Source organism: Schistocerca gregaria, chromosome 8 (genome assembly GCF_023897955.1).
Source record: "Schistocerca gregaria isolate iqSchGreg1 chromosome 8, iqSchGreg1.2, whole genome shotgun sequence".
Taxonomy (NCBI): Eukaryota; Metazoa; Arthropoda; class Insecta; order Orthoptera; family Acrididae; genus Schistocerca; species Schistocerca gregaria.
In genome coordinates this window covers 106,806,858-106,951,036 of record NC_064927.1, presented here as the reverse complement: position 1 = coordinate 106,951,036, position 144,179 = coordinate 106,806,858, and the positions used below count along the sequence as shown (strand labels likewise).

The window sequence follows — 144,179 nt, the reverse complement described above, 5'->3', positions numbered from 1 at the left end:
TATGGTACACCAAATATTTGTGCGATGGTGGCAGTAAGGCATACAACAATGTGGGGACCTCTAAGCCATATGGAGATGCCATTATTAGCAAAATAGAATGTGTAGGCCATGTTCAAAACCGTTTGGAAACAAGGCTGAGAAAACTAACTGTTGATATGAGAGGAGAAAAATTAGAAGATGGAAAATTGTTGACCGGACAGGGTTGGTTAAATGCATAATGGTACCTTCTAAGGAAATGTCAGCAAGGGCAGACACAGAACCCAAATGAATGTTTCAACAGCATAATTTGGAACTGCATTTTTAAAACTGTATTTGTAGGCATGCATACAATGAAACTTGGAGCTCATGATGCAGTTATTACATTCAATTGTGGTAATATTGGAAAGTGTTGAGTACTAAAAAAGCTGGGAATTAATCCTGGTGAAAATATGATCACTGGGCTGCAACACTGCGATAAAATGAGGATAACCGATGCAGACAGGCCTGCATATAATATGGCCAAGAAAGCAAGACAAACATCCAGGAAGGTGACAGAAACTGAAAGACCTGCTAGAGGCCAAAGAAGGACCATCATATGCAGCAGCAGTTTTGATTAATTGTAAGTAACAAAAAAATGGTTCAAATGGCTCTGAGCACTATGGGACTTAACTTCTGAGGTCATCAGTCCCCTAGAACTAGTTAAACCTAACTAACCTAAGGACATCACACACATCCATGCCCGAGGCAGGATTCACACCTGCGAGCGTAGTGGTCGCGCGGTTCCAGACTGAAGCGTCTAGAACCGCTTGGCTACTGTGGCCGGCTGTAAGTAACAAATTTCAAAAGTTTTTTCTTTAAATTCAATTTCCCACAAACTAAAATTTTCAGTACATGTGCTGCATTATATCAGAAACTATTATAGATCAATGAATGAAATTTTCACAGACGCTGCATAACATAAAAAGGCACCACTGGTACAACATTCTTTAATATTCCCCCACTAGGAAGTTCACAAAAAAATATTTTCTGCAGAAAAAACTTAATATTTTTTGTTAATAAATTTAAAAAAATATTTCTTAACAATTATAAAATGAATAAAGTAGATTTCAGTACAGCTGACTCTTTTAACATCATGTAACATACAGTAAAAATATTAAGGTGCTGCATCAAACAGTTTTTTTTCGGAAATGGGTCAAATGCTTGCCTAAATTAACATCGGTGAGATAGGCAGGATGTGTTCCTCTTAATGTGATTCGCAATGTCAGACCTTCCACCATGTCAACAGCAAAGTTTTATTTGCACAATACATACCACAATTTCCTCACACCCAGTGATAAAAGTGAATTCACTGCTGAACCAGTGGCTCTTCCTGGTGTACATTCTTAAGCACTTCACAGCAATTAACTGCAAATCAAACGTCTAGTAGCGTAAAATGCTACAGCCAAGGGGAACTAAAGAAAGCGAGACATTTGAGCGTCCCCAAAAAGAACTATCGAAACAGCAACCCTACTACGCTAAGAGGAAGAAACAGTCAACATATCCGGCAACAGTGGGTTCATCAAAGCATTGCAAACAAGCCGAGAGGTATTAGGAAAGGAAATCTCCTGATAAATAGCACTATAGTTTTCCCTGTCTTGTATGATAAAGCTCTGCGAATAAAAAGAGCAAAAAAGAAGGCATTATTAAACATACAGCAGCATATTACAACTGCAAAACGAGCTTTCTATGGGCAATTACCAAGTGAATAGTGGATTCGCTTTTCTACCTGTCTTGAGGATAGAAACGGTAATGCTTACATTTCTAGTGTAATTGCAACATAAACAGTGTTAAATTTTTCCGTATCTTCTGCTGTTGCTTGTGTAGGTATATATTGCAACAAGCGTTATGTGTTTTGACATGTGTTGTACGTTCTCAAAATGAGCTTTTTATCTCTTCAATAAACAACACAGAATTATCAGTGTGTTTCAGCAACACAGCATTGTAATCGCAGAGATTTGACGTTATTCACACAGGAAAATAAATAGGGCTATTTTTTCAATGATAACAAAAGCAACCATGTGATGACAAAACTGTGGAATATAGAGCTTTACCTTACATACACTGCCTGCATTAACAAAGCCAATGAAGGTAAGCATAAAATCGTTAGTAGGTGGGATATGTTCATACCACCCGACTCTCCATTGTTGCCAGATGTATCCAAGATGGCAGCGATGAACTCATCAAAGATGGCGGCGTGAAGACTCGGCAACAGCGTAAGATGTCATCCAAGGTGGTGGCCGTGACATCATTCAAGATGGCGGATTTTGCTGGGAAGTTTGAATTTTGGCAGGAAGGTAGGTCAATTGGGCTACCTCCACTAAACTTGCCCTCCTCCCCTCCCCTTCCCCAGAAAAATGGCGGGAAGTTCAAATTCCAACAGGATAATGCATCACACCTATAGTAGAGATATATACGATAGGTTACTTGGGCTACCTCCACTAACCTAAGTCATCCAACTGCCACCTCTTACTAGCAACTGGCGCCAAGTTTGTATTTTGGCAGTAAAGAAATGTCAATTAGGCTATCTCTATTAACATAAGAAAATGGCCAGAAGAAATGTCACCTCTGAGCCGTGGTACAATTTGCTGTTAAAGAGTGCGCTGCACCACGTAGTGTAAACTAGTCGCACTCCGTTTCTGGTGGTGGCGCCGTTGTGGCAATCGCAGCTTTGCTGTCTTCCCCTGGTGTGAAAGGGGAAAGCTAGACTGTTCACACGCATTTGAGGGGCGCTATGAGCTCGCTAGGGGCGAGTCTGTGTGGTTGGTCAGTCGGAGTGAGTCTGGGTCAGTCGCACGTCACCAGTTGCTGGTCTGTCTCTCGTTCGCATTTGTGCGGCAGTTAGTGTCTGTCTGTCGTTGGAGTGCTAGTATGTCTGTCGTTTGCATCAAACATTAAAGCCGGAATATGAGAGTCTTTCCACTCCACCGTAACAGAACTCAGCTAGTGATCGCCCGGTAGGGGCTGAGTTCCTGCATCTGAGTCTGCGCGGTAGGCCACCAGTCTGCTCGAGTTGCTCGGGCAATGGTCATTGGCGGTTGGATCGATCGATTGGTCCGTTGCGCACTGAGACACATGATGACTAGTCCGCCTTGAGCGTCGGCGCATGTGAGGTCGCCACATGAGTCCAGTGGGCCGCGCCGTATAGCGAAGGGTAGTGGCTTTGTGGTCGACACAAGAGCAGGAGGAGTCAACCCACGACATCGGGCTGGCCAGTGAGAGCTGCAACGCCGTGAGACGGGGGATCGGCGCGCCTTCCTGCGTCCCTTGAAGCGGCTGGCAGCGGACGGTTCGGGAGAGTGTTGGGGTGCTGCGCCAGGTATTCTCCAGAAATAGCAGTTTGTTAGAAGTTAAGTGATTGGAGATATGTTGTTTCATTTACTTGTTAAATTCTACTTGTTTTCTTGGTGAGGTCACCAGCCACTTTGTTTTGGTGTCGTCCCACCATTCTTCTTCGTTTGACCACCCACGGGAAGGTGGTTATTTATGAATTGGGTGGTCCGTTTTTCCCTTGTGGAGTAGGGGCGGGTTAAAGCAACCTGTGATTCGTGTTGTTCAGTAATCTCCCTGTCAATTTGCCATACGTTAATAGCTGTCTCTGTCATGTTTGTCGGATTCAGTGTTAACGAATTTATTGCTTCAAGTGTAACGGCTGAATTCCTGAAATATGTTTTTATTTACCTATCATCTTGGGAGGCGGTATATGTGTAATGTAGAGCATCTTTGGCTAACCTTGTATATTTTATGTAAGACTGCATTTCATGGGTTTTTATTTAAATGGTTATTTTAGAACATAAAGTTGCGACCCTTCCACCGTAAGTGTATTTTTTTTTTTTTAAATCAAGTTGCACCTTCGGTGGCAAGTTAATTTTTTTAATGTTAGTGTTTTGTACCATTTCCATCTGTCCTATGGTGAGCAGAGTTTATGTGCTTGTGTGAGTTGCTAAAATTTTTAGTTTAAAGCAATTTGGTGTGTTGCAGATTTGCACCAGTGTAGTCTTTCAGAGGTTGTTATGAGCAGTCGTGACTATGGCCGTGTCAAAAGGTAGTGCAATGTTCTCAGTGCGAAAGCTTACGCTGTCAATATTTGTTTTTTCTGCCCCTGAATAAAATTGTAACTTGATATTTTGAGGTTGCTTTCTGATCATAATTTTAAACGTTTTTAAAAAAAAGGGGGGCTTTTAGGAATAAAACTTCTATTTGTTGAAAGAAATTTAATTTGTTTTCATCAGTTACCAACTGGCAACTACTTCCACGCTCACATAGTGTGATTAAATGTGTTAACGTTCTTGATGAATCGCTAGTAAATAAAGTAAATCCTTAAGGAAAGGTTTTGAAAGTAAATTCATGGTCCAACCTCCACTAACCTAAGTCTCCTGACCGCCACCTACACCTAGGGATTCATGGGCAAAGGACTCAGCATGTGCTAGGCTGCTGGAGAGAGGAAGGAGTGTATTTTATTTACTTTGGAACAATTTATTTAAGGATGGAGTATATTTATCACACTGACACAAAACACTCGCTCTAATGTGCTTGAGGTCGCGCCACACAGCCCACAGACCTTAAACTACTCCTAAACATCGCTCTGCAGACAGGCAAACAGCTCATAATCTACCGAGATAATTTCTGTACAGACATGCAAACTGCTCCTAAATAATGCACTACACAGATGTGCACACACGAAATCAACCCATAAACTGTCCAAATAGCGCATAGCACGACCTACAGACCGGGTCGAAAAATAAAGCCACAGACACGCAATCTACGCACACAAGCACTGTCTGACCCCCCCGTCCACACTGGACCTCACAGGAGGGTACAGGCAGCCCCCGTGAAGTGACCTCCAAGTATGAGGCAGTGACATCCCTTTCATACTTGCTACCTGAGAAATTTCTCTCGAAGTACGTGTTCACCTAGACACCATTGCTGACGCGACCGAACTTTAGTGAAAACCTATTTACTGAGGATGCCAAAGCCACCGCTTGCCACTGCCGGATGTAAGCCAGCGCAAACTACTGCTATCACACCACTGCAACCTACAGCAACACAGTGGAAGTTGCTTCTATTTTCGAGTATACAGTCAGTCTTATACTGAGGTCACAGAACTCCAAGGTACACTCACACCGTTCCCATATGCGAGACGCCTCTGGGTAGCTCAGTTCTTTACCATTGATGACAGAGTAGCACAGTGTGCATTGTTTCTCGCTGGACATGCAAGCTGTATCTAACTGTGCTTAACTGCCAAGCATGACTGACACAACGCCACAAAGTACATGCATGTTGCTACAAACCATTGGAAGTGCAACTAACAAGGTTCTCATTCTGATGTCACATGCCTAAGTAAAATTAGAACCTCTCAGAAGCTGTATAGTGTCCCAGAAATAATACTCGCTTTCTTGACGTCACAGGTTGTATGCACGGAAATTCTTGCACTAACAGGAACTGTTTACGAAAATAGTGCAGAATAACATCGAATGCAGTCTTCCTCATAGGCCTAAGATGGTACTCCATTCATCACTTGGTACACTTCCTGCTTTCAACACATCCCACCCCTAAGAGACTCTTATATCCTAGCACAAATAATGTATTGTGAATGAATTGAGCATTATGATTGGCTCTAATCGAATTTACCCTCCGAATTACGGATGTGACCAGTGTGGAAGCACCATCAGCCATTTCTTTCTTTCTGCAGACGAGACTTTCAGCGGGAAGAAACTATTTTACACAGATAGGCATATTCCATCGCCAATCAAACCCAGCGAAGTGGTTTTCAGCAATGGGTTTATACAATTTATTTTTATACTATTTTTACATTTGTCTTGCTACATAGTGCAAGTTTCCTTTTGGTCATTAACAATTACAAAGATTTTTAGATATTTTAAACAATTACAAAGATTTTTAGATATTTTAACATTTACAGTTGCATTTTAACAATTACAATGATATTTTAGCAGTTTTAGCGATATTTTAGCAATTACAATGAGATTTTGATAATTTCAATGATATTTTAGCAGTTTCAGTGATATTTTAAACAATTTTTGTTATTACTACATTACAGTTTCGTTTTACAATGCATTTGTTCTTTGTCGTTACTTGTTTATAATTACAGATATATTGTAGTATGGGTAAGTACTTATTCTACTGTACATATGCATTTGTTTTTCATTTCTTATTTAGTGTACAGAACGAGGGAGGGGAAGTAGAGGGAGTTGGGTTGGTGGGGGAGTGGGAGTAGAGGGAGTTGTATTTGGTGTATTTTGGTGGTTCTTTGTGGGCCATGTTCTTGTGTACTTGGTGGTGTTAGTGTTTTATTCTTGAGTCCTTTCGTCTAGGTGTGGGGGGATGGTGGTGTTTGTTGTTAGTGGTGATGAGATTGGTGCGAGATCGGGGTATGTCTTCGCTGTGTTGTGGGCGATTGTGTGGGAGGGTGTTGTGTACTTGAATTTGGGTTTCCTTTTTGTTCTGTGGTTGACTGTGATTATGTCCTCCATGTCCGGTCTTTTGTTTAGGATGTGGTTTCCGTATCTGGCTCTCATTTTGGCTAATCTTGTTTGTAGTGGCTCCATTCTGGCTGTCTCATATACTTCATTGCTTGGCGTCAGAAACGGTAGCCTTGCGATACTTGGTATTAGTCTGCTTTCTGTGCTGAACAGTCTTTCTGCAATCGGTGCATATATGCCTCCCAGGGAGGCTGTTGCATACTCTAGAACTGGACGAATGAAAGTTTTGTAGGTATGTATTGCTGTTTGAGTATTGCAGCCATGGAAGCGTCCTTGTACTTGTCGTATTAGGTTTTGTCTGAGTCGGGTTTCGTTAAGGAGGTACGTCAGGTGGGTTTTCCAGTTGAGATGTTTGTCTAGGTATACTCTGAGGTATCTAGCTGTGTCGTTTAGTTGTAGGGGGCTATTCCAGAGGGTTAGTCGGATGTCACGTTCGTTCTGTTGTTTCTTTTTTGTTCAGTGTCTGTGTCTGAAGAGGACTGTCTGTGTCTTGGTTGGGTTTGGTCGTATCCTCCATTTTGCCATCCAGGTTTCTAGGCGGTGGAGGTATGTGGTCGTTTTTCGTTGCAGTGTCGTTGTGCGTAGTTCCGTACACCAGTAAACTGTGTCGTCTGCATATAGTCCCATTTCTTCGTGGGTAGTCGTTACGGTAGGTATGTCAGCAGTGTAAAGTGTGTACAGCAGTGGAGACAAGATGCCACCTTGGGGGACGCCAGCTTGTGGGGTAAAGGCTTCTGACACTTGATTGGCGACGTGCACCCTGCAGGTCCGGTTGGTGATATATGTTTGGATTATCCTGACTACTTTGGATGGGATGCCGATGCTGATTAGTTTGAACAGCAGGCCCTGGTGCCATAGTGCGAAGTGTCCTACATATTGTCAAATACGGAAAGACTCATACTCAGTTACACTGCTCTCCACCGAAGACAGGAGCTTGAATATAAGAATGTGAAACTGATCTCTGACCCATCAATATATCACCGCGTTCCGTGTCGATGTAGCAAGCATACAAAATCACCCCTTTTACATCATTCGTGCATATACCGCGAAGACAGACAGCACAGTACGTATACTCGCGGTACTAGGGCATCCATGCCCAATGGGTGGCCACAGTACCCTCAGTGGATCAAAGTCACTGTCACAATGTGCAGAGACTGGCTCGTTTCCCCCTCGGTACAAATGCGCTACTATTTCTGGTCTGGATCTGTGTGCTTCCTTGCGTTTATACACCCACCTGCAGACTCTGGGATTACACGAACACAAGTATTTCCGCATCGTTTGCCATAACATTGTACCATTTTCGCTGTACTTCTAGATATCAAGCACACAGCAGTATTCTACTAATCGCTCACGCTACATAATTCCGAAGATATAGACAGGAAATTGTTTCTCAACAAACCCCAAACTTTAGCGAGCTGCAGCGTGCTGTAAACCACTGAGTAACTAGAAACAAATAGAGGAAACTGATATTTCCACTCTCGAATACCGATGTCAGCAATTTAACAGTTCCCAAATCGTCCCTATAATTGACAAGGCCAACTAAGGTCCTTCTCATGTCTAGAGAATAGGCAAACTTGTCTTCCACATGCTAGATGCACACACCACAATCGATCTTCTTTCAACTAAATAAATGTGCAGAAGCAGTCAACTGAACAATTTACATGGGAGGGAATAACGGTCCAGCGCAAAATCACCTCCATACACAATCTTCTCAAATTTCCAGTTGATAACGAAAGCCGCACAACACATACTAATTATTAGTTCGCTATCCGGTCGTCTAGAGGACGGCAAAGTTAACTCAAATACATTCCTACACTCCAACAGGTCTCTGCATTCGGACGGCTGCTGCCATTAACGGGGTACAAGAATCATTCCCGCACAGGTCAATGGTGCTGCAGGCGAAGCACGCATAGACAGAATGATCCTACGAATTCGGTCACCTTGTTTCGTCCTTTATCATTATTATTACTGGTATTGTTATTAATATTAACAATTACTTGTGTTTGAATGGAGCGTTTTGTTGGCAACCTGAATGAAAATAAATCTGCTTCGACAGAATGAGCTCAGTTTAACATTATTGTTAAATTTATTTCGTACATTGTTGCCCAGGTCCGCTGTGACAGATCGGCAGCCAGCCGAACGCTACCAGCTACCGAGCGAGGTGGCGCAGTGGTTAGCACACTGGACTCGCATTCGGGAGGACGACGGTTAATCCCGTCTCCGTCATCCTGATTTAGGTTTTCCGTGATTTCCCTAAATCGTTTCAGGCAAATGCCGGGATGGTTCCTTTGAAAGGGCACAGCCGATTTCCTTCCCTAACCCGAGCTTGCGCTCCGTCTCTAATGACGTTGTCGACGGGACGTTAAACACTAATCACCACCACCAACACGCTACCAGCTGCAAAGCGTGCGCCAAGGATTTTCCACACCCCTACGTATCACGTGAACACCGAATGCTTTCTCTGGAAACGAGCGTAGTCGCTCACGTGAGACTGTTTATGTTTCGTCCCAGCTCTCAGTGAATAGACTTTAGTGTTATGCTATCCGCTAGAAATACCATTGTGAAAACTCAAGTCCATTCACAGTATATAAGCGAGCGCGCTCTCGCGCTACGCTCATTCTGTGTCCAGCTGCTGCACAGGCAACTACATTGAACGCCACCAACATGCCTTACAGAAGATGTCGACGTCGCCGACGCACAACAGTATACAAAAATATAGAAAACATTGAATTAACTACAACATCGTGATTTGGAATAACGTCATTCCATTCAACCACATACCTGCGTTGATTACAACCACTACTCAATCATATTTCTGACACTCCCATATCTCGAAATGAGTCACATTTCTCGAACACAGCTGCAACAGTAAAATTCCAACATGGTTTTAGTCACCCCCTACGCATCTTGCAACTGCTCCCATTTCTACAGCCTTCCGCATGGGATCGTTCCAATTTAAGTTGGAACTGAGCAGAAGTCAGAGAAAGCCATATCCACCACTTTCTGCAACCCATGCAGAAACAGAACAACCTGAGTCAGTGCAACACGACTGTGTTTTGACCATTCAGTGGAAATGCGGACAATGTGGTATGTCTCCAAACTAGATACAGATACTACAGTCCGAAGCATGTCTGCGTTCAGCCCAACATGCTATCATTGTTATTCTCTACTCCTCAACTTCATCCAATATACAACTCACCTACGCACCGCTGCCAACGCGATGAAGCATAGGTGCAGCGCGGTCCAACGCGGAGAGAGATATTTCGCGATGCTCCACAGAATAGCGTTCCTAATAGGACTCCCGGTCTGTCATCGAATTTACCTCTCAAACTTCTGCTACTGCCTATGCGGGACGATCCTATTAAGTATACAGCGTTTGATCCATTGCAGAGGGCAGTTTAAGGTTTCGTCACCCGTACTGTAGGACATTGACCGTATCCCACAGACTATACTGTAAGTCGCAAGAGACCCTCCCTGTGACCCTGTGTCATTGTTTGAAACATTGTTTTCTAACACGCTTTATACACTGCCATACATTTTGTTTTTCTGCCACGGGTTCGAGGTCTGTCTCAGGCGCAAACTGACATTAAGACCATCTGATCCACGGCCTCTCGCATAAAACTAGACATCGCATGTTGTAAATAATTTTGTTACTGCAGCTACCATAACACGTTACACACGGTGGGTGATTTTAAATAAAACATAGTTACAACATAAGGAAACTAGAAGAGTTTGGCTGCATTGTGGAGAGTTTCCAAACTGATGTCCTAAAGTGTTTCACTACCTCAACATTTAAAATCATTTGCCACAGTGACAGAATGGATGATACTCTGCGTTCTCTTTCAACTGATTCCTCTTATTTAACTCATGTACACAATCACTGATTCGCTGCTAGCAACCCCTAGAAGGTGTCAGCCATCCACAGAACTCATTCCCCAACTCCAACAAGTGCTATCAGTGAATCATTATGTGGTAAACAACAGCATGTCAATGCATGGATGGGATGGAAAAGACACCAACGACGTGCTGTAATAATAAGCATTTTAGCAATTTTACAGTAACTTCAACATTGGCTAACGATGTGACAGCATGTTTCCCCAATTTCAGTATCATAGCTAAACCGCCCCTTCTCTACTTTGCGAGCATCATTGCGAATACAGATAGATGACTGCGCAGTACGTCCATTCAGTGTTAATTCTCCAACACATAAATCATCAAAGTATATTAGTCAGCGCTCTACATATTTCTAAGACCTCGAGCACAGTGCTTAATTTACGACCTATCTCTCTGGGTATGAGAGCCACAGAGCATTTTCGCTGTCTTAAAGTAGGGAGTGAAAGACCCTCATCACACTGTCATTGTCCAACCCGCCCTGCAGCACAGTTATCGAATTAATCTGCAACCGATCAGAAGAAGACCACTACACTCCACGTCTCGTAAATGAATGGAGTTTTCCGAGTCCTCACCCATCGAAGCGCACGAGATTTCTCGAGATTAGCCCATGTCCAGGAGCTTAGCACTCCTTATCGATGTATAGTAACAGATTTCAAAGTGTCGTGCTATAATAGCAGACGGTTGAAAAGAACAAGTAGCGAATGATTTTTATGTGTGATTTAGCTCCAGACGGATGGATTTCGACGCGTTTTTACGTAAATGAACGAAGCTATCAACTCTGAAGTATTTGTTCTAGGGTCTGGCGCAAACCAGAAGATATGCAAGTACTTCCTCAATTTCCCCGCATTTCAATATATATTCAGTCAATTTTTACGTATTCCGTCGTATTTTTTCTCAATTCTATCGATTTTATGTCAGATCTATCCATGCGATTATGACGTAACATCTCGTTGTATGTTCCAAAAGCCGGCCGCAGTGGCCGAGCGGTTCTAGGCGCTTCACTCCGGAACCGTACGACTGCTACGGTCGCAGGTTCGAATCCTGGCTCGGGCATGGATCTGTGTGATGTCCTTGGGTTAGTTAGGTTTAAGTAATTCTAAGTTCTAGGGGACTGATGACCTTGCATTTTAAGTCCCATAGTGCTCAGAGCCATTTGAACCATTTTTTAAAATGAACGATTGCCTTATAGTAGTAGAGGTTGGAACGCCAGTGGAAATGAAACTGCAGGTAGAGCTCAAGCTCTATGTGGAAGGCCCACACATGTGTTGGTCCTGCTTAAACACAGGAAGTAGCTAGATGGACGTTGTGGCACCTGAGCTATGGAGCACAATAGGGTGACGGCCAGCCGCTATTGTAGTAGGGGCTAGAAGGATAACCTGATAATGCTTCCGAATGCTGAAAATCTTGGATGCAGGTGTGAGGGACGAAGAAGCGGCACCTCAGAAGCCACGCAGGCTGGATTATTTCCAAGGATTTTTACTCAGAAGCGTTGCATTGTACGAGTATAGGTTTTCCTCGCAAACTTTCCGCGCTGGACGACCAAAGACTAAAAGATGGTTGGTCGACGTTCGGAAGAATCTGTAGAGAGGGAGAATATTCCGTGGTCTCGGGAATATCGTTCGTTTTCGGAATTATGATGGTGGGGAGCCAAGTCTTGCTGGGAAGCCAGAACTGGAGAGCCGAAGTCTTCCGTTGTGAGCGCCCGTGTGTGACGGTCGCCTGATGTCAGCTTTGTTGGTACAGACAGACTTGCTGTCTTTGCTCTCAGGAGAGTTTACAGTTGGAAGAGTTAGGCACTGTACTGTTGCGAACCTATACGATTCTGGACTTCACCTCCCGGTTGGAAGTCGTCGTTGAGTATGCAGCGTTCAGTACTGAGAGTAATTCCTCTGTCTATACTTACGTTGAGACGTTATCTGAACTCCGTCATTGTGGCTGGTAGTTCGCTCTTCTCGTCTCTAGAACACAGAGAGGAGAAGATAATATTAGAGTATATTAGTCAGAGGACCACCTTCTGCCATCCTAGTGTTTGAAAGAGTTTATTTGTGGCAGTAGTTAAAATTTTAGAAATGAGTGTCTATTTTACATGTTTAGCAATAGGCTCATATTTGAGTGACTTGCTAATAGGGTTTGTGGTGACACGTAGGTGTGTCGGCTAAGTATGATTTCTCTCCATTCAGAGAAACGGGAGTTCAATAGGTGTCCAGCTCCACGTGTGTGCGCGAGAGCGCACCGTTATTTGTGTGGGGCAGTTGTATTTATGCTGTCCAAAGAAACAGAATAATTGTGTACATGGTGGCCAGTTCTGCGGAATTCCATATAAGAGCACCGAATTATTAGTTGAGTGTTAGAGGGACATGAAATGGAAGTGTAATAAGGAAATATAGACTCGTAAAAATCACTAATAAAATAAAATGTAACTTTATTAAGATGAAAAGAAGAGACCACCAGAGAAAGGTAACAGCTGCAGATCCGAAAAAGGGGGACAGAGAAGAGAAGGCATTACTGAGTAAAACCATGAGAAAAGGTACATGAAAGCGTGATGAAAATAAGAGATATCAGTAATTGCACTAAACTTGCTATGTAGTATGACTGTCCACAGGAAGTACGCCAGAAGCATGATATGAAAAAGAGGCCTACCTAATCATTCATTTGTGTATGTTTGTGTGCGCAGACTCGCACTTGATTGTTCACAGATATTCACGAGGACATCCAAAATGTAAACCAAGAGCCATGAGATTGGACGATCTTATGATACCCACGACAGTTTAGTAGTTAGACTTATATAAACATCCTACTGGCCAGTAGTTAACAGTAGTTTAACAAATAGTTTAACAAGTAGTATTTGCAACTATTAATATTGGTATTTGGTGAGGATTAATTCCATTAGTGTATGAAAGATTTAATAATTCATTGACATATTCCTTTATAAGTGATATTATCTTTGTACATAAAAAATTATCAAAATAATAATAGTAAATACGTGAGTGTCTTGGCTAATTATATGAATAGAACAATAATAAATGTAACGGTAAATGACCTCACTAGTGAATGCATCTTAAAATTTTATATTTCATACATGTCAATAATGTTGTATTGTGTATCGTATAGTATTTGTTGTAAATCGGGAACTAATTGTGGGCATTAGAGAGCACAGGATGCCCCCCCCCCCCAAAAAAAAAAAATTGAAAGACACACTGGAAGCTACAACACGGCATGCGGATGGAACTGAAGGCTAACGGGACGCCATCTGTAAACCAAAGCCCGGTCGCAGACGTGGGCTATTCATCTGCTGCCTGAAGACCTCGGCCGGCGACAACATAGCAGGTAACAAGCGACCATTGCAGCAGCCCTTTCGATAGGGGCAAGATGGGTATTTAAACGGCCACTAATGACAAGTCTTCACTGTTTTACTACATGATGGAGACGAGATAAACCAACTGCACACATAATACAGTCAGTTAAGCCTATAGTGGAACTGCTAAGAGTCGTACGGAACTATGAACCATATTTGGATTTCTTCTGCAGTCCTCCGACAGACAGAGGCATAATCTATAGCAGTCAGTCACCTGGCATTGACTTCTGAGGAATCTGAGTCACACGCAATGACTCAAGTTCCATGTATACTGTCACCAAACAGATAATCTACCTGTCCACAATTACCGATATCCTTATCCAAAATACAATAGTTATATCAAGAGAAAGAAGCGACATGAAGAACAGAAGAGTAGGAACACAAACATAGTAAAAAGAAGAAACATGAAGAACTGAAGACTAGGTACAATTACACTTCTCTTAGCCGATGCAGAGGAATTCTGGGTGACCTAAAGATCCTACCTGACTGTACCTTCCCCATACTGTGCAAATTCGACAAAAATCTTGGCTATTTCAAAACATACACCCACTTCCCAGGCTGTATATTCCGAGGACCCTTCCAAATCATCAACTATACGAGAGGGGGGTAACTTGATGGAATCAAAATTGGGCTGAAAGTCCGAAGACTGACTTGCAAAGGCAACATATCCGATCTCAAACTATCTTCTCGTCCTAAACTTCACTAAAAAACTGTAGCTTCCATCCCCGTACACAAATGAAGATGAAAGTGTGTTGTGAAATCCCAATCAGTGTGTGACTCTTGATAAACAAAGGTGCATAATGTAGTGAACACTGAACAGCTACAACCACAAAATAACAGTTTCCGATATCTATCATTTGCGTAAATATTTTGTACTTATTTTTCAGGGTAGTCCTAAGAAAATATTTGTGTATGTGTTCATGGAAAATATTGTTTGACATTCCCTTTGATAATGATGCAATGTCCTTCAGTGTTTTTATGTATTTGCGTATTTACAGAACTTTATTTGTGTATGTATTTATGTAAACTTATTGTTTGTCATTTCTTTGTTAATGATGTTATAGGTTGTCAATGTTTGTATGTCTTACATTTTACACACTGTGAACAAACACATTAGTCAAATTGGTGGTCGATCCGAACTCTTATTACAAATATTATTGTCGCAGTAAATGGAAATGCAGTTTGCCAAAGAACACTTTAGAACATAAGATATGGAAATGTTTAAAGGATATGTACGTTAAGGAAAAACTTGTCTTGGTGAATCAGTTTGTGAAATGATGTTTTCTTTTGTAATGTAAGCCAAGAGCATAAATATGACCAAGTTAAATTACGTAAGATCTTTCACATAATTTTATATTGCCTCAACCTATGTCTTAGGGATGGAAGTATGACAGAGAGCGTGGGCCTTAAATATAAAGAAGGATGGGAACTGCAATTTTTGAAAGTGCATAAAATTTTTTTTAATGGTAGTTAAATGTCTTTTGATATTGTATACTCCAATTGTCACGTCTCGGAAAAATGTTCCGAAAGGGTAGACAGATTATAACAAACATGTAATAAGTAAATTTGTGACAGTAAACCCATGAATGAATGCAGAATGACTGTAGAAGAACATATTATGATTCAAGTGTTCCTCTGCCCTCGTATTCTTACAGGTTCGCTTTTACAGGCAAGTGATGGTTATATGATTTTGTACTGGATGAGATAATACTATAATAATTACTCCATTATAGTACAAAATAGTTCTATAGGTGGGGGTATTGTAAGGTGGCTATAATTTCGCACCTTACAAGAACTCATCCACATACTTTGCCGTGATCTACAAACACAGTTAGGTATCATGTGGCAGGTTATACATCGTATATATGAATATATATAAATATATATAAAGGAGACACTGATATTGTCACGTATGTCTTGTAAATAATTGATAACGCTTATTGCATGAAAGGTGATGGAGTGTCTTTATAATAAAAACGGCCTAATGAATGATTGCCCGCGTCCGCTTCCGCGCTGGACGACAAAATACTGAAATATGGTTGGCGTTCGGAAGAATCTGTAGAGAGGTAGGATATTCCGTGGTTTCGGGAATATCATTCGTTTTCGGAATCACGATGGTGAGGAGCCAAGCCTTGCTGGGAAGCCAGCGATGGAGAGCCGAAATCTTCCGTTGTGAGCGCCCGCGTGTGACGGTCGCTTGATATCAGCGTTGTTGGTACAGACAGACTTGCTGTCTTTGCCCTCAGGAGAGTTTACAGTTAGAAAAGTTAGGCACTGTACTGTTGCGAACCGATACGATTCTGGAGTTGACCTCCGTGTTGGAAGTCGTCGTTGAGTACGCAGCATTCAGTAATTGAGACCACTTCCTCTGCCTATACTTACGTTGAGACGTTATCTGAACTCTGTCATTGTGGCTGGGAGCTCGCGTTTCCTGTCTCTAGAACACACAGAGGAGAAGATATTATTGGAGTATATTAGTCACAGGACCACTTTTGCTGTCCTAGTGTTTTAAAGAGTTTATTTGTGGCTGGAGGTCTTCCATCGTCGCAGACGAGTATGGGAATCATCACTTTGACGCACTGGACGCAGTACATATGATAATACCTCAAATTGCTTTGGCTTATTAGGGCTATAAAAGATAAACAGCTGTGATCACGTTAGTTTATTTCCACTGAGGTTCCACACCACCGTAGGTCATCGTTGAAAGTTGTGTCTTCTAGTGTTTCGTACGTAGATGATGTCAGTCATTTAGTGTTATAGATATTAGACTGTGCAATCATAATAACGGGCCGAGCTGGGCATTTGATTAGTAATTTTACTTAGGAAATGAAAATTTTGTAATATAAAGTTTTTTAAAAAAAATCTATAATAAATGTGTAAGCAGGAACAACGTTTATCATTTGGTAGATTAGTTGCCTTCATCATTCATTTATGTTTAGATTCTAATGTATAGAATTAAGAGATCCTAAGATCTGCTTCAGGGGGTAGTCAGACAGGGCTAAATCTTAATTTTAGCGTTTATTTTTCTACGTTGCGCACATTCATTTTACACCCGTCCAGAGTAGCATCTTGGACGGTTTGGTAACATCATCGTAGAGAAACCGGGAAGAAGGATGTATGTCCTGCGTTTGAAATATATTTCTTACATTGGAATATCAACAGCGCTACATCCCGTACGACTGATACATTGGAAACGCAAGCGATCTAACATTACAGCCCGTTTTAAGTGCAGAACGTTGTAGCCTTAGGAGTGCGTGTGTTAATGTTCTCTCTTACCAATACCTTCCAGGTACCGATCCCAGATACTAAAACAATACTTTAGAGTTGATAGCTGGGCTGACTTACGAAAAAATGCGTCGAACTATATCTATCAGGTGCTCCATCGGGCATAAAAATCATTCGTTTCCTGTTCTTCTTAACCGTCTGCTATTACATCACGACACTTTGAAATCTGTTACTATACATCGATAAGGAGTGCTAAGCTTCTCGACAAGGCCGCATCTCGAGAAATCTCGGGCACTTGGATGGGTGAGGACTCGGAAGGCTGCATTCATTCACGAGACGTGGAGTGTAGTGGTCTTCTTCTGATCGGTTGCAGATTAATTCGGTAACGGTGCTGCAGGGCGGGTTGATCAGTGACAGTGTGACGAAGGTCTTTTACTGTCTACATTTACCCTAAGACAGCGAGAATTCTTTGTGACTCTCATACGCAGAGAGATAAAAAAAAGTGGTTCAAATGGCTCTGAGCACTATGGGACTTAGCTTCTGAGGTCATCAGTCCCCTAGGACTTAAACCTAAGGACATCACATACACCCATGCCCTAGGCAGGATTCGAACCTGCGACCGTAGCGGTCGCGTGGTTCCAGATTGTAGCGCCTAGAACCGCTCGGCCACTGAACCGGCCGCAGGGAGATAGATCGTAAATTAAGCACTGTGCTCGAGGTGTTAGAAGTACGTAGAGCACTGTCTGGTAGACGTTGATGATTTATGTGTTCGAGAATTAACACTGAATGGTCGTACTGAGCAGTCATCTATTTACATTCACAATGATACTTGCAAAGTAGGGAAAGGGGCGGTTAAATTAGGATACTGAAATTGGGGAAACATGATGTCACATCACTGGCCGATGTTGAAGTTACTGTAAAATTGTTCGCACTGTCAGCTGTGATGCTTACTATCACAGTATATCGCTGGTGTCTTTTCCACCCCATCCATGTATTGGCGCGCTGTTGGTTACCGCATAATGATTCACTGACAGCGCTTGTTTGAGTTGAGGAATAAGTTTTGTGGATGGGTGACACCTTCTGGGGGTTGCTAGCAGCGAAACAGTGATTGCGTACATGAGTGCAATATGAGGAATCAGTTGCAAGGAAACGCAGAGCCATTATCTATTCCGTCACTTTGACAAATGAGTTTAAATGTAGGGGTCGTCAAATACAGTTTGGAAACTGTCCACTTCTAGATTCCTTATGTTGTAACTGTTTTTTTATTTAAAATCATCCACTGTGTGTTGCGTCTTATGGTAGCCACAGTAACAAAATTATTTACAACATGCGATGTCTAGTTTTTTGCGAGAGGTCGTGGATCAGAGTATCTTAATGTCAGTTTAGGACCAGAGACAAACCTCGAACCCGAGGCAAAAAAACAAAATGTATGGCAGTGTACAAAGCGTTCTAGAAAACAATGTTTCAAACAATGACACAGGGTCACAGGGAGCGTCTCTTGCGACTTACAGTATAGTCTGTGGGATACTGTCATCATCCTACACTACGGGGTATGAAATCTTAAACTGTCCTGTGAAATGGATCAAAGGCTGTATATTTAAAAGGCTAGAGGCATAGCAGCAGCAGAAGTTTGACAGGTAAATGCGATGATGGACCATGTGACCCGTTAGGAATGCTATTCTGGGGAGCATCGCGAAATCTCTCTCTCCGCACTGGACTGCACTGCAGCTATGCTTCAAGGCGTGGTGAACTGTCCTAGGTGACTTCTATGTCGGATGAAGTTAGTGGAGCTTCTATAGTTCTTAAATTTTCTCTGTTGGGGAGTAGAGAATAACGATGATAGAATAGTGCGCTGATAGATTTGAATGGAGGCAACATGCTTCGGACTGTAGTATCTGTATCTAGTTTGGAGACATACAACATTGCGCACATTCCCACCTAATGGTCAAAACACGGTGCTGTTGCACTAACTCAGGCTGTTCTGTTTCTACATGTGTTGCAGAAGGTGGTGGATATGGCCTTCTCTGTCTTCTACTCAGTTCCGACTGAAATTGGAATGAACACGTGCGGAAAGTGTAGAAATGGGCGCAGTTGCAAGATGCGTAGGGGGTGACTAAAACCATGTTGGAATTATACTGTAGCAGCTAGGTTCGAGAAAGGTAACTCGATGTGGGAGTGCCAGAAATGATTGAGTAGTGGTCGCAATCATTAAAGAAATTGACAATAGGATCCAACACAGGTATGTGCTTGAATGATAAGACCTGATTCCAAATCAGGAATATCATTTCTAGCGGATAGCATAACACTAGAGATCTGAGAAGCTAGTGTACATTTTCTTATGACCTCAATCAGTACATCATCTACTACTACTGTTCGTCATCCTTCTCAATTACTCATCGCGTATAACTCAGTGGATCTATCATCAAACCTTTGACATACCATTTATATACCATGTTCCTTAGCCAAATCACTTTCAAAATTTAGTGATTTTATTGCAAGATTGCACTGTCGGCGACGTGTAACTGGAGTGCTTGCATGATACTATATACTCCTGCAATCGTCACGGCATTTGTCCAGACAAAAAACGACCTCATTCAGAGGTAGTGTCGTACCTCGATTTTAGCCAGTAGAGCTTTTAACATAGATACTTGTGTGCACCTGTAGAACCAAGACTGATTGTGACGGTAACATACAGTAGTTGTTAGGATCGAGTTATCTGGCGGTTAAACCTCTCTTTCTAGGACACGGTGGTATCCCTCGCAGGAAAAACTTATGAGACATGTCCACCCATGGTTGATTTTCTCTCAGTATTATTTCGTATCGCTGGCGATCAGTTATTGACGAAGTATCACGCTTAGTACTAGGGGGTGTTTGAAATGTTCGAATTTCAGCATCAGGTTTATTAAGTATGTGTTTGTGTACCGACATGTGCAAAGGAGATGACTGTGGAATACTGTGATAGCAGAGGGAAGAGTATGCCAAGACATAAGAATGGCTACCGATATTTCTATTTCTAGAGCCACAGCCATCAGCAGGGTATATTTCCAACACTTCACTCATTGACGAGTATCTTTCAACTGAGACCGCAATGGTAACATTTAGTTGTAAGAATAGGGATAAAATATATATGTGACCAAATTCATAGGATCATTCTGTCTATGCGTGCTTCGCCTGCAGCGCCGTTGGCCTGTGCAGGAATTATTCATGTTTCCCGTTAATGGCAGCAGCTGTCCGAATGCAGAGGTCTGTTGGAGTGTAGGAATGAATCTGAGTTAACTTTGCAGTCCTCTAGCCGACCGGATACCGAACTGATACTTAGTATGTGTTGGACGAATTTCGTGATCAAGTGGAAATTTGAGAAGATTGTGCATGGAAGTGCGTTTGCGCTGGACCTTAATTCCCTCCAATGTAAATTGTTCGGTTGATTGCTTCAGATGGAATGACTTGTAATTTTCACATGTTGGATGCTGGTGCTATGCGTTTATCTGTTACCGTGTAGGAGGTATCCCCCGCTACTAATAATCATTTTGCGTAGGTCTGATGCAAGCATCGTATAATTTCTGAACCGCGACAGGATGTGAACAGTGGACACTATACGTCTCCGGAAAGCTTCATTGTGCTTGTATCAAGCAGATCAAGTGTTTTACAGAAGCAGTTTTTTCGTTTTTACGAGCAGTCTTTTTCTGGCCAGTTGCAGATTAATTCGCTAATGGTGCTGCAGGGCGTGTTGGTCAATGGCAGTGTGAGAAGTGTCTTTCACTCCCTAATTTTACCCTAAGACAGCGAGATTTCTCTGTGACTCCCATATGCAGAGAGATAGATCGTAAATTAAACACTATGCTCAAGGTAATAGAAATACGTGGAGCGCTGTCTGGTATACTTTGATGATTTATGTGCGCGAGAATTAACACTGAATGGACGTACTGCACAGTTATCTGTCCATGTTCGCAATGATACTCACAAAGTGGAGACAGTACGGTTTAGCTATGATACTGAAATTGGGGAAACATTCTGTCACATCATTGGCCGGTGTTGAGGTTACTGTAAAATTGCTAAAATTGTTCGCACTCTCAACTGTGATGTTCATCTGTCCACTGGCACGGTGAGGGACTGAGTATACCATTAGGAACGCTTGGATGGCTGCACAGCTCGCTATTCTGGGGAGTATTATGAAATCTCTTTCTCCACACTGGACCGCATCGCACCTATGCGTCATTGCGCCAGCACATGTGCCTAGCTCACTTCTAAATCGGATGAGCTGTTGTAGTTCGTATTTTTTTCTCTGTTGGGGAGTAGAGGGTAACAATGATAGTATGTTGGACTGATTGTTTTGAATGGAGACGGATCTGCTTCGGACTGTAGTATCTGTGTATAGTTTGGGAACGTACCACATTGCACGTATTTCCACCGAATGGTCAAAACACGGTGCTATTGCACTAACTCAGGTCGTTCTGTTTCTAAATGGTTTGCAGAATGTGGTGGATATGTCTTTCTCCAACTTCTGCTCACTTCTGTCTTAAATTGGAACGATCACATGGAGAAAGCAGTAGAAATGGCACCAGTTGCGAGATGCATAGGGGGTGACTAAAACCATGTTCGAATTTTACTGTAGCAGCTAGGTTCAGGACAGATTACTCATTTCGAGATATGGGAGTGTCATAAATATGATTGAGTGGGGGTTGTTATCATTAAAGGAATTCTCAATAGGATACAACGCATGTATGTGCTTGAAAGGAAAGATACGATTCCAAATAATGGACATCTTTTCTAGCAGATATCATAACACTACAGATCTGGGAAGCTAGTGTACATTTTCTTATGACCGCAATCAGCACATCATCCACTACTACTGTTTGTGTTCCTTCTCAATCAGTCTTCACCTATAACTCAGTGGATATATTATGGAACCTGTGAAATGGTCTCGAGACAGAATGCGCTACAAATACTATAGAATTATCTAGCTTGGGACAGTTTGTGGGAGTCACAAATACCGCTTACATACTATGTTCCTTAGCCAAATCACTTCCAAATGTGTTAATTTTATCACGAGGTAGCATCATGGGCTGATATTACACATTCCTATGATCACCATCACGGTATTTCTCCAGAAAGAAAACCTCAACCAGAGGTAATGTCATACCTCAATTCGTAAAGCAGGTATAGATTTTAACATGGATACTTGTGTGCACTTGTAGAACCAAGATCGCCTGTGACAGTAACTTGCAGTAGTTGTTACGATCGTTTTTTTTTTTAACATCTGGCGATTACGTCTCTCTTCCTAAGACACAGTGGTAGCGCTCGTAGGAATATATCTAAGAGACATGCACAATCATCGTTGACTTTCGGTAAGTATTATTTCAAATCGTAGGCAATCAGCTATTGACGAAGTATTATACTTAGTAGTAGGGGATGCATGATATGTTCACATTTGAGCATAAGGTTTATAAAGTATGTGTTTGTGTAAAGGAAATGACTATGTCTAGTCGTAAGGAAGGTAAATATATTTCCATTTCCAGAACCACAGGCTTCAGCAGGGTGCATTTCCGATACTTCGCTCAGTGTCGAATGTCTTTCAATTGAGACCACGATCATAACATTTAATTGTAAGTAAAATGATAGGACATATATGTGACGTGTTTTCTAGAATGATTCCGTGTATGCATGGCCTATGGTGGGAATGATTCACGTTTCCCGTTGACAGGAGCATCTGCCTGAACGCAAAAAAAGTTCAAATGTATGTGAAATCTTAGCGGACTTAACTGCTAAGGTCATCAGTCCATAAGCTTACACACTGCTTAACCTAAATCATCCTAAGGACAAACACTCATGCCCGAGGGAGGACTCGTACCTCCGCTGGGAGCAGCCGGACAATCCGTGACTGCAGCGCCCGAGACCGCTCGGCTAATCCCGCCCAGCTGTCTGAACGCAAAGGACTGTTGGAGTGTAGGAATATATCTGAGTTAATACTTAGTATGTGTTGGATAGCTTTCGTGATCAAGTGGAAATTTGAGAATGAATGTAGAGCTGCTTTTGCATTAGACTGTTATTCCTTCCCATGTAAATTGTTTGGTTGACTGCTTCTGCAGCACATTTCGCGGCTTTATTTAGTAGAGAGAAGGTCGATTGTGGTGTGTGGATCTGGCATGTGGAAGACACGTTTCCTTGTTCTCTAGATATGAGAAACACCTTAGTTGGTTTTCTTGATATCTCAGCTCGTCACGTGAATGAGTATAAGAGTGAGAACATTGTTAGATGCATTTGCAAAGGTTTGTACCTACTCTGTAAACACCGGAGGTGTCTCACATATGGGTGCTGCGCCTTGGAGTTCTGTGACATCAGTATAACAGTGGCTGTATACCTGAAAATAGATGCAACTTTCAGATGTGTCCAGCAGTGGCTCACAACTGTGACAGCGTGCGCGTCCCTGGCCGGTTGCGCCAGCACTTGTGTCTAGGTGTATACGTATTTGGATACGAATTCTCTGGTGTCAAGTATGAAAGGGATGTCGCCGCCTCACGCTTGAGGGCACCTGTGTGTGGTTTGACACTTTGCGGGGGTTGCCGCTGGTCTCCTGTATGCTCTAGTGGCGGAGGGGGGGGGGGGGGGGGTGGGCGGACGGTTCTTGTGCGTGTTGATTGCATTATTCTGCGAGCGGGTCTGTAGGCTGCGCTATGTGTTATTTGGACAGTTTACAAGTACTGAGCGTGTCTAAACATCACTGTGCTGCATTATTTAGGAGGAGTCTGCATGTCTGTACTGAAATTATTTAGGTAAATTAGGAGTTGTTTGCGTGTGTTTTGTGACCCCAAGCACATCAGGAAGAGTGTCATGTGTCAGTGTGATAAATACCGTTTACTCCAGCCCTAAATAAAATGTTCCAAAATGAATAGAGTGTACTCCTTCCTTACTCTCCCCAGCAGCCCAGCGCAGGCTGAGTTATTTTCGCGCCATTTTCCCCCTACGGACCACCACCTGAGATTAGGTCACAAGAGGGATGACAGTACCCTGTGGTGGCACTAATGTGTACTAGGTCAGTGGGAGTCTAGATTTCGTGGTGGAGATATCGATTGAAAAATAAAAACTTATGTCCATTATACACAGAGTCCTTTTCCCGCCATTTCCCCCCACCATCTTGGATGACGTCATGCGCCGTCCACGTTAGTGCTCGTTAGTACAGTTTAGTACTCTTTAGTACATGTTACTGTACGTTAACCTGAAAACATGGGTTGGTAAGGGGACGAGGCAGTCAGTTGCGGATCGTGGTAGACAATTTACTTGTTTCCTTCTGAGTCCAGGTGGGCGTGTTATACGCGAAATTCATTCCAATTCCATGGTAGCACTCTCTGGTGGTATCAATATCTGCTAAACCTCATGGTGAGCACAATGTATGCCGCCATCTTGAATAACGGTAGTCACGTCATCAGATGATTTCACAGACGACAGCGCCCTCTGTTACCGGTACTGTGTACTAAGTCAGTTGGAGTCTCGGCCTCTTGGTGAACAAATTGTATGCCGCCATCATGGATTACGGTACTTGCGTCATCAGCTGATGTCACGGTAGCGTCCTCGTGGTGAATGCACTATTTGCAGTCATCTTGGACCAAGTCATGAGAGCACGAATAGCAAAACGTCAATTTTTCGGATGAATCCAGGTTCTGTTTACAGCATCATGATGGTCGCATCCGTGTTTGGCGACATCGCGGTGAACGCACATTGGAAGCGTGTATTCGTCATCGCCATACTGGCGTATCACGCAGCGTGATGGTATGGGGTGCCATTGGTTACACGTCTCGGTCACCTCTGGTTCTTTGACCGTACTCTGGACAGTGGACGTTACATTTCAGATGTGTTACGACCCGTGGCTCTACCCTTCATTCGATCGCTGCAAAACCCTACATTTCAGCAGGATAATGCACGACCGCATGTTGCAGGTCCTGTACGGGCCTTTCTGGATACAGAACATGTTCGGCTGCTGCCCTGGCCAGCACATTCTCCAGATCTCTCACCAATTGAAAACGTCTGGTCAATGGTGGCCGAGCAACTGGCTCGCCACAATACGCCAGTCACTACTCTTGATGAGCTGTGGTATCTTGTTGAAGCTGCATGGGCAGCTGTACCTGTACACGCCATCCATGCTGTGTTTGACTCAATGCCCAGGCTATCAAGGCCGTTATTACGGCCAGAGGTGGTTGTTCTGGGTACTGATTTCTCAGGATCTATGCACCCAAATTGCGTTAAAATGTAATCACATGTCAGTTCTAGTGTAATATATTTTCCATTGAATACCTGTTCATCATCTGCATTTCTTCCTGGTGTAGCAATTTTAATGGCCAGTAGCGCACATACCCTTTGTTTTCTAAGAAGCACAAAATACAAATACTTAGCCTTTTCGTCATGGTAATGTTGATGCTCTCGTTCACAAGTATGCTATACAAACTATCATCAATATCATTTTTCAACAAAACATCAAAGTAAAGTGTGTATATACTACATTTTTTATTTTTTTATATTTTTTTACATTTTGTGAGTTGGGTTGCCAACTTTAACTCGACCCAAATACCGGATAACTCACAACTGTGTTATTATTATTATTCACATTACTCAATACATACATTATAGCTGCGACAACAGGAAGTATGCATTTATTAAACACGATAATTACTGTTAATACTGCGAATCCAGCCATTTCTGCAAAGCTCTAGTTTCTTTTCTAGTTATATTTTGAAGTTACACTTCTTTTCTGACTTCACAGCTTTAATAAGTTCTTTCACAATGTCAGAGGTGACAAACTTAGCAAATTTGGCAAATTTTATATGGTAGTTAAAATTCACAAATAGTTCGGCTTTCACCATTTCCACTTTCAGACTGTTTCTTTCATCGCTCTAGACATTTAGCATCACACTGAAAATCCGCTCTACGAATGCATTGGGACCGATGACCTCGCTGTTTGATCCCTTCCCCCAAATTAATCTATCAACCAACAAACGCATTGGACGATGACACCGCCTAGAACATGTTTAACAGCTTTCACCAAATTATGTGCTTTGCATCTCTTAAAATGTCGCCCATTTGTCTGATATGTCTGGTAAGACCTTAATGAACGACAAGTAGTCAATCAGTGCGCAAATTCAGAAAATAGTTCTTCATCGGTTAGGTTGAAATAATCTGTAAGTTTCATTACGTTCTCAACTATAAGTTGCTTTTAAAGGTTTAACTGAGAGCTAAGCCAACCAGCTCTGCAGATGACGAAGAAATAGAAGAAATGTATGATCAAATAAAAGAAAATAATTCAGATAGTGAAGGGAGATGAAAATTTAATAGTCATGGGTGACTGGAAATCGGTAGTAGGAAAAGGGAGAGAAGGAAACATAGTAGGTGAATATGGACTGGGGCTAAGGAATGAAAGAGGAAGCCGCCCTGTAGAATTTTGCACAGAGCACAACTTAATCATAGATAACACTTGGTTCAAGAATCATAAAAGAAGGCTGTATACATGGAAGAAGCCTGGAGATACTGACAGGTTTCAGATAGATTATATAATGGTAAGACAGAGATTTAGGAACCAGGTTTTAAATTGTAAGACATTTCCAGGGGCAGATGTGGACTCTGACCACAATCTATTGGTTATGACCTGTAGATTAAAACTGAAGAAACTGCAAAAAGGTGGGAATTTAAGGAGATGGGACATGGATAAACTAAAAGAACCAGAGGTTGTACTGAGTTTCAGTGAGAGCATGAGGGAGCAATTGACAGGAATGGGGGAAAGAAATACAGTAGAAGAATAATGGGTAGCTTTGAGGGATGAAGTAGTGAAGGCAGCAATGGATCAAGTAGGTAAAAAGACGAGGGCTAGTAGAAATCCTTGGGTAACAGAAGAAATATTGAATTTAATTGATGAAAGGAGAAAATATAAAAATGCAGTAAATGAAGCAGGCAAAAAGGAATACAAACGTCTCAAAAATGAGATCGACAGGAAGTGCAAAATGGCTAAGCAGGGATGGATAGAGGACAAATGTAAGGATGTAGAGGCGCATATTTCTAGGGGTAAGATAGATACTGCTTACAGGAAAATTAAAGAGACCTTTGGAAATAAGAGAACCACTTGTATTAACATCAAGAGCTCAGATGGAAACCCATTTCTAAGCAAAGAAGGGAAAGCAGAATGGTGGAAGGAGTATATAGAGGGTCTATACAAGGGCGATGTACTTGAGGACAATATTATGGAAATGGAAGAGGATGTAGATGAAGAGGAAATGGGAGATACGATACTGCGTGAAGAGTTTGACAGAGCACTGAAAGACCTGAGTCGAAACAAGGCCCCCGGAGTAGACAACATTCCATTGGAACTACTGACAGCCTTGGGAGAGCCAGTCCTGACAAAACTCTTCCATCTGGTGAGCAAGATGTATGAGACAGGCGAAATACCCTCAGACTTAAAGAAGAATATAATAATTCCAATCCCAAAGAAAGCAGGTGTTGACAGATGTGAAAAATACCGAACTATCAGTTTAATAAGTCACAGCTGCAAAATACTAACGCGAATTCTTTACAGACAGATGGAAAAACTAGTAGAAGCCGACCTCGGGGAAGATCAGTTTGGATTCCGTAGAAATGTTGGAACACGTGAGGCAATACTGACCCTACGACTTATCTTAAAATCTGGATTCAGGAAGGGCAAAGTTACGTTTCTAGCATTTGTAGACTTAGAGAAAGCTTTTGACAATGTTGACTGGAATACTGTCTTTCAAATACTGAAGGTCGCAGGGGTGAAATACAGGGGGCGAAAGGCTATTTACAATTTGTACAGAAACCAGATGGCAGTTATAAGAGTCAAGAGACATGAAAGGGAAGCAGTGGTTGTGAAGGGAGTGAGACAGGGTTGTAGTCTCTCCCCGATGTTATTCAATCTGTACATTGAGCAAGCAGTAAAGGAAACAAAAGAAAAGTTCGGAGTAGGTATTAAAATCCATGGAGAAGAATACAAACTCTAAGGTTCGCCGATGACATCGTAATTCTGTCAGAGACAGCAAAGGACTTGGAAGAGCAGTTGAACGGAATGGATAGTGTCTTGAAAGGAGGATATAAGATGAACATCAACAAAAGCAAAACGAGGATAATGGAATGTAGTCGAATTAAGTCGTGTAATGCTGAGGGAATTGGATTAGGAAATGAGTCACTTAAAGTAGTAAAAGAGTTTTGCTATTTGGGGAGCAAAATAACTAATGATGGTCGAAGCAGAGAGGATATAAAATGTAAACTGGCAATGGCAAGGAAAGCGTTTCTGAAGAAGACAAATTTGTTGACATCGAGTATAGATTTAAGTGTCAGGAAGTCGTTTCTGAAAGTATTTGTATGGAGTGGGTATGGAAGTGAAACGTGGACGATAAATAGTTTAGACAAGAAGAAACTAGAAGCTTTCGAAATGTGGTGTTACAGAAGAATGCTGAAGATAAGATGGGTAGATCACATAACTAATGAGGAAGTATTGAATAGGATTGAGGAGAAGAGAAGTTTGTGGCACAACTTGACCAGAAGAAGGGATCGGTTGGTAGGACATGTTCTGAGGCATCAAGGGATCACCAATTTAGTATTGGAGGGCAGCGTGGAGGGTAAAAATAGTAGAGGGAGACCGAGAGATGAGTACACTAAGCAGATTCAGAAGGATGTAGGTTGCATTAGGTACTGGGAGATGAAGAAGCTTGCACAGGCTAGAGTAGCATGGAGAGCTGCATCAAACCAGTCTCAGGACTGAAGACCACAACAACAAGCTTTAAAATTGAATCTTCACTGAAGTCAAACCATTTTTCTACATACTCCAGAATCAACTTGCTGACCTTCTCTGCCAAATTTTGCTTGTTCATATTTTGGACATTTACTATCTCTTCCTATACCTTGAATCTGAAGAAATTATCTTTTTATCTATTAATAATTTCTGTATGCAACTTTAGGAATATAGAATATATTTCAGTAATCTGTATATTATCAATTTCGATGTGTTTTACGGTTGTATTAAATAAATGCATAACATTGTGGGCAAAATATAGATTTCTGGGAGAGTCACATGATCATCCACTTCACTCTCGTTTTCATGGGCTACGAATATCCAAATTAGTATGGCAGTATTTTCTTCTCCCTGGCTTCGAAGATACGACTTCAACAATGACCAGTTTTGGAGCAATCTATCTACAGCAGAAAAAGAGAATCAAAAGGCGTGCAGGCCCATGCCGGAGTAATGTGGAGTACTCAGACTGCACGAACTCAAAAAAGTTCTTCAGCTCACTCGCCTTCTTCGCGATTGAAGAAAACTTATTAAATACCTTAATCATTAACGATTCAATATCTTATGGCGTCCACATTTCGCATTACTGCGTAGCATATGCATCTGACAATGCCCTGCAGTAAGATGTGATACTTCAAACATTTTTTTAACTCCACGGGAACAGATTGGTTTCTCCCGTAATTGACGGAACGGTTGTCCGCACCATAAGCAACTACAGTAGTTGCGACCATGAAAGACCAGTCTTCATTATGCTACCTTTAAGCTTCTTGACTACAGAAGTTGATGTTTCGTCAGCGTCTTCGCAAAAATGTATGACAGCAGAAGTCGTTCCCATTTCTTGGTCGAAGTAGTGGTAGCAACTAGAAATAATTTCATATTTCCTTTATTTGAAGCATGACTTGCAATCGAGAATGGAGTTGTGCCAACTTTTTTGAGAATTTGTTGCAGAGAATGTGAAGCCAATACATTCTCTACTATAGCATTGGCTTTAGTCCGTCTACACTGAATTTTGGATGATAGTTTCGAATGTTGAAACAAAAAGTGAGGTAGAAGAGTATTTCCTTAGTCTTGAGAAAGGTAACGGATAATGTTTCGCCCCATTTCTTGTTATTAGTTGCGTTGCTGAAACTTCCTCTCCCTGACTAGTTCCCGCTGGCACGAAATACACTCCTGGAAATTGAAATAAGAACAATGTCGGCACTAGTACAGTGTATATCCACCTTTCGCAGCAATGCAGGCTGCTATTCTCCCATGGAGACGATCGTAGAGATGCTGGATGTAGTCCTGTGGAACGGCTTGCCATGCCATTTCCACCTGGCGCCTCAGTTGGACCAGCGTTCGTGCTGGACGTGCAGACCGCGTGAGACGACGCTTCATCCAGTCCCAAACATGCTCAATGGGAGACAGATCCGGAGATCTTGCTGGCCAGGGTAGTTGACTTACACCTTCTAGAGCACGTTGGGTGGCACGGGATACACGCGGACGTGCATTGTCCTGTTGGAACAGCAAGTTCCCTTGCCGGTCTAGCAATGGTAGAACGATGGGTTCGATGACGGTTTGGATGTACCGTGCACTATTCAGTGTCCCCTCGACGATCACCAGAGGTGTACGGCCAGTGTAGGAGATCGCTCCCCACACCATGATGCCGGGTGTTGGCCCTGTGTGCCTCGGTCGTATGCAGTCCTGATTGTGGCGCTCACCTGCACGGCGCCAAACACGCATACGACCATCATTGGCACCAAGGCAGAAGCGACTCTCATCGCTGAAGACGACAAGTCTCCATTCGTCCCTCCATTCACGCCTGTCGCGACACCACTGGAGGCGGGCTGCACGATGTTGGGGCGTGAGCGGAAGACGGCCTAACGGTGTGCGGGACCGTAGCCCAGCTTCATGGAGACGGTTGCGAATGGTCCTCGCCGATACGCCAGGAGCAACAATGTCCCTAATTTGCTGGGAAGTGACGGTGCGGTCCCCTACGGCACTGCGTAGGATCCTACGGTCTTGGCGTGCATCCGTGCGTCGCTGCGGTCCGGTCCCAGGTCGACGGGCACGTGCACCTTCCGCCGACCACTGGCGACAACATCGATGTACTGTGGAGACCTCACGCCCCACGTGTTGAGCAATTCGGCGGTACGTCCACCCGGCCTCCCGCATGCCCACTATACGCCCTCGCTCAAAGTCCGTCAACTGCACATACGGTTCACGTCCACGCTGTCGCGGCATGCTACCAGTGTTAAAGACTGCGATGGAGCTCCGTATGCCACGGCAAACTGGCTGACACTGACTGCGGCGGTGCACAAATGCTGCGCAGCTAGCGCCATTCGACGGCCAACACCGCGGTTCCTGGTGTGTCCGCTGTGCCGTGCGTGTGATCATTGCTTGTACAGCCCTCTCGCAGTGTCCGGAGGAAGTATGGTGGGTCTGACACACCGGTGTCAATGTGTTCTTTTTTCCATTTCCAGGAGTGTACTTTTGAACGGTGGAATGTCCTAACACATCCAGCACCTATATGAAGATGGTACCTGTTTTTTTTTTCTTCTTTATATAGTTAAGGCTAAACGGCCGTTGACCTTCTTCTGTGCGGGTACACACGTATCGCCCGAACTCTTATGGGACTCTGTAAGATTGTCTGCCGTGCATAATGAGTGTAATGGGCAGGGGCACTACGAATGTAGTGTGTGGACATTAAGTTGGGAATGTGGGTCTCACGGGGAGCGTGCAACGGATAAGTCCCTGCAGTGACACTATCCTCTGTGCTCTCGGTGGCTCAGGTGCATAGAGCATCTGCCATGTAAGCAGGAGATCCCGGTTTCGAGTCCCGGTCGGGGCACACATTTTCAACTGTCCCCGTTGATGTATAACAACGCCTGTCGGCAGCGTAGGGTCTTGATTTAATTATCATTCATCCTGCACCTTATTAAAATGAGTCTTGGTACTAGCATACTGCTTTACCGCTTTTACTGAGTCGTATTTCACTGTAAAACTTACACGGCATGTTTTACAAAATCCAGTATACAGTGGTGGAAATATTTATTGCATCACCTCTGACAATTAACAATTTTTATTACAATCATTGAATAATTGAGCTAAATTTGCCTGATTTCTCTTGATTTCTATCAGAAGTGAATATACACAATAATTTTTGCCAATTTGTTATTATTCTTAATTTTTGTTTATATAAAAATGTTTGTTTTTTGTTATTTAATCATGTCAGTTATTCTGAAATATGAATACTGATGTTGAAAGTAACACTGCACATAAATGTTGTAACATAACACTGATGGATTTTAGTGTTTGTATTGCCTCATATGAACACACTGTTGCATTTAATACTTTGTTGCTCCACCACGCGCCTTAATCACCGCTTGGCGTCGTGAACGCATTGAAAGAATTAACTTTTTAATGTACTCCTCACTAAGTTCATGAAACCACACACGCAGAAGGGTCTCCAACAGCTCCCCTTTATTTCGTGGCTTCATTTTGGTGACAGCATTTCCCATAACCTTCCAACAGTTCTCAATAGGATCGAGATCAGGGCTGTTTCCAGGCCACTCTAATATTCGACCCCCATTTCGTCGAAGGAATGATTTTACCTGACATGTAGAAGTACGTGATAATTAACGAAGAAAGTAATCTGCTTCGTGTTTGGTACAAATATTAGTCATAGGATTCACCTCCAAACCTCGGTGCAAGGAGCGGAGTCATCCTGAAAAATGCAATTGGAAACATCTCCAAGCTGGTCTCTAATGGTTGGCATAAGCTTCCTTTCAATAATGTAGGCATCTGCGTTGACAGTGCCATTGATGAAGTCCAGGCGACCTACTCCGTGACTGGAAATGCACCCCCGGACCATCTGTCCTTGTGGGTGTTGGACTGTATGTGATATGCATGATGGCAAAAATTCTTCACCGTTTCTTCGACGCAGGTCTTAATTTCAGCCAGAATGCGCCGGAATGCGTTCCGGCACCTCCCAGAGACCCCTTTTTTTCTTTTTTTTCTTTTACAGTTCAGCACCGGAGATTTGAAATAGTACGCGTGTATGAAATCATAACGTAACTGTAAGTTGCAAGTTACAAGTGAACGCGACAATGGGTCGCCAACGTGTTGTGACGGGCAGGAGGTACAGTGTGTGTGTGTGTGTGTGTGTGTGTGTGTGTGTGTGTGTGTGTGTGTAGGCACGTACAGTATACCCAAGGTATGTTGAGTATCATTTTTTAAAGTTGTGATCGGTACATATCGCCTTTTGTTTACGACTGCCACAACCTTAGGAATGTAGTAGCAAGGCGACGTCTCATGTTACGTGTGTCAATGAGATATAAATTACGTAAGCCGTGTTTGAATGTGTACGTCTGTATAATGAGCTTTCACGAAATCATTTTATACCGTGTCGTAATTTATGTCACAACTACTAATCAGATGTGCGTATGGAGCACGCATGGTCAAAAGTTGGCAGCCTTTCGGGCCGATACGTCCCTTTGTCCACGGCACTCTTGACCTTTCAATCTCTACCTACACGCACCCTTGTTAGAATATGGTTGACGCTAAACAGTAGAGGGGAGCTCCCACAGGGGGCAAATTTGAACTACCAATGCAGATCGGAGGTATGTGATCCCTAAGTCTGTCTGCCCCAACATAGTTCTCAAACGAAAGTTCCAATTTTAAAGCCGTTTTTTATTTGAAAGCTGGTTTAATCGGGGCGGTTCTTAGCTATATTTCTCCAAGTCTGTTCAGCTGTTTAAATTCATCAGCTATATGAAGTAAAAATGTCTTCCGCCAGCGTGCTCTCTTGAAATACGTTACGTAGACCATAAGAACTACATGACGTTATGTAGTACCAGCCTGTAGAGCTCAAAAAGATGTACCTAAATAAAAGATTACGATTGAACGATAATAATGATTTTTGTCTTCTGAAGTCACCTGTTTCAGCACCTAAAAAGTAGAAAAAGTGTGATTGTTACTCAACTGTGAAAGACAAACATATACTCTCGCCGAATTTTTGTGGTTCTTTTTGAGGTCTACAATTCATTACTAAATCAAATGATTTTGCTCTAATAGTTTAAGCAGCGTACTGCAAGAGAGCGCTTTCTTGCGACTTTATTTACAATTATAGCCACAGCTTATTTCTTGTACTACCTAAAGTAGCTAAATATATAATAATAGATAGTAAATGAATATATCTATGAGTTAAATAAAGAAACATGTAAATCGCGTAAGTGATTCTCGAGTTATAATTGCCTATCTGTATGACTGTTTGTGAAATCAGTCTTTGTAGTCCACGATTCAGACAGGTCGTGCCTACGGCTTTTTCAATTTGAATCAATTTACTTTGGTAGCCATCGCTGCTTCACAGAGAAGCCAACAAACAATCCAACAGGCACTTTTGGAATTCACATTCAACATTACTCGCTCACTCTATGGACGCAGGCGCTTGCACTTCAGTTGTTCTGCTCAGAACCGACAGTATTGTTTCGGCTTGTTTGTAGTGTTTATTTACACATTGTGACCGTGAGTGGACACGAGAGTTTAATAGTTGTGTATACCTCTACAAAAATTAGCGACTTCTTTAAACCTAAAAGTTAGTGAGAGCAATGAAAACCGCAGTTTAAATGTAGAACCAACGACTTCAACTGTGGCTGGAGAAGAAGATGCAAACAAAGCAGACGATCCTTCTCCTAAGTCGTCGTCGCTAGATGGATACGGATACGGACAAAATATCTATACACAGTAATGATAATTGTAATGATGACGAAAAGCCAGATTCCTGGTCTATCGAGCAATGTACAGATTATAAAGCTAAAATCCCGTGGTTAATTATTAAAAAAAGCTAGGATGCCAAGTTTGTAGAAGTGTATCTACACTACGTGCTGAAAAAAACGAAAGGGTTAAAACTGAGTGAGAAATGGGTTTTAGGAACTGTAAGCTCATATGGGACAAATAAAAAAGATCAACTAACGTCTCTTAGGAAAAAATCTTTGATCACCGCACATCTCAAGCTCACGATTTAGCGACCAAAATCCAGACTAACGCAGAAAAACGTCACATTCAGAACTCAGTTGCTTCCATGGTAAAGGAAGAACAAGTTGTTACTGAGCGTCGCAGCTTATAAGCAAGCAAAGTTAAATAGACCGTTTCATGAGTTTGAGACAGAAATTGATCTCCAAATTAAAAATGGTTTGGATATGGGACGAATTTTACATTCAAATGTTGCTTGCTCTAATATAGCGCTTCATATTTCTGACCAGATGACATCAGATTTAATAAATAATTTAATAAAGAGTGACTCCAAATTTTCACTTCTTTTGGATGAAGCCACTTCTCTTTCAAACAAAAACGCTTTGATTGTATACCTTAGAACCTTGTTAAAAGGAACGGAAAACCCCATGACAATTTTTTTGACGATTTTTGAGCTAGATGGCACAACAGCATCTGGTATCTTAAAAATAACTTTTAAAGCAGTTGGTATCACTAGGTCTAGGCTACGACTTTATGAAAGACCTTATAATCGCTTTGACTTACGATGGAGCTTCTGTCATGTTAGGAAAAAAAGTCTGGCCTCGCAAAGCAGGTGATGGAAATGTTTCCAATCTTATTCATCTGGCATTGTTTGAATCATCGTTTAGAACTCGCTGTGCACGACACGATAGAAGAAGTGGCGGGAATTAATCACTTTAAAATATTCATGCATAAAGTTAGAAATATCTTCAACTGCTCTCCAAAAAACAGCAGGGAGCTGGGAGTTGTTGTTAAAGGTTTGGAGCAAGAAATTTTAAAAACCGGCCGTGTGCTTGACACTCGTTGGGTGGCCTCCAGTTTATTGTCAGTAAAAGTTGTATGGAAAGATTACAGGGCTCTGTACAATCATTTTTTAGAAGCATCAGAGGACACGAAACGGGACTTAAAACAACAGCCTACTTACAAAGGGCTTTGTAATACATTGTCATCAACATCTTTTGTCTCCAACCTAGCTGTAATGTATGATGTCTTAGAAGAGTTGGCCGATGTGTCCCTACGGCTTCAAAGATCTGTGTTATAGACAGAGAACGCATTTCTTTGGTTATGCTAGGGAAGCAAGATATTGAAATATTTAAATTACATGGCATTTTCCATAACTGTTGTTTTCGTTTAGAAATAATACCCGATGGTGCGTATTTTATGGTCAGGCATATTGTAACTTCACTGCATTACAGTTTTGTTATAGAATTAATATTATTTAAACTAATTTCTGTGGGGTCATAATAGCCTGTGTTCTGTGTTTACAATAATGTATATTCAATAGCGCGAGCAGAAGAAAAGGTAATGTTTATTGAGCGATTTGGTAGACAGTAGTGATAAAGTTGAATACAATGTTTTGGTGTCGCGCAGAGTCACAACAGCAATTAGGCCTACATTCCGTATAGATTCAGAATTACTTTCCAAATTTCAATGCTTAACAAGTTTCACTGGCATTTTCAAGCGCGCTTCATGTTTTAGTTTGATAACAGAGAAATAATCAGCAGATGCAGGAAGAAAGAAAGAAAGAAAGAAAGACGGAACTGACTTACAGAGGTAAGTGCAAGATGCCTCTCCACAAGACAACACCAAGAAGCAGTCCTCTGAGCGCCCGAGTATTCAAAAGGCACGGTCCAGCACGCCACCACTGGTAATGAGTGCTGCTGTTCCTGTGAGCGGTTTTAATGCCACGACCAGCTTTTATGCTGCCGCCATTGTTACTCCTATGCTGATGATGGTGGTGGTTGTTGGGATGTTTAAGGGGGACTAAACAGCTAAGGTCATCAGTCCCCCATTCCAAAAACAGGCGAGACGAAAATTTGCAGAGCAGGTAAAACCCCAAGGGGAAGGAGACTCCCCCCCCCCCCCCCCCCCCCAGTCATTGAAAGAACACAAATGCGGCAACGAACACTACAGACAAGAAGAGTACAGATGAACACCAGACAGAAAGAAACAGAAGAAAAGAAGAGGGCCGGAGGCTGGTTGACTGACCATGAGAACAAAAAAAGGGAAAGAGTCAACCATCCGACTTCACACTAAAGTCTGCAACCAATGATGAGAGACTCGAGGGAAAGAGACACAGAAAGGGAAAGGTGCAGGACCTCCCTAAATGGAACCATAAATAGGACAACCACGGATAAAACTTAAAATGTCGTCAGCCATTGAGGCATAGTCGCATAAAACCAAACGCAAAGTTCCCGGGAGATTAAAAGACAGCCGGAGGGTACGCAGTCGGGGACACTCTAACAAAATGTGGGCGACCGTCAGCCGGGACCCACACAGACACAGAGGGGGATCCTCCTGACGCAAAAGATGGCCGTGCGCCAGGTAGGTATGGCCGATGCGGAGCCGACACAGGACGACAGAGTCCCTGCGAGAAGCCCGCAGGGAGGACCACCACACATCGGTCGTCTCCTTAACAGCCCGCAGTTTATTCGGCGATGTCAGGCTACGCCACTCATCATGCCACATCCCAAGCACCTTACGGCGCAACAGCAACTGCAGATCACGAGCCGGGAGGCCGATCTCCAAAGCTGGGGCGTCGATCGCCCCTTTGGCCAGCCTGTCGACACGTTTGTTCCCCGGGATGCCAACGTGACCTGGCGTCCAAAAAAGACCACCAAACGACCAGAGCGGGTAATGGCAGAAACAGACTCCTGAATAAATGATACCAGAGGAGAAGAGGCATAGCAGCAGTCGATAGCCTGGAGGCTGCTCAGGGAGTCACTGCAGATGACGATGGACGTACCTGAGCAGGAACGCATATGCTCAAGAGCGCGCAATATGGCCACCAGCTCTGCAGTAAAAATACTGCAGCCAGCCATCAAGGTGCGCTGTTCACCATGGGCAGCGTGAGGAAAAGCGTAGGCAGTACGACCATCAAGCAGGGAACCATCAGTGTAGACAGTCTCACAGCCTGAAAATGAGGCGAGGAGCGCAAGGAAACGTCAATGGAGGGCCACAGGCGGAACCGAGTCCTTGGGTCCCTGTGCCAAGTCCAGATGGACGGACGGCCAGGACAGACACCAGGGAGGCGTAGGTGCACGGACCCGGAAGGGAGGCAGAAGAGGGAATGACCCCAGTTCCGACAGCAGGGACTGACGCGGACAGCAGTGGATAGCCCAGACCTAGGTCGCCGTTCGGGCAGATGGAGGACCATGGCAGGGAAAAGCAGGCGATGATTGGGATATGCACATGGACAGCATAGTCGGCGAGCAGTCGGTGGCGGCGAATCCGGAGCGGAGGAACCCCGGCCTCCTCCAGTAGACTATCCACAGGGCTCGTACAGAAAACGCCAATTGCAAGCCGAACCCCGCAGTGATGTATGGGGTCCAACAACGTCAACTCTGAGGATGATGCAGACTCATAGGCCAGGCTCCCATAATCAAGCCTGTGCTGCACAAGGGCTCTGCACAATCTCAACAACATGCAGCGATCTGCACCCCAAGGCGCGTGGCTCAGACAGTGGAGGGCGTTGATGTGCCGCCAGCACTTTTGCTTCAGCTGAGTAATATGAGGAACCCATGTGAGCTGGGCATCAAAGACGAGTCCTAAGAAGCGGCTAGTGTCCACCACTTCAAGTAGGTGGCCGTCGAGGTAAAGTTCAGGATGAGGGTGGACCGTCCGACACCTGCAGAAGTGCATAACTCGAGTCTTGGCTGCAGAGAACTGAAAACCATGAGTCAGAGCCCATGATGCTGCCTTGCGAACGGCTACTTGCAGCCTGCGTTTGGTGACTCCCGTAGTCGTTGAGCTAAATGAGATGCAGAAGTCGTTGGCATACAAAGAAGGAGACACTGACGACCCCATGGCTGCATCCAGACCATTAATGGCCACTAGAAATAAGGAGAAGCTCAACACGGACCCCTGCGTGACCCCATTTTCCTGTATATAAGATGAACTAGAGGCGGCACCGACTTGCACCCAGAAAGAGCGGCGCAATAAAAAGTTTTGAAGGAAAGCCGGGAGCTGACCATGAAGACCCCACTCATGCAATGTAGCAAGGATGTGATGCCGCCATGTGGTGTCATACGCCTTCCGCAGATCAAAAAATACAGCAAAGAGATGCTGACGTCGGGATAAGGCTGTACGGATAACAGATTCCAGCCACACCAAATTGTCCGCAGCACCCCTGGGATGGAGCGAGGAGACCACGCGACTCAAGGACCTAACACAAACGCCGCTCCTCCATACGTTTGAGCAATTTTTCACAAAACGTTGGTGAGAGTAATGGGATGATAGCTGTCCACCGCCACTGGGTCCGCACCGGGGTTCAAGATGGGGACAACAACACCTTCTCGCCACTGCGACGGGAACACGCCCTCGCTCCAAACGCGGTTAAAGATGGTGAGGATGTGTCTCTTGCAGTCCCTGGAGCGATGCTTCAGCATCTGCGCGTGGATGCAGTCTGGTCCTGGTGCTGTATCGGGGCAATCGGCGAGGGCAGCGAGGAATTCCCTCTTGCTGAAAGGAGAATTGTATTTTTCAGAACGACGCGTGTGGAATGATACCGGCGTCCGCTCGCCTCGCTGCTTTAGAGAGCGGAAGGCGGGGGGGTAAGTTGCAGTCGCAGAGCTCGTAGCAAAGTGCACGGCAAGGTGGTCAGCAATGGCGGCAGCGTCCGTGCAGACAGCGCCGTCCAGGGAGATACCAGCGACACCCATAGGGGTCTGGTATCCATAAATCCGCTGGATCCGGGACCACACGAGCGAGGGGGAGACACGGGAGCCGAAGGATGAGACATACCTCTCCCAGCACTCCTGCTTACGCCGTGCAATAAGACGAGGGGCCAAGGCACAGAGCTTCTTAAAGGCGATGAGGGTCTCCAGATACGGGTGCCGCCTATGACGCTGGAGAGCCCACCTACGGTCGCGAATAGCCTCAGCAATCTGCAGCGACCACCAGGATACAGCCTTCCTCCGAGGGAGTCCAGAAGAGCGAGGGATGGCAGCCTCGGCCGCAGAAATGATTGATGTGGTCAAGACACAGACCACCTCGTCAATGTCACCCTGTAAGGGAGACTCAATGGTGGCAGCGGAAGTAAAAGCCGGCCAGTCAGCCCTGTTGAGAGCCCAGCAGGGCAGGTGAACAGAAGAATGACACTGGGGCAGTGACAAATAGATGGGAAAATGGTAACTACCACACAGATCAGGATGCCCTCTCCAGTGGAGGGATAGGACAAGTCCGGGGCTGCAAAGAGAGAGATCGATGGCCGAGAACGAGCCATGGCCACACTGAAATGCGTGGGAGCACCGGTGTTCAAGAGGCTAAGGTCGAGCTGAGCCAACACATGCTCAATGACACGACTGCGGTCATTGGAGACATCCCACCCCATAGAGGGTTGTGGGCATTGAAATCGCTCAAAAGCAGCAAAGGTGGCGGGAGTTGAGCCAGCAGTGCAGCCGAGACATGTCGGGGGAGCTCCCCATCCAGAGGAATGTAAACAGAGCAAACAGTAATAGCCGGCGAGAGCTCAACCCTGACAGCGACTGCCTCTAAAGGCGTCAGAAGGGGTACGGGCGAGCTACAGACAGAGTGGTGAACAAAGAGGCAAACTCCACCTCACAGTCGTTGACAGGCAGTGGGGTTCTTATAGTATCCCCGATAACCGTGAAGGGTGGGGGTCCGCATTGCTGGAAACCAAGTTTCCTGAAGAGCAATGAAGAGAACTGGGGAAACTCTCAGAAGCATCCAGAGCTCAGGCAGGTGGCGGAAATAACCGCCGCAATTCCACTGGAGAATGGAAGCAGGAAGGGACTGGGAGGGCGTGAAGGCGACTAAGAGGCAGACGGCCCCTCAAAGTCAACGGCCGCCATTGGGGGAGAGTCAGCTGCGACCATAGGAAAGGCCCCCGAGGGTTCTGTGAGGGCGAGATCCACGGCAGAGGCGAGGATCTCCACCTCATCCCCGGAGCCAGAACTATTTACAGCAGGCGGTACTGAAACCGCCGGAACGTCCTTCTTCTTGGACACGTTCCGTTCCTCTTCTCACGTCTGTCCTTAGGGTTAGAGGGCTGGGAGAGCTTCTCTGAAGGTGCGTTGGAGGCTGACGACGACGCAGAAGCCCTATGACCAGCAGGTGGCGGAACCTTCAGCCACTGGCTGACATCCGGCTGGGTAGGAGAAGAAACAGAGGAAGGGAAAGCCCCGAGGAACCTTTTCTGCAAGAGAGCAACAGGCAGAGGCAACGCCGGTGGAGAAGGAGGAGGAGCAATCGAGCCCCCCGGTTTTGGAGTAGATGTCACTCCCAAAGTAAGCGTGGGGGAAGCGACAGAAGCAGGTTTGCCCCCAACTGCTAAGGGGGCAACACAGGAAGGCTTGCCCACAAACACTAGGGGCGCAGACAGAGATGCACGGCCCCGAGGGCCCACTGACGGCGGCACTGATGAGGCGACAACTGCCACTCGCGAGGGCGACGATAACGTGGCTGCAGCATAAGATGATCGAAGGGAAACAGGTTACAACCTTTCAAATTTCAGTTTTGCCTCTCGATAAGTAAGCTGGTCCAGGGTCTTAAATTCCATTATCTTCCGCTCCTTATGAGGAACGGGGCAATCCGGCGAGCATGGAGAGTGGTGCTCCCCACAGTTGACACATACAGGCGGAGGCGCACATGGAGAATCAGGATGAGAGGGGCGTCCACAATCTCGACATGTGGCGCTGGATGGGCAACGGGAGGACATATGCCCAAACGTCCAGCACTGGAAGCACCGCATCGGGGGAGCGACGTATGGCTTGATGTCACAATAGTAAACCATTACCTTGACCTTCTCGGGCAATACAGCACCCTCGAAAGCCAAGATAAAGTCACCAGTGGCCACCCTGTTAGTCTTGGGTCCTCTATGTACATGACGAACAAAATGTACACCACGTCGTTCCAAGTCAGCTCTCGGCTCGTCGTCAGATTGTAACAATAGCTCACGATGGTAAATAATCCCCTTGACCATATTTAAGCTACTGTGGGGAGTGACGGTAACAGGGACATCACCCAGCTTATCACACAAGAGCAACGCCCGTGACTGGGCTGGGGATGACGTCTTGAGGAGGATGGATCCATTCCTCATTTTAGACAACCCCACCACTTCCCCAAACTTATCCTCCAGGTGTTCCACAAAAAACAGAGGCTTCGTCGTAAGAAAGGAGTCACCATCAGTCCTGCTGCAGACAGGGTATTGTGGTACGTAAGGCTCGCACTTGGCACTAGACCCGCGTCCCTCCCACAGTGCAGCCAACGAGGGGAACGACTGAGGGTCATATCGCGCAGCATCAAAGTCAACTCTGCCTCGCTTAGAGACGCTGGTGGCCGTGCGACCACCAGCTTGGTGTGATTTATTGCGCTTCATTGCGCCACATCCGCCCAGATGCCACGTACTCCGAACGAGGGTTCTCCCCAAGGGCGCCACCCAGCCAAAGCAAGGGGTACCTGGCTGACATCCCATTGCCCGAAGTACCCGTGCCCCAGACAAGATGGGCACATACTCCTTGGCATGCATGGGGAGGAAACAGCTCTGGCATCTGTAGTGCGATCCCTGCGTGGTCAGGGGGCTCCCACCAAGAGGGTACATGACGACCCCACCACAACAGACTGGCTACCGTGCTGGATTTTAGGTGTTGAAAGGGTCCACAGTTGTCATGGGCGCTAAGAAGGGGATTGCGCACAAGACGAGAAGGAGGCAACCCAGAAGACATTAGGTGTAAATTCTGCCTCACGACAATAGGTAGCATGGAAGATGGTGGTGCATGATGAACCAATAGAAAAACACCACGTAAGGCGTCCTTCCCCAAATGGCACGCACAAACAACTGAAATTTGGAAAAATGGAGGTCAAACCCAAGAGGGGACCATCACATAAGGCCGAAACGTTTGAGACTCCTCTTAGTCGCCTCTTACGATAGGCAGGAATACCACGGGCCTATTCTTACCCCCGAACCCACAGGGGGTTCCTATGCTGAAGTCACGTGCCGATTGCTCATATGCGGCGACCCGCAGATGCACATAACGGAGGATTGTACCCTCTGCAGTGGGCAAAGTTCTAGCGCAACTGAGGCGCTTCTCCTTCTTACGTGAAGTTTGGTGTGGGGTTACATGGCGGTTTGATGTTTGCTTGACTTTTGTGCTGTTTTTTTTTATATAGATATGAAAGATAAAGGATAGTTAGAGGGACAGTAAGAGAAGTGGAAAACGAACGGCCTAAGTGGCTGGGTGGTGGGTGTGGAAAACGAACGGCCTAAGTGGCTGGCTGGTAGGTGTCAAATGAGCGTGAAGATGGGGTATTTGTTTATGATTGATAACTCCTCCATTGTGGTGAAGTTCAGCCACTTGAGCAGAGAGCGGTCGAAGCGGTGGGGACGGTGGGGGAGTGGAGGCCTAGCACATGGAAATGCGAAGGGGTATGGGTGGTCGAAGTGGGGGTAAGACCCGTCCTCTAACGACGCCGCAATCTTTTTGAGGAAGGGCTGCAACTCGTGTGATCCTGGCATTTCCGTGGCTTCACGCCATCGGTCTTCTTGGGCGCCACCTCCTGCACTGCTGCAGGGGCCGGAGCAGCCTATGTCTGAGTGGCGGCATCGACCCCCACCGGCCGTCTCACAGGCGCGGCGGCGGCACGAACCGGCGGCTTCTTCTTGAGAGCTCGAAGCTAAATGGCTCTCAGCACTATGGGACTTAACATCTGTGGTCATCAGTCCCCTAGAACTTAGAACTACTTAAACCTAACTAACCTAAGGACATCACACACATTCATGCCCGAGGCAGGATTCGAACCTGCGACCGTACCGGTCCCTCGGCTCCAGACTGGAGCGCCTAGAACCGCACGGTCACTCGGGACGGCTGCTATTCAACACGAGTGGCCAAGTTTCGGTAGACAACAGAAATCCAGAAAAAATACGGACACACAAGACTTTTCCTGCCCATTTTACACTCGTCCACTATTGTATGACCATTCATCGTTCAATACATTTTCAGACCGAAACTACAATTAATCAATGGGACTTAACATGTGAGGTCATCAGTCTCCTAGAACTTAGAACTACTTAAACCTAACTAACCTAAGGACATCACACACATCCATACCCGAGGCAGGATTCGAACCTGCGACTGTACACGGTCGCGCGGTTCCGGACTGAGCGCCTAGAACCGCGAGACCACCGCGGCCTCGTCCTTTAGTGTGGCGGCTTGGAAGCCAGCCACAGCTTTTCCGGTGGCGGCTTCACTGCTTGGACCGGTCAGCGGCGCCACATAGTAGAGTTGTTTCAAGGCCGCCAAAAATTACAAACAACAACAACGGTTTTTCAGTTCAGTTTCAGTTTTTTACAGTCTCATGTTAATTAAATGGTAAAGACCTTCCTCTTTGGCTTGTAACATAGAAACTACTTTATTATTTCACGAGTGTAAGTAACAGATATTTTTTATTCCATTAGTTACATTTTACATTTAGAAGCGAATTTATTTATTACCCGTATAAATAAAACGTGATTCTTTTTCACTCACTATCGTGAAAGTGTCAAATGACAAAATCTGACTGAATAACATTACATATAGTCCTTCCCCATGGCAGTGTGACATGATGTGGGGAGGAGAGGAGAGGAAGAAGATTACGGCAGCCTCAGGGTGAGGGGGGGGCGAATGTTTTATCTTTATCTTGCATTGTTATCAACTCAGGAGAGACGCAACGATCAGCTACTATGGTACAAAATGTACACGGAATTAACGTTTCGTGCCGGGCGCCTTGGATGAGCGGTTCTAGGCGCTTCAGCCCGGAGCCGCGCGACTGCTACGGTCGCAGGTTCGAAATTTGCCTCGGGCATGGATGTGTGTGATGTCCTTAGGTTAGTTAGGTTTAAGTAGTTCTAAGGGACTGATGACCTTAGATGTTAGGTGCTATAGTGCACAGAGCCATTGGAGCCAGATTGAGCAGGAATATCTTCATCGTCATTAACCGCTAAATACCTTGTTGATTAATAATGAACACATGTTCATAGAGCAGCTACAAGTCAACTGTTCGAACGTTGTGGCTGGCAGCATTTGAAAACGTGATGTCATATTTACGAAGACTACCGACTTGTGCCAATACTATGGAGCAAAGTGACACAGGTACGGCGGCAGGCGGTGGCTGCTGTTGTTTGTATTGGAACGTTGTGGTGTTATGTTTTTGATTATAAGATACTATGATTTAAAAACCTGAATTTCAGATCAGTACTTTCTAAAAAATCATTTCTCATGGTACGTCTTATCACAAGTCTGTCTCTGCGGCCGGCGGGGGGGGGGGGGGGGGGGGGGGGGAGCGGGGTAAAAGGGGGCGTGTTCCGGTACCTAAAAGTTTAGAAATTAAGCACTGCGACGCACTGACTCTTTTCCATCTGAGCCATGCAGATTAAATTTGGACTCGTCTGAAAAGATCACTTTGTTCCACATCTGTGGTGTCCATGTCGCATGTGCGTTTGCCCATTTCAGTCACTGTTGTCACATTACCTTGGTCAATAAAGGCTTCCTTCTAGGACGACGGGCTGGGAGTCCAGCCTTTAGTCTATTTCTTACAGTTCTATTGGTTACCTTGATGTCGCACATTTCTCCCCAGTCTCGCTTTAGTTCAGTTGATGACAGCCGACGATCGTGGAGAGAAATCATTTTCAATACCCTGTCCTGTTTGGCAGTAGATGCCCTTTTCCGACCCCTTCCTTCCTCAAGATTAACATTTCTGTTTTCCCTGTGTTTTTTCAGTAACCTCGAAATCGTAGACTTATTAAATCCTGTCTTAGAAGCTATCTCCCTGGTGCTGAGACCAACAAACGAATAAGCAAGTATAGCAGCTTTCTTTTCTGTTGTTAATTCAATTGACCTGTCCATCTTCTAACTGCAAAGTCCGAACTCAAAATGGCAGTATAAACACTGGTTTCACTGTAAAAGCAAACGACAGCAGCAAAGAGTTCTGTATCGTTGGAAAACATGCGTGAAGAAGTCAGATTATTAAGGCAAGTATATTTCAATAAAGCTTAGCAACGATGGGACCGGTATAACCTGAAGCAAACTGACGGAGACGAAATGACGAAGTAATTCATGGTGTTGCAATACATATTTCCACCACTGTATTCACCTTGTTTCCGAAGCCACCACAAAAAGTCTGTTTCTTGTAGCCATTTGTCATTGAAATGACACAGCGCTGTTTATTAGCCTGCTGCATTTGAGAAGCTCGCTATAATACGATGTTATATAGGTACACATATCACTCATTCACTGCTATGTCGCTCTTAAACACTACAATTCTAAACTAAACGCGTGCCGTGTGCGGTTCACTTGATACAACCACGACAAAATGTTTCATTACACCTATCAGCCGCACGCGACAATGGGCATTGTTGGCGCGTTCACTTGTTCGACAGCGGTATTCCTTTTAAAATTAATAGGTCTTTATTGCAAGCACCGTTAATAAAATGAAAAAGCGATGTTATCACGGTTTGTTTCGTTTGTTCAAATGGCTCTGAGCACTATGGGACTTAACATCTGTAGTCATCAATCCCCTAGAACGAAGAACTACTTCAAACCTAACTAACCTATGGACATCACACACATCCATGCCCGAGGCAGGATTCGAACCTGCGACCGTAGCAGTCGCGCGGTTCCGGACTGCGCGCCTAGAACCGCTAGACCACCGCGGCCGGCACTTCGTTTGTTTTTTGCCGCTATATAACTGCGCAGAAGAACAAATGGACATAAACTAATACTGTAGCTCCGATTTATAGCCTACATGGAAATGACAAGCAGCTGTCATTAGAAAATACAACCTATTACTGGCCTGCTTTTCCTAGTTTGTTCTTAGCGGAGCTGTCTTCAAATGACTACAACAATGGACACCGCGGTGTTATAAAAATGCAAAGCCTCTTTGACACGGCTTGCCGAGCAAATGAATGCGCCAGCAACAATCAGCACGCCGGGAAAGCTTTAAACGTCACAACAATGCGCCAACTTACATTAAAAATACATTGGAATTCGTTGCGACAAATCCACAACGATCCCAGCTTGTGACACGACCTCATACAAGATATTGCAACCAAAGAATAATCAAATTGAAAAGTTTATTTGACTATATTTTCATTATTTGGCTTCTGTAAAAAAACTTTTAAAAGATGAAATTTGTACATGTGAATTTAGTCTAATTTAACAGAAAGAAATACCATTGAGATAATAATGGAATTAATATTTTAGATAGACTTTTAGAACAGATAGCTTGATACACTGTTTAACAATCAATATTCTGATTATTATCGCCTACTGCATGACGTCTGATGCAATAACAGACTGCAGCGGCACCAGAGTGGGTCGTTTCAGTAAACAATCGCACTTGCTACAATACAACCTACAGTCCTACTGCAGCCATTCTTATTATCAACAATACATTGGCACAGAGCGCGAGTACTCGCGTCTGCTGAGGCACGTGCTCGCGAGCAGGTGCAGGGCGCGGAGTAGGGAGGGAGGGGACATGCGCGCGCACGTTTGAATAGGGCCGCAGCGTGCCTATTGAATTCGCGCCGACTGTGTAATGTTTGAAGTTCTACGATCAGCTCTAACAGTCACTTCGCTGGTTGAGAATCATGTCAAGTCGCCGTTGTGTAACCCCAACCATGCTTTCGCAGTTGGGAGGAATTATATCTCTTTACAGAAAAAGATGTTGTTGTTGTTGCTGTCTTCAGTCCTGAGACTGGTTTGATGCAGCTCTCCATGCTACTCTATCCTCTGCAAGCTTCATCATCTCCCAGTACCTACTGCAACCTACATCCTTCTGAATCTGCTTAGTGTATTCATCTCTTGGTCTCTCTCTACGATTTTTACCCTCCACGCTGACTCCAATACTAAATTGGTGATCCCTTGATGCCTCAGAACATGTCCTACCAACCGATCCCTTCTTCTGGTCAAGTTGTGCCACAAACTTCTCTTCTCCCCAATCCTATTCAATACCTCCTCATTAGTTATGTGATCTACCCATCTAACCTTCAGCATTCTTCTGTAGCACCACATTTCGAAAGCTTCTATTCTCTTCTTGTCCAAACTATTTATCGTCCATGTTTCACTTCCATACATGGCTACACTCCATACAAATACTTTCAGAAATGACTTCCTGACACTTAAATCTATACTCGATGTTAACAAATTTCTCTTCTTCAGAAACGCTTTCTTTGCCATTGCCAGTCTCCATTTTATATCCTCTCTACTTCGACCATCATCAGTTATTTTGCTCCCCAAATAGCAAAACTCCTTTACTACTTTAAGTGTCTCATTTGCTAATCTAATTCCCTCAGCATCACCCGACTTAATTCGACTACATTCCATTATTCTCGTTTTGCTTTTGTTGATGTTCATCTTAAATACTCCTCTCAAGACACTGTCCATTCCGTTCAACTGCTCTTCCAAGTACTTTGCTGTCTCTGACAGAATTACAATGTCATCGGCGAACCTCAAAGTTTTTATTTCTTCTCCATGAATTTTAATACCTACTCCGAATTTTTCTTTTGTTTCCTTTACTGCTTGCTTAATATACAGAAAGACTACGGAAGTGGAAAATGTGATGGACCAGATCCTGCACAGGAAGTTATTAAACTTAAAAGGAAGCTATCCGAATAAGATCAGGACGACGAAGAAAAATCCACTGAGGCAGCTCTCAGAGTGACTTACAAAATTGCTATGCTTTTAGCAAAATCCCTGCGCCCCTTCACTGATGGCGATTTAATAAAAGAATGTTTGGTAGTTGCAGCGGAACATTTGTGTCCATCTCCAGTTGATCAGTTTCGGATTGTGCCATTATCTAACATGACCATCATGCGTCACATACAGGACATGGCAGACGACGTCCAGAGCCAGCTTGCAAATATCTGTAAAGATTTTATGGCACATTCTCTAGCTCTGGAGGAAAGTGTTGATATCACTGGAACAGCGCAGCTTACCATATTTATTAGAGGTGAAAGTTGAAGAAAGTGTTGAAAATATAGGATTGTCGTGGAATTCTTTAGTTTCATTGTCTAGAGACGGTGCACTAGCGATGACAGGGAAAAAATCAGGTTTCGTTGCGCTATTGAAGGAGAAAATGCAAAAACTGACCGTGCCGAATGAAATAAGGGGCGTTCCATCAGGAAAACCCATGTGCAAAGAGAATCACTATAAAAAATGTGATGAGTGTTGTTGTTCGTACAACCAGTTATATAAGGAAGCATGGGCTACAACACAGGCAATTTAAAATCTTTCTTGGGGATGTAGAAAGCCAGTATGGTAGCCTGCTTTATTACAGGGAGGTCCGTTGGCTTAGTCGTGGCGAATTATTAAATCGATTTTTTTTGCGTATTAGATGAGATAAACATGTTCGTGGAAATAAATAACGTGTGTGTGTTCCTGAATTGAAAGAGCCTTAATGGAAATGTGATCTTGCGTTCTTAGCAGATTTAACTAGGCATCTGAATGCTTTGAACATTTCACTACAAGGTAAAGATCTGCTAATTACTCATTTCATAGATCGAATACGAGCTTTTAAAATGAAATTGACACTTTGGGTGAGTCAGCTGGAAACAGGAAATCTAGCTCATTTTCCTAAATTATCATCCATGAAAGATGTCCACAAAGACTGTGAACGTTATTCACGTGGTTTAGTTGCCCTTAAGGAAGAATTTGATCAACGCATTCTAGATCTGACAGCACTAGACAGTGATTTTGATCTGTTCTCCTCTCCATATTCAGCGAATATTGAAGAGATTCGTCCTGAGCTGCAACTAGAAATTATTGACCTGCAGTGTGACAGAGAATACAGAGACCAATTTCAGAACAAGAAAAACATTTTGGAATTCTACAGACACTTCCCTCAGGATAGATTTCCTCATTTGCACAAACTGGCGGCTACAATAATATCAATATTCGGTTCCACGTGTGCATGTGAACAACTGTTCTCTGCAATGAAATGTAACAAGACGCGCCTGAGAAACGCATTGTCTGATCGCAATTTAAACTGCACGCTGCGCCTACAATGCACAAGAACAATTACTCCGAACATAGACGCAATTGTAAAGGGCAAAAAGTACAAGATGACCGAGAATTCTACACTTCAGTGACACCTTTTATTGTGTAAGAGTTCACAAATCAATACGAATGAAGAGGCCTACACTAAGCTAATAAAATTATGTGGCACGTGTACATTCTCCTTTATTTGTTTCATGTGTCGCAGTAGTAATTCATGAGTGATTTACATTGACTGGCGGCAGCTGTTGTGTGCCCCACGTGACTCTCCCCACTCCCCGCTCTGGTCCGGTAGTGGGGGGAGCGTGCTCGCGCCTTGCTGCTCACAGCTTGCTCCGCGAGCACGTATTTTGTGAAGCCCTGCATTAGCACCATTCTCTAATCGCTTTCACCGCATTTTTTAAAACTATTTTCACTTTCAATAAAAAGTAAGTTTTCCTAGACGTGTGTACGTTTTCTGTTAAAATGTCGAAGAAACTTACGCATGAGCAACAATTTAGAGAGCAATAGTTAAAAGATGAAGAGTACAAATCTATTATGTCAACTGGTAAACAGACGACAGTCTGACGAACACGCGTACCACGTTCGATCTTAAGTGGCACCACTCACGTCGTACATAGTACGTTAGATTGGAAAGGTTGGCGCCGCCTCGTGCGAAGAGTCGTTTCGCGTTGGGAAAAGGACGTGGGGAAGTTTGGCAAAGACAAATTGAACATCCATCTCGAACCCCGTTATGTACATTAGAACATTATCTAATGCCGCTCGCAGTGACTAAAGTTGAACTTTGTCGGGCGGTTAGCACTACACGCGACACAATTTGTTGGGTATAGCGTTCGGCTGTCGGGTGGAACCCGACTTCGGTGGGTAGGAACCCGACCGACATTCCGACAAGAAATCCTCCGTCAGTTTGTCGGTCAAAACGCCTAACACGTACAGTTTGTCGGTTTGTGAGTGTTAAAGTGGGGGTGGGGGTCGTCTAGGAGGACAGCTTTGCAGCCTTACGTCCCGCGCCCTCTTCAACAAATCCGCAAGCACTGACGAATTTCAGCGTGCGGACCGGACATGTGCCGCCGCCGCCTACTCACACGCACACACGCATGCATGCATGCATGCATGCATGCACGCGCTGCGGCCCCACGGCCTGAGTTTGCACGTATTTCCGGTCCACACGCTAAAATCTGTCCTCACAGACAAACGCCGCGTGTGAAAGGGCCTTCGCGCAATATTTTGTTTATTTTGCTTTGAAACTTGTGGTTTTTTAATATTTTATATATTTTTATTTACATTTTTAATTTTTCCATGTCTTATTCTTAGAGGAAACAGGTAATTTGTGTAGGAATTTTGATTCTGTTGTGACACTGTTTATTTAGCCACATGGGGAGGGAGCTATCTTAGAATTTAGAATTTTGCGGGCAGCTCTGGCATTCGCAGCACAAACTGCGGAAAGCCTGGCCGGAGCTGGCCCGCCTTTTACTTGGTCGCTTTGAGCAGCGACTCCAGGACGGAGGAATACTGCCTGTCGGTGAAGAGCATCCTCACCTCGGCCATCACCTGCTCCTCCAGCTGCTTCAGGCTGCTGAAGCGGCGTGCCACGGCTGCTGCTTCTGGCAGGCTACCTCCTCCACTGCCACTGGCTCCGTCTTCAGGCTTATCACTCTGAGGGGGGGAAGCCGTTGCATGTTTGCGGCGCCTCCTCCGTTTCTTCTTCTCGCTCACTACGTCTGCTGTTTCTTCCGGTGGCTGCTCCACGGACTGAGGCGCGGCTTCTTCCTGTGGCGGAAGAGTGTCCGCACGTTTCCCGCGTCTCCTCCGGCGCCTCGTTTTCTTGGCGTCTCCGTCACAAGTAGGAACCGCCTGCAGGGTATTTTCGTCCTGCGCCTCTTCACTACACTTCGCCTGCTGCGTGGTGCAGCCATGCTGCTCCCCATTAGAATTCGCCTGCTCGGCCGGTTCTGCTAGCGCCGAAAGAGGGTCGGCAGGTTTCTTCCTTCTTTTGCGCCTCTTCCCTTCGGCCTCTCCGTCACACGCAGAACTCGCCAGCTCCGTCTCGTTCTCGTCTTCCTCCGGCTTCTCGCTGCAGTTCTCCTGCTCCGTAGTTTCGCCCTCCGCCTGCTGCGAGCTCCCGTCACTGCGTGAAAACGCCGGGCACCCTCGCCAGCTCGCGACGTGCGGTCCACCACAGCGCGCGCAAGACGGCTGGTCAGCCTTCTTCAGCGGGCAAGTGCGACTGTCGTGGGAACCGGCGCACTTGACACAAACCGGCGGATTGCGGCAATATTTTGCCACGTGCCCCTCTTGCTGACACTTGAAGCACTGTGGCTTTGGCTCAAACTCCTCAGGAAGAGGCTCCACCGTAACAGGGAAGCCGTAAAGCTGGGTCAGCTCGAAGATGGTCTCGGGCTCCCGCCTCCGTCGCTTGTCCTCGCCCGTATCTACAGCCAAGACGTAAAGCGGCGGTTTCTTCTTATTGTGCGGGCCGTGCAGCTTGACTGCCACATTGCCGAACCCTTCCCAAAACAGCCAGTACCGGATTCCTCCCACGTCACACAGCCACGGCAACCCTCGCAGCAGTGCCTTAACTGGCGGCGTCGTCGTCTTCTCAGTCTTCTTCCACTCGTAAGCTTGGGCTAACAATGTCTCATAGTCATTCTCATCTTTCTTTTTCTCAGTCTTCTTGTAGTCGTCAGCATTTGCCGACAGTGTCTCGTAATCTAACTCGTCTGAGTCATAGTACTCGTCGCTGTGGTAGTGCTCAGCACAGCTGCACACCTTGTCTGCTGATTCTATGGGCGCGCCCGTCGCGACTACCCTTCGTCTATTCGACTTCTTTCCACGTCTACCACGTTTATTCCTGCCCATGATGAGAAAAAAACGAAAATCAAAACAAAACTTCGCTTCAGAGAGCACAGACCACGTCCATACGATTTGCACTCCCCGACTGAACTGGCCGACACGTGCTTTCAGATCAAGTGGGGCACACCCTCGGGTTTTGTCGGCCTTTTTCGGCAGCACTCGGAACAGCTGAAGTGGCGAGTGCACGCTTCCAGCGCTGTCGTCTCAATTTCGACTTCGAGCACATCTCAAATATGCGCAAATTTCCGGTGATGTGGATCGATCTTATTTCCCAGGTCTGTCCACTCGTGCGTTCAGTAAATACCGTGGGAGCTTCTTATTTTGCACTCAAAAGGCCTATGGAAGTGACGTCAAAATAATGTAAAACATTCAGAATCTATAGTCGATATCTCGATCGGCGAATCCGTGTACAAATCGAGTTGACGTGAAAGGGGCGTGACTGGAGAAGTAGTCGGTTCTGTGTGTATGTGTTTGTCACATGTGACAGGAAATTGTTATGGAGAATTCCGTCAACGCGCTTACCGTATTACAGAGCAGGGATTAGACGCGTTTGAGGTATTGATGAGACGATCGTTGAAGGAAGTACACGCCTTGGTAGTGATGGAGATTAGGAAAATTCTGAACAAGCTAAGTGGCTACGGTTATGCGTACTTAGAAAATGCGCGTTCACTGCTAGCCCCTTCAGGTATGCTTAAACGTATGTAAGGGACTGAATTCGCTAGAGATGTAGTTTTCCGTTTCTCCTTCTGTTGCGTTAAAAATAATCATATGTAGTAAATGATGGTGGTTGCAAATAGTTTTTTTGCGTTTCTGGGTCTAAAAATGTCTTGTATCTCGTAACTCTCATAACATTCATATAGCATGTGGTCCCTTAATCGCGTGAATAAACCATTGTCTAGGACGGGCACATAGAAAACACCCTTTAACAAAATTAATGAATATGCAGAAAAAAAAAAATTGCCTGTGGAGGTGGGTAACTAGAAATGAACTAAAAGAAGAAGAAAAAGAAAAAAGGACATTACAGTTGCCCAGGGTTATAAAAATGAAAGTTGTATCGAATTATTTTATTATATAGCGGTAGTGAGAAACAAGATAGAAGTAACATGGAGACTGCTAATGTAGGAAATAAACGAGATGGTAGAAACATTTAAGCATTATATGTATTAAACTTTAAAATTTAGCTCTACAAACAAATGTTTATGTTTAGCAAACATAAATACACCTACTTTTCATTGAACATATATAACAGCGTCCACATTCCAAACGCCAATCTTACTACTTCCCTCAGTAAGGTTCTTTGTTATGTACAGTAAACTTAGCGACTACATAATGTTGTATAATGGCCGTTAAGTTTTTAGTTCCTATGTAGTTGTAAAAAAAATAATACTGTTTATTTCACAGCTAACGAATCGTATCACTCCCACCACACTGTTTGCATCTCTATATACGAAAAGCCGACTACTTGCCTCGAATAGTGAACTATATCCATTTGTGGATGAAAAAATTGAATTTGATTATGCTAGTTTGACTTGTTGGGACAAGTTAATTTTTGCAGTAAATTCCATTTTTAGTATTTCATAATTCTATCATATATAGTGTATAGGCATACTACACTTTTTACACCCATTTGTGGACGAATCCAGTTTCATTGATCTGTAACAACATTATTATAGAATAATTTAAACTGTTTTTCCAGATGGTACAGGCTTCTAATATAGTCATGTGAAGGCAATATGCTAGTTGAATTTTTTGACCTCGCGTTTTCAATAGAACCCCTTTCCAAAAATAATGTACCGGCACTCTTGTTTGAATGAACTGTGATAAGAGATTGCTGTTGCAGCCACTCTGGTTAGTAAAATCAAGCTGTAGTAGCTGTTATAAATATTCCCGATCAGAAAGCATAGTTCCTGGTAAGGACTTGTTAAATAAATTTTGTAGTTCATTTATACATAAAGGTGGACCAGTGTCAATCCTAAAAAGATGTCTGATAATGGTCACAAGGAAGAAAAGATGGTGAGCAACACTTGATGCTAAACGTGTCCACACAATAAAATCAGCAGAATAATTCATAAAAGTGAGTATTCAATTGAATAATGCAATTGAAGGTGCATTTCCTCTCCCTGTAGTTTCTTTGTTCAATTCTTTGTCTGCAAACATAGCAATGATGACTCAGCAAGAAGGAAAATTTGGTTGTGATAGCAGATATTGAGCAAATTCTGGCCCTGTGGGAAGACAATCTTGCATCATAAGGAAAAAGTTCTTAGTTGGCAAAGAAAAGTTTAAAACTCAGGAATTATTTCTTAAAAATCTCAGTGCATTTGATTATTGTAATAAAAAATGCTTATCACTATTTAAAGGGTTTTTATTCAGGCACACAGATAAGTCACTGATGTTATTAAAGTTACAGCAAATCACTTCCTCCTTAGCCTCCTTAAGAAGTATTGTACTGAAGAATTCAGCAAGCAAGTCTTGTAAGAGAGAACAATCATTTCTTGCATAAGACACATGAATTTGCGAATTGTGTAATGAAAAAGTATCCTTAAGTGCAAACTGAACTTACCAAAAGCTCAATGAGAGAAATGGGTGATGGATTGTTTCCTGTAGTAAACTGTTAATATAAGGTTAATTTTGCAAAGTTGGAAATACCATTGCAAGCATTACTGTGCTGATTTGGTTTATCGGTTTGTGGCACCCTGTCACGGATTATGCGGCACCTCCTGCCAGAGTTGTGTTCTCGTGTGTGTGTGTGTGTGTGTGTGTGTGTGTGTGTGTGTGTGTGTGTGTGTGTGTGTGTTGGCATAAGGGAGTTTAAGTAGTGTGTAAGTCTAGGCACCAATGACCTCAGCAATTTGGGTCCTTAGGAATTCACCCACATTTGAACATTTCATAAAATAGTGAAAACTACTGGAAGAGCCCTTTATTTTGTCGTGATGAGTTGTGTTGATTTGGCTTGACTGCAGCAGTTACTTTGCACTTGCCACCCTTATATTACAAACTTCAGAGGATAGCAGATATCAGGAGCCAACAAACCAAGGCAGCAACAATCTTAGCCCAACTTACTTATGGCAGGAACAACTTGCAAGGAAGTTAGCTAGACAAGTTACAAATCTGGCATAACAATGGTAGAAATGGAGAAGCGTTAAATGGAATAATCAATATACTTCTACAGTGTGTGGAAGATTGTCATCAAACACAGAAGCTGATGGTCTTCTATTAAATCTTGCAAGTCTCTAACTCAGGTTGCATGTCAGGACAAAAACGAAAATGGACAGAAGGAAGGAATAAAAGATGGATTCTTTGCTTGTACAAATGGGACCTGAAGTACCCCATCTATCTGCCAAAGATGATTTAGCTACAAGAATATGCAAGTACAAATAAATCATACTGTGCACTGTAACTATGATGTCAGTGGAAGAACTCTACTTGCAGTTAATAATGCTCACACAGATAACCTGTGTATGATTATATGACAGCTAATAGGGGACAAGAAGATCAGCATAAATACAAATCAGTCACACGAATCAGTGAACAGATACACAAGAAATAGTATATATTTCATTTTTTGTAAATACAACAAACCAGTGGTAAACGCAAGTTTGATTTTAAGTAATTGGTTCACAATATGCGTTTCTTCCACATAACACTGGATTCTCTGGCTTACGCAGGTTCCAGCTGTCCTTAGTGTCTGTAGTCTGTTGGAAATAACTGCCCCCCCCCCCCCCCCCCCCGACACACACACACACACACACACACACACACACACACACACACACACACACACACACACACACACACACACACACACACACGCGCGCGCGCGAAAACGTATCCTGCAAATCTTGCTTCCAATACAGGTTCTTTATCTTGCCTTCACTTCATTAGTTATTACTTAAGGGTAATGAGGGTCCTGGAATGACTGTCTGCATTTGTCTGCTTTTACCATAATGTGATGCACAATTGGTCTTCCGGCTTGAAAGTTTCTTGATACTCTTGTGAAGTATCAAGAATCTCGGGTCTAGAGTTTGGTGGCAATCTGATGACAGCTCTTCGTTCTAGGTAGTTAATGGCTCACCATGTAGTTGTTTGCCATTATTTCTTGCAGTTCCCAAATGTTATTCAGTTGTTCTACCTATATGTATATCCAAATATAAATTCATTAAAAACAAAGATTCCAAGACTTACCAAGCGGGAAAGCGCCGGCAGACAGGCACATGAACAAAACACACAAACACACACACAGAATTACGAGCTTTCGCAACTGGCAGTTGCTTCGTCAGGAAGGAAGGAAGGAGAGGGAAAAATGAAAGGATGTGGGTTTTAAGGGAGAGGGTAAGGAGTCATTCCAATCCCGGGAGCGGAAAGACTTCCCTTAGGGGAAAAAAAAGGACAGGTGTACACACACACACACACACACACACACACACACACACACACACACACACACACATCCATCCGCACATACACAGACACAAGCAGACATATTTAAAGGCCTTTCCGCTCCCGGGATTGGAATGACTCCTTACCCTCTCCCTTAAAACCCACATCCTTTCATTTTTCCCTCTCCTTCCCTCCTTCCTTCCTTCCTTCCTGACGAAGCAACTGCCAGTTGCGAAAGCTCGTAATTCTGTGTGTGTGTTTGTGTGTTTTGTTCATGTGCCTGTCTGCCGGCGCTTTCCCGCTTGGTAAGTCTTGGAATCTTTGTTTTTAATATATTTTTCCCATGTGGAAGTTTCTTTCTGTTTTATTTACAAATATAAATTCACATAGTTGTAGTCGTTATTAATGGTATTGCTATTTTCATCCAGTAATATTTTTCCAGTAGCTATTTTCCCACAGCTTACCAATCTTTCTGTGATATCAACACCCTCCTCAAGCCATCTACATTTGATATCTTGTCCCTTCCTGTTCCAACAGTGAGGTGGTGTAGTGCCTAGTGTACTGAAATTGGGAGGTGCAGTTGCAGTTTCCAGTCCAGCCATTCAAATTTGCATTTCCTGTGGTATCCCCGATTTCTCCTCCAGTCAGATGCCAAGATGATTCTGTCAGAAGACCAGTCACTTCTTTCCCTAACAAAATCAGAGCAAACATGGTCTCCAATGACCTTGGTTGTCCTGGTTCAAGGAGTCTAGGTTGGGCATGTGCGAGGTTGTGTTGTTGTTGTTGTTGTACTACTATTGTTGTAAGTCCGAAGTGTCCCATCCCAACTCTTGGCTTTGACCAGTGATGTAAGGCTGTTGTGTAACTTCATGATTGCGCGGAGTTTGGTTTGTGAGTGTGGCGTGTTTGTAGGTGTCGTGTTGCTGTTCGTGGTGCTCTCTTGTGGTGTGTTTAGGGGTTCCGAATTGTGTGGTTTATTGGGTTTTTTGGTGTTATTGCTTGTTCTGGGTGGTTCTCGTTTTAGCTGTGTGTGGAGATAAATTGTTTTCAGTGAGTTAACAATTTAGTGTTTGTTGTGTGAAAGTTATTGTAGTGCTTTTCACTGTAGGTCATATGTTAATTTGAGTAAATTAATTTGTTTCTGCTCTTTTTAGGTATGTGTATGATGGATAAAATTAAGTGTGCGTTTGCATGCTGAGTTGGGGGTTAGTCTGTTGGAGTTGATTAAATTTCTGCAGCTGTTTGGCTTGTTGGTGGAGATTGTGAAGTGTGCGGTTTGTGGTCATGACATGAAATTGGCAAAAGTTTGGGCGTCTTGGACCAGGGACAGTTATATATGGCGATGCTGTGGGATAACCTATGGCGCTCCATATGTCACGGTTCCTGGTTCGAGAAGTCTAGGTTGGGCATGCACTAGATTGTGTTGTTGACATACTACTTCTTTTATAAATCCTCTGTTTTTGCACGCATGAGACTGGTGTGAGAGGATTGAGCTTGACTGGTTTTTATTTTGTCGTGCAGTATGTTCTAAGTTTATTGAGTACAGGGTAAGTTGGGTGGGCCTGGAGTTGTGGTGGTGATAGAGTTGCAGTTTCAGAAAAGGAAGTATGGGAGGGGTAAGTTTGTAGTTGGTCTCTGGTTGTGGGGGGGGGGGGGGGGGGGGGGAGGGGCTGCTGTATTGGGGGATGGGTGTTTGGGATGTGTTTTTAGGGTTGTGGAGGGGCAGTCCAAGAGGGAATTAGTTGGGTTAATTGAGTAGTTTACAGAACCGGGTTCTACTGTAGTTTCTGATGCTTTTTCTTCTTAAAGGGGGCTGAGTGAGAAGGGGTAAAATCATTTAGTCCACCATAGTTCAGAGTTTAAAAATTATGAGATGGGGGGTTTGTATGAATACCACGAATGGGATGTGGGGGGCCATTCAGTCAGTTCTTGGGAGGAGGAAGAGGTACTTTTCTAACCTTCAGTGACATTTAGATGAGTACTGTTGGCAGAAGAGCATCCCCGAGGGTTATTGTTTCCTTTATTTTAAAAAAAGGACTATTGGTAAGATGTACAGGTCAAAAGTGGTTGGTTTGTGTGGGTGAGTGGCTGTGGCTTGCTCGGGGAGGGGGGGGGAGGGTTGTTATTGGTAGTGTTTGTGAGGGGGGGCAGAGTGTGTTGGTTTGTGATTTAGTTGTGGAGGATCTATTTTGTTGCAGGTTTTGTTGAGTTGTAGTGTGTGATAGATTTATTTTTTGTTTATTGGTATTTTATTTTGGGGTGAGGGGGAGGTTGGGGTTGGGTTTGGGGGTGGGGTGTAGGTGTGGGTTGGGTCTTTCTTTTGTTGTGTGGAACTTAGTTGTGGTAAGTTTTTTATCTTCCTTTTTTAAGTGTACTTATTTGTTGTTTGGTGGGGTGGTTCAGAGTTGTGTGGTTTGTTGTATTGGTGATTTGGTATCATGAGTTTAGTTGATTTGTAGGTATGTAGTTGAAGGGAAGTTTTTGATTCCAGTTTATGGTCATATCTGTGGGTGTTTTGGCATTGGGAGTTGCTGTTGACCTATGTGGGTGAAGGGAACTGTTGGATTCCAATGTGTGGTTGTGGCTATGGGTGTTCTGGTATTGGGAGTTGCTATTGAGCTATATAGGTCAAGGGAAGTGTCAGGTTCCAGAGGGTATTGTGTTTAGTGGAATTTGGAGAGTTTTGTGTTGTTGGTTTTTATCGTCATTTTGTGTGGTTTGGTATGGTGATGTGTGCCTAAATTTGTTTATATTTACATTGCCCCCACCCAAAAAAACCTGAATTTCCCACACTTGGGCCGTTAGTTTGATACGGTTTTTGTGGAAGTTGTGTGTGTGTGTGTGTGTGTGTGTGTGTGTGTGTGTGTGTGTGTGTGTGTGTGTGTGTGTGTGTGTTTCGTTGTATTTTCATGTTTGTTGTCATGTTTATTTAATGTCATAGGTGCCATATTGGAGTCCTCGTGGATGGTCATGTCTGCCATATTTGCGACATCATGGGTCAAAGCATATGGGTTGAATTGGATGCTTCTGTATTTCCCTAAATCTGTTACATATGCAGTTTTGGAAGCCTGTAATTATTAATCACAGAATGTGATATGGCAAAGGTTCCCTATGTGGTTTTCTCATATGAGTCTACTTCTCATTTGCATTGACATATAAAGTGCAGAAATGGAGACATTAATCTGCTTTGTCTGCAGGTAATTTGTCATTTTATCAGATCACTGTATACAGAATGGTGGGTGCATGGTAGAAGTTGTCACAGGCAGAGTTTGATTTTTTCATAGTAAAATTTCAGTACATGTTACATCTGCAATTAAATGCTTCTGTAAAAGCTTCTTAAGACTATCGAATCATGATGTGAATTGTGGATACAGTAAATAATTTAGACTGAGTGTTGCAAGGGAATCTTTGTTTGTGGTAGTACCACAATAATTTGCTAAGCCCTTAGTTACTGGTAAAAGTATTGTGTGAACTGGAATGTACAAAATGAAATCTGTATTATGGGAGGCATTGTTTTAAACTTTGAGAAGACAGACTGACATATTGCACCTAATATTGGATAAACACAGTTGGAGAAATCACATAAATTTTACATTCACTGTCAAAAAATTAGAAACTGTATGGAGGGAAAATGTGTTGAACAACGTAGATTGAGCACTTCAGTTTTATCAACAATCAAGCATTTTATTCACCATGGGTCATTTTAAAATGATATAGCAGAGTTAATACAATAGAACATTACTGCTCTTATAGATGTTACATGCAGTCTGCATAAATAAAATGAATCTCTGCTGTATACCCCTGTTAATTAGTATACATACAGACTACTGTGTTGAAAAGGACATTTTTCTCAACACCTTGCTGGTCATACATATTGTATCCAAACTGCAGTCTCAATTTCATTAGGTTGTTGGTAGTGTAGAAGAGCTAATCCCTTTTGCAGTCAAACATGTAGTAGTAGACATCCACACGAGTAAGAAGTCACCAGCTGATTTGTTCAGTGAAGATGTCAAAAAAATTTGTGTATTGGCCACCAGGAGTGCAGTGTGACTAGTTGTATCTTTGCTGTAGTGTGATGCTCTGTTTTGTTCAGACATGAACTTCAGTTATTTACCAATTATCATTTTGTGTTATTTCGTTATAAATTTGGATTGTTCTGCATGTGTAACAATGACATAATTTGTTTTAAAAGAAATCTTGTGAGCATTAGAAGAGCTATGCCTTTTTCACTTAATCATGTTACATGGGTAATTTACCACTAAATATTCAACAATGGAAAATCCAGGATGGAGTGTAACAATATTATGAAAAGAATGGTTTGCTACTCACCATATAGTGGAGGTGCTGAGTTGCAGATACACCACAAAGACTGTCAGAAAACAAGCTTTTGGCCTAATAACACACACACACACACACACACACAAACAAACTGGCCTCAGCAGCCAGAGACTGCAGAGAGAGAGAGAGAGAGAGAGAGAGAGAGAGAGAGAGAGAGAGAGTGTGCGTGCGTGCGTGCGTGCGTGCGTGCGCTTCCCCTGACAAAGGCCATTTTGTCTGAAAGCTCATTTTCTGACAGTCTTTTTGTTGTGCCTATCAGTGACTCAGAATCTCCTATGTGGAGAGTAACTATTCTTTTCATAATATTATCACTAGATAAGAATTATTTATCCTTTTTGTATTTCATGGGTAAAAAATTACTTTACTGTTGACAGGTACTGTGGTCATCTTTCTCAGATGCTTTCAAAAGCAATGTTCAGGCAGCTTTTTTGGATGTCTTATGTTGTGTGTAAGCAGTGAACAAGACAAAGTACTGTTCATGAAACGAGATTGCAGTTGCTGATTGTCTTCTGTGTAACTAAGATATGTTACTAGCCGCACTGATTTTTAAGATATCACTTTAGAGCAATGTTGTTTAAAAATTTAAGACATTGTATTCTTTTTCAGAAGACAGTTGCCTTCTCCCAGTTACTAAAAGGCAATATTGTGCTCGCTCTTGTATCTCTTCCTCTTGTGGGAAATGTAATCTACACGCAGTGCATGCACAGATGTGGTAGGCCCTACTGTTACAAAGAAGACTACTGTGGTGCATTACCTGGTTAGGAAACATCAAGGTGTGTTAAGTGATATCTATTTGGATTTGTGCATTATCTCTTACAGGAAAATTTTTAAAAAGTAAATTTACTTTGTTCTCTGCTTAAGGCAGACCATATCAAAGGAAAAATGTGGAGATCATAAACAAGAGAAATTGCTCAGCTACAGTTGCAGTTAAATGCATCAGCCTTTGCCAAGTTCTCTACTCAAGAAGCAAATAACTGGAAAACAGAAGTGAGTATCCAGTTTCTTAATTATACATGCAGAAACATGTTATCTAAGCCCTTCACTATCCATAATTTGATACCTTTGTATGGTGTTATCGGTTTTTCTGAAGCAAGAATAGGCTATTTTCCTGTGTCAAAAATATGGTTTGGATGTTGTTATTTTAATAGGTTATAACATTTAAATAGCATTCACAATCCATATTCTCACACACATTAATTTTATGTAATAAAAGCCTAAAAATCATTAAATATCAAGATTTGGTCATGTGATTGAAAACGCTCTGTAAATGGAGATGTCACATACTAAGAGTGAGATGGAGCTATACGTGTGTTACAGGAGTGTTAGTCAGAGTTACAAATATTTTACGTACTTTCTCGGTAAGCAGTTTAGCAGTGTAATGATGTAAAAAAGCAATTACAGCTTTAAGTATCAATAGAAAAGAATATTGTGAATGCTGATAGCGGAAACCTCTCAAAAGTTAATGTGTTCATGCTACACCCATGTAGGGCGGATATGTGCAACAATGGACATTCTTTCCCCTGCTCAGTGCAACATCGTAAAAACTTGCTCAAAAGTGAGGAAATGTAGAACTTTTGCAATTGAATCTGTATATTATAACTAGATTGTTGACGATAAGTCATGACCTTTGACACAAGCACAATAAAATAAATCTTGGTATAAATCTTCATGCTGATTTCCTGTATAGAACAGACTTGGCAGAAGTACTACTGGCAACAAGTGCTTGGTGGCACAACGCAGAGTGCATTTGATAGCAGATAATGAGATTACATGTTTGATTTCTGGTAAGAGCATTTTTAAGTTTTACATGAAATATGGAAATAGCATTAGCAAGAACTGATTGTAGTAGTTGTTTTGATTGTGGGGTGCATTATTTATAGCTTCACATCAATCTTAGTCTGAGAAATGGCCAACAGAGGATAAATGCATTTACTGTTTTGAAAAGCATTGCTAGTAGTGAACCTATTGCCACAAGCCCACAGTATGAGGTGTAAGACGATGTTTTCTATACAATGAGGTGTAAAGCACATATAACTTGCAGGTAACACAAACGTAAGGGCTGCAAAGTTTTAAAGTGTAAACTAACATCAGTGTCTGAAACATTTACTTCAGCATTATGTAAGATGGCGAAACTTCAAAAGTTTAAACAATGAGGATCTTAGCTGTACAGTACAAAGATTAAAAAAATGTTTCTAATAAAGTAAAAAATGAGTTGTCACAGTAACCATAAAATATCCTTCTGAACATGCCATGTGTGAACAGCAATTGCAAATGTAAGTGCATGTAAACTGCAAGGGAAAAACAATATTCTATTTCTGATCGGTGTGGTGAAGCTTCCTAATTATGATTTGGTTTTCATGTGAGAGGGCTGTCACATTTTATAAAGAAGTTAAAATATTATTCTGCATTGGATTTGAACCAGTGATCTATTATATACATCTTCTAAAATTCGATGGACTACTGTTTTAACAACTGAGCTACTGAAGAATTTATATTTAGTTGGGTGAAACAGCAATTTTCATGAATACTTTAGTTTTGTTGAATGACACTATCCTTCCCTGTAACAGTGGAAGAGCATACCTCTGAGGTAAATGTTGACTTCACTGTGCAACACATTTTTAATAAAGTTTGTGAACTTGTACATCAATATAGTGGCAATTTACCACTACAGTGCAACCATATTTTATGCATTTTTAATTTGTGGGACACTCAAAAACAACTTTCCAGGAGGTTTTATAGATGTATTTGCACAGTATGGCATTACAAACCATTTGTAGCCCTTTTTCCAAAATGAAACCTGACTGTGAATAACATTGACAGGAGGAGCAGTGAGCTAGCCAGTGATGTCATAGGCATATTCTGCCCAACTTATTCTCCGAAGAATAAATGCTACTCTGAAGGAATTTTCGGTACATTTAAATAACTTGGTACACCCGAGAATAGTTGGAATTCAATCTCACTGTATTTTCATAACATAAGTTTTCATACATTAAAACATTTCCAGTAAGCTCGACACCTTCTGGTCCGACAGAACCTCTTACAATCATCTTTTTATAAATACAGTCTAGAAATCTCTGTCTAACAAGACAACTTTCCATACATTATGACAGTATGTGAGAGAATGAATGAAAAAAGTCCATTCTTTACTTTCAACAACAATTAAATGTTCGCACAATAATGTTTCACGTTGCACAGAATACAATGCGTTTATTCCTTGAGAGGGCTGTGTAACTTCTTAGGCGGGCTCAGCAACTACCTGCTTGTGCCGATCATCCATTTGATACACTTCTGTCCTGCACACACATAATTGTGGGGCAGTAGGCATAGTTCTAATTTATCACACGTATCTCTAAAATAATGCATGTCAGAGACAGTGGAATTAAGTGTCTCTCAAATTGAACACACGGTATTTTATACATGTTCATTACGTACATTAATATTGTATTTATATAACATTACTTTATGCTTCCAACAGTTTTCCTTTTATTAATTGTGTACTTAGTACATAACTCTCTTTTCCCTTTTTAATAGCATTACCATCATTGATCTTTTGATGAATTTAAACTTTGAAAGGACAAGGATCTTTCTGTTACTTTTCCAATAGTAAATTCAGAGTGTGCATTAGCCAAGTGTATGCTGTTATTTGATCTTACTTCACGTACTACTTTATCTAAGTATGGATTTTTTCACTATTATGATCTGGAGGAACTCTGAGTCAATAAAGCTGTTCTTTTCAACACATGTAGCTTCACACAAATATAACAATGTGAGTGGAAACAAGAATTCAAACTGAGTAGAATAATCTCTCCAAAATGTGACCTTTGTTCCAATACTGCCCTTTTCCTTTAGGCACCGTACCTATACCTCACATACAGGTTGATACTATGAAAGCACCTCCTCTTTCCGTTTCGGTAGGTATGCCCCTTTAAACAGTCCTAATACACTATGGTACAAGTCAGTCCCCTTCTTGGTGCCCCTCCCCACATAGTATAGGTCAGCCTTCCTTGGGTCTGCCTACCTGCCCTTTTTCACCCAATTAATTCTGGGTGCTCTCTCCTTATCCTTCCTGAGTAGGCATCAAAGTCCATTGCCCTAGTATACATCTTTATGTACACTGATTCAAAACTACCTGGATAAATTAATATCTTACTTTACCCCTCACTTGCTTCGCACTACTTCCTTTAACCCTTTTTGAGTCCTCCATTTCTCTTCCAGTCCTAAGTTTCCAGTAGACACCATACTTGGAAATATTATTTAATATATCTATATTCTTACTTATACTCCGCTTGTCCCACCGTCACATAGTCGTTAGACTAACATCAAATCCAACCATATATTCGTTATCCTACAATTTGTCAGAATAGTTGTTAGACTGACACCAGTTCTGCTCACGTAAATATATGCTGTAACATGTTCTCTTTCTCCAATATAAATCTACTATGATGTTAAACTGTTATAAAAGCAGTAGTTTGTGTTGTTGCCCCGGATGATGATTATGCGAATATTTTGTCAGGATTTGTAAGTGGTGGGTCCTTGAGGTATAGCAATATACAAACACGAGAAGTAAGTTTAAACAGTTTTATTAACAAAGACAGATTATAAAACACGCATGCTATGCGCACGTATCATCACTTTGTCTGACATCATAACACAGGCTAATTGCAGTTGTATCAAAAGGCTCCATGGTGAGTGAAGGCAAGAGACACATTCACACCCAAGGCTGCACTAGTTTATAGTGCACGCTGCAGACGGCGGCCAGTCGCATACTCCTCTGCCTCACACTGCGACCGGAAGAGCGTGTATACTGACCAAGCATATTGTCAGCATTCCCGACAGGTCAGCTGGTGAGTGCGTGTTAATGAACTGTACTGCTGCGCGCAATCCATAGACTCTTACACTGTCATCATAACCATGAATACTATGTTATTACCTATATAAATATCCCTGTACATAACCATGAATACTCTTCTGTACATAATTTTATCTGATGGGGATCTGTCAACCATGTGTGCATACCTATCATTAGGCACATGATTTTCCCGTCCAACACATGATGGTTTCCACATTACCTTAAACTGTACTCTTTCTGTTTGTGCCTTTGTGTTTCACTGTGTGTATGCGTATAGAGTCATGTAGCCTGATTCTTCGACCAGCTTATGTAAAATAAGTTAAAGGTTACAGAAAACCACGGAAATTGAGGACGACTTCAGTGATAGAAGTGTATGCATGTGAACAGAGGGAAAGGTAGATTCGTACTCAAACGAGAAGTAAGAAAGGAAAAAGTAGAAATGGTGGCTAAGATCGAAGTAGAGAGAGAAGATAGCCCCAAGGGCAGGAAACCCTTCCCACCCCATTCCCCAGGATTTCCACTTGGTCATTACTTGAGTGAGACGCCAGAGTAGGTATGTTGTAAAATGTCTCCTGCAGAACGAACATTCTCACCTTCGCCTTTGAAGTCCGCGAAGAAAGAGCGCCTATGGAACGGCAAATGGTGAAGAATCAGTCACACTTGGGTGTGAGGATTTTCGTGCGTGCGTGCGTGTTAACCTTTGGGTACCTACACTACCCACCCCCTTTCAAAATCAATACAAACCCTCCCCATTCATATATCACACCAAAAGTTATAAAATAATTATAAAAATAGAAAATTATTCTATACAACCAAATAATTATTTTACCAGTTAGCCACTTCACATTATATCTTATACACACATAAAATACCCTGTTCACTTTGTCATCTAGGTATCATTCTTCTTAAACAGTGCCATCATATTATGTCTTCTCCTACAATGTTATTTTGTTATTTTTTTACCTCATCCTTAAGTCACTGGTTACTGTGACTCATTAAATTAGTCATAACTGTGCAGTCATAATCGGTCACTTAAATACTAATACGATAGGATAGTTTAAGAGATTATAAATAGATTATAGAATAGTCGAAGATTTGAAGGGAATTCGGTGTAGGAAAACTAATGAGGAAGTAACACTGAACCCAACTTGGGAACCGATTGTCGTTGAGGTTCTATAGCCTCATTATGTTTGCTTACTTGTTGTTGTGCTTTCTTAAGTTCTTAGCAACTATTGTTTAATTCAATTGGCCATTTGTAGCAGTTTGTTCTGGCCATGTAAAACACGTAATAAGTGGTTCACCTTTAAAGGATTTACCTACTACTTCCAATGGTGTTAGTCCAGTTGATTAATGAGACAACTCATTTATAATAAGCTCAAAATCTCTAATTTTTCTCACCCATGATGTATGGTTTTCATGGCATAATTTCCCAATTTCCTTCATAACTCTTTCACACGAGTTGGGAGGATTGTAGTTGGTTATTAGTATTTGATGAATCCCTTCCCGTGCTAAGAATTCTTTAAACTTGTTACTAGTAAACTGAGGTCAATAGTCAGAAAGAAATCATTTTGGTTTGCCTACTTCGACAAAGTATTGTTGTAGACAATGTGTTGCTGTTGGTGTGTTTGCTTTTTTAATTGGATGGAATTTAACATACTTTGACCAACACTCTGAGGACAAAAATGTAGGCCACTCCTTTTCATTTTGGAATTTGTTCAAAGAAATCTGGAGCAGTTAGATTGCGTAACACTTCAGAAATAATTGGATACATCTTATATTTAACTTCAGAGTTAGCCTCTTTTACTTTGACAAATCTGTCAAGCCTTAATGACTAATGCCACTTTGTCCCAGCTTTTTAAAGTAATAGAACTTACTTATATGTGCAATGCATTTCTTTATACCGAAAGGTCCATAACCCTTATGAATGTATCACACTAACTCATCTTTCATTAGACTTGGTGTACATAAACGCCAATGTTCAGTTGTCTTACTGTCTCTCCAGAACAGATTATATTGCACAATCTTCCATCTTCCCTGTTAATTAGGTGGTATTGATTTCCTAATGCAGGAAGCAAAGATATCTGTAAAATAAGGGTCATGTTGGATGTTCTCTAATTTTCTGAGCTATCTCCTGCACTTTGTTGTGTGAATATTCTAATGTTAGAAAATTAGTCACAAATATTAAGACAGGTCTTCCTGAACGCTTTCTTTCCTCCCTACTAGTATCTGAGACAAAGCATCGGGTGCAATATTCTCTGAACCCTTTACATAATGGATCTTAATGTCATACTCTGGAAGAAACAATATCCATTGCATCAATCTACTATGTAGTAATTGGCTAGTCATTAGAAATGACATAGCTTGGTGATATGTATAGACATATATTTCGGATCCCCATATCATTGTTTGGAATTTTTGTATACTCCATACTATGGCAAATAATTCCATTTCTGTTGCCATATAATTTAATTCATGTTTGTTTGACACTCCGGCTAGCAAAAAAATTGAGCTATACTGTTCAACCCCCATTCACCTTGGAACAGGTCTGTGGCTATGCCATAGTGTGATGCATCAGTTGAAATCTTAAATTGTTCACCCATTACTGGATGACAAAGTATCAGTGATTCTGATAGCTTGCTTTGCCTTTCAAATGCTTCCTGTGCCTCTCGGTCCCAACACCATGGTACTCCCTTTTGTAATAAATGCAGAAGTCGAGCGTTGTTAAACTATTTACTTTGTACATAACATCTTTAATACCCTGCCATTCCAAGAAATCTCTTAAATTGTCTTATATTTCTAGGTGGTGGACACTCCTTAATAGCCTTTATACATTCTGGATCGTGCTTAATTCCTTATACACCTATTATATGTCCCAAAAATCAAAAATTTTAGTTCTTGCCTTGCAAAGTGTGACTTAGACAAGTTTTTCTGTAATACCTCTTTCCTTAAATTTTTTCAGTGATTTCTTCAAGAACTGGCAATGCTCTTTCCAGGTGGGCGATGTTATCAATATATCAACTACATATGTAATTAAATCCTTTAGCAACACTCTATCGCTTCTTCCAGTGTGCGTATAAACACTGATACAGAGATAGTTAATCCAAATGGTAACACATTAAAATGATATGATTTTCCATCAAAAAAGAATGCTGCATATTTCCTTGAATCTGGATGTAACTGGATCTGCCAGTACCCAGCAGTCAGGTCCATCAAGCTAAAGTACTGTGCTTTCTCGAATTTGTATAATAACTGGTCGATGTTCGCGGGTCTCTCTCTTTCGGTTTCTATATGTTTATTCAGGATGTGCGCATCCAGCTTGTGCCGCACACTGCCTGTAGCCTTTTTCACAACTACCAAGAGATTACTTACAACACTTGTACTGTGTTATATTATTTTATTATCCGCCATTTTATTTATTTCTTCAGCTGCTGCTTTTAAACTCACTGGTACAGTTTACAGAAAAATGGTATATCATCTTCAATCTTAAACTTACATATGTAGTCACCAATACTACCTGTACTATCCAAAAATACCATCTTGTATTCTAATAGAATTTTGGCTAAATATGCTTTCTGATTGTTAGTTTATATTGGGGATCCATTTACATTATTTTCTATGTCAGCTCATTGTGATGCATGACCTGCGTTTTCCATCTCAGCTCACAATTGAGCTGTCACAGTTAATTGTAAACTCTGGTGTTCAGTTGTTCCTGTGTCAACATAACTGTCTGCCAGAAACTTAATACAATATTTATCTTGCCCAAGTCCGAAATAAAGGCAGCTCTCTTCAAAATTCAATATAACGTTAAACTCACAGCCAACCTAAGCCAAATAATACCTCTCTATTATTTTCTACCACCAGCAGTGTTTGCTCACTGATGTTATAGCTTACTTGGGTTTCGTATTTAACAACCTTACTTTTAGTTCCAGTTATACCGATTATATATACTCCAGTTACTGGCAATAGAGGTAAGTTATTGCTAGTTCTTAATATATTAAAGAATCCACTAGAAATAAGTGATACTTCACCAGAATCAATAAATGTCTACTTTGGAATCTCCTACTTTTCCAACTATAATCGGTTGTGGATTAATTGTAGCTATGCTAGGTTCTTCTTAGTAGTAACCATTCTTTTGTTGGTACTTTATGCGTAAAGGAAACATACTCATTATGAGGTAGGCCTCTTAATGTTCCTCTACAACCCGAGTCCTGGCCCTGTGTCCAGATCGCCCTATGTTTTCGACACTGGCTAGTTACTAAACCTTGGTGTAACATTTCCATTTTGAGCCCTATTATTGCCAGGTACATATTCTTGTGTAGTTACTGGGCCTATATTCGTAGGTGGATGTCCTTTCTGATAATTTTCATTACTCCTATAGCACTTGGTCTACTGTAGACAAATTTGTCTCGTGTCTTTTGAAATTACTAGAGTAATGTATATTAATCCTCCTCTAATTTTGATTCTCAATCTGATGCACATTTTCATTTCGGTCTTTTTTCTCTCTTCAAGTGCGTCTACAAAGGATAATATCTCTTGTAAAGGATGAGCCAGACAATAGGAGATTTTACTTTATATCAGCCTCCAAACGGTAACTTCATTTATCCATTGCGACTAAGCCACAGCTGGCAGTGTTAGTTGCCTCTAAATCCTTTCGTCCCACAGTCTAGTAACAGGAAGTCAGCACAGAGGAAGGGCGCATTGGACACGCGCCCCTCTCATGTGCTTACGAAGTAACGCCACCCGAGGCGTCACTTCACAGGCAACGCTCTGGCATTCTTGCTCACCCACGAGTCGGATGCGCGCTCTGTCGTAGTGAACATCTCCCGCTTCTCCCAGTGCTGAGGCACTGTGGACTTAGTTTTAGCGGACAACTTTGAGTAGCTTTGCGAACAATGTTTCGCCAAAGTCTAAGCTCTGGCTCACCCTCACCTCCCTAGGCCTACATAACCCCTTTCAACATGCTTTTGCCAATAAATGGCCTTTCTCTAAAAATAATCCTAATCATTCCATAACGCACACCGCCTATCCATACGCTCTTCTTGTGCAACTGGTGTCAGAAGTGTGGATCCGTTCCCGTAGTGACTTCTTCGCTAGACAAAATTCTTTCCGGCAAGATGCTGTACACTTTGCGCATGAAATGCGCCAACCGGCTGCCACCTTTGCTCCACGTGGGCCATGGCTGCTCCACTAAAAAGGCACAGGGCACGCGCTGCAGCGAGGCAGCCCACACTAGTCAGCCACGTGAGCCGGATGCCGCTGTACTGCGCGTTGCCTGAGTTCGAGGGGCCTGTGCTGTGAGATCAGCCGGGTCGCCGTCATCTATCGCCGCGCTGCCCACTGTCGTCTGCCACCGTCGGCCGCCGCTGTCACCGACATGCCAGGGGCCTGCCGCCATCGCAAACTGCAAACTGGCCGAGCCAGCGCTGTCTGCCGCCAACACATTTGCCACCGTCCGAGGGTCCGGACGACACTGCTGCTGCCAGGTTCTGCCACCCACGCGCACCTCCCGACAAAAATAATACACCTGGTTAGGACTGAAAAATGTAAAGAGGTGCAACACATTAGTCTAGTTGGTGTACTCGGGAACAAAATAGTTAGAATTTTAGTTGATACTGGTGTTCAAGTTAGTGTATTGTTTGTGGGGGAAAATGATCAAAGGGTGTTACAGCCACCCCAGTACCATATCTGTGGCTTTCGAGAGGACGTAATTGTACCTGAAGGTTCGTGTGTAGTGATTGTGGAAATGGATGAGGGTAAATACAGACAGAGGATGGAAATAGTAAGGCTAAAGAAGGGTGAATTTGATATCGTACTAGGGAACGACTTCTTGCACCGTTATCAGGGGATAGTGGATTATCGAACGTGAACTGTGCAGTTCGGCGAAGCAATTCACCGACTTGGCAGTGCGCACCCCCGTCAGACGTGAGAGCTGTGAAAGGCCCCATTCAGTCTCCCATAAATCCAGAGATGTGGGCGATGAAAACCACAAACCCTGTGAGGTTAAAAGGCGGAAGTGGAAAGATTATTTCGATAGATGTCAAAAATCAAGAACAGCCTAAGAGACATTCTGGTTGACTCGCTCACCCAGAAAGTTCTAGATTGCCAGTCAGTACATATAAAGAGAAGTATCTGCCAACCGGAAAGGAGACAGAAGGGTTTTGCGATACAAGTAAGTATAGATAATTTTGGTGTAAAAGTGTGATAACAAAGGGTAATATTGTTGCCAGTGGACAGGAATTTTTTGAGGAAATAAGGGGAAGTGAGAAGCAGCAAGATAAAGGTCAGAAAGGAAGGAGGAGAAAGAAATCTTCAGTTAGAGAAGTGCAATATGTTGCATTGACGTTAAGGAGTCAGTTAGAGAGAAGTTACCTCATTTCAACAGTGAGGAGAAAAGGATGTTGCAGTCAGTGTTAGAGGAATTTTCGTGGTTGTTTGAAGAGAGGCAGTTTCTACCGGCTACGAATTTGGTTCAGCACGAAATTCTGACTGGAGAAGCTCGACCAGTTGCACAAAAACCTTACCGTATACAATATCATTGGCAGTCTGTAGTTGAAGATAAGATTCAGCAGCAATTAGCTGTAGGAATCATACAACCCTCCTTGAGTGCGTGGGTGTCTCCTGTCGTTGTTGTGCCTAAGAAATCAGTAAATGGGGAGAAAGCCTATCGCCTATGTGTCTATATGCGGGCAGTAAATTGGGTAACAACCAGACACTTATCCGTTACCACGCATTGATGAAACGTTGGACCGATTGGGCAACTGCAAGGGTTTTACCACCCTTGATTTGTATTCTGGGTACTATCAAATCCCTGTTGTACCCAGGACTGCCATAAAACTGCCTTTGTTGTACCTACAGGATTGTATGAATTTGTAAGGATGCCATTTGGTTTGAGAAATGCCTCTGCCACTTTTCAAAGATTTGCAGATTTTCTGCTGTGTGGGTTGAAACCCACAACATGCTTGGTGTATTTAGATGACATTATTATTTTTTCTAAAACGATAAAAGAACATGCAGAAAGACTGAGTGATGATTTGCAAAGGTTAAAAGGAGCTCATTTAAAATTAGAAAAGTGTGCTTTCACCCATTCACAATATTTAGGTCATATAATAAGTGGAGAAGGTGTCAAACAGGACCCTCGTTTGATCACCGCAGTAAAGGAATTTCCAACACTGACAAATGTCAAGGAACTAGTCATTTTTAGGCCTTCCAAACTACAGACGTTTTGTGAATAATTATGCTGCCCTTGCTAAGCCCCTGACTAATTTATTGAAAACAGGAGTTAGTTTTATTTGGACCAAAGAATGTGATAAAGCTATGCAATAAATTAAACATGTTTTAACTAGAACTCCTGTACTAGTGTACCCGGATTTTGAAAAACTACACTAGATCGCGTGTTGTAAGATTATACTGTTGGAGCCATTCTATCACAAGGGATAGATGGCGAAGAACAAACAATTGGTTAAGCGTCTCGACAGCTTAATAAAGCAGTCAAATTACAGCACAGCTGAGAAGGAACTTATAGCACTCATGTTTGGTGTAAATTATTTCCGATGTTATTGGTATGGGAGAAAATTCACTGTTACCACTATCACACTGCGTTACAGTGGATGTGGAGCTTAAGAAACCCTAGTCGTAGGTTAACTCATTGGGCTTTGAAATTGAGTGAATTTGAGTATGAGGTAAAACACAAACCGGGCAAGTTAAATCAAAACGCCGACACATTAAGACGAAAAGTCAGTGGTCGTAGCTAATGACGTTTCTACTGAAGAAGTAAGGGAAGCACAGCAAAGACACATCAAATGTCAGAAATATGTGGCTTTGCCTGAATTTTCTGTTGAAGATCGAATTTTATATCGAAAGACCCACTTGGGTAAACAGGCAGTAACCCCGAAAGAATTACGTTCCAAGATTATCGCACAATGTCCTGATAGCCTGCAAGCATGTCATAACAGCCTACGCGCCACAAGTTGCAGAATAGCCGCCCGTTATTTCTGGGCAGGAAGATGGAAAGACATGCAAAAGTATATTCAAAATTGTTTACCTTGTGTTAAGAGGTTATTGCCACCTAGAATGAAAGTGCCTTTACAGCAGGAACCAGAAGCCACTTACCCCTGGGCAGTAGTCGCAGTGGATATTGTCGATCCTTTCCCTGTGAGCCCCCAAAATAATAGGTATATTCTGTCCCTTATAAATCATTTCTCTAGGTTCTTGATTCTCATTCCTATACCAGATATTTCCGCTGAAACAGTAGCGCGTGCTTTTGTCACCCATTTGGTGTTACCATACAGAAGCCCTGAAGCTGTACTCACAGACCAAGGTATGAATTGCATGTCTGCAGTATTTACTGAAGTTTGTCGGTTATTGCGAATTAAAAAGTGAAGAACGACACCGTTCCACCCAAAAGCGAACGGTCGCCTGGAGTGAGTCCACCGCACCATTATTCGTATGCTGTCTTACTATGTTAATAAACATCACTCTGACTGGGAGAAGTATGCCAGCAAGTATGCCAGCAAGTATGCCAGCAAGTATGTCAGCATACGTCAGCATATAACTGCTGTGTCCATGAAGCTACAGGGTACTCACCTTATGAAGCAGTATATGGCCGCCCTATGAATTTGCCTTTTGAAATTGACAAACTGCTCCCTGGAATTAAATCCAAAGATGTGAAAGGTCTAACACGACGTCTAAAAGCTATTTGGAAAAAAGAGGGAACAACGCCCGAGCCACCACCCAACAATTAGAGAAGTAATCAGAAAGCAAAAATGCGCGAGTACAATGTAGGAGACCTAGTTATGTTGAGCAATCCAGTAGTAAAAAAGGAAGAACCAAAAAGTTCACACCTACTTACGAAGGACCGTACCGTATCATCCGGCTTACTTCACCAGTAAATGTGGAAATTCAGTTAGCGGAACGCACAGTGATCGTTAATTTTGACAGATTGAAACTGTATAAAGGACCCGAACCACTCCCACGTAATAGTGAAACCGGGCCTATTACACCAGCAGTTCCACCCAAAAAAGCAAGAAAGAAGGTAATACAACCGCCTAGACAGCAACATAGATATGCTCTAAGGTCAAACTCATATGATTTACGTTCCAGAGAGTAGGTCTGAAATGGTATGTAAACGGTTGTAAAAGTGCTGCATGCAGCAAGAGAATTGACGGAAAACACCGTCGTTACTGTACATTTAATTAAGTTGTGCATGTTAGTTATAAATAGACATAAGAATTGGCAACCAATGGTAATAGCATTTGTGCTGTCACATGTTAATGGAAGTGATTGATGTTATGTAATCATTTAATGTCTCCAGCAACGTTTTCGTAGCAGTTGAGAAGTAGAAACACAAATATTCTTTAATCGTGGAATTAAGGGGAAGTTGTCCTTGCCATTAGAATATGCTGAATTGTGAATCAGTTACTCTTGTATATGTTAAATGGATTCACACTTCACCTGTTGCTTTAGGAATAGTGCATGAAAACAGCTGTCAAAGCTTTACCATAAAAATTTGATAGTAACACACCTTTGTAACTGCCAGTTGATCAGTGACTACATGCTGCCTGCTACGTGTCCTTCGAAATATGCCATATTACATGTATGTTTTGTTAAATGATTACACAATAATAATAACAAGAATAGGTGTGTCAGAGTTAAACAACAAATACGTTACTCTGAAGTAAAAGGAGTCTTCCTAAAGTGCTGTTTTATTGTTTTCATGATGCAATGTTGAACGGACAACAAGCTGTTTTCTTGGTGCCACAGGAGTAGTCTCGTAAAAACCGCCACTGCTGTCTACAGCTGTTCACATGCGGCGAGTCCCGCCCCTTCCTGTCAGCTGGCGACGTGGCTCCCTTCCCTTCCCTTCCCTTCCCTCCCTCCTGCGACCGAGAGCGGCCATTGCAGTTCCCCCTTTCCTAGCCCATTGCTTCTGTCTTTGATGCGTGCAGCATCTGCACCTTTCCCCTGGCCCTTCGCCCCTCCTCAACTCTCACCCTTCGCCCTGCAGACCATGTGCCTCAGCCACTCTACATCTTTGTGCATTTGTACGTTGCAGTTTAAACAGCAAACCTAAAGGGATAGTTATAGAAATAAATCCACCAGCTTAATATTCCCCTACAGGTTTTACTAGTCCGATCTAAAGTTGGGGATCTATTTGTGTTGTCTATTTGAATTTTCTGTAAGGAACAAAATCGTGAGAAAGAACTTTTTCTTGTGACGCATTGTCTAAACCATCAGGATTAGTAAACATTGGAATTTCAGATCGATCTCTGGCTTTGTTGTATCACCACCACGGTTAATAAAAGGATCTATAGGGTGTCAAGGAAGCCGGCACTTGCCGCTATATTTGTCCTGTAAATGACCGTTGTGTGGGAAATGCGTTAGCCAATGAGTTGGGTTTGGAATTCCGTCGCAAAATACAGTTTATTTACAATCCTAAAACCCACCAGTTACCTAAATCTTAGGACAGGGTATCTAAACAAATAAATGGGTAATGATCATTTCGATAATTTCAACGACTGAGTTACCTGAGTTCCTTGAAAATATCCTCCATGCATAACTGTCGTGAACAACATAACTCGGGAAGGAAGTTTTGTGACAGTACCGAGGGACTAAACTCCACGTGTAGAAAGACGGACCCAGTGTGAACGCCAGTTCTGCCGCCGAACCAGTGAAACTGGATGCAGCCGTATTGTCAGCTGTGCTGTCAGCAACTTACAATCTTAAAAGCGCGATGCATGTCGCACCTTAGCACCTCAAGCTGCACTGAATATCAACACAGAGATTCTTAACCATTATATAAGGAATCCTTTGAATAACTTTGATGCACATTTTCAATAGTAAGGAACTTACTTTGCTCCCTACACACTTTATATATGGCAAATGAACTCTAATTTTATTAAAAACAAAAGCACCAGCTCGTAAGCTATATAAATGTCTTTGAGATGCAACTAGCTTCATCGAGCTGCCAATAATGAATATATGGAAGCAGGTAGGTGAGAGAATTAATAAAAGGAACAACAATTATATCCTTAAACGATCGACTGGGTGACTGATAATCACCAATATTTGCAAATACAAATCAATTTAGGGAAGAGCATACCACATATTTAATAATTATTGGTCTGTTCATAGAAGACATAAAATCATTTTTCATCAGTCTTCTTAAAGGAAGTATTAACGTGACATTACACTACTCCGCAGCATTACACACAATATTGCCATGACTTGACGACAATTTTTTGTAAGAAGTAGTACCAAAGACTATCAGTTGGCATGAAAATATAAACGAGAGCATAAAGGAATACCAGGGGATACTTACATTCATTTTGCTACAAAATATAACTGGAGAACTGGAGGATAATGAAGTCTTGTGTAAAGGAAATCATATTTTGAACTTCTACTTTTGTTTTGGTTTTGCCACTGCTGTATCACTATGACGAGTTTCCAATTACTTATGTCCAGTTGGTTATGTCTAATTGGATATGTTGATGTATTATTTTACTATTGTTCATTTTGCCCATGTCTCATTTATGCTATTATCAAATGTTTAGAGAGTTTTAGCTAGAGTATGCCAGCACCAGTAATTTGGTATTTGTATCAACCTAGTGTTTTCATGTCACTGTGTTACTAGATTGATGAGGATAATCATTTTGTAGGACTTAGTCTGCTAAGATAAGTTCCCGAGTATTGCCAATTATTTAAGTGTTTCAGTAGTAATGATGCATTAGGTAAGAAATTATTTTGGAAGGGTAATTTAAGATGTAACCATGTTTTATTTTCATTTGTATTTGTATGTTTATCTGGAGGGACATACCACATGCCTACTCCCGTGTTAGGTAACATAAACAGTGGTTGGCTCCCACGCGGACCCTTAGCTGCCTGTCGTTTCTTCACTTTCCCGTTTCGTGACATAGACCATCCTACCAACTTCCATCTTTCCTCTGTCAACACAACACATTAAGAGTCATGTGCCACCCACAGGGGCACATACCTTATGTGACGTGAAGGGCGATCACGCGGAACCCTAGCTGTCTGTGCCGTTTCTTCTCTTTGCAGTTTTGTGGCATAGTCTGTCCTACCCACTTTCATCTGTCAACTTTCAACAGAACAGAGCCTTTTGGAGTTTAATATCTGGGCATATCCTAACACACAACTATTCAACATGTGTATGAACACAAACTTTAATCTTTCATGTCACCGAGTTCACGAAAATGTTGTTTGTGCTTTCTGACAACAGCTTATCAGGCACCATCAGATGTGAACAGTGTCCAGCCTGCAGTTACTGCCAGTAAGTGGAAATTCCGATTCAAAGCCTTGAGCCTTCTTTGACACTGTTTTTCTGTTGTATTTTCCGAAGGAATACAGACTATTGAAGTAGTAGCATTTAACAGTGTGTCCCAGGACACTGCGATATAACAAAGTATAGACGGAGTTTTAAGCAACGAGCTGGGTCCAATGAGGCCAGCACCATGGAGTCAGATACGGTGCGTATATATATATATATGAGATGTCGAGTTTTAAGAAGTAGTACATAGGAGCTATCTTGAAGTCGCAGAGTTGTCTTATATACAGTTAAGTAGGCGATACCATAGTGTCAACGATGTGCCGTGCACTATACCTTCATAAAGGAAAGTCCTTCAGAAATTACTCAGTGTAGTATTTTCTAATTCAAATCCTTCCACTTTGTGTGTCCACTGTGGAAATCTCTAGATTTTTGTCGAGTTTTGTTTCTCACCTTGTTAGCAACAGCATTGACATCCCATGACACAATCTACGCTCCACCTGCACCAAACAAGTGTCACTTTTCTTTGTCAATTTCACTTGATGGTGTTTAGCAAACATATTGAAACGTGAGAAACTTCCTCTCAAAATGTGAACGTTATAACACTTGGATGGTGTGCCTAAAGATGCTTTTAACTTTGTTTACTTATTGATATATCATATTTAGAAATGTAATGATATTGGAATGATTCATTTTTATATTTTTATATTTTCATGGTTTTGTAACAATTATGTTTAGGCTGAAATTGATTTCATAGGATCTATGTTACAGGGTTGTGACGTATCTGTCACTTTTGAACAAATTTACTAATGCATAATGTAATTTTAAACAGAACCCACTGTAACAATTCATCTAGCTTGATGTCACATGTAATCCCACTTCTGTTATGTTGGTCATCTGTGAAGAAACCATATTAATTAGGCACATCTACTTCCCTTTATTCAGTGACAGTATACCCCTTTTTTGTGACATTAATATTCATCACTTTGAAGCACATAAATATGTTAATCGGGTGCAGGAGCCAAAGAATGTGTGGGGAGAGTGTAAAATGCAGACAGCGCAGTGAATCAGCGTCAGTAAGCTTCATCTCTCTCACTCTTACACCTGATGCTTACTGTGCAGCGCATGTGCACCCTGCGTGCAGCATTTGACAATTGTAGCTGCCTCTGCTTTGCCTCTCAGCTGCCGCGTACAGCTCTGACGCCGCGCTGGCCTTGGAAGTTATCTGCCGCATGCAATTCTGATACAGTGCGAGATTCAGACTTGCAGTCAGCTGCCACCCCGACATAGTCTCTGCGCAGATCTTTAGCAAATAGTTCCTGTTTGAACACCACTTACAACATTTCATGCCACTACGGCTACTTGAAAGCCCATTCGTGACTTTTTCTGTCATTTGATTTATTAAATAAAGCAGGCCAATCAGTTGAGCACCTCCTATTGTCAATTGAGGACCTGCTAAAACATGAAAAAGGACGAATTTCTTATGTTTGCCTGTTGGCACACTTAAATGAATGGCAAACAGCCACAAACTAAACTAAGCAATTAAGCAGAGAATCTATCAGGCATGTGCCCTCCCTTAGTTTTAAGAGGTGCAATTCTGATATCAACTAATGTGGAAAAACTAGTGTAGTGAAGTGTTCCCTTAGTGATAAGTCCATTTTTAACTGTTAGAAACGTGTGGACCTCCCCTCATACCCTCACTGCAATGAGTTCCAGTGCACGGACCTGGCCACAGCCATGCCCCCTTCCTGCTGGCAGCCTGCGCACTGCCTGCTGAGGACCACACACCACACCGCCTCGCACCACTCGCCCCCACAGTGGCTTATCAGTGGTGATATGTTTACATTTTCAACTTATTTAAACAAAACCAAAAAGACACTTCTACTTCATCTTAGCAACAAGAACACTTACCTAATTCACACTGTTATGTTTTGTTCTCATTTTGTTTTGGTGTTTTGGTGTTTTGGTGTTTTGGTGTCTTGGTGTCTTGGTGTTTTGGTGTTTTGGTGTCTTGGTGTCTTGGTGTCTTGGTGTCTTGGTGTCTTGGTGTCTTGGTGTCTTGGTGTCTTGGTGTCTTGGTGTCTTGGTGTCTTGGTGTCTTGGTGTCTTGGTGTCTTGGTGTCTTGGTGTCTTGGTGTCTTGGTGTCTTGGTGTCTTGGTGTCTTGGTGTCTTGGTGTCTTGGTGTCTTGGTGTCTTGGTGTCTTGGTGTCTTGGTGTCTTGGTGTCTTGGTGTCTTGGTGTCTTGGTGTCTTGGTGTCTTGGTGTCTTGGTGTCTTGGTGTCTTGGTGTCTTGGTGTCTTGGTGTCTTGGTGTCTTGGTGTCTTGGTGTCTTGGTGTCTTGGTGTCTTGGTGTCTTGGTGTCTTGGTGTCTTGGTGTCTTGGTGTCTTGGTGTCTTGGTGTCTTGGTGTCTTGGTGTCTTGGTGTCTTGGTGTCTTGGTGTCTTGGTGTCTTGGTGTCTTGGTGTCTTGGTGTCTTGGTGTCTTGGTGTCTTGGTGTCTTGGTGTCTTGGTGTCTTGGTGTCTTGGTGTCTTGGTGTCTTGGTGTCTTGGTGTCTTGGTGTCTTGGTGTCTTGGTGTCTTGGTGTCTTGGTGTCTTGGTGTCTTGGTGTCTTGGTGTCTTGGTGTCTTGGTGTCTTGGTGTCTTGGTGTCTTGGTGTCTTGGTGTCTTGGTGTCTTGGTGTCTTGGTGTCTTGGTGTCTTGGTGTCTTGGTGTCTTGGTGTCTTGGTGTCTTGGTGTCTTGGTGTCTTGGTGTGTCTTGGTGTGTCTTGGTGTGTCTTGTGGTGTCTTGTGGTGTCTTGTGGTGTCTTGGTGTGTCTTGGTGTGTCTTGTGGTGTCTTGTGGTGTCTTGTGGTGTCTTGTGGTGTCTTGTGGTGTCTTGTGGTGTCTTGTGGTGTCTTGTGGTGTCTTGTGGTGTCTTGTGGTGTCTTGTGGTGTCTTGTGGTGTCTTGTGGTGTCTTGTGGTGTCTTGTGGTGTCTTGTGGTGTCTTGTGGTGTCTTGTGGTGTCTTGTGGTGTCTTGTGGTGTCTTGTGGTGTCTTGTGGTGTCTTGTGGTGTCTTGTGGTGTCTTGTGGTGTCTTGTGGTGTCTTGTGGTGTCTTGTGGTGTCTTGTGGTGTCTTGTGGTGTCTTGTGGTGTCTTGTGGTGTCTTGTGGTGTCTTGTGGTGTCTTGTGGTGTCTTGTGGTGTCTTGTGGTGTCTTGTGGTGTCTTGTGGTGTCTTGTGGTGTCTTGTGGTGTCTTGTGGTGTCTTGTGGTGTCTTGTGGTGTCTTGTGGTGTCTTGTGGTGTCTTGTGGTGTCTTGTGGTGTCTTGTGGTGTCTTGTGGTGTCTTGTGGTGTCTTGTGGTGTCTTGTGGTGTCTTGTGGTGTCTTGTGGTGTCTTGTGGTGTCTTGTGGTGTCTTGTGGTGTCTTGTGGTGTCTTGTGGTGTCTTGTGGTGTCTTGTGGTGTCTTGTGGTGTCTTGTGGTGTCTTGTGGTGTCTTGTGGTGTCTTGTGGTGTCTTGTGGTGTCTTGTGGTGTCTTGTGGTGTCTTGTGGTGTCTTGTGGTGTCTTGTGGTGTCTTGTGGTGTCTTGGGGTGTCTTGGGGTGTCTTGGGGTGTCTTGGGGTGTCTTGGGGTGTCTTGGGGTGTCTTGGGGTGTCTTGGGGTGTCTTGGGGTGTCTTGGGGTGTCTTGGGGTGTCTTGGGGTGTCTTGGGGTGTCTTGGGGTGTCTTGGGGTGTCTTGGGGTGTCTTGGGGTGTCTTGGGGTGTCTTGGGGTGTCTTGGGGTGTCTTGGGGTGTCTTGGGGTGTCTTGGGGTGTCTTGGGGTGTCTTGGGGTGTCTTGGGGTGTCTTGGGGTGTCTTGGGGTGTCTTGGGGTGTCTTGGGGTGTCTTGGGGTGTCTTGGGGTGTCTTGGGGTGTCTTGGGGTGTCTTGGGGTGTCTTGGGGTGTCTTGGGGTGTCTTGGGGTGTCTTGGGGTGTCTTGGGGTGTCTTGGGGTGTCTTGGGGTGTCTTGGGGTGTCTTGGGGTGTCTTGGGGTGTCTTGGGGTGTCTTGGGGTGTCTTGGGGTGTCTTGGGGTGTCTTGGGGTGTCTTGGGGTGTCTTGGGGTGTCTTGGTGTCTTGGGGTGTCTTGGTGTCTTGGGGTGTCTTGGTGTCTTGGGGTGTCTTGGTGTCTTGGGGTGTCTTGGTGTCTTGGGGTGTCTTGGGGTGTCTTGGGGTGTTTTGTTGACGTAAGTCCCTTTGTGACCCCTAGGAGGTCTTTAGTCTCTACACCCTCCCATAGGTTAAGACCCTGCCGTCTTCCATGAGGGCCATTCTTAATGAAGTGAAGTTTACTTTGTTTTGCAATCTAAATTTGTTTACGTTCAAATAATAATTACATTGAGTCAATTCACGTACGTTCTCCGCTCCCACGGAAGGGGGAGGAGTGTAAAGGATGAGCCAGACGATAGGAGATTTTACTTTATTATATCAGGCTCCAAACGGTAACTTCATTTTTCCATTGTGGCCAAGTCATGGCCGGCAGTGTTCGCTGGCTCTAAATTCTTTCGTCTCACGGTCTAGTAAAAGGAAGTCTGCACCAAGAAAGGGCACCTTGGACATGCGCCCCTCTCATGTGCCACCTCAGGCATTGCTTAGCAGGCAATGTTCCATGCCGCCTGCACAGTTTGCTCGGCCCTGACCAATCAGGGTGGAGGAAGCCACGTGGTGTGTCGAATATACCCGGATGCCCGTTGCCGACCCGCTCTCTGGCATTCTTGCTCACCCACGAGTCGGATGCGTGCTCTGTAGTAGTGAACATCTCCCGCTTCTCCCAGTGCTGCGGCACTGTGGACTTAATTTTAGCGGACAACTCCGAGTAGCTTCGCGAACAATGTTTCGCCAAAGTCTAAGCTCTGGCTCACCCTCACTTCCCTAGGCCTATGTAACCCCATTCAACATGCTTTTGCCAATAAATGGCCTTTCTCTAAAAATAATCCTAATCATTCCATAACGCCCACCGCCTTCCCATACACCCATCCTGTACACTCTCCTGTCTTCCACCTGCTACATAATGTTTTTGCTAGCATAAGTGGGTAATCGCCTTATCAAAATCTGTACCACCACCCTCTTCTTACATTTGTTTATGTAAATATTTAGCTCTGGTTAAATGCCAGTTAAAATACTTTCTCATTGTACCCCTTGTACTATTGTAATACTTTGGGTCCCATAAATCTGATATTAATTTCTCCTGGACACTAGATGACCAAAATTTCTCCTTAAACTTTCTCTGAAAGTCCACCAAAGGCAGAAATTTTGTGTGTTCACTGTGCCCCATTTGGAAGCCTCTCCTAAAAGGTAACCTACTGCAAACTCTTTTTTCCATCTTCCCTATTTTTTGGTAAGGCCTGATTAAATTGCTTTAAGAAATGGTTTGAGTGCACATCTCCGTGTTGTTTAAAACTGGGCAATTGTCTGGCAAGTCCAGAATTTGCTTCCCATTGTAAATCTGTTATCATTTCACTAGTCAGCACTACATTCTGTGAAGCTACCCCTTCTCTACTTTATTCTGGATAAGTTTAAATTCCTTCCACAAATCGTCTATGCCTTTCTTAGTATCGTCATGTTCAGATGCTAAATGTGATGGAACGTTACCTGTATTTACCCTCTCGGCAACTTTCCGGTTGATTGATTCCTATACTTGTTCCTCCAGAGCAATTATGTTTATGGTGTCTGTAGTTGCTAACTTCCCCTTAAAATTTCTCTACCGCATCTACATTAGTGTTGACCCCTGAAATTTGCGAATGGACAATAGGGATCAGTTTTTCCTGTCTTTCAATGGAATCGTTTAAAGTATGTAATCTTTGTGTTGCTGTGTTGAATGTAACACACACATTTTTAAATGATCGTAATTTTTCATTACTGGGACTACACTACTACACTGTTCTTCATTGTCAGATTCTAGTTTCTTCGTCAAATTCTGTAATTTCTCCTCCTGTCTTAGGTTAAATTCAGTAAATAATTGAGTAATAAGAGTATTTAAAGAACTGAATAGTTCACTCTTTAAATCTACTTTCAACTCCTCGACTTTATTATCGATGGTATCAAATTCAGTCTTCAGCAGGCTTAAACTTGTTGATTCATTGTTCAAGATTTCACTTTGGCTACTTAAAACATCACTCTGAGCATGTAATTTGATGTTCAATTGTATATTTACTGCATTTAATTGAACCCTCTGAGGTTTAAGTTCATTACTTCAGACAAATCTGGCGTGTCTTTGTTCAGTCATGCCATGGCTGATTCTACAGTCTCTGCAGGATGTTGTTCCTTCTCCACAGTCGTAAATTTTTTCGATCTTGTAATCATTTAAAAAATATCACCTCTGTAAATAATGACCAGCCTAGTTCACATTCAAATAGTTATCTTGAGCTCATCTGGCATAGGATTGTAGGCGGAGTCGGTGAGGTGTTGGAACGGCACCAGTGAACCACACGGGTGCTGGCAGCATCAAACGCTGGTCGTGGTGTCGGCGGGTGCAAAGTCAGCAACTCAAATAGCAACCAGCACTGATGGCATGTTACTGCGACTGCGTTGGCATCAGCTGGTTACTGTGTGTGAGGATTGTTTCCTCCCCACAACCAAATCTTCTTGATCAGATCTTGCAGACCAATTTCTTCATCTCGTTATTATGTGTTCTATTGCAGCTCTCAACTTTTTCTTATCTCCATCTTCTTCAAGAAAATTCCTCCTTTTCGTGCTCTGCTCACTTTGGTCGCCACATTCTGGCAGTTTCCAGTGATTAAGGATGGCAGTGTGGTGCTGGTGTGAAAGACTCTCTCTTCTCCTTGGCTTTCAAACTTACTGGAGTTTATACGCCAATTTTCTTTCAGGATTGCCGGGTGCAATATTCTGCCCAGCTCCTTCTCAGAAGAATAGGTGATACTCTAAAGGAATTTTGTATACTTTGAAATAACTAGATACACTCGAGAATACTTTGAACTCAATCTCACTGTATTTTTGTAACACAAGTTCTCATACGCTAATACATTTCCCATAAGCTCAACACATTCTGCTCTGATAGAAGCTATTACAATCATCTTTCCATAAATACAGTCTATAAATCTCTTGAAGTTCAACAAGACAACTGTCCATACCTTAAGACAGTGAGAGAATGAATCAATAAAAATCCCTTTTTTCTTTCAACAACTTTCAAATGTTCACGCAGTGCCATGTAACTTCTTAGGCGGGCTCGGTGACTACCTGCTTGCGCTGATCATCTGTCCAATACCTGTCCATCCTGCACACAAATCATTGTTAGACAGTAGACACAGTTCTACTATACCACACTTACCTCTAAAATAACATGTGTTTGAGACAGTGGAATTAGAGATGACTCAAGAATTTACCCCGAAATTCTCGAGGCACTATGACGTCACGTGCATCACATGATTCGAATGGCGCATTTGAGTGGGTTTTCAAATTATATGAAAGCCATTTGTTTTTATAAAAGAATACTGAAATTAATGAGGAAAAACATATATTAGGAACATAAAATGACATAATTAATCATTTAAGACAATTCCCAGAAAAACAGTCAAATAGCCTATTGAAGTTGATGTAAAAGTGATGCTGGTGTTGAAATGAGATTCAGAAAAAGACTACTTCTGAATTTTTGTTGTTGATACTGCTACTAGAACACAATTTTCAGGAGTTGAGAACATAACTTGTGCACATTCTTTTAAGTTTGCTTATCTACATAATGCTCCTCAGTTTCTACTTTTGCATTCCAAATTTATAACTTGTGAACATAACTCTTTCGTGTCTTGTCTCTCGAATGTAAAACTGGGACTTTTGAGATTGTACCTCCTTACTGCTGGTATCATCTGAACTTTGTAATACATGGCTATTATGTGCAGAATAACTGTGTTCTTTTCCCCTGATCTGGACATACTTGCTTGGTCTGGTCAACTTTTTCCGTATTTTTCTTATTTGGTGGTCTTTCTTTGGTATTTAACATTACCAACACAATTTCTTTCTTTCTCGCCCTTCCTTCCGTGTTTTATTCCTTCTTATGATTACTATTTTAACTTTAGTTATTTAATTTCCCTACCCACCAGTTACCCACTATGTACCCTAATCCTATACCACATTATTTACATTCATTCCGGAAACATGCATTTACCGTAGCCAAACTGCAATCCCACATACTTTTCCTCCGTTCCTGCTTAACCTTTGGAATTACTCCTAAAGGACTTACCTTAAAAGTTCCCATCTCTGGGTACAATTCCTCCTTCAACCAATCTCTCCTGGACTTAAAGAACCTTCAATCCTTAGCCCTTACCCAACTTGTCCTGAATCTCTACACTACTTCATGTAAGCACCACTCCCAACAGCTCCTATCTCTCTTCAAAGTCCTCCACCTCTCAAACCCTTGCTTGGAGAACACACTCAGGATCATCATCCTAGAAGCCAGCCGCAAACTTTAGACCCATGCCACACACCACCTGAAAAAAACTATCCACATTGCTACTGCAACACCTAAGAAGGGGGGTTCCTCTCCCTATCCCTCACAAACACCAACCACAACAGAACCGTCAACAAACCCCCCTCATAGCCAACAAACCTAGCCTAGCCACACTACTCAATCTCCCCATCCCAGCACATACCCCACACAGACCAAATCTCAACCATAACCGCAGTCAAATGCCACATATCACCAACCCCAATTCAGTTCTAAACCTCTCATCCAGATCCCTCTCTCCTCCAGAGACATCTGTTCTATCAAAAGGCTTAACCTTTAGCCCCACACCTAAATTCAACCACACTGCCCTGGTTAAAGATCTCCACTCATTCACCCGGAACCTCAACTGGAAATATCACTTCACTACCCAAACACAGCCCCCAAATACTAGACCCAGTGTTGAACCTTGTCTAGAACAGTTCCAACCGCCTTCTTAAAGGGATCCTCCTCCCCTCCCCCAAAACCATCCCTTGCAGACATTTCAGGAATTCCTCACATCCAGTGTTGCCTCCCAGTCCTTCTTGAAGAACATCCCGACAACCCCCAACATCACCCCAGCTGAATCCCGTGCCATTAAGCAGCTGAAAACAGACCGCTCTATTGTAATCCTTCCAGCAGATAAAGGCTCCACAACTGTGGTACTTGACCATGTGGAGTATGTGGCAGAAGGACTGTGTCAACTCTGACACCTCAACCTACAAAGCTGTTACCCAGGATCCCATTTCCTCCATCCAGACTGAGCTGCAGAAAATCCTAAAAATCCAAGGTCTCTCACAAGGCCTCACAACGGCTTCCATAGACTTACTCCACCTGAGCCACGTACCCGTACCTTCTACCTATTACTCAAAATCCACAAAGAGAACCATCCTGGCCATCTCATTGTAGCAGGCTTCAAAACCCCAACAAAACGTATCTCAGCTCTGGCAGACCAACACCTCCAACCTATCACCCGCGGACTCCCATCCTATATCAAGGACACAAACCACTTCCTAGAACGCCTCAAATCCATTCCCACTCCTCTCCCACCTGAAACCTTTCTTGTCACCATAGATGCTACATCCCTTTACACAAACATCCCACACACTCATGGTCTCTCTGCCCTTGAGCACTACCTTTCCCAACGCCCACCCGAAGATCTTCCAAAAACCTCGTTCTTTATCACACTTACCAACTTAATCCTCACCCATAATTACTTCACTTTTGAAGGCCAGACCTACAAACAATTCAGGGGAACTGCCATGGGAACCAGGATGGCTCCGTCCTCTGCCAACCTCTTCATGGGCCGCATGGAGGAGGCTTTCCTGAAGACCCAACAGCTGCTTCCCCTGGCCTGGTATAGGTTTATAGATGACATCTTTGTGGTCTGGACTCATGGTGAAGAAACACACCTTAATTTCCTCCATAACCTCAACTCCTTTTCGAATCTGAATTTCACCTGGTCCTTCTCCAAAACCCAGGCCACCTTCCTGGATGTCAACTTTCATCTTGTTGAAGCTCACATCCACACATCTGTCCATGTCAAACCCACCAACAAACAACAGTACCTTCACTTTGATAGCTGCCATCCATTCCACATCAAACGCTCCCTTCCCTACAGCCTTGGTATTTGTGGCAAACGTATCTGCTCCAGTGACGAATCCCTCAACAATTACACCAATAACCTGACCAGTGCTTTCATCTCCCGCAACTATCCTGCAGACCTTGTCCACAAACAGATCTCTCGAGCAATACATTCCTCCCCGTCCAACAACAATATTCCTACCCTCAGACCACACAGAAGCATCCCCCTTGTCACCCAATATTATCCTGGCCTCGAATACATCAATAAATTACTCTGCCAGGGATATGACTTTCTCAGGTCAACCCCTGAAATGAGATCATCCCTTGACAAAATTCTCCCCACATCACCCAGAGTTGCCTTTCGTCGTCCCCCTAACCTCCGTAACATCCTTGTTAAACCCTGCAATATTCCCAGACTACCTTCTCTACCCAGCGGTTCCTACCCCCGTAACCAACCCCGCTGCAAAACCTGCCCCATGCATCCTCCCACAACCACCTACTCCAGCCCCGCTATTGGTAAAACATACACAATTCAAGGCAGGGCCACGTGTGAAACTACACATGTCATTTATCAGCTGACATGCCTGCACTGCACATCCTTTTACATTGGTATGACAACAACTAAACTGGCTGAGCGCATGAACGGACACAGACGAACTCTCCGCATAGGAGATGTCCAATACCCAGTAGCGGAGCATGCCCTCCAGCATAATTCTAGACCTAGGAACCTGCTACACCGTATGTGCCATTTGGCTTCTCCCACCCAACACCAGTCCCTCTGAACTGCGGAGATGGGAACTTGCACTCCAGCACATCCTTTCATCCCGCCATCCCCCTGGACTGAACCTATGTTAAACAACCTCACTCCCATTTACTTTTCGGTCTTCTCCTCTTTCCCTTTCCTCTTTAGCCATTCATGCATCTTTTCATACTACATCTTTATACTATACACCTCTTTACTTCTGTGTGCATCCTCTTTGGTTTTAAGCTGGCACAGTACCTACAGTAGAATATCTTTGGCTTCCCTCTGACAACCATGCCTCCATCCTTGCTACCCTCCCTGTTTTCCTTTCCCTGTTGCTTCATAACCTGGGTTGTAAGTAACTAAATCCACTTTCCCTTATTCCCTTTCTTTCCCCTCTCTCCTCCCTGATGAAAGAACATTTATTCCGAAAGCTAGGAACTTAAATTTTCGGTTGTTTTTTGTGTTTCTATCGGCTGTACTGAGCTGAGGTAAGTACTGGCCAGCCCCTCTATCTCTTTGTTAGTAATTGTTTCACATCTTTATATGAGATTTTCCATTAATTATTTAAGGATCTAACTGTTGTATGATTTGATTACTGAAGTCTTTAGGCAATATATCTTACAGTAGGTGGTCATCATTTACTAAAACTTTAATAACGCATGTCATTGCTTTTTTTATGTGTGCCTAAGTAAAAAGTGTTCCACCCTTCAATTTACTGATTCTCCACTGTTTGTTGTATTACTATTCTTTTCTGTGCCCTTACAAATTGTTGCCCACCTTGCAGACACTGATATTCATGCTTATCAAAATTAGAAGTTAAGGTGTCAGGTCAGAGGGGTATTCTGAACACAATTTCAACACAAAGCAGCTCAATAGGCTGTGGACTGGTAGGGGTAGGCTAGCAATAGAACAGTGCATCACCATTAGCTAGACACTCTTTTATTGAACACATAAGTCAGGAACAGTTAATTCCCTTTCAACATAACATACGTCACCAGTCGCCCTATGATTGCACTGACATCCCGCAATGTAGCACGGAAAAAACTACAGCTATGCACTCATCACGTATCCTTACAAAATCCAAGAACAGTGCCGGCTCCCCAATAGCGGAACATTTAACCATGCGCAGCGTGTGGGATGCTGATCTCGCCCTTAACCTCAGCACCAGTTCAAATACTAGTCAGCCTACAATCTAGAACCACTATACACATTCCTTCAGTTACTGCATAGAAAGCCAATGTGATAGGCAAACAGACCAGCATATGATAAAATTTAAACAATTTCCTTATTAGACCAACCTTATGAATAGTAGCTGTAATTTTTTTAAACGTGAGCACATCCATAATTAAGACAGACAATGCCAATCATAAGGACAGTAGCACATAAGCAAGTAGCAATGGTAACTTCTGCTTAGATTGGCTACAAATCAGTACGTGATTAACACACCAGATTACTCACATGTGTACTCCCCCACGATTTTGATTCGCAAAGTCAGACAAAACGTGGAGAATGTATCACTTAGACCAACATAATCGTGCTCCCTCAGTTACCCCAAATGACTGACTCCCTTAGGTGTACAGCAAAGAACCAGACCTAATGAAACCATCACAGTTTTTGCCTCTAAATTGTCCAAGTGAGACTCAATCACAAATGTAATTTTACATCACCAGTTCCCGTATAGTCAATACAAGCAACTGGTTTTCACCCGTTTATAACGGCAGGCAGCAACATCGTACGGAAAAGAGTGTAGACACAAGCCCTTACCAATTCTCTTCTCTGAAATCAGCCACCGCAACTCTCGGGAACCACTGGAACATCCAATGTAAAAATCGTTACTCCTTCACACAAATTACAGGATGCCCACTTCCTGCTGCTTGCTATGGTGCCTTCCGTTCAGAGCCAACTTGTATATCTCCACGTCATAGGTCAGGTCCCACACTCGCTGCGTCAACCTGACAACCGTCTTCCACCACGTCCCGGAGCACACCCCGCACAGGACATCGCCTCATTACTCCTCGCGTAGACCCCAGAGGGTGCTGCTAACTGCCCTGACCATAGCAGGAAAGATAAACCACTAGTGGCACTGTCGATATGAGCCACCACAGGTCAGAAGTGCTTTCCTTCTCTGGTATTGTCAGAAGTGCATTGGTATTTCTTATGAACATTTAGTTTTAAGGTTTTCTGTTCTTGTTCTTCAAATGGTGATGCCGCATTGTCACCACATTGTCAGACTTCGTGTACTATCTCCTGTTAAAAATAAATTTTCTTTGTGAACCATCATTGCTGTGCTTGCTAATGATGAAATGAACACAGGTAAACCTGGGACAGAGAAAATGTTTCTTTCATTGCCATATTTGACTTGGAGAATAGAGCTTCTTGGATTGAACTTGTATTTATACTTGAACAAAGAATATACCAACTACAAAATAGCATAAGTTAGGTACCGGTACTAAAAAAGGCCATAAATTGCTCTCCCTGTATGGTAAAATGCTATGTTCATATGATCCGATCTGTTTCCCCCCACCAAAGTTAAAGTGAACAAACCTTTGAAAGTGTTAAAAAATGAACTTCAGTGATGACGCTGTATTTGCAGAGTGTCTGTTCCTGTATTACATTTTGATTGCTAAGCCTTCCTTCCAACAAATAAGCTCTGTTAACATGAATACGATTTGTTCAGTCTGTGTAATAAAGCACTGTTAATATTTGAGAAAAGGTTTCTCATGTGGTAATTTGGATCAAGCAAAAGCACTTTCATATCCATTGTTCATTTAGGTTTAGACATGATTTGTTGTGCAATCTGAATACTCAGTGTCATTAATGTTACTATACTCTCTTGTAATTAAGAAATTGAACTGTGTAGTTACCACTGTGTTTGATAATGAATTGTATGAGCTAAATATATTATCACACTAACAAACTTGCCAGTTTACAGCAGTTGTTTAGTATGTATCAGAATTGGATATCTCTCATCTCTTGTCGTCGTCGTCCTTCCCTCCCCCCCCCCTTTCCACTCTTTATCCATATCTTCCTCCTCCTATTGCTGAACATCTTTCTCCTTTCTCCTCCTCCCTCTCTATCCCCCCCCCCCCCCCAAATTTCTCATAATTTTAGTCTGGGAACAGGTGGTATCACAAAGTTTTGGGTGAATCAGATTCCAGGGTAGTATTCTAATTGTATAAGACTTCCCTGTTTCCTGTTCAAACTGACTGCGAAGAAGAAAATGAAGCAGCATATTGTTGTGGACGAAGTTTCATGTAAAACTGTATACAAGAAGAAATATCAGACCTACCAACTACCATCAATACAGCTTCCACCCATTCCATACCAAGAAGTCCCTTCCATACAGCCTAGCCACCTGCAGCCATTCGATCTGCAGTGATGAGCAGTCCCTCCGAAAATACACAGAGGGTTTCACTGAGGCCTTTACTCACTATAATGACCCCCCCCCCCCCCCACCCACCCGCCATACTTATACAAAAACAGATCTCCCTTGCTTTATCTTTCCAGTCACCCACCACCTTCCAAAGTCCCATTGTCCAGCCACAGAAGAGCATTCCCTTTGTGACTCAGTACCAGCAAGGATTGGAGCAACTGAATTACGTTCTCTGCCAGGGTTTAAACTACCTTTCGCTGTGCCCCGAATTGAGAAATGTCCTCTTCCCCTCAGCCCCACTCCACAGCGGTATTCTGCTGGCTATCGAAGCTACGCAATATCCTTGTCTATCCCTACACAACTGTCGGTCCAAATCGCTTGCCTTGTGGCTCATATCCTGGTAACAGAGCTAGATGCAAGATCTGTCCCTTACATCCTCCCACGACCAGCTATTTCAGTCCGCTCACTAACATCGCCTATGCTGTCAAAGGCAGGTCTATCTGTGAAACAACTCATGTGATCTACAGCTAAGCTGCAATCACTGTGCTGCATTCTACGTGGGCATGACAACCGACAAGCTGTCGGCATGAATGGCCACCAACAAACTTTGTCAAAAAAACAACTGGACTGCCCTGTTGTTGAGCACGCCACCCAACGTGACATTCTCCATTTCAGTGACTGCTTCACCTCTTGTGCCATGCGGATCCTTCCCACCAACACCAGCTTTTCTGAACTACACAGGTGGGAACTCTTCTCCTAATATTCCCATAACCTTCCTGGCCTCAACCTTAGTCATTGTACTTGCTCGTTTAGCCCCTTGCCTGTTCCCATTCCAACACTACACAATCCACTATCCCACCAACGCATCCAGTCCTTTCACTTTTCTTTTTTGCTATCTCATCTTTGTTCCCTGCCCACCATCTGACCTCCCGACTGCACCTAGCTGCCCTATCCTCTCTCCACGTTGTTCTTCCACGCTCCTGCAGTAGCACTTTGCCATTCCCCACCCTTACTTACCATGCTATCCCTCCCCCTCCCCCTCCCCCTCTGCCGTGCAGGGCAGAGATCGACTCCTGGGTGGTTGCTACAAAAAGATGGCGAGGACTGCACTGCTCGATAGCTTTTAAGCTGCTCAGGGAGGAAGAACAGAAAAAACTACTCACCATAACAGGAACGGATGTACTAAAGTGCACGAGATACAGCCACAAGCTGTGCAGTGAATACACTGCAGCCAGTGGGCAAGGAACACTGTTCAATAGGGCCTATGTGGACATAGGTGAAGCCAATATTATCAGCCATTGAGCCAGTGGTGTAAACAACTTCAGAGCCCCGGACATGTCAAAAATCAAGAGGAAGTGACAGCAGAGAGCGGCGGGGTTAAGTGAGGCCTTAGGCCCATGCAAATGGTCCACACACAACTTCGGCTGAGGTGTACACGACAGAGGCATACATGAATGGACTAAAAGTACAGGTGGTAAAGAAAAGGGCTCCAGTTCGGAGAGAAGGGATCGCACATGAGCCGTAATCGTGGGCCACCAATATGGGAGATGAACTGCCAGGGGTGGGGAAAAGGAGATGGTAATTCAGATGCTCAGGAGAACTATGAATATCTGCAATGTAACTGGTGATCAGTTGTGCACATCGGTTCTGCAATGGAGACACTCCAGCTTCCACCAGGACACTGGTCACTGGACTCTTTCTAAAAGCTGCCATAACTTGGCGAACACCACAGTGGTCCACTGGGTCGAGTAAATGCTATGCTGAGGGCACTGCTGAACCATAAACCAGACTCCCAAAGGCCAGGTGGGATTAAACAAGGACTCTAAAGCTGCAGCAGTGTGGAGTTACCTGCACCCCAGTTGCTGTTCCTCATACAGCTGAGGGAATTGAGGTGCTGCCAGCACTTCCACTTAAGCTGATGAAGGTGAGGTAGCCAAGTCAATTGTGAGTCAAAAACCAGTCCTAAGAATTGATCAATTTCCACTACAGTGAGTGGATCGTCATTAACCTTCATGCGCTCGTGCTAGAAATAGTCACACGAGCGCTTTCGCAGGCGGTCGGCCGACCGAGAGTCTTCATCAATCTCTTGAGGTTTTGTGTTTTTAAAGATCATATTTCCATAAAATATTGTCATAGGATATTTGTAATCAAAATTATTTAATAATAAAATATACAATGGAATACAAAAAGAAGCCAAATACCAAATGAAATCGAAGATAATTTTCTTAATTGTAATGTTTTGGGACTATGTAATGTAATACTTCAGACTAGAATTATTCACTGTCTTAACTATTCACAAGAGAAGCTAATTTTGCTTTGAAAAAGAATTTTTGATTGAAAATGTCAAATATTTGTCAGATGAAAAATGCTGATGAGTCTGTATCCATTTCATTTTTGTTTTGAGACTGGCAACAATTATTGCACCTAACTATCATGGTTGAATATCAGACGTTTCTTCCACATTCACCGCATTCTCGCTTTGTTTTTATATTCTTTTTTGAGCCACACAAATAACATATTCCTCTCCTTGTAGAGGTTGATACAGCTGGATAAACTGTCACACTCTCCCTATAATTTTCCAAAAATCCTAACAAATCTTTTGGTAAATGCTTCAATTTAACTCTTTCTTTCAGGTTTTCACTCATCAGTTCCAAAGATAAACCATGTAAGAATTGTTTTCTCATTTTTTCTTTCATATTACCTGTGTTGAATTGAAAAATGCATAACTAATTTATTTCTGCCAAGTCCAGTAAGTGGAAAAATGTGCATGCAGGCCACCTTTGTGTCCTTCTTGATGTTGAAATTCTGGAGCACATAAGGTCTACAGTATCAACTCCACTTTGATTGAATTATCTGCAATTTGTACAGGTTTTTTGGTATCTTCATCAATGATGTCTGTATCATGCATTGTGGAGAGCACTAAACAGCTTTCCTTTTTTTTTTTTTGTAATCATAGAAATCAAAGTTTTGTCATCTTGACAACTGAACATGTAGTCTCCTGCCACTGCATTTCCATTTACTGTCACAAATTCTAGGGAATTTCTTTTTCTCATTGTACCTAAAAAAGTGAGGCCTTTGCTAAGGAGGTATTCAGCCCAGGGGTAACTTGAAAAATAATTATCAGTTGTTGCATTTCTATTTGTTCGTTCTATGCATTCAACCAATCTAGCGACAAAGTCGTATGGTTTGTTGGAGAGTGTATTAGGGCCTGGCATTTGTTTTCCGCAGTACACTTCTAAATTGTATGTATAAAAAAGTGCGTGCATCTCACAATGCATACATTTTTAACCCATATTTGGCTGGTTTCTGATCCATGTACTGGATGAATGAACATCGTCCTCTAAATGCAACGAACATATCAACAACAGTGACAAATTCCCCTAAACTGAATGATTTTTGGCTGTTAGCAATGAAAGAAGACAAAATTTCTTGTATAGGAGCAAGTTTGTCAATTGCTTGATGTTCCAATCTTGTGTTTAGGTCATCAAATCTTATGGCTCATAGCAAAAATCTAATTCTATTTAGGCTGAAATTGGCTCGCAAAATTGTCAGATCTGTTCCATTGCTATTGAAATATTCAGAGAAATTTGCACAGTTCCCTCTTCACTGCAATCAAAAACAGAGCACCAAACAATGCTAGCATTTCAGCCATTCCCATCGGCTTATAATCCCTTTCATGTACTTCAGTTACTGCTTCCTTCTGCCAGTGCCTGACGTGCCAATTTTTTCCTTTCAATATAAATATTCATGTACCTTACGATCCCTTCTACAATTTCTGGAGTTGTTATACACTAAAAACTTTCCAGTCAAGTTTCACATTGTCTGGCTTGTCCTCTGGGACCTGGTAAAGTTTTGATTATATTTTTGAATTTGTTTTTGTGCTGGTAATATTGGCACTACTAGCCCAAATAATATCAATGTCCTTACCTATATATAATCTCATGTCATTCATTGGTAACTCCTATTGTTGTCCTGTCATTTTCTCCTCCGTTTTCCAAATCAATTTCCGACTCACTCTGATGTATATCATCTTAAATCCCTTCTTGTTCATAATCTGGGTCATCGGAAACGTCCTCTTCTAGGGATTCCTCATGGCCTTTCCCCTCTGCTTCCTCTCCAATTCAGCCAAGACTATGTATGTCATCAGACATAAGGTTTCGTTGTTCCCTTCAAAAATTAAAAATAATTGTTACTTTTGCCAACAGAAATTTCTTAGAATGACGAAGTGCTAAAGTAGAAAGAAAAACAGAATTTGTGAGTGGCAAAATTTATAGAAAGTAATGCACATTCACTAGAGAATTGGAAGAGTCTATAAAATTGAGGAATTGTAGGGTAATACAAAAAGAAATACTTACATTCTGAAGTAGACGAGTAGAACAAAGTCTCGTAAGCACTCGCAAGGTGGTCAACTGAATGTCGAACATGTTCGGACCTGAGAACGAAGTCTTTCGCGACGGCACCGTTGAAAATATTCTCGGACTTCTTGCCGCGTCAAATCTTCGTAAAACCTCGAGCTTTCAACGATATTCACCACCGTCATCGTCAGGAAACTGACTGGCTAAACAGCAGCTGTGGTGGACCTTATGTAGCCCCAGGACGGCTTGTGATTGGACAGCTCCTGATTGGACCGCGAATACGTCACGGTGTCGCAGATGTTGTCGACGCTTGCACTGGTGGTGCCATGGCTCCCAGAGAATCGAAGACCCGCGGTGAATCTCTGATGCTTCTCCATATTGAGCGCTCGCTTCCATGCACCACTAAGATTGTAAACATTGTCACGATTAAAATTGGTATCGCACATTCTAATTTCTATTGCCTCTTTAATTACCGAGTCCCAGTATGTGGAGGCCTGAGACAGAACTTTTGTTTCATCAAACAAAATTTTCTATTTCCTAGTGAGGCTATGCTCCGCAATTGCCGATTTTTCCAGCTCCCTATTTTTAATGTGACGATGTTCTGTACAGCGATCGGAAATGGTCTGGACTGACTGACCGATGTAACTACTTCCACATTCACAAGGAATTTTGTAAATACCAGGAATCCTGAGACCGAGGCAGTCCTTCACAGGATGCAACATCCCCTTGATTTTCCTTTGAGGTCGAAAGATCGATCTTGAACCTCGTCTACGAAGGATCCTGCCTATTTTACTGGAAATAGAACCGAAGAAAGGAAGAAACACGCTAGGTTGTTCATCATGCGAATAATCATTATTTTCACATTTCATTCTCTTGCAAAACGCTGACTTTACATCCCTTGAACCATAGCTGTTCCTACGAAATACGTATTTAAGGTGAATAATTTCAGAATTTAAATGGTCTTTGTCAGACAGTTCTTGCTCTATATATCAATGTAGTTAGAACGGCTTTCTTCTGAGCTGGATGATGGAAACTCTTTGCGTCGAGATATAGATCGATGTGCGTTGGTTTGCGTGGCACAGTGGCCAAGCCGCCCATCTGCTTTCCTTTGCACCAGTACATCTAGAAACGGCAGTTTTCCCTCTCTCTCTATCTCGGCAGTGAACTGAATATTCGGGTGCACACTATTCATATGTTCCAGAAAATTCTCAAGGGCTCCTGCGCCATGTGGCCAAACAAAAAACGTATCATCCACATAACGATAAAAAATATATGGAGTGGAGTCGAATTTAGTGCACGTTCCTCAAATTGTTCCATGAAATAGTTAGCCAATACAGGGGATAACGGAGAACCCATGGCCATTCCATCTCTCATTTCATAAAACTTCCCGCCATACAGAAAGTAGGTGGTCGTCACGACATGTCAAAACAACTGTACAGTTTGCGGAGGAAAGTGTTTTATCAGAAATTGCAATGTGTCCTCAATAGGAATCTTGGTAAAAAGTGATACCACATCTAGGCTAACTAAAATATCAATTGGACCAACTCTCATCTGTTTGATTTTCTCAATAAACATTTGAGTTTCTGATGTGGTGTTCACAATGGCCAACTATGGGAGTCATTAAACTAGCCAAGAATTTCGTTAGCCTGTATGTAGAAGATTCAATGGCGCTAATGATGGGTCTTAAAGGGACATTATCTTTATGGATCTTATGTAATCCATAAAGCCTTGGAGGCCTAGGGGCTCGAACTTTAAAGTTTTTTAAGACATCTTCTGGAAGACCAGAATTTTTCAAGAGTTCCTTTGTTTTTCTACTATATGACAGAGTTGGGTCCCGTTTCAGACATTTATAAGTGCTATCCTCCAATAAAGATGCTATTTTGCTATGATAATCTTTAGCATCAAGAACCACTGTGGGCTTTCCCTTATCTGCTGGCAGAACAACAAGATCTTCATCCCTCTGTAACACACGGAGACCCTCTCTTTCTTCTCTACTAATATTAGATTTGGGAGGCTTGGCTGAGCTAAAATGCGACTGGTGGTAAGTCTTACCTCGTCGGCGTCGTCCTGTGAAAGATGTCCTGTTCCACTCCACTAATAAAATCCACGATAGGAACAGAGCGTGGTGTAGGAGCAAAGTTCAGTCCTTTATTAAGGGCCGAAATAGTTCCTTCACCCAAATTCTTGCTTGACAAGTTGACGACAGTGCATGCTGGTTCATGAGATGAACCCAATCTTTCCGTGCCTGCAATCCGCTCAAATTTCTTAGTTTGTTTAGCCGTTGTATTGCTATAATGAGCAATTGGGGAAGCTACGCGTGAAATATGCTCAGTTGCGCAGTAATTTGGCATTTCTGCAACGATGTCGGGATAAGATCATATCCAAGTTTGCTGTGGTTAAACATCACATAAGGTCGGCAGGAGTGAGTGAGATTTTACGGATAACCAGCAAGGCGATCGTCAGAGAAAGGATACGACACACCAGGTATGAACAGGATACTAATGCTCGCTGTTTGTATAACTGCCATCTCCATTTGTCTGCAGTCCTCTCAGCTTTAGATTGGGAGTGGGTCGATATGTCGACTACAGCTCATCAAAGAGCTCATTGTAGCAATACAACGGCTAAACAAACTAAGAAATTTGAGCGGCTTGCAGGCACGGAAAGATTGGGTTCATCTCACGAACCAGCATGCACTGTCGTCAACTTGCAAGCAAGAATTTGGGTGAAGGAACTATTTCAGCCCTTAATAAAGGACTGAATTTTGCTCCTACACCACGCACTGTTCCTGTCATGGATTTTATTAGTGGAGTGGAACAGGACATCTTTCACAGGATGACGCCGATGAGGTAAGACTTACCACCAGTCGCATTTTAGCTCAGCCAAGCCTCAAAAATCTAATATTAGTAGAGAAGAAAGAGAGGGTCTCCGTGCATTACAGAGGGATGAAGATCTTGTTCTGCCAGCAGATAAGTGTAAGGCCACAGTGGTTCTTGATGCTGAAGATTATCATAGCAAAATAGCATCTTTATTGGAGGATAGCACTTATAAATGTTTGAAACGGGATCCAACTCTGTCATATCGCAGAAAAACAATGGAGCTCTTGAAAAATTCTGGTCTTCCAGATGATGTCATAAAAAATCTTAAAGTTCGAGCCCCTAGGCCTCCAAGGCTTGATGGATTACCTAAGATTCATAAAGATAATGTCCCTTTAAGACCCATCATTAGTGCCATTGGATCTTCTACATACAGGCTAACGAAATTCTTGGCTAATTTGACTCCCATAGTTGGCCATTGTGAACACCACATCAAAAACTCTCAAATGTTTATTGAGAAAATCAAGCAGATTAGAGTTGGTCCAAATGATATTTTAGTTATCCTAGATGTGGTCTCAGTTTTTACCAAGGTTCCTATTGAGGACACATTGCAATTTGACAGAAAACTTTCCTCCGCAAACTGTACAGTTGTTTCGACATGTCATGATGACCACCTACTTTCTGTATGGCAGGAAATTTTGTGAAATGAGGGATGGAATGGCCATGGGTTCTCCGTTATCCTCTGTGTTGGCTAACTATTTCATGGAACAATTTGAGGAATGTGCACTAAATTTGGCTCCACTCCGTCCATCTATTTTTTATTGTTATGTGGATGATACGTTTTTTATTTGGCCGCATGGTGCAGGAGCCCTTGAGAATTTTCTGGAACATATGAATAGTGTGCACCTGAATATTCAGTTCACTGCCGAGATAGAGAGAGAGAGAGAGAGGGGGGGGGGGGAACTGCCGTTTCTAGATGTACTGGTGCAAAGGAAAGCAGATGGGCGGCTTGGCCAATCTGTGCACCGCAAACCAACGCACACCGATCTATATCTCAACGCAAAGACTTTCCATCATCCAGCTCAGAAGAAAGCCGTTCTAACTACATTGATATATAGAGCAAGAACTGTCTGACAAAGACCATTTAAATTCTGAAATTAATCATCTTAAATACGTGTTCGTAGGAACAGCTATGGTTCACAGGATGTAAAGTCAGTGTTCTGCAAGAGAAAGAAACGTGGAAATAATGATTATTCGCATGATGAACAACCTAGCGTGTTTCTTCCTTTCTTCGGTTCTATTTCCAGTAAGATAGGCAGGATCCTTCATAGACGAGGTTTAAGACCGATCTTTCGACCTCAAAGGAAAATCAAGGGGATGTTGCATCCTGTGAAGGACTGTCTCGGTCTCAGGATTCCTGGTATTTACAAAATTCCTTGTGAATGTGGAAGTAGTTACATCGGTCAGTCAGTCCAGACCATTTCCGATCGCTGTACAGAACATCGTCACATTAAAAATAGGGAGCTGGAAAAATCGGCAATTGCGGAGCATAGCCTCACTAGGAAATAGAAAATTTTGTTTGATGAAACAAAAGTTCTGTCTCAGGCCTCCATATACTGGGACTCGGTAATTAAAGAGGCAATAGAAATTAGAATGTGTGATAACAATTTTAACCGTGACAATGGTTACAATCTTAGTGGTGCATGGAAGCGAGCGCTTGAAATGGAGAAGCCTCAGAGAGATACACCGCGGGTCTTCGATACTCCGGGACCGATGGCGCCACCAGTACAGGCGTCGACGTCTGCGACACCGTGACGTATTCGCGGTCCAATCAGGAGCCGTCCAATCACAAGCCGTCCTGGGGCTCTATAAGGACCACCACAGCTGCTGTTTAGCCAGTCAGTTTCCTGACGATGACGATGGTGGTGAATATCGTCGAAAGCTCGAGGTTTTACCAAGATTTGATGCGGCAAGAAGTCAGAGAATATTTTATTCAACATGTTCAGACCTATTTGAACTTGTCCTGAGAGGCAGAGAGGTGCAACTAGAGAATAAATGTCCCTCCCACCGTCTCATTACCTTTGTGGAGTAAGTATGAAGCACATGAAGGTTAAGATGTAGTTCGTTTTCCGGATGAATGGTACGATGCTGACAGAAGTGCATGACACAAGACTTCGCGGCTGAAAACTGGAAACTGTGGTCTAGTCCATGACTGCACTTTGTGAATGACTCCCTGTAGGCACTGTTCAGCAATACCAGTACTGGTGGAGCATTACGAAATGCAGAAGTCATCTGCATACAGAGAAATGGAAACCAACAGCCCTACAGCTGCTGCTAGGTCGTTAATGGCCACTAAAAACACACACTCGATACAGAACCCCCGTCCCCCTGCGGGTTCGGGGGTGAGAATAGGCCCGCGGTATTCCTGCCTGTCGTAAGAGGCGACTAAAAGGAGTCTCAAACTTTTCGGCCTTGTATGATGGTCCCCTGTTGGGTTTGACCTCCATCTCTCAAAATTTTCCAAAGAGCGAGCCGATTGGGGAAGGGCGCCTTACTTAGTGCATTGTGTCCATCTTGCGATCAGACCTTTCGCCAGCTTATACACCGTTGAACTGCAGTCCTGTCCGCTCTCCATCTCTTGGGCATGACTCTTTTTCTGCGTGCAGATAACACCTTGCACTGTGCAGTGCCGCAGTGCCTCTTTCTGCACCGACGGCGACCATGGACCACATGTTACCTAACATCCAGCACGGTAGCCAGTCCATTGTGGTGGGGCCGCCATGTACCCTGTTGGTTGTAGCCCCCTGACAACACAGGGATCGCTCTACTGATGCCTGCGCCGTTAACTCCCCACATATGCCAAGGAGTAGATGCCTATCCTCCTGGGGTATCGGGACTCGTGGCAATTGCCATCCTGCCAGGTGGCTCTTGCCGTGGCTGGGTGGCGCCCGTGGGGAGGGCCCTTGGTCGGAGTAGGTGGCATCAGAGCGGATGACCCGCAATGAAGTGTGGTACATCGTCTCTCGCTGGTGGCCAGCCGCCAGCAGTCTCTAAGCGTTCTCGGGCTCAGTTTAACGCTCAGAAGTACGATCCGAAAACGTTCCCGTCCCTGGCCACACCGTGGGAGGAACGTAAGTCTCAGGATGGCAGTAGCAGTTATTTGCCTCGCTTCTTAGTTTGTCCGAGGGTTGATGGGGAGTCTTTTCTCTCCACAAAGCCTCAGTTCTTCGTCGAGCATTTAGAGGACAAGTTTGGGGAGGTGGAGGGCTTGTCAAAAATGCGCTCTGGGTCAGTCCTGATACAAACGACATCCTCTGCCCAGTCACGACGGTTACTCGCTTGTGACAAGTTGGGGGATGTTGCCGTTACGATCACACCCCATGAGAGTTTAAATATGGTCCAGGGAGTTATTTACCATAGGGATCTTCTTTTGCAGTCTGATGAAGAGCTGCGCGCCAATTTAGAGTGCCGAGGTGTACATTTCGTCCGGTGCCTTCATCTTGGCCTTCGAAGGGGATACATTACCGGAAAAAGTCAAGGTGATGGTCTACTGATGTGACGTTAAGCCCTATATCCCTCCTCCGATGCGGTGCTTTAAGTGCTGGAAGTTCGGCCAGATGTCTTCTCGCTGCACTTCCAGCCTCACATGTCGAGATTGTGGATGCCAATCACATCCCAATACTCCATGTGCCCCGCATCCCAGCTGTGTCAACTGTGGGGAGCACCGTTCACCTTGCTCGCCAGACTGCCGAATTTTCCAGAAAGAGCGTAAAATAATGGAATAAAAGACCCTGGACCGACTAACCTATACTGAGGCCAAGAGGAAATACGACCGACTCCATCCTGTGAGAATGACATCTTCCTATGCGTTGCTACAACACCTGTGCTAGCCCCGTCTGTTTCTCAAATTGTGGCTGGGTCGACGAGTAGTAAAACTCCTCCTGCCCCCTCGCCAGTGGGGGCTCTACCCACCGGGTTGCTCCTGCGCAACCTACCTCAGGAGCAACACCATCCCACCCATCGGGGACGTCCGTCCGCACTTCTAAGCCGGAGAAGTGTCCAACTTCTTCAGCTTCTCATGCTCGCAAGGGGTCCCTTGGGTCCCTCCCTTTCCAGGTTTCCGCCAGCGAGGAGGCTGACGAGCGACGATGGAGTAAGTGCCCGCAATCAGCTGGTCGTAGGGCTTCACGATCCTCCTCCGTCCCGGAGACTGAATCGGTGAAGCCCTCCCAGCCGGTGCGACCCAAGGAACGGCGTGAGAAACCCAAGAAGAGCTCTCAGCCCAAGGAACTCGCGGTGGCAGCCATCCCACCGCAACCTTCCAGCTCTGCATCTGAGGATGCGGTGGAGATTCTGGCGTCCGCTGAGGACCTCGATCTCGCCGGTCCATCAGACGCCATGGAAAGCACTATTACAGGTGCTGAATCGTAGGCAGCAGGTGACCCAGCGGCGTAATCTCCCTTCCCAGTCCCGTCAGGCCTTTCTCAGCTATGGACAACACCATCCTCCAGTGGAACTGCAGCGGTTTCTTCACCATCTAGCTGAGCTCCGCAAACTTATCAGCCTTCACCCTTTCCTCTGCATTGCTCTGCAGGAAACCCCCGCCCTCTGTGGCTACTGGGGTTATTGTAAGAACCGGGCAGCTTATGAAAGGGTGTCTGGTGGCGTCTGCATATATGTCCTGAACTCTCTTCACAGTGAGTCTGTACCTCTCCACACACCTTTAGAGGCTGTTGCTGTTCGGGTGTGGACGCCACAGGCTGTTACCGTCTGCAGTCTTCACCTTTCACCAGATGGTGATGTCGCGCAGCATGTCCTGGCTGCTCTGATAGCTCAATTGCCTCCACCTTTCCTGTTACTGGGCGACTTTAACGCCCATAACCATCTGTGGGGTGGGTCAGTGGCAACAGGTCGAGGCGCCATTGTTGAGCATTTGTTGGCGCAGCTCGATCTCTCGATCTTAAATGATGGTGCCTTCACACACTTCAGTGTGGCGCATGGCACATACTCCGCCATTGACCTTTCCATCTGTAGCCCTAGCCTCTTACCATCTGTCCAATGGAGAGTGCATGACGACCTTTGTGGTAGTGACCACTTTGCGATCTTTGTCACTACCACAGCGTCAGTCTTCTGGGCGCCCCAGCAGATGGGCTCTGAATAAGGCTGACTAGGACTTGTTCTCCTCTACTGCCGCTATTGAGCCTCTCTAGTGATGACATTGATGCAGTGGTTGTCGGTCACCACCGGCATTGTTACTGCCACCGAATCTGCCATTCCCCGTTCTTGTGGGTCCCCTCGGCGGCGGACTGTGCCTTGGTGGTCGCCTGAGATCGCTGAAGCGATTAAAGCTCGCCGGCGGGCGCTCCAGCGTCACAAGCGACATCCCTCAATCGACCACCTTATCGCCTTCAAACGGCTGCGTGCGCGAGCCCGTTGCGTTATCTGCCAACGCAAGCAGGAGTGCTGGGAGCGGTATGTGTCCACCATTGGCCTCCATGTCACTCCATCGCAGGTCTGGGCCAAGATTCGCCGCCTCTATGGCTATCGGACCCCTGGCAGTGTCCCTGCGCTCTCACTGAATGGAGCAGTTTGTACTGACTCCGACGTCATTGCAATCCGCTTGGCAGAGCACTTTGCTATGAATTCCGCTTCTGCCAACTACCCCTTGGGCTTCCACTCCATTAAGGAGCGGATAGAACGTCGGAGTCTTTCTTTTCGCACTCACCATCCTGAGTTGTACAATGTTCCATTCATTGAGTGGGAATTTCGGAGTGCCCTCGCCGCTTGTCCTGATACCGCTCCTGGCCCAGATAGCATCCACTCTCAGATGCTGAAACACCTTTCAGTGGACTGCCAGCGACGCCTCCTCAATCTTTACAACCGCATTTGGGTCGAGGGTGAGTTTCCGTCGCAATGGCAGGAAAGTCTTGTCCCCATTCTGAAAACAGGAAAGAACCCTTTGGAGTGGAGGTGGACAGCTACCGTCCCATTAGTCTCACCAACTTTCTGTGCAAGTTGCTTGAACGGATGGTGAGCCGGCGCTTGAATTGGGTACTGGAGTCTCGAGGCCTTCTGGCTCCGTCTCAGGGTGGCAGGGTGAGTTCTGTAAAGGCCGCTCCGCCACCGACAATCTGGTGAGCCTGGAGTCGGCCATCCGTACTGCCTTTGCCTGCCGTCAGCATCTGGTTGCTGTCTTTTTCGACATGCGGAAGGCGTATGATACGACATGGCGTCATCACATCCTTTCTACGCTTCATGGATGGGGTCTTCGGGGCCCTCTTTCGATCTATATCCGCAATTTTCTGTCGTATCGTACCTTACGCTTGCATGTCGCGGCCTCATATAGTTCCTCCCAAGTCCAGGAGAACGGTGTGCCGCAGGGTTCTGTTCTAAGTGTCTGTCTGTTTTTAACAGACATTAACGGGCTCGCTGCGGCCGTGGGAAATACAGTTTCCGCTTCCCTGTATGCTGACAACTTCTGCCTTTACTACAGCTCTATTGGCATTGTAGCTGCTGAACATCAGCTACAGGGCGCAATCCGCAAGGCGCAGTCTTGGGCTGTAGCGCATGGTTTTCAGTTTTCCGCAGCCAAGACCTGCGTTATGCATTTATGCCGGCAACGCACTGTTCACCCGGAGCCGCGGCTTTATCTTGATGGCGAGCTTCTTAAAGTGGTGGAGTCACATCGGTTTTTGGGGATGGTTTTTGATGCCCGGTTGACTTGGCTGCCTCATATTCGGCAGCTTAAACAGGCGTGTTGGCGGCATCTAAATGCTATGCGATGTCTGAGCCACACCAGGTGGGGCGCCGACCGATCTACTCTCCTACGGCTTTATCAGGCATTAATCCAGTCCCGTCTGGACTACGGGAGTCTGGCTTATGGCTCAGCATCCCCATCTGCGTTGCGGGTGCTGGACCCAATCCTCCACAGTGGGATACGCCTTGCCACTGGTGCTTTCCGAACCAGCCTTGTGGACAGCATACTTGTGGAGGCAGGTGTCCCTCCACTGCGGTTACGACGCCAACAATTACTGGCTGCTTATGCTGCCCATTTTTTTAGCTTGCCCGGGCATCCAAATTATCGTGTCCTTTTCCCGCAGTCAGTCGTTCATCTGCCAGAACGTCGGCCCCGGTTGGGTTGTCTGATCGCCGGACGTGTCACAGCTTCTTTCCTGGCTTGGGTGCTTCCCTGTTCCACCTCCTTTCCGGGCCGCTCTGTGTACACCCCCGTGGTGTGTGCCTCGCCCTTGCCTTCGGCTCGACTTGGCACATGGCCCGAAGGACTCAGTCCCTCCGGAGGCCTTCCGACGACGCTTTTATTCCATCCTGGCCACGTATCAGGGCTCTGGCGTTGTCTACACTGACGGTTCGATGGTTGCTGGTCTCGTCGGTTCTGCACAAACTTTAGGGGACCATACTGAACAACGTTCGTTGCTGGCTGGCTGCAGTGTTTACACTGCTGAGCTGGTCGTCATCTTTTGTGCCCTAGAGTATATCCGCTCCTGCTCAGGTGAGTCCTTAGTTATCTGTAGCGATTCCCTGAGCGGTTTACGAGCTCTCAACCAGTGTTTCCCTCGTTCTCGTCTGGTGATGGCTATCCAGGAGTCCCTGCATACTCTCGCCCGTAGCGGCAGGTCTGTAGTCTTTGTTTGGACCCCAGGCCATGTTGGTATACCCGCCAATGAAACTGTTGACCGCCTGGAGAAAGAGGCCACCAGTGCGCCATCTCTGGCGATTGGCCTCCTGGCGGCTGATTTGCGGGCAGTCTTACGCCACAAAGTTATCTCGTTTTGGGATGCTGAATGGCGCGGTCTGACCACCCCTACCAAACTCCGTGCCGTCAAGGACGCGACGACTGTGTGACGGTCATCCATGTGAGCCAACCGCAGGGACTCAGTTGTCCTTTGTCGGCTCCGCATTGGCCACACCCGACTCACGCACAGTTACTTACTGTGTCGTGAGGATCCCCCTCTTTGTTGTTGTGGGGCGTCCGTGATGGTGGTCCATATTCTGTCGGAGTGCGCCCTTTTAACCGTGCTCAGGCAGACTTTTGCAATGCCTGACACGCTCACTGCTCTTTTATCAGATGACTCTGCCATGGTGGACTTGGTTTTGTGTTTTATTCGGGCAGGGGGTTTTTGTCCTTTAATCTGAGTGGTTTTTTTTAGTGTTGATTCTGGCTTTTAGGCTCTGATTTTAAACTGAGTTTTAAAGTGTTCTTGGTGATTGGCTTTTCCTCTTTTTCTCTACGGTCGGCCTACCAGTCACACTGTGTTTTAATTTGTTTTGTCTGGTCTCTGTCAGACTATTTCATGTCCTGTTTCGTCTGCTGTCTTTCCTGTTGTTCGTTTTTTATTCTCTGTGGGTGGTTTTAGTTTTTATGGAACAAGGGACCGATGACCATAGTAGTCTGGTCCCTTTAATCCCACAAACCAACCAACCAACCCCCCCCCCCCCCCCCCCCCCCCCTCCAAGACTGCCATTTTCCTGAATATGGGGAACAAAGGGTGGCAAAATTTGGACACGGAAATTATGTAGCGACAGGAAGTTTTGGATAATATTCGGGAGCTGGTCCCAGAGACCCCACTTGTGCAATGTGGCAAGGATATTATGTTGGTAGGTCATATTGTATGCTTTACACTAGTCCAAAAAAGGTGGCAACCAAGTGTTGGTATATGTAAGGGGCTATTCGCATGGCAGACTTGAGGGACACAAGATTATCAGTGGTAGGGCGTCCCTGGTGAAACCTGCGAATATGGAGCCAGTAGGCCAAATGACTCCAGGACCCAACCTAACTGCTGACACACCATACGTTCCAGCAGCTTACAGAGAATGTTGGTGAGGCTGATGGGCTGATAGCTATCCACATAAAGCAGATTTTTACCAGGGTTTAACACTGGAATGATGGTGCTCTCTCATCATTGGGATGGGAAGATGTCGTTGCACCAGATACAGTTGAAGATGACAGAGATCACTTGCGGTCAGATGACACATTTCATGTGGACTGTGGATCCGATCGGGCCCAATTGCTGTGTCAGAGCAATGTGCAAGGGCCTTATAGGGTTCACAGTGTGTGTAGTGAATAAGAAGACTTTCCTTTCAATACGCTGCTGTTTGAGGGTGCGAAAGGCTGGGGGTAGTTCTCCAATGCAGAGGCTCTAGCATGGTGCTCAGCAATTGCGTTTGCGTTGGTAGGGAGCACGTCATTGACGTTAATGCCAGAGACATCTGTTGGGATCAGGTACCCAAAAAAGATGTCTAATCCTCATCCAGACTTTGGAAGGTGACATGGCACCCAATGGTGGACACGTATCTCTCCCAACACTCATCTTTCCATCGATTGATAAGTAAGCAAATGCTGGCATGGAGCCGCTGAAAGGTTATTAGGTGCTCCAGGAAAGGGTGTCACTTACACTGCTGTAGAGCTCGCTGACACTTCCACCGAGGAACTGTCTTTTCCTAGAGAACGGGGGATCGCATTTTCCATCACAGAAACTATCATTGTAGTGACCTGCACAATTACAACATTGATGGCACCACGTGGGGGCAATTCAACGGTGACATCAGATGTTAAGGCTACCCAGCATGCCTTGTTTAAAGCCCATCTGGGCAGGTGTCTGTGGGCATGATGCCAGGGGAGTGACACAAAGATGGGGAAGTGGTCACTACCACATGTGCTCTCCAGTGGATAGATTGGAGAAATTCTGGACTGCAAACTGATAAATCAATGGCTGAGTAACTACCATTAGCCACACTAATAAAATGTGTGGTGGCCCAGTATTTAAGAGGCAGAGGTCAAACTGAAACAGCCAAGTTTTGACATCTCAGCTACAGCCAGTAAGCACACTGCCACCCAACAATGGGTTTTGGGTGTTAAAAGTAGGAAAGGTTTAGGGCGCTGATCAATCAGTGCAGCCCAGATGTTCAAGTGTACTGCGCCATCTGGAGGGAGATACACATTGCAGACAGTTGTTTACTGCATCTCCGTATCCTGACAGCCACAGCTTCAAGAGGAGTTTTTTTCTGAGGTCATCAGTCCCCAACTAACCTAAGGATATTGCACACATCCATATCCGAGGCAGGATTTGAACCTGCGACCGTAGTGGTTGTGTGGTTCCAGACTGCAGTGACTAGAACCACTCGGCCACCCGGCTGGTGTAGGTCAGTCAGTCCAGGGTCTTGTATTCCTGGATTTTCCTTTCACACTGGACTACCCTGCAGTCTGGTGAACAAGGTGAATAATGTTCTCTGTGGCTGACACAGATGGTAGGCGAGGTACATTGAGTATTGGGATGGGCTAGACGTCCACAATCTCAACATGTTACGCTGGAAGTACAGCAGGAAGACATACGGCCAAACTTCCAGCACTTAAAGCACTGCATCAGGGGAGGAATATAGGGCTTGACATCAGTGGTAGACCAGCACCTTGATCTTCTCAGATAAGGTCACCCTCGAAGGCCAATATGAAGGCACTGGTGGCAACCTGATTATCCCTCAGAACCCAATGCATGCGCCAGACGAAATGAACTCATCACTCTGTTGCCACGCAGCTCGTCATTGTACTGCAAAAGAAAGTCCTTGTGGAATGTAATACCCTGGACTGCACTTAAGCTCTTACGAGACATGTTGGTAGTGGAAACATCCCCCAGCTTGTCACAAGTGAGTAATGTCTGACTAGGCAGAGGGTGCCTCTTTTATCAAGACTGAACCTTACCACATTTTGGACAAGCCCTCCACCTCTCCAGACTTGTGCAAAGAATTCAGTGGTCATCGTCGGTGCAGAAAACACCGTGTAGTAAGTGGAGGAAAACTAACCCAAGAAGGTATCCTCACCCAAGAGATGAATGATTGGGACTACAATGCCATGAGGAGAAAGTGGGATAAAGATCTTAATGCACAATGGGCACGAGACACCATGTAAGGCACCCTTCCTCAATTGGCTTGCTCTTTGGGAAAATTTAGAAAAACAGAGGGGACCATCACATAAAGGCTGAAAGGTGTGAATCTCCTTTGTTGCCTCTTACAACAGGCAGGAATACCTTGGGCCTATTATAACTCCCTGACCCGCAGGTGGTGGATGTGGGGGATTCAGGTTTGATTCCTGGTTCTGCTAGGAATTTTTTCTTGGTGGGAGGATTGGAATAGGGTGCATTTAGCCATGTAAGGGTAACTGAGTAGCTGCTTGCTTAAAGTAAGTAGCAAAACTGACACACAAGCTATCAGTGATGCCCAGGCTATTTTTTGGTAATCATGGCATATATTTTTCAAAATAAAATTCAGTTGTTAGCTGCAGATTTGGAATACTTTATAGCACTTAGCATTTTCATCTGTTAAAACTGATATCTTCAAAAGTCTACAAAATTTAGGAAATTATAAAGTATTAGAACATGGCCCATAGTTGAATGTATAACAAGTATAGGACAAAAAACTTCCTAATTATACAGAACAAGAGTATCATTATTGCTACACAGACAGACAATGCAGTCCAGGACAGAATAACAGCAATATGGAAAGGATTGGTACTACTCACATTTAGGAAGTGTCGAGTCACAGATAAGCACAAAAAGAAATAGAGATAAAATACTAAAGATTTCGGATCAATTTCTCCTCCTGAAGTAGAAAACACACACACAAACACACACACACACACACACACACACACACACACAGAGAGAGAGAGAGAGAGAGAGAGAGAGAGAGAGAGAGAGAGAAGGAAGGGAGACATCAGTCTGGCTGCCACTTGGCATTATTTGGCCCCTTAGCAGTAATGTGTGTGTGTGTGTGTGTGTGTGTGTGTGTGTGTGTGTGTGTGTGTGTGTGTGTGTGTGTTGGGCGTGGGCGCTCGCGCGCCCCCGTGCCCCCTACTTCAGGAGGAGAACTTTACCTGAAAGCTTCGATATTTTAACACCCTTTTAGATTGCAGCTCTCTTGTTACTCAACACATCCTATATTCTTATTACTGATGCAGAAAGATATTTGGATGTCAATGGATCGTAAATTGTCATGTAATTTTCAGGTATAAGACAGCTTCATAGGCATTGGTCTCCAAAAAGGAAACGAAACTAAAATGGTTCTGAGATCTATGGGACTTAACATCTGAGGTCATAAATCCCCTAGACATGGAACTACTTAAACCTAACTAACCTAAGGATATCGCACAAATCCATGCCCGAAGCAGGATTCCGAACTTTCAACTGTAGCAGTCGTGCGGTTCTGGATAGAAGCACCTAGAACTGCTAACAAGTGTTCTGGATAGAAGCACCTAGAACTGCTTACAAGTGTGTTAAGAATGAGAGTTTTTTGAGCACTTCTATGTAAAAGACCTGAAATTGAGTTCTGTATGTGCCTGATGAACATCAGACCATTAGGCAGGCATTTACAGGACATTCATGACATGCAAATAATTGTAACCTCTTACAATGATTGAAGTGTAGTGATACATGTTTAAGGTTACCTCTCTCTCTCTCTCTCTCTCTCTCTCTCTCTCTCTCTCTCTCTCTCTCTCTCTCTTTTTTATTTTTTTTTAAATGCAGGGTGTGATAAATGTAAACCACTTCGTTTCAGAGCAAATTGGATAAACAGTGAAATTTACTTCATCACTGTAGGAGCACCTTACAGCAATGTTTGATTTAGTATCTGTTAATCTCATTGGAGACCAGAGATATTTAAAACTGTCAAGGGAGAATCACTCTAGCAAAATCCTTACTAACATTCGAAGTTGTCAACAATCATTTGTCATTACCAGATACACATTTGCTTCGATCAGCAACGCAACATTACACTGTTGAAGTTATCTAGCCCAGGAACAATATTACTGAAATCCTAATAGCAATGTAAATGATGCTGAAGACTAATGAGTGGTGTATTCAGTATTCGTAGATTAACTGGCCAAAATCTAGAACAAGGGCACTGCCAGCAAAGGCTTTTTTTACTATGTCACATAAAATAGCGATGTAGAGCAAGGTATTGAGTGCTGAAACTGAAATGATTTCATATTCTTCACAGATCACATGAGATTCCACTGTTTTATTTAAAAATGTCAGTAAAATTGCCACAGCACAGCTTCCAATATTTTCTACATTTTCTCTGGAATGAAGGCTATAGTGATAAACTGACCAGAGTGGACAAAGCCAATGAATCTGAGGTCCTGGAAGAAAAAAAATATGATAAAATAAAAATCTCCACTATGTTTACTGAACAGTTACAATAGAAATTTGACGTGTATGTCACATCATTCCTACAGTGATATATTGCCGACTTTTGATATTATATCCACAGCTTTTTCAGTATTCAATATTAGTAGTATTGAATTGATTCTCTTCAGAAAAACCCCATACTGAATAATTATATACCTAGGGTCCAGGGGCTAGAGAGATGTCAGAAGAAAGGTCCCATCACAAGCTCAGGAGGGAGATACCAGGTATAGGAAACTGCTCTGAAGTGGACTCCTCACCAGAGTATCTACCATCATTTTACATCCTCCTTGTGCTCTTCTTGTGAAGTAAGCACATCAAAACACTCTAAGTTTATTAGGTTACTTATATTGATGAGGCACCAGCATGAGTAACTACTTCATTTTCATATCTGTGGATTACAGTTGTCATTTCACGAGACATTAAGAACACTGTTCATAATTATTGATAAAAAAATGTTTTATTACCCTTGATAACAAAATGTTTATTGCCCATAATAAGGAATACATTAAGCTTATTTCTCATTCAAAAAGCATAACTGCACAATTTATTCTTCAATTCATGCACACTGTTCTGTTACATATAAAGTTGAAACATTTGGAATACACCAACATAGACAATATCACACTATTGTTTCCAAAAATCTCAATGCTCTTGACGGATTTATTTCAAATATTCATACGATACTCCAATAAAAATTCTACTGGACATCAGCTACATATTTTCTTTAGATACAAATGTACAGAATTTCTGTTAAAACCTACCATGAGAAAGAAAACTCTGTGCAGAGGAAGTGTGCGGATTAATTTTCTACCTCTGTCTTAAATACAACATTACGAAAAGGATAGTTGCTACTCGTCCTATAGCAGAGAGGCTGAGACGCAGAAAACCACAATTAACTGTCAAAGATTTTGGCCAAAGAGGCCTTCATCAGAATTAGACAAAACTTACACACACATGGCCACAGTCTGGGTTGTGTGTGTGTGTGTGTGTGTGTGTGTGTGTGTGTGTGTGTGTGTGTGTGTGTGTGTGTGTGTGTGTGTGTGTGTGTGATCTAACTATGATGAATGGCTGTTTGGCCAAAAGCTTTGTTTGATAGTTTTTGGCCAAAAGATTTGTTTGAGACTCGTTTTGTTGTGTCTATCTGAAATGCAGCATTTCTGCTATTTTGTGAGTAGCAGCTACCCTATTCATAATATTATCACTATACCATCCTGGATTTTTCATTGTTTCAGTTTTAACGATGATGACAGTGTATTTAAACCCTTAGACAAATGGTTTCTTACTTCTTACGTCAATGTTGTGAAAAGGATAGGTGCTACACAAGAAGACAAATTTGATAACATCAAATATAGATTTAAGTGTCAGGAAGTATTTTCTGGAAGTATTTGTATGGAGTGTAGCCATGTATGGAAGTGAAACATGGACAATAACTAGTTCAGACAAAAAGAGAATAGAAGCTATCGAAATGTGGTGGTACAGAAGAATACTGAACATTAGATGGGTAGATCACCTAACTAATGAGGAAGTAGTGAATAGAATTTTGGAGAAGAGGAATTTGTGGCACAATTTGACTAGGAGGGATTGATTGGTAGAACACATTCTAAGGCAGTAAAAATCTTAGAGGAAGACCAAGAGATGAATACAGTAAGCAAATTGAGAAGGATGTATGTCGCAGTAGTTACATGATGATGATTTCACAGGATGTAGTGGTATGGAGAACTTCATCAGTGCAGTCTCCGGACTGAAGACATCCACCACCACCAAAGTTGCTACTCACCATATAGAGGGGATGCAGAGTCACAGATAGGCACAATGAAAGGAGCGCGACACAGCGAGGTATCCCTGCCTGTTGTAAGAGGCAACTAAAAGGAGTTTCACACATTTCGGCCTTTATGTGATGGTCCCCTGTCAGGTTTGACCTCCATCTTTCTAAATTTTCCCAAAGAGCGAGCCAGTTGGGGAAGATCGCATCATGTTCATCATGCAGTGAGATCTTAAGCCCACTTTCTCGTTGTCACACTGCAGTCACACTCATTCTCCATCTCCTAGGGTGCGTTTTCCAACATGCACTGTGCTGTCACTTTCTGTGCCGTCACTTTCTGTGCCGTCACTTTCTGTGCCGTCACTTTCTGTGCCGTCACTTTCTGTGCCGTCACTTTCTGTGCCGTCACTTTCTGTGCCGTCACTTTCTGTGCCGTCACTTTCTGTGCCGTCACTTTCTGTGCCGTCACTTTCTGTGCCGTCACTTTCTGTGCCGTCACTTTCTGTGCCGTCACTTTCTGTGCCGTCACTTTCTGTGCCGTCACTTTCTGTGCCGTCACTTTCTGTGCCGTCACTTTCTGTGCCGTCACTTTCTGTGCCGTCACTTTCTGTGCCGTCACTTTCTGTGCCGTCACTTTCTGTGCCGTCACTTTCTGTGCCGTCACTTTCTGTGCCGTCACTTTCTGTGCCGTCACTTTCTGTGCCGTCACTTTCTGTGCCGTCACTTTCTGTGCCGTCACTTTCTGTGCCGTCACTTTCTGTGCCGTCACTTTCTGTGCCGTCACTTTCTGTGCCGTCACTTTCTGTGCCGTCACTTTCTGTGCCGTCACTTTCTGTGCCGTCACTTTCTGTGCCGTCACTTTCTGTGCCGTCACTTTCTGTGCCGTCACTTTCTGTGCCGTCACTTTCTGTGCCGTCACTTTCTGTGCCGTCACTTTCTGTGCCGTCACTTTCTGTGCCGTCACTTTCTGTGCCGTCACTTTCTGTGCCGTCACTTTCTGTGCCGTCACTTTCTGTGCCGTCACTTTCTGTGCCGTCACTTTCTGTGCCGTCACTTTCTGTGCCGTCACTTTCTGTGCCGTCACTTTCTGTGCCGTCACTTTCTGTGCCGTCACTTTCTGTGCCGTCACTTTCTGTGCCGTCACTTTCTGTGCCGTCACTTTCTGTGCCGTCACTTTCTGTGCCGTCACTTTCTGTGCCGTCACTTTCTGTGCCGTCACTTTCTGTGCCGTCACTTTCTGTGCCGTCACTTTCTGTGCCGTCACTTTCTGTGCCGTCACTTTCTGTGCCGTCACTTTCTGTGCCGTCACTTTCTGTGCCGTCACTTTCTGTGCCGTCACTTTCTGTGCCGATGATGACCATGGACTTCTTAGCACCTCATATCCAACATGGTAGCCAGTCGTAGTGGGGCCACCATACATCCTGTTGGTTGTACCCCGTCACAGCACAGGGATCGCTCTGCTGATGCCTGTGCCATTAACTCCCCACATATGCCAAAGAGTAGAGCCCATCTCGCTGGGGCATCAAGACACCCAGCAATGGCCATCCTGCCAGGTGGCCCTTGCTAAGGTTGCATAGCACCCATGGGGAGGGCCCCTGGTCAGAGTGGGTGGCATCAGGGCGGATAACACACCATGAAATGTAGTATATCATCTCTTGCTGGTGGTCCACCTCCAGCAGTCTCTAAGTGGGCAAAGTCTAACTTCAGTGCTAAGAAATATGACCCCAAATCATTACCCTCCCTGACCACACCATTGGAGGAACACCAGGCTAAGGATGGCAGAGAAGCTTATTCACCTTGGTACCTTGTATTTACGAGAGTTGATAGGGAAACTTTAATGTCCATGAAATCTGTTTTTTGTGGAGCATTTGGAGGACAAGTCTTGGGAGGTGGAGGGCTTGTCCAAAATGTAGTGTGGGTTCGTCTTGATAAAAACAGCATCCTCTGCCCAGTCATAGGCATTACTTGGTTGTGACAAGTTGAGGGTGTTTCTGTTACCATCACGCCTCAGAAGAGCTTAAATTTGGTCCAGGGTATTATATTCCACAGGGACCTACCTTTGCAGTCGGACGATGAGCTGCACGCCAGTTTAGAGTGGTGAGATGTTCATTTCGTCCGGTGCATCCATCACGGTCCGAGGGATAATCAGGTTGCTACCAGTGCCTTCATCTTGGCCTTAGAGGGTGAAACATTGCCTGAGAAGGTTAACGTGATGGTCTAGCACTGTGACGTCAAGTCGTATATCCCTTCCCCGACGCGGTGCTTCAAGTGGTGGAAGTTCGGCCATATGTGTTCTCACTGTACTTACAGCATCCCCCTCCCCTTCCCCAACCATCGAGAATATCTGTACCCATTTCTGAGCCAGAGAAGCGTAAGTCTTCTTCGACTTCTCTCGCTAGGAAGGGGTCCCTTGGGTTACTCCTTTCCCAGGTTTCTGCTAATGGGAAATATGACACCCACCAATGGCTGAGGTGCCCAAAGGCAGCTGGGTGTAGGGCAGCACACTCATTTTCAGTCCTGTAGACTGAATCAATGAAGTCGTCCTAACCAAGGAAACCCAAGGAGCAGCAAGAGAAATCCAAAAAGTAGGCCCCCAAGACCAAGGGAATTGTGATGGCACCCACACCACCACTGCCTACAAGCTCTGTCTCTGAGGATGAGGTGAAGATTCTGGAATCTGCTGACTACCAAGATCTTGCCAGACCCTCAGACACAAGGGATATAGACCACTCAGGAAAAAGTCTGGCAGCAGGTGGCCTTGAGGCGTAAACAGCCTCATTGACCCCCGAGGGCATCCATGACTCTTTAGTGGATACGTGCGTGGCGAGCACGGGGCCCCGAGCTAGTGCAAATCTCCTTCATTTCTGGGCTGCCCTACCCGCCTCCCCCATCCCCCCTCATCCCAAATTCTCCCCCCCCCCTTGCCTTCTCTCCCATCCCCTCCCCTCCCCTCCCCTCCCCTCCCCTCTCCTCTCCTTCACACTTCCTCTTCCAGGGAGTAACGTATCGAGCCTTCGTCCAGAGACGGACGTTTCAAAACTCCAGGATCCTGTTTGCTTTGTTTTTCTTCATCCTCACTCTTTACTTCTCTATTGGTCTTTCTCTATGTTCCCTCTTCCCATCGCTTTCATGCCCTTACTTCTATCTCTGCGTCATTCTCCTTTCTCTATTCTCCTCGTCTTCTTTTCCGTGTCTTATTCTCCGCTTTGGCGTTTGAGATTCTTTCTTCTATCCCTCTCTCTTTCCTCTCTCTTTCCTCTCTCTTTCCTCTCTCTTTCCTCTCTCTTTCCTCTCTTCTTTCCTCCCTGTGTGTGTCTGAAGGGTGACCCACATGGTTGCACACGTAGTCGGTGATGGGGTAATGTGTAATTCCTCGCCCTGGATCTACATCTACATGACTACTCTGCAATTCACATTTAAGTGCTTGGCAGAGGGTTCATCGAACCACAATCATACTATCTCTCTACTATTCCACTCCCGAACAGCGAGCGGGAAAAACGAACACCTAAACCTTTCTGTTCGAGCTCTGATTTCTCTTATTTTATTTTGATGATCATTCCTACCTATGTAGGTTGGGCTCAACAAAATATTTTCGCATTCGGAAGAGAAAGTTGGTGACTGAAATTTCGTAAAAAGGTCTCGCCGCGACGAAAAACGTCTATGCTGTAATGACTTCCATCCCAACTCGTGTATCATATCTGCCACACTCTCTCCCCTATAACGCGAAAATACAAAACGAGCTGCCCTTCTTTGCACCCTCTCGATGTCCTCCGTCAATCCCACCTGGTAAGGATCCCACACCGCGCAGCAATATTCTAACAGAGGACGAACGAGTGTAGTGTAAGCTGTCTCTTTAGTGGACTTGTTGCATCTTCTAAGTGTCCTGCCAATGAAACGCAACCTTTGGCTCGCCTTCCCGACAATATTATCTATGTGGTCCTTCCAACTGAAGTTGTTTGTAATTTTAACACCCAGGTACTTAGTTGAATTGACAGCCTTGAGAATTGTACTATTTATCGAGTAATCGAATTCCAACGGATTTCTTTTGGAACTCATGTGGATCATCTCACACTTTTCGTTATTTAGCGTCAACTGCCACCTGACACACCATACAGCAATCTTTTCTAAATCGCTTTGCAGCTGATACTGGTCTTCGGATGACCTTACTAGACGGTAAATTACAGCATCATCTGCGAACAACCTAAGAGAACTGCTCAGATTGTCACCCAGGTCATTTATATAGATCAGGAACAGTAGAGGTCCCAGGACGCTTCCCTGGGGAACACCTGATATCACTTCAGTTTTACTCGATGATTTGCCGTCTATTACTACGAACTGCGACCTTCCTGACAGGAAATCACGAATCCAGTCGCACAACTGAGACGATACCCCATAGCTCCGCAGCTTGATTAGAAGTCGCTTGTGAGGAACGGTGTCAAAAGCTTTCCGGAAATCTAGAAATACGCAATCAACTTGAGATCCCCTGTCGATAGCGGCCATTACTTCGTGCGAATAAAGAGCTAGCTGCGTTGCACAAGAGCGATGTTTTCTGAAGCCATGCTGATTACGTGTCAATAGATCGTTCCCTTCGAGGTGATTCATAATGTTTGAATACAGTATATGCTCCAAAACCCTACTGCAAACCGACGTCAATGATATAGGTCTGTAGTTAAATGGATTACTCCTACTACCCTTCTTGAACACTGGTGCGACCTGCGCAATTTTCCAATCTGTAGGTACAGATCTATCGGTGAGCGAGCGGTTGTATATGAGTGCTAAGTAGGGAGCTATAGTATCAGCGTAATCTGAAAGGAACCTAATCGGTATACAATCTGGACCTGAAGACTTGCCCGTATCAAGCGATTTGAGTTGCTTCGCAACCCCTAAGGTATCTACTTCTAAGAAACTCATGCTAGCAGATGTTCGTGTTTCAAATTCTGGAATATTCCATTCGTCTTCCCTGGTGAAGGAATTACGGAAAACTGCGTTCAATAACTCCGCTTTAGCGGCGCAGTCGTCGATAACAGTACCATCGGCACTGCGCAGCGAAGGTATTGACTGCGTCTTGCCGCTTGTGTACTTTACATAAGACCAGAATTTCTTCGGATTTTCTACCAAATTTCGAGACAATGTTTCGTTGTGGAACCTATTAAAGGCATCTCGCATCGAAGTACGTGCCAAATTTCGCGCGTCTGTAAATTTTAGCCCATCTTCAGGATTTCGCGTTCTTCTGAACTTCGCATGCTTTTTCCGTTGCCTCTGCAACAGCGTTCGGACCTTTTTTGTGTACCACGGGGGATCCGTTCCATCTCTTACCAATTTATGAGGTATGAATATCTCAATTGCTGTTGCTACTATATCTTTGAATTTGAGCCACATCTCGTCTACATTCGCATAGTCAGTTCGGAAGGAATGGAAATTGTCTTTTAGGAAGGCTTCTAGTGGTACTTTATCCGCTTTTTTAAATAAAATTATTTTGCGTTTGTTTCTGATGGATTTGGAAGAAATGGTATTGAGCCTAGCTACAATGACCTTGTGATCACTAATCCCTGTATCAGTCATGATGCTCTCTATCAGCTCTGGATTGTTTGTGGCCAAGAGGTCAAGTGTGTTTTCGCAACCATTTACAATTCGCGTGGGTTCGTGGACTAACTGCTCTAAATAATTTTCGGAGAATGCATTTAGGACAATCTCGGAAGACGTTTTGTGCCTACCACCGGTTTTGAACAAGTATTTTTGCCAACATACCGAGGGTAGGTTGAAGTCCCCACCAACTATAACCGTATGAGTGGGGTATTTATTTGTTACGAGACTCAAACTTTCTCTGAACTGTTCCGCAACTGTATCATCGGAGTCTGGGGGTCGGTAGAAGGAGCCAATTATTAACTTAATTCGGCTGTTAAGTATAACCTCCACCCACACCAATTCGCACAGAGTATCTACTTCGACTTCACTACAAGATAAACCACTACTGACAGACACCAACACTCCACCACCAATTCTGCCTAATCTATCTTTCCTGAACACCGTCTGAGACTTCGTAAAAATTTCTGCAGAACTTATTTCAGGCTTTAGCCAGCTTTCTGTACCTATAACGATATCCGCTTCTGTGCTTTCTATTAGCGCTTGAAGCTCAGGGACTTTTCCAGCGCAACTACAACAGTTTACAACTATAATTCCGACTGTTCCTTGATCCAAGCACGTCCTGTAATTGCCAAGCACCCTTTGACATTGCAGCCCATCCCGCACTTTCCCGAGGCCTTCTAACCTAAAAAACCGCCCAGTCCACGCCACACAGCCTCCGCTACCCGTGTAGCCGCCAGCTGAGTGTAGTGAACTCCTGACCTATTCAGCGGAACCCGAAACCCCACCACCCTATGGCGCAAGTCAAGGAATCTGCAGCCAATACGGTCGCAAAACCGTCTGAGCCTCTGATTCAGACCCTCCACCCGGCTCTGCACCAAAGGTCCGCAGTCGGTTCTGTCAACGATGCTGCAGATGGTGAGCTCTGCCTTCATCTCATAAGCAAGACCGGCAGCCTTCACCAAATCAGATAGCCGCTGGAATCCAGAGAGAATTTCCTCAGATCCAAAGCGACACACGTCATTAGTGCCGACATGTGCCACCACCTGCAGCTGGCTGCACCCTGTGCTCTTCATGGCATCCGGAAGGACCCTTTCCACATCAGGAATGACTCCTCCCGGAATGCACACGGAGTGCACACTGGATTTCTTCCCCTCCTTAGCCGCCATATCCCTAAGGGGCCCCATTACGCGCCTAACATTGGAGCTCCCAACTACCAGTAAGCCCAACCTCTGCGATTGCCCGGACCTTGAAGGCTGAGAATGATCCTCTGAAACAGGGCAGGCAGCTGCATCTGGCTCAGCCAGAGACAGTGCCTGAAACCGGTTTGTCAGACGCACCGGGGAGGCTTTCTGGTCAGCTTCCGGGGACGCCTTTCGCTGCCTGCCACGCCTTGGAACGACCTCCCAATCAACCACAGGCGAGGGCTCAGCTCCACTGCGGGCAGCAACCGGGGCAACCACAGCGGCAGACCGATCTGGGGACAGACGGGATGAGGTTGACATCCCCGTGATACCCGATAGACAAGTAAGGCACACATGTACCCCCTAGTAAAGGCCAGGCCCAGGGAGGGATGACTGCCTCAGCTGATACCTTCCAAACGTGCCGATGGCGAACTGTATCAGTTACAAACGACTCCGTACATGATGTCGTTGTGTTATCAAAGAAAGCAAAAAGGCTTGCTGGGTGGTTTTAATCAGCTCATTCAACAGTTTTACTCCTCCTTTGGTTGTCTGGGGTGGCCTGCACCGGCTATCTGGCACCAAGGTCTGTAACACCATAGCTATAGTACTCTAGTGATTTATTTTGCTTTTGTTTTATTTAATGTTACATTGTTGAGCTTCTGTAAATGTGTTTAATTGAATCGATAACACACAATTGTTTACTCCTTTCTTTGTAAAAACTTTGATGTCATGATTTGATTCTATGCAATGTAGTATCTGTCATTTAAATTCTTTGTCTCATTTGGAGGGAACAAAACTTACTGTACATACTTGTAATTTCTGTGTGAATAATTTTTTGTAGAAATGTCAATATGTGAAAATGATCTGTTTTACTTAATGTGTTTGTTCTGTTATGTAAACTGCTGACCTTCACTTAGGATTCTTAGTTAGTTTGTACGTAAAAGGTGTAGTGGTTCCCCTCAGGAACGGAACTGTGTAGCGCATGCAAATTGTGGTTGGTCTAGGTAGAAAAGGTGGAATTAAGTCAGTCAGAAACGAGCTTCCAAACTGTGCACTGTCACGTAAAAAAAATTGCATATTATGCTGGTTCTGGGAGAGGCTTTTTCTGCTACTTTCCAATGCCTCAGATGGATGGATAAATAGCTGGAACGATTCTGGAATTAGTATTCATCATTGCCATCAAGAAGGGCCAGAGTCCAGCAATTCTGCCTGCAAATCCACCTACCAACATGCAGTTGCCACCACATTGCGCAATCACTGTAACGGAATACTATAATGATGTACAGTGAAGGATCAGCTTACTGGATGTTTTAGTGTGAACAAATATAAGGTAACTTATAACCGAATTTATCTACCTACCTTCATTTTTTTTCCCCTATCACAACACCTCTCAGGTTCCTCTCCATCTGAACTATGATTAGTGTGTCCTATTTTGTGGAAAAATGAAAGCCTCAAAGTTAGATGGTTAATTGAATAATGTTGTTTGATCTTTGATGAGAAGGAAATATTCAGGTTTACTGTGGATTTAGTGAAATTGTAGGAAGCAGTAAATGTAGTTTTGTGATGTTTCAAAGTCACCTATTTAATCATTTAGTTGAAAGTAGAAGACTGTGGTAATAAAAACAATTTGCTGTTTCTTTTATAAATTAAAGTTCTTAAAATTGAGGCTTATAAAGTTTTGCTTAGTTAATGAACCTATGTCCAATTTATGATCCTGCAGTGAATGTTAATAGTAATGTTATAAAGACCATTCAGTTTGAACAAGCCCTGAAAGTAATAGTGTGTTTCGTAATCTGTTATATTTTTGCAAATAGTTTGTGCTGCTCTAGCTGTTACCTTCAGTCTCACCATAAATATATGGATGTGTCAGAGTTCATTGCACTCACGTGTGGCCAAGTATAGGTTGTGTTTGTCTGTTAAGTTACTCGTACCTACTTTCTTGAACGAGAAAGTTAATCTTCCTCGTACCTAATTAGGCTGGTGACCATTTTCCTTTTACTTTAAACAGTATAGCCAGACAAAAATATTGGTTGTTACTGATAGAATATTTATGTAATTCTGACTTTCATTTCCGATAAGCCACCCCTGTTAGGTACAACTCGGTCAACACAACAAAATTCCTCTCAGAGGGTAACACTGCTCTGTTGCTTTATACCATAATTGTTTTAACTAGATAAGTTTTATTTCATGACCTGCCTCCTACTTTAATAAGGTTATGGTACAGCAGTAGCAGATGGTAGTGTTATAGGTCCACTCCTCGAATTCTGGCCTGACTGTAGCAAATGAAGTCCTTGTGGATCCTGAGGATGTCTCAAATGTCTTCGGCCACTATTTCGTGGAGGTTTCGAGCTCTGCCCATTACCACCCTGCCTTCCTCCCCCACAAACAGAGGCGGCATGACAACCTTCTTTCCAGTCATTGAATCGCGAAAGTTATAATGTCACCTGCACCATGCGGGATCTTGAAAGTGCATTTGCCTGGTCTTGATCCTCTGCTCCGTGGCCTGATGGTATACATACTCAGATGCTGCAGAACCTTTCTCCTGCATGCAAAGGCTTACTTCTTCGCACCTATAATTGAATCTGGACTGAAGGTAATGTTCCCACACGCTGGCGTGAAGCAATTGTAGTTCTCATACCCAAATCAGGAAAGGACAAACACCTTTCTTCCAGTTATCGCCCCATCTCCCTTACCAGCTGCGTCTGCAAGGTGATGGATCGCATAGTAAATTCTCAATTGGTTTGGCTCCTTGAATCTCGACACCTGCTTACCAATGTCCAATGTGGCTATCGTAGGCGCCGCTTTGCTGTTGACCACCTAGTTACCTTGTCGAGCTTCATTATGAACGACTTTTTGCATAAGCGCCAGATGGTGGCTGTGTTCTTCGATTTGGAGAAGGCTTAAGACACCTTTTGGAGGGCGGGCATTCTCCGCACCATGCACACTTGGGGCCTTCGCAGTTGCCTCCCTCTTTTTATTAATGCATTTTTAATGGATCGAATGTTCAGGGTGCGTGTGGGTTCTGTTTTGTCAGATGCCTTTGGCCAGGAGAATGGAGTGTCCCAGGGCTCTGTTTTGAGCGTGGCCCTGTTTGCCATAGCTATCAATCCAATAATGGATTGCCTTCCAGCTGACGTTTCAGGCTCCCTTTTCGTGGACGTCTTTATGATCTACTGCAGCACTCAGAGAACATTTCTCCTGGAGTGACTATATTCCTGGCGTGTCACTAACGGCTTCCGTTTTTCTGGTGAGAAAACGGTCTGTATGAACTTCTGGCATTACAGTTTCTTCCACCATCCTTAAATCTCAGTCCCATTGCTCTCCCATTCGTGGAGACAGCAAAATTTTTAGATCTTACCTTTGATCGGAAACTTTGCTGGTCACCACATGCATCTTACTTGGCTGCTAGTTGTACACATTCCTTAAATGTCGTCCGTGTTCTCAGCGGTACATCATGGGAAGCGGATCGAATGGTCCTGCTTCACTTATATTGGTCCATTGTCCAATCAAAGGTGTATTATGGGAGCTTTGTTGACTGTTCTGCCCGGCCGTCCATCTTAGGCCATTTAAACTCTATCCAGCATCAGAGGTTACGTCTGGTGACTGGAACTTTATACACCAGCCCTGTTGAGTCTGTATGCCGAAGCTGCCAAATTACCACTAAACTACTGGTGCGATATGTTGCTCTGTCAGTACGCCTGCCAACTGATGTAAATTCCTGACCACCCGTCATATTTATCCTTCTTTGATGACTCTATTGACTGCCAATACGGACTATGTGTGTCTGCCCTGTTACCTCCTGGAGTTCGCTTTCGTCGCCTGCTTCAGCAACTTGATTTTACCCTCCCTACGACTTTTTGAGTGGGTGAGAGCCTGATGCCACCTTGGCTCCAGGCTCAGGTTCACATTCACCTTGAACTCGGCTTGCTCCCAAAGGGGAGGACCGCGGATTCGATATACCGCTCGAGGTTTGTCAAACTTCATTCGAGGCTCCAAGACTACTGCTGGCATAGGATGTGCCTTTGTCGTTGGGGATGATACCTTTAAATACCGGCTCCTTGACCGGTGTTTGAGCTTTACAGCTGAGCTTTTTGCTCTGTATCAGGCTGTTCAGTATATCCGCCACCGTCGTCATTCTCCCTATGCCATCTGCTCTGATTCTTTGGGCGCCATTCAGAGTCTCCGTGACCTCTATTTGGACCACCCTCTCATGCAACGAACTCAACAGTCCCTTCAGCCTGGGAACGAAGCTGCTGATGCTGCGGCCAAGGCTGCCGTCCTCCTGCCTCGGGCACCTTTCTTTTGTGTCCCATTAACTGATGTTAGTGGGGTTCTTTGAGGCGCGTTTCATCGCTGTGGCATGAGGCTTGGTCTTCTCTCGATGAAAATAAGCTTAGGGCCATCAAACAGATCCCGATGGCTTGGACGACCTCCTCACGCACGTCCTGGCGAATGGTCATGTTGGCCAGGTTGCAGATTGGGCATTGTCCAGTGACCCCACCCTGCAGTGCCCCTGTGTTCATCCATTGACAGTGCACCATGTTTTATTGTCCTGTCCCCATTTTCTTCACTCTCGTGTCGTCCTGTGTCTGCCGTTTACCTTACAGGAACGTTTATCTGATGACGCTCGAGCAGCTGCTCGTGTCCTTAGTTTTATCACATTGACAGACTTGTCCAAAGAGATCTAACTCTTTTATTTTGTTTAGGTGCATCTTCGTAAGAAATTTCTGGTGTTGTCCCCCTTGTGTTTTTTCTATGCTGTTAGTGCACTAACGTTTGTGACTGGGCACTAATGACCTTAGTAGTTGAGTGCCCTAAACAAAAAAAAAGCCTGATTGAATGTTCCATGGCTTCCCTATCTCACGATGACATCATCCTACAGTGGAATTGGCTGTTTTTTCCACAGCCTGGCTGAGCTACAGCAACTGTTCAGCTTTACACCTGCTTACTGGATTGCCCTCCAGGAAACCTGGTTCCCAGCAGTGCAGACTGTTGCCCTCCGTGACTATAAGGGATACTACAGGAACTGTAGCGACTATCAGTGTGTCGGGTGGAGTTTGCATTTATGTCCTAAACTCAGTGTGTAGTTAAACTGTGCTCCTTCAAACCCCTCTTGATGCTGTGGCTGTCAGAATAAGGATGATGTGGGAAATAAATGCAATGTATATCTTCGTCCAGATGGTGCACTACCCCTCTGCCTCTTAAATATTGGGGCCACTACACATTTGAGTGTGGCTCTTGGTAGTTACTAGGCCATTGATTTATCAATTTGCAGCCCAGGACTTCTCCACATCTATCGACTGGAGAGCACATGATGACCTGTGGTGGTGACCACTTCCCCACTTTAGATAAATGGCAGCAGTAGTTGTGAATACTGGAATCCTTAATCTTACAAGTAAAATTTGATCGCTTTGTTACCATCTTCAGTGTAAATTATTAAAATCTTGTAGGCCCATATCGTAATAGCACAACATTTTCTGTGAGGTGTAAGGTGTACTGTAATGATTATTTCCAACAGATGTCTTCACTTTTACCACATACAATGATTTTTAAATTTACAGAACCAATCTTGTAACCTTAGCTGTTAGTCTTAGCAGTTGCCGATCCAATGCACATAATGTTTTGTAGAAATAAATATTGATATAAAGGATATAACAATAACTTTACTTTGGTTTCTTCAGACAGTCTGCAGGATTCATTGTCTCTCACTCGAGAGATACAACGGACCACCTCTTTTTGACAAATAATAATTCTTTTCACTTTTGTGGAGTACTCCATAGGTTAGGAAGTTGTGAAAAAGCTGTAATAAGAGTTAAGCAATAGCTTTCCACTTTCACAATGTCTGAGTTTGCTCAGCAAATAGTTGGTTTTAACTAATTTTGTTCTCTTGTCTGAACTTTTTGTTTTGGATCAAACTGAATGCCAAGAAGTTTAGTATCACTTGGACATTTGCATGTAAGTTTGAGATTAAACCTTGTAAAAATGCAAGAGCATATAAATTTCTAAACCTTGATTTATTTGAACTATAAATGTATAGATATATGGTAGACTTTCACTGAATAAAGAGGTTTTCTCTGTGCCCTCAGGCATAGAGCTATATACTTACTCAAGATACAGCATGTAACCCAACAGTGAAATGTCAGTACACACAGTTGAAACTGAGACAGCAAGAACCTTAAGTTAGACCTTACATTACAACATGATTATTGCAAATTACAATAATTGAAGTGAAATATTTAAGGCAAGTAAATGTACTAAGTATGATGTTTCAGTGCACCTCATCTTTGCATAAAGTAATGGTTTCTGGTTTCTTGTATTGTTCTAGAGTTAACAACTTTACTATGCTACAAAAAAAGTATTTACAGTATTTTTCTAACAGTACATAGAGTTTTCATTTGTGATTAAAATGAATTAAACTATTATAGATTTTGAGTAGTAAAGATATGTGCTGTCAGTTTTAATTACGAGTGAAGACTAACCAGAAAATAAAACGACATTAAGTTATATGTATATATAACTCATATGAGGTTCAATTTATTCTGTCAAATAAAAAAACAGTAGAAATGAGTGGAAATGTTTGTTTCACTGCCATGTAGTATTGTTTCATACAGTAATTTTCGCAAACTATAAAATTTCAAAATAAGTGGAATGGCTGCCTACCTTTTCCTTCAGGACACACAGATGCAGTTAAAAGGAAAACACTGATCCTAGTTTTTAGGACTATCAGTTCCTTACTTAGAGGAGGAGGACTGGTTGGGGAAGGTTAGAAAGGAGGAAGATCAGTCACACCTATCTGCTGTGGGACGAGGGGAAACAGTCTCCATCATTACCGCAGTAAAAGCCCAAACATTTCTCTGCACATCTAAAGAGCTCTTCATTGTCTTGGAATTACATAGAAAGTGTCAGCATAGGATGAGTGATATTAATATGGTTGGCTCAATGATAAATATTTCTTTTGTGCAGACACTACGCTGTTACAAAGCAAAGAGAATAAAAATCAGATACACACATTTTGTTTAAATTTTCATAAGATCTGATGAACTTAGCTTTGTCACATTGTCACAAGAAAGTGCCATGGTGCACACAGCCACACAAACGCAACAGTCGGCTGCCGCAGCAAAGTCAAGCGGCGCCTGCAACTTAGTACCAGCATGTTCAGGCAGCTGGCGCTAGAGGCATTCCCGCCAAACATTCAATCAGCTGCGAACCGTGCACGCGCACGAGCCTTTTTTCCGGCGTGGATGGTCACACGATGATATCACCATCCGCCAATCCGGGATCGCGAATGGCCGCCAATCCTCACTCCGAAATCAGCGGAGGAAGACTGGAGCCGCCGGGTTAAATAGCCAGGAGAAAGGAAAGCAGGTGTCTTTCGACCCGCCGCAGACTGCCTCCCGGGAGAGACTTTGACGCATCCAGGTGCCACATCTTTGCTACGCTGGCCAACGACCCCGGACTCTGCGACTGTCTACTTCCTCGGTATCTGCCAGAGAGCGTCGAGAAAAAACCAGACAAAGGAACGTAAATGCAGTTCAGTTGCTAATATTTCAATTCAATAAGGTGGCATAATTCTCTGGCTTGTTACAAATTTCGGCAGGAGAAGAAACTTTTTGTTCTTAAAGGAAGTTTATCATTTTGTAAAATTAAGTGGTGGCCTTACTCCACGTAATAATTTTTTGTTCGCAAGGGTGTGTTAATCTTTGAATGTAAGAGAAAGTAGTTCTTATTAGTAAGGCAGAGTATGAGAAGGAAGATTTACATTCTACACTGCTTGAAAAAAAAAAAAAAAAAAAAAAAAAAGAACTTGTCTGATTACAGAATGTGCCACATAGATGATTGTAGATGTGCTGGTAATGGTCTGTGTCATCCACCAGCAGAGTGGGATAGTGGCATAGCTAGCACAGTGCATCAAGCTGTTAACCTTTAAAAGGGCTCAGTGTGGTGCAGATTTGTAGGGGAAGTGGGCAGTATCATAGAGAAATATTCATGTTTCCTACAGTCAGCTTAGTCAGTTTGAGATTGGACAAATGTGACTTTTTGAGTAGTGGGTTGGGCATTTCAGTAAATTGCCACACAAGTAGGGGATGCCACTTCAGTTGGGAGTGATGCTGGCAACAGTGCACATGTGAACATTCTCACACTCGTACGTGTGTTTCTGGCTGTCTAAGCACCACCTACACCAGTCAAGAATGTCATATAGTAAGGGCTTCAGTGGCAGATTGTAATGCTTCCACAGTACAGAAGAGAGCAAATGTGACTCCACAAGTGTTAACAGAAATCATCGTGAGCTGCTTATTAGCAGTGGCACTGTGGGCTTGCACATCTCTTGCTCATCTTCTACTCGTGCCTCAGCATTGATGTACATGGCTTGATTGGTGCCATCACTTTTTCACCTGGGGGATAGAATCACATGCCACGGTCTTCAGCAATGAAAGCTGATTCTGCTTGCTTGTATGTGATGGTCATTTCTGTGTATGACAGAGACATGAGAAGTGATGTCTTGAACAGTGCATATCAGGCCTTGTTTTTGGGGTGCGACGAACTACAACTCTGTCACCTTTGGTGTTCGTGAAGGAAATGCCGACCAGAATGTTCTAGAATGTTGTTCAATCAATTGTTCTGCCATTCTTGCAACAGGAAGGCGATTTGTTGCTTCAACGGGATTGTGCTAATCCACACTCTGCCCACAAAACTCAATATGCTCACAAGACATGTAGCTGCTCCCCTGGTCAGTACAACTGCCAGACTTGTCTCCAATTGATAACACGTAGGACATAAGTGGACGAGTATTTCGTGCAACTCGTCAATTCACAGAGCTATGCAAATAGAACAAGCAGGTTGTGGAATAATGTATTCTGAGATAGTATTTCTCACCTTTATGATCGAGTTTGTGCCAGTCAGTGCTTACTGGAGGATACACTGCATAGTAATATGGATGTTTCAGCATTAGTCCATACCTGGTATCACAGAATTACTTGGTCTACTGATCTGTAAGTGTAATAATTTGTAGTATTTAATATGTATTGTTTGTACAATAAATTTTAAATTATCTGTAAGATGCTCAATGCATGTTCTAATTTCTTTTGGCAGTGTATTAGTTATGTTATTCACTGTTCTGCCAAGTTAAAATTGTCAGTGATGCACAATCAGTTTCATGTTAATTTTCTCTTACAGGATTAGACTTGTGTAGAACTTACCGTGGGCACGGACAATATCTTTTGAGGTGTCTACTCTATGTGGCAGTGCAAATACACAGTTACCCAGTCAGATCAAGGAGCATATTTTAATCATTGTTGATGGTTTTGGCAGCAATGAGCTAGACGATCCTCAGAATGGGGAGTCACAGCTCTGCAGCAACTTCTGCTTGTTTCTCTCTCACTCTGCAAGTACACGATCAGCAGTATCAGTATGAATGCACAAGAACCCATATTGTAATTTATTTCTGACAAATGAAATGGTAAAATTGTGAAACAGAACTGCTCGCAAGGGGATGAAGTGTCAGTACTAGTGACACACATGTCAAACTAATTGCACAATCCTAGGTTTTGGGACTAATAAGTGATTCTTTTCATCCTGGCATTTGACTGACCTGCCCTTCCTTTTTAACCTATGCCAACATCTTCCCAAGGAAGGAACTACCAGGTTGCTGCATAAGTTCATAGTGACTTTGTTTTTGTGTATTCCGGCATAACCAAAAGCGCTGGAACGAAGATGAAGAACGCAAGAGAAGAGAAGGCGGTGAAATGACATGAGCCAAAAGTACGTGTCCAGGATGTCACCATGATAGGAGCGGCATCTAGCCGAAGTGAATATAAGTGCGGTTCCTGCCAGCCAAGGCAGACATTAGTGTACAGAATTCACAGTGTGTTAGCTCAGCCAAGCAGAGAGTGCTATGATAGCAGTTATTAGTGATCCACAAACTGTGTGTCGAACTTACATGAACATTATACATAGCAAAGGACTCGGATTTATGTTGCATGTAATCCATCACTTGAGACACCACTGTTATTTCAAAGTTAAGTATTGTCAATCTGCGCTATTGAAATAAAACTAATAATGTTATTTGCTTGAATTGTTGTATAGCATTCTGAGAATGCATCATCCCTTAGGCACCATATAGAAGACGAGTGGGAAAGATCCCACATTGCGTGGTGGTATTCCAGTTGCAATGGGTTTCTTAATAGATTGTCAATTTTATTTGTATTTCACTGTTGCTATTTGAGTTTACATATTGTCATTTCGAGATAATGAGTGGAGCTGTGGATGCTAGAAAATGTAGTGCCAAGTGTAGAAATTGGAACATTTCCAACATGTTCTTCTGTTTGAGTTCAGGGGTGACAGCACTGGAAACAGCCAGACACATTTGTGCTGTGTATGGGGATAATGCCATTGGACAGAGCACAACAAGAAAATGATTTTCTCATTATAAGGAGGATTGTTTTGACATTGGGGACTCTCCACATTCAGAAAGGCCTTTGGGGTCTGATGAAGATTGTTTAAACACATTAATCCACAATGATCCACACCATGGTACTCTACAACTGGAAAATGTGATGAACTGTGATCATTCCACCATCGTGCAACATTTGCATGCAGTGGGGAAGGTTCAAAAATTGCATGTATGAGTATCTATTGCTCTAAGACAAACTCTCAAAAATCAATGGAAGGCCATATCTTCATCTATGCTTTTTTGTCATCAATTTGTTCATGAGCAGCACTGATCATTCCTAGCCTGTTCGTTACTGGAGACAAGAAATAGTGGCTTTGACATCTCGTTGAATCGGGTGTACTGCTGGTGGTCTGCATTTTTCTAACACAATATTTTGACATCTTTATCAGGAGCTTCCTGTGACTTAACAACAGTCTGATCGTGTCCCGTATTTATTTGTGGACGGTGTCTAGCATTCCCTACACTGTCCCCTCCCACTGCGGCCGTGTCGGTTGGTCGCCAGATGTTCCATTTTCCGTCCGCGCCCACTTCTGCTGTTTTCCCCAGTGGCGGCCATTTCATGGCATACCCTACTAGGCCTGCGCCCATCAGGTTTCTTCCTAGCACTGTTGACAGGCTGCATTTGCTGTTGGTGACCGTTCAGACTTTCTCCAGCGCCCCTGTCATTCTCCTGGTCTTGTTTTCTTCCATTGATTTTATAACAGGTCCAAAGCTGGGTTCCATGCCGTGCTGAGTTGGTTTCCAGTTTTCCAGTTTATCAAGTCATCTTGATTTCGATCGATTCAGTAGTGGCACTATCCCAGTCAGCTTTTAGAGGACCGTGCTTACAGTCAACTAGAGAACAACCCCACTGATAGAGTGGACAGGAAAACCAGAGCCCTGCTGACTGAAACAGGATGACCTGAGAAGGTTGTCAAGGAGTGAAAGCTAAGGCATCAGTACTACCTAGATTATATGGGATTGCCAAAGGTCCATAAAGAGGGTATACCGTTGTGTCCTATCGTAAGCAATATTGGTGCAGCCACCTATCCTACAGACACCCAACTAAGATGATGTTAGCACCATATGTTGGAAAGTGCATCCACCACATCTCCAACTCATCAGACTTTGTGGAACGTCTCAGAAACCTACGAATCTCCAACAAAGACATCATGATCAGCCTCAATGATGTGTCTCTGTTCACTAGGATATCAGTTTCAGAACACACTAGATTTAATTAGTGAAAAATTTGGGGTAGCTGGTAACATCAGAGCTCTAAGGTTCTACTGATTTATTTTGCCTTTTGTTTATTCAACTTTCTGGTGTCAAGTTGTTGTTAAATATTGTTTGATTGCATAAATATCAGAAGAATGTTTGCTTCTTTTTCTCTCTCTTTGTAAAAACTTTGATGTCCTGGTTTAATCGTATGTGATGTGCAATATATTGTCCTTATTAGTTAAACAGTTTGCCTCATTTGGATGGAGACAAAACTTATTGTATATAATTACAATTTTGGTGAATGATTTTTTGTAGAAATGTCAATATGTGCAAATATTCCTTTTCATGTATTACTGACCTTCACTGGGGGCTTTTAGTTTATTGCAAGAGGAAAAGGTGTGCAGTTCCCCTCTGGAACAAAAAGTAGCAGTGCACGCAAAATGTGGTTGGCAGGGATAAAAAGGTGGAACAAAGAGTTAGTCGGAGATGAGCTACTGAACCACCAACAGCTCATGTGAAAACAGTGTATTGTGCTGGTTCCGAAAGGGGGTTTTTGCGCTATTTTTTCCAATGTGCCAAAGCCTCGGATGGATGGATTATATAACCAGCTCCATTTTGGAAATAGTATTTGATAATCTGGGGATCATCCCCACCAAGAAATCACAGAGCTTAACACTATCAACTGCACATCCACCTGCCAAGATGTACTTGCCACCACATTGCGCAATCACTGCAACGAAATGGAGTTGTAGAATTCTATAGTGAAGGATCAGCTCTTGTGGATGTTTTGTTGGGTTGCAATAATAAGGTAATTTAAAACAAAAACTCTGATAACTTACCTTGAATTATCTCTTATCACATAACCACTCGGGGTCCTTTCTTTGTTAACCATGCTTACCGAGTTTCCTAGTTGTGAAAGTGAAAGTATTAAAGCCCAATTATTAATTGAGTAATGCCATTTGAACACAGTAAAAAGAAAGTACTTAAATTCAATGTAAGTGTGGCAGAATTGTGTAAGATAGTTAATGATGTTTACTGAATGTATCTCAGTAATTGAAACTGCTTACTTTAGTTTTGTGGGCTTTCAAAAGCATAAAGTGAATCATTGATATTAAAATAACAGACTGAAGCAATAAAGATGGGCATTTATTCTATTTGAAGTTAGTTTTAAAAGTATTTACTTTAAAAACTTTGGTTTAAAGTGTTCTTCATAGTAATCATCATTGTACAGTCTGTTGGAAAGTACAAAAGGTGAGTCTTTGTTGTATTAAATTGTGTTAGTTTGTGTCTCACTGCAAATACTTTCACTGTTAAAAGCTAATTAGTCAGGCTTGCTAAATTTATGGTTCTTATATGTGTTAAAGAATATTTTGCCAGTTTAAGAGGATCCATATTTTGCCTTTTGTGCTCACTGATAGAAATTTATTAACAGAAAGATCATTACCTATGAAAATAGTATCTTCTCGTCTTTAAAGGACAGTGAGAATGTGTTTGCTATTGAACTCTACTTAATGTTCATGTCAGGTAAAAAAGTATTTGTTAATAGAGAGACTAAACCCATGCCCAATTTTATAGTTCAGTAGTGAATTTTCAAAGTAATGTTACTGAAGCTATTCAGTTTGACTAAGCCTTGAATATGAAAGTGTGTATCATAATGTGTTGCACTTATGCGAATAAGTCTGTTCTGTTATGAATGTCAGCCTCATTTTAAGGTTACCATATGCTTGTGACTGAGTTCATTGCACTCGCGTGTGAAAAAGTACAAGCTGTATTTTTCCATCAAAGTTTTCTTTGAACAGGAATGTTATACGTTCCTATGCCTAACTAGGCTGGTGACATTTTTCTTTATTATTTGAACAGTTTAAATAGGAAAAATATTATCTGTTACTTGTTCTATAATTAAGTAATTCTGACTTTCACGTCCAATAGGCAGTCTCCTTTGGGCACATCATGGTCAGAACAACAAAATTCCTTTCAGAGGGTAATATTGCACTGCTGCTTTATGCCATATTTGACTAACAAAATAGTTTCATTACATAAACATGGGTATCACACGTAGTTTTGTTTTCTGGAAAATTTCTGCATGTATGTTGTGTTGTAAAGTGCAGTAAACGTAAAGGTTAATAATAACACATGTTTAGTGATATGTACTGCCTCCAGCCTTTAAGGTTATGTCATAACAGTAGTGGGTGGTAATGTTATATGTGGCTTACACCATGACAGGACTATTAGTTCTGTTGGGACATTGTATATGGTAAACCAAATTTGGTAACCGATAGCATACATATTATGTAAGCAGTTTAATGTTATAAGCATGTCTCAACATAGACCTATTTCCTATGTGGGGGCCAATTTTATGAACAGACTGAAGGTTTGGCGATGGGTGTCCCTTATCTCCGGTAGTGGCAAATGTGTTTATGGAGAGATTCGAGGATGAGGCACTGCCTACTAGCCGGCCTGTTTCTTTAGGTATGATGATGACACGTTTGTCATCTGGCCACATGGTCATGAAAAACTACATGAGTTTTTTGACCATCTGAACTCGAGACACCCCAGCATTAAGTTCACAATGGAACTAGAAAATAATGGTAAACTTCCTTTCCCGGATGTCCTGGTGAAAATCAAGACAGATGGTACATTAGGCCATAATGTGTATAGAAAACCTACACACACTGACTTATACCTACAGGCTGACAGCTGCTATCATCCGGCACAGAAGAGTGGGGTGCCAAGAACACTTGTTCTCTGAGCCAAAACGCTGTCTGACTCGGACAGCTTGGCAGCAGAGTTAGAACACCTACAGCAAGTGTTCACAGACAATGACTCAACAAGGGACATCCACAAGGCACTACATCCCACCAGACAATGTGATATTGAGGGAGAAGGACGAGAAGAGGAGACTAGAAGGGTACTGTTTCTACCATATGTGGGACCTTTATCTGCTAAGATCAGCAGAATACTGAAAAAGCACAATATCAACAGTGTGTTCTGCCCACCAAACAAGATCAGGGTGTTTCTTGGAATGGCTAAGGATGATCTGGGATTGAGCAAACCTGGTATCTGTCATGTACCATGTGAATGCGGTATGTCTTACATTGGCCAGACAACCAGGACCCTTGACATAACATGTAAAGAGAACCAAGGGCATACCAGGCTATGACAAGCCACTAAATTGGCAATAGCAGAACATTGCTTGGACCTTGATCACACCATGAATTATGATAAAACCAGGATCCTATATCAGACCCCCAAATTTTGGGATAGCATCATCACTGAATTGATCAAAACCAAGATGACAGAGAACTTGATAAACCAGGAAGCTGGATACCAACTCAGCATGGCGTGGAACCCAGCTTTGGACCTTTTACAAAAACAATGGTAGAAAAGGCAAGACCAGGAGATTGACAGGGGTGCTGGAGAAAGTTGGAACGTTCACCAACAGCAAATGCAGCCTGTTGACAATGCAAGGAATGCACCTGGCATGCACGGAATGCACCTGGTATGCACGGAACTAGTAAGGAATGCCGTAAAATGGCCGTCACTGGGTAAAACAGCAGAAATGGGCGTAGACGGAAGACGGAACATTTGGCGACTGACACAGTCGCAGCGGGAGCGGGCATTGTATTGAACGCCAGACACCGTCCAGACATAAATATGGGATATGCTCAGCCTGTTGTTCAGTCACAGGAATCACCTGATGGAGACATTGAGGTAAGGCATCGAAATATTGTGTTAGAAAATGTAGACCACCGGTAGTACACCCGATTTAATGAGATGTCAAAAAATCACCGTGAAAGTTGAAGAAATTAATAGTGGCTTTATTCTCTCATAAGGAATGGAAATGTTGTGGCCAAATGAAGCAGCAAGTTCCATGTACAAAGGCCTGTGTGCATCCACAAAAGACTGTATTATTCATCTGGTGGAACAACAGTGGTGCGGTGTACTACGAATTACTTCCCCGAAGTGTTGCCATCACTGCTGTCATTTACTGTAAACAAGTGAGCCAGTTTGCAGAGACAATCCAAGAATGACGACCAGAAAGACTGCATGAAGTGAACCTACTCTGTGATAACGCCTGTCCGAATTTTGCTAGACTGATAAAAACCACTATAGAGAAGTTGAGTTGGGAAGTCATTCCACACCCGCCTTATTCATGTGATCCCGCACCCCAATATTTTCACCTGTTCCAATCTCTAGCAGACAACCTTCAAGGAACTTCCTTGCTGGAGCGAAAATGCGCTCTGAACATGGCTCAATGAGTTCTTTGTTTCAAAACCATGTAATTTCTAAAGTCTATGATGCAAAAGATCGTGATTTCTTGAGGTTGTTGAAGTGTTTAATCTATAAATTTCATCATCTACTCAATTCCTTGAGAGTACATCATGTCATATACTGCATGTACCCAGGAGAGAGAACACTCCATTCTATTGAGGACAGCTTCTTATACCTACGTCTAGGCATGGAGCTGATATTTTCATGTGTCATTGGGAGAATGAGGTGTGTGAAGTGAGGGACAAGAAGCTGCACGTAGTGAAGACAACAATTTGGGTGTATTCTAGTTTCTTCCAGTTACTCACTTGCCTGCAACTTGGTTGTAGATTTCTGATGCACAGATTCCTTCTGTGGCAAGATGCCCTGCAGTTTGCAGTGCTTATAACCTACAGGTATATGTACACCATATTATGAAAAGTTTTGGGACTGCTGTTGCTTGATTATCTTGATAGGATATTTTGGCTACCAACAAGTCATTTTGGGGAGAGCCCTGTGATATGTGCTAGTGTATGTAGCTATATTTATGCCAAAGACTAAGTAATACTACCTTAGGATTGTATTAAAGATGTGACTACAGTCCCTACCCTTGCCAATTTAAAACTACTATCCTAACATGATACTGTCTCAAATGTATCTTCATAGAATCTCTCACGAATAAATTTGAACAGGATAAGTCAACATCAGGTTCTTTGATCTAGTGTATCTCAAAGAATGTCACATTGGGAAGAAAAAAAGAGAGAGACAGAGAAGTTACTCATATTGCAATGATTCCAGTGGATAATGTTATTGTATTGTCTCATGTCGTATCTACAACAAGAATATCTATAATCCATTGAGTGAACCAACAAACAGTAAGATTGACAGAGGCACTAAATAGGAATTTCTATGAAAACAAAGGCATTGTTGAATACCTCTTTTCTACCATAAGCAAAACATTCGCATTGTTGATTGCTTTTTCTCTTGCATAAGAGAATATTAAGACTTCACAGCTTGATTCTACTTATCCATCCACCCATCCATACACACATCGTGTTGAGTAAGTCTCATCATGAAAAACCTTCAGGGCTGTGGGACGAGTCGAGTTATACGTTTAACAGGAAGAAGCAACCACTGCTGAGTACTTCAGTAGAGTATGATGTTGTTGTGGTCTTCAGCCCAGAGACTGGTTTGATGCAACTCTCCATGCTACTCTATCCTGTGCAAGCTTCTTCATTTCCCAGTACCTACTGCAACCTACATCCTTCTGAATCTGTTTAGTGTATTTATCTCTTGGTTTCCCTCTATGATTTTTATCCTCCACACTGCCCTCCAATACTAAATTGGTGATCCCTTGATGCCTCAGAATATGCCTACCAACCGATCCCTTCTTCTAGTCAAGATGCACCACAAATTTCTCTTCTCTCCAATTCAATTCAATACCTCCTCATTATTTATGTGATCTACCCATCTAATCCTCAGCATTCTTCTGTAGCAGTAGAGTATATTGACAACAAATTATAACCACTGCTAATCCACTCAAAAATAATCATGGCAGTTATTTTTAGATTAGTATGTGTGTTAGGAGAAAAAAAGCTATTCTGAAAAAGAAGCCACTGCTATTCCTCCTCCTCTACTAGTCATCTGCTGTTATTATCTGACACTGCGAGCAAAGCAATTTACATTTACACTTCTCTGTCCAGATTACACAGTCTTCCAAAATTTCATTAGGGAATCTATTACGGTGACTGATTGTGAGCAATATGAGAAAACTGACCTAATAGATCAATATCTGACATATTTGAGAGTTCTCATACACAAATAATCACGTTATTTATATTAAATTCTGCTGACTTTATTAATTTACTGCTTCTGACACAACAATTGAACCACAGAGGGAGGGTTTTTCCCATTTAACCTTGCTCGGCAAATTAAGGTCTGAGGAGTATTCTTCTATGATTTTGAGTGTTATCCATTTGTGCTTTACATCTTCACTCCCAGATCTGGATGTTTGATGTTGATCTGTCAGATACTCCACAATCTGTATCCTGTCACATTTGCTTTTCTGCCAATCCCTGTAACACATGTGTAGTCATTGATGGCATGACTGCAATGTGGGCACTAACTCGGTATTCTCCATTAACTGTTGGTAGATGCATGTTGGTTACTGAGAAATCCAAGACAGTCCTGCCAAGAATTTATTCTCTTACTGCTCAATGTATTTTTGAGAAAAATTGTTCAGAACCATCTCTCACAAATCTATCTCTGGGCCCAGCTTTAATTGTGACACACACCATTCTGTAACTGGCAAATTTAACTCTCCCCCTATTATGACAACATGATCAGGAAAATTACTTGGGAAGTAGGAGGGCGCTGCCAGTTCTAGCCCAAATTATTAATGCCAGCACTTTTTGACAACCTTGTTTCAGAAACTGGTGATGTCAGCACATTCCAGTGTCAGAATTCCAAAAATTGCACTTCTAGTGTGCTGAGACAATCTTGTTATATTCAAGGTCACTACCCTCCCTTCCACTCCACTCCAATCCCTTTTCTCTTTCTCTGCCCTTCCCCTCCATTCCTCCTCCCCTCCCCTCCCCTCACCCACTTTCCTCTTGACCAATTGCATTACATAAGAATGTCAACATCACCATCATCATCATGCTCTTGGCCCATCACTGGCAGGCCCACATGCTCTTAGACAATTTGCTCTCAGCCAGTAGGAAACAAGTTCCTCTTCCCCTCCCCTTTTTTATTGGAAAAACCCAATAGCCTGTGTCATAGTTAAAGTATTACTATGAAGTGCTATCAGCAGGGAGCAGTGACTGCTTACCACCAGGATAAACAGAAGAGGGCTGTTATATTTGAAAAGAAGTAATTGTGCATCAGTTATTAATAATAGTATTTTTAACATAGTTGTTATTCATGTATTACTTTATTTACACTCCTGGAAATGGAAAAAAGAACACATTGACACCGGTGTGTCAGACCCACCATACTTGCTCCGGACACTGTGAGAGGGCTGTACAAGCAATGATTACACGCACGGCACAGCGGACACACCAGGAACCGCGGTGTTGGCCGTCGAATGGCGCTACCTGCGCAGCATTTGTGCACCGCCGCCGTCAGTGTCAGCCAGTTTGCCGTGGCATACGGAGCTCCATCGCAGTCTTTAACACTGCTAGCATGCCGCAACAGCGTGGACGTGAACCGTATGTGCAGTTGACGGACTTTCAGCGAGGGCGTATAGTGGGCATGCGGGAGGCCGGGTGGAAGTACCGCCGAATTGCTCAACACGTGGGGCGTGAGGTCTCCACAGTACATCGATGTTGTCGCCAGTGGTCGGCAGAAGGTGCACGTGCCCGTCGACCTGGGACCGGAGCGCAGCGACGCACGGATGCACGTCAAGACTGTAGGATCCTACGCAGTGCCGTAGGGGACCGCACCGCCACTTCCCAGCAAATTAGGGACACTGTTGCTCCTGGGGTATCGGCGAGGACCATTCGCAAGTGTCTCCATGAAGCTGGGCTACGGTCTCGCACACCGTTAGGCCGTCTTCCGCTCACGCCCCAACATCGTGCAGCCCGCCTCCAGTGGTGTCGCGACAGGCGTGAATGGAGGGAGGAATGGAGACGTGTCGTCTTCAGCGATGAGAGTCGCTTCTGCCTTGGTGCCAATGATGGTCATATGCATGTTTGGCGCCGTGCAGGTGAGCGCCACAATCAGGACTGCACACGACCGAGGCACACAGGGCCAACACCCAGCATCATGGTGTGGGGAGCGATCTCCTACACTGGCCGTACACCTCTGGTGATCATCGAGGGGACACTGAATAGTGCACGGTACATACAAACCGTCATCGAACCCATCGTTCTACCATTCCTAGACCGGCAAGGGAATTTGCTCTTCCAACAGGACTATGCACGTCTGCATGTATCCCGTGACACCCAACGTGCTCTAGAAGGTGTAAGTCAACTACCCTGGCCAGCAAGATCTCCGGATCTGTCCCCCATTGAGCATGTTTGGGACTGGATGAAGAGTCGTCTCACGCGGTCTGCACGTCCAGCACGAACGCTGGTCCAACTGAGGCGCCAGGTGGAAATGGCATGGCAAGCCGTTCCACAGGACTACATCCAGCATCTCTACGATCATCTCCATGGGAGAATAGCAGCCTGCATTGCTGCGAAAGGTGGATATACACTGTACTAGTGCTGACATTGTGCATGCTCTGTTGCCTGTGTCTATGTGCCTGTGGTTCTGTCGGCGTGATCATGTGATGTATCTGACCCCAGGAATGTCTCAATAAAGTTTCCCCTTCCTGGGACAATGAATTTACGGTGCTCTTATTTCAATTTCCAGGAGTGTACTTATACTTAAGTTTTTGTCCAATAACACACAATGTACTCCTGATGTCGTACTAACTAAAATGTTTACACACGATACTCAGGTGTTTGACATATTGTTGTCTGTACCGCCACCACCACAGGAGCAGCAGTCCATAGGTAGTTTTAATGATTTATCAGAGCTGCTACTGCCATCACACGCAACCACTGCTGGAACTTCAACCTGCTGAGCCTTAGTTGCCAACAGATTTCTGCCATTTTCCAGTACATATAATCTGACTGCTAGTGGATGTAAATATGTCTATGTTGACCTAGCACACAAGTCCTTGATGTAATAATTAAAATAGAAAATGTTCAATGTGATGGGACTAGGGTGCAGTATTCATGGTATGAGTAGGGCTATCTGTGCAGCTTGGAGTACTTAGAGAAAAAGATAAGAGTATAACCGATCCTATACTTCCATTCATATCTGTATGTTTGAGAGGAAGCTTTTAATAGTTGATGTGTATGATGAAGTTGTACTTGAACTGACCTCAGGGGACACGGGTATTTAAATAAAACATTCAAGTGTCATTAATCTGAGTGATCTGCACTGCGTGTTATGATCACTATAGACAGACTGAGCCACTGGTGTCTGTATAGCAGAGATGCGTTTAATGACTCTGTGGACTATTTATGTGATGACAGTGTAAATGTGAATCAATTAGAACAGTGTGTAAATTCTTGTGAACCCCCAATGTAAAAGTGTGGACCCAATAATTGTAACATGTGTAGAAGCTGAATTCAAGGATGGCATGCCAACATATTATGTTGTTGTGCTTATAGGTTTGAATGCTATGCAGACTCAATTAAAGGCATACAGAAGACAACTGTTCACTAAATATTGCAGAATGCAATGACTGTAAATATTTGTGATTATGTATGTATCTACATAGGTAAAAAAAAAGGAAGAAAGCCCTGAAAATTGTTCTAATTTTTCCCATTCCCATCATATGGTCCAAATGCTATGTAGCTCACTGGAGAGAAATGCACATAAGCTGTTACTATCAACCAAGATAGAGTGCTCATGTGTCCGTTACCACCACTGCTGCATGCAGCTTCTTAACAGTAGCAGCAGCAGTAGTAGTCAGTTTTCTAGTGTCAATAAACAGTGAAGTAACAGACACTAACTGTGGCTTGTAAGTAAGTGACTTGATTCCTAAAACAACCATCCTGCTAAGCAGCAGTGACTACACACATTATTTTTAAGAAAAAGATAATATATTGAGTGCAGTTTAACAGTAGGAGAGCCCTCAATCTGACACCATGGATCCACAGCATAATGCTCATAGCAGGGGTCATAGGTAGGAAGAGGCACATCAGTCTTAAATACATCAGGTAACGAGTTAAATCTGTGTGAAATATGACGTAACAAAGGTATAAGTTATGTAGGGAACATATCATAGCCATTAGGATTCTAACTATGACATCTTTCGGTAAATTTGCTATAAATATCTAAAAGCTTGTTACACACGTTTCTATATTTGAGCCATTCGAACATGTAATAAGCATTAATTTGATACTATTCCTCCTCTTCCTCAAAACTATAGTTCTCCAGCTGAATCACTGTAATGTACACCAAAGTGCCAAAGAAACTGGTAGAGGCATAAGTATTCAAATGCAGTGCTATGTAGACAGGCAGAACATATTACTGCAGTTGACAATGCCTATATAAGACAAGTGTCTAGTGCAGTTGTTAGATCAGTTACTACTGCTGCAATGGCAGGTTATCTAGAATTAAGTGACTTTAAACGTGGTGTTATAGTTGGCACACGAGCGATGGAACACAGCATCTCTGAGGTGACGATGAAGTGGGGATTTTCCGATATGACTATTTCAGGAGTGTACCGTGAATATCTGGAATCTGGTAAAATACCAAATCTCCAACATCACTGTGGCCAGAAAAAGATCCTACAAGAATGGACCAAATGATGACTGAAGAGAATCATTCAACATGACATAAGTGCCACGCTTCTGCAAGTTGCTGCAGATTTCAATGCTGAACCATCAACAAGTCTCAGACTGTGAACCATTCAACGAAACATCATCAATATGAACATTTGGAGCTGGAGGCCCACTCGTGTACCCTCGATAACTGCAGCTCACACAGCTTCAGCCTTGTGTCTGTCAACACTGACATTGGACTGTCGATATCTGGAAACATGTTGCCTGGTTGTATGCGTCACATTTTGAATTGTATCTGGCAGATGGATGTGTACGGGTATGGAGACAACCTCATGAATACCTGGACCCTTCATGTCAGCAGGGGACTGTTCAATCTGTTGGAGGCTCTGTAATGGTGTGGGGCATGTGCAGTTGGAGTAATACAGGACTCCTGATAAGTCTAGGTATGAATCTAACAAGTCACATGCACATAAGCATCTTGTCTGATCACCTGCATCCACTCATGTCCAG

The 144,179-nt window shown here is 43.5% G+C and overlaps 1 protein-coding gene and 1 long non-coding RNA gene across 3 annotated transcripts; one reads left to right on the top strand and one right to left on the bottom strand.

Annotated features, from left to right (window-relative positions):
* Positions 1-50,722: 50,722 nt before the first annotated feature.
* LOC126285063 (uncharacterized) lies at positions 50,723-52,605 on the bottom strand. The gene is made up of 3 exons (XM_049984385.1): positions 52,321-52,605; positions 51,363-51,831; positions 50,723-50,823 (listed from the first exon to the last, which is right to left on the bottom strand). Exons 1-3 carry the CDS (start codon positions 52,603-52,605, stop codon positions 50,723-50,725), a joined length of 855 nt encoding a protein of 284 aa, XP_049840342.1.
* Positions 52,606-53,052: 447 nt separating this feature from the next.
* LOC126284465 (uncharacterized) lies at positions 53,053-131,480 on the top strand. Of its 2 annotated transcripts, none has more exons than XR_007551484.1 (4): positions 53,053-53,284; positions 61,921-62,087; positions 62,180-62,301; positions 130,665-131,480. It is a non-coding gene; the product is annotated as an uncharacterized LOC126284465 (long non-coding RNA). The 2 variants fall into 2 exon arrangements; XR_007551483.1 differs by lacking the exon at positions 130,665-131,480 and adding an exon at positions 91,150-91,907.
* Positions 131,481-144,179: the final 12,699 nt, after the last annotated feature.

Bases quoted from the DNA above. Each gene is read 5' to 3' on its own strand.
- LOC126285063 (XM_049984385.1), bottom strand. From the start codon at position 52,605: ATGGGCAGGAATAAACGTGGTAGACGTGGAAAGAAGTCGAATAGACGA. The intron at 51,832-52,320 runs GCACTGCTGCGA...ACTACGGAGCAG, and splicing joins CGACGACGCCGCCAGTTAAG to GAGAACTGCAGCGAGAAGCC. The intron at 50,824-51,362 runs GTAGCCTGCCAG...GCGTGTGAGTAG, and splicing joins AGCCAGTGGCAGTGGAGGAG to GCGGCGGCGGCACATGTCCG.